The 144,179-nt window shown below is 35.0% G+C and overlaps 8 protein-coding genes and 1 pseudogene across 9 annotated transcripts; 4 read left to right on the top strand and 5 right to left on the bottom strand.

The window, feature by feature from the left end:
* Positions 1-5,676: 5,676 nt before the first annotated feature.
* Positions 5,677-12,145, bottom strand: LOC122318180 (cytochrome P450 714A1-like). Of its 2 annotated transcripts, XR_006244755.1 has the most exons (6): positions 11,745-12,145; positions 8,809-9,035; positions 8,119-8,369; positions 6,785-7,151; positions 6,588-6,687; positions 6,153-6,280 (listed from the first exon to the last, which is right to left on the bottom strand). XR_006244755.1 is itself a non-coding variant. In XM_043135367.1 (5 exons), exons 1-5 carry the CDS (start codon positions 12,046-12,048, stop codon positions 5,855-5,857), a joined length of 1,575 nt encoding a protein of 524 aa, XP_042991301.1. In that variant the 5' UTR covers positions 12,049-12,145; the 3' UTR covers positions 5,677-5,854. The 2 variants fall into 2 exon arrangements, 1 of the variants encoding a protein (XP_042991301.1); XM_043135367.1 differs by lacking the exon at positions 6,588-6,687 and having other exon boundaries at positions 5,677-6,280.
* Positions 12,146-38,810: 26,665 nt separating this feature from the next.
* On the top strand, positions 38,811-41,712 carry LOC122318161. Its single transcript, XM_043135344.1, has 7 exons — positions 38,811-39,055; positions 39,166-39,237; positions 39,679-39,746; positions 40,586-40,715; positions 41,050-41,130; positions 41,244-41,339; positions 41,475-41,712. Exons 1-7 carry the CDS (start codon positions 38,921-38,923, stop codon positions 41,544-41,546), a joined length of 654 nt encoding a protein of 217 aa, XP_042991278.1. The 5' UTR covers positions 38,811-38,920; the 3' UTR covers positions 41,547-41,712.
* A 12,865-nt stretch (positions 41,713-54,577) lies between these two features.
* LOC122319377 (pentatricopeptide repeat-containing protein At3g62470, mitochondrial-like) lies at positions 54,578-57,216 on the top strand. The gene has a single exon (XM_043137424.1). It carries the CDS (start codon positions 54,749-54,751, stop codon positions 56,843-56,845), a length of 2,097 nt encoding a protein of 698 aa, XP_042993358.1. The 5' UTR covers positions 54,578-54,748; the 3' UTR covers positions 56,846-57,216.
* Positions 57,217-85,158: 27,942 nt separating this feature from the next.
* Positions 85,159-90,518, top strand: LOC122274153 (histidine kinase CKI1-like). The gene is made up of 6 exons (XM_043083124.1): positions 85,159-85,401; positions 85,531-86,226; positions 86,966-87,341; positions 87,476-88,038; positions 88,367-89,677; positions 89,890-90,518. Exons 1-6 carry the CDS (start codon positions 85,177-85,179, stop codon positions 90,094-90,096), a joined length of 3,378 nt encoding a protein of 1,125 aa, XP_042939058.1. The 5' UTR covers positions 85,159-85,176; the 3' UTR covers positions 90,097-90,518.
* An 18,065-nt stretch (positions 90,519-108,583) lies between these two features.
* Positions 108,584-110,557, bottom strand: LOC122274209 (ribosomal RNA small subunit methyltransferase). The gene is made up of 2 exons (XM_043083216.1): positions 110,105-110,557; positions 108,584-109,520 (listed from the first exon to the last, which is right to left on the bottom strand). Exons 1-2 carry the CDS (start codon positions 110,417-110,419, stop codon positions 108,777-108,779), a joined length of 1,059 nt encoding a protein of 352 aa, XP_042939150.1. The 5' UTR covers positions 110,420-110,557; the 3' UTR covers positions 108,584-108,776.
* Positions 110,558-114,094: 3,537 nt separating this feature from the next.
* LOC122274406 (protein FAR1-RELATED SEQUENCE 5-like) lies at positions 114,095-115,287 on the bottom strand. The gene is made up of 2 exons (XM_043083446.1): positions 114,251-115,287; positions 114,095-114,155 (listed from the first exon to the last, which is right to left on the bottom strand). Exons 1-2 carry the CDS (start codon positions 115,285-115,287, stop codon positions 114,095-114,097), a joined length of 1,098 nt encoding a protein of 365 aa, XP_042939380.1.
* Positions 115,288-115,296: 9 nt separating this feature from the next.
* Positions 115,297-116,628, bottom strand: LOC122274405 (protein FAR1-RELATED SEQUENCE 5-like). The gene has a single exon (XM_043083445.1). The coding sequence runs from the start codon at positions 116,626-116,628 to the stop codon at positions 115,297-115,299; it is 1,332 nt and encodes a 443-aa protein (XP_042939379.1).
* Positions 116,629-120,897: 4,269 nt separating this feature from the next.
* On the bottom strand, positions 120,898-121,573 carry LOC122318014 (calvin cycle protein CP12-1, chloroplastic). Its single transcript, XM_043135132.1, has one exon. It carries the CDS (start codon positions 121,517-121,519, stop codon positions 121,127-121,129), a length of 393 nt encoding a protein of 130 aa, XP_042991066.1. The 5' UTR covers positions 121,520-121,573; the 3' UTR covers positions 120,898-121,126.
* An 18,160-nt stretch (positions 121,574-139,733) lies between these two features.
* Positions 139,734-143,385, top strand: LOC122274403 (annotated as a pseudogene).
* The last annotated feature ends 794 nt before the right edge of the window (positions 143,386-144,179 follow it).

The raw sequence follows: 144,179 nt of genomic DNA, 5'->3' as shown, positions 1-144,179 counted from the left end.
TCTCGGATAATTATAATCCTGCCTCTTTCCTTTTCCTTTGAGGAAAATAAGTCTTTTTTCTTCTTTGTTTTCTCTTTCTCTCTTTGAATTTTGGTGTCTTGCTATCATGTTTTGGAAACTAGAATAAGTAAGATTCAAGGGTTTCACTCATAAGTGGTTATCATTGTGTTGGTTGGGGTACAGATTGTTTGTCGAAATGTAGTGAATATCTTTAGTTTGGAAGGTAGTGAATGAAATATCATATTATTTGAAGTGATTCCAAATAGTGCTTCATAATGATTCCAATAGGTTTTAATTGTAATCTTAACTAGTCTTTCTGAAGTATTAGTACAAACTCGACTCAAGCCTTTATTGGATTGTTACCCTAGTGATTTGTCGATTCACAAGTATTTCATCTTCCACCCAAACGGTCCACATTCTCTGCGAAGTTGTCTTTTCTCGTACATGACACTATTTGTTAGCATATATTTACCTACCTTGATTATGCTAGTTGTTGTAATATTCTATAAATATTCTCGGTTAGAATATCTTGAATATTTAGGTGTTGATTGTATTTCCTTTATTTAAACGAGCTTCTTATACTATAAATAGGCCAACCATGTACATTGTCGATACACATTGAATTTTAAAGTTTTCTTACATGAGTTACATACAATATTATACACAGTATTAGAGCAGAGGTTTTGAATTTGAATCTTGACTCTACACTCCATCACATTTAATTAAATATTTTATGTGTTGGAGCTACTCATTGAGAGGGAGTCTAGTTCACTATTTCTTTCATCAGTTTAAGTTTTTGGGATCATTGGTGATTTCACATGGTATCAAAGATCAGGACACTATCCTATTGCCTCTAGTCGCAACCATCCGTGTCAAACATTTTTGTAGTTGCCATTGGTGTTCCTTTGTTGTTTTCTTGACAATCCACCAGGGTTGCTACATCGGTTCTATTCCACTTGACTGTTGTAGCTTCTTCACATTTCTTACTTCGTGTATGATTATTTTTTTGAAAACCTCAGGCCACCATATGACTCTTCAGGTTATGCCAATGACTTTGTGCAAAAATCGTACAATTACGGCTTGTAATGCTCCCACACGTGCCCCCTAGGTCTACAACACGTCTGCCCACATGCTACATGCTCTCCCACGTTCTAGTAGCTCCTTCGATGTGTATGTACACACTCGACAGTTGCCCCCTACTTCGATTGGTAAAATGCGGTCCATCTTTTAGCCCATTACAACCCATTTTCAGTCCAACTCATCTCAAGTAAGCTTTTATTTTTCTTTTCTTTATTCTATTATTAGCTCAATTTTAGCTTATGCCCGCACCACTCTTAGCCCAACTGAACCCATCCCATCCATCGCATCTCTTCAATCACCATCCAATCAGTCGCAACATGTTTACCATGTAACTATTGATTTGTGACTTGTTTATAACTTTGACCATTGACCACCAAAAAACAACAACTCTCAAAATGTCCTCCCCTTCCCACCTTGATAATATTGTCCATCCTATTGACAGTATTTTAGATGGATCCAATTATAATATGTGCGCTCAAAATATGTAAATGTTTATGTGTGGCCATAAATTGTGGCACTATGTTTTGAGAGATATGGTTGCTCCTAAGCAACAAGAGGGTGAAGGTATTAAAGTCTACATATGCCGTCTTAAAGATTGGCATAGTGTGTACAACAAGATCATTTCTTATTTTATCAACACTTATGTTCCTTCGACTCATAGTTTGCTCCCTAAACTCAGAAATGCTAAAGCTACATGGGATTTTCTTTCAAAACGATATAATTGTACTCATGATGCTCGTTCAAGTTCCAGCTTGAGACTAGGCTTTATTAGATGCAACAAGAATCAGGTTAGTATATTGCTAATTTCTATTCTCTAGTTAATAATTTGTTGGAACAACTATCTTCTGCAGATCCTCATTTGAAATATTCTGAAGATATTGAACTATTTGTGGCCTATCATGATTATCAAAAGTTTATGCACTTCATGATGGCCCTCCGTGAGGACTTTGAGTATACACGAGCCTCTCTCTTGCATTGCACACCACTTCCAACTCTTGAGACTGCTGTTGCCTAACTCATTTCTGAAGAAATCGACGATCTACAATGAGATTTTGTTGTAGCTGCTACCTCTTAAGTGTCTTCTAAGTCTTCCTTTGTTATTGCCTCTGGATCTTCCCCATCCCCATCATTAACCAAGACTCCTATCTCTAAATATTTAAAACTCTTAGACCATTCTGTTTTTGAATGTTGTAAACTATTATACAAGAATAAAACAAAGACCTTTGTCTTATAGGCTACCGCCATAGCTTCCATTGCTCATTCTGCACTAGATTCTTCTTCTCAGACCACTCCACTTATTGTAGCTGATATTGAGGCATTAATTCATCACATTTTATCTCAATCTTCTACTGCCTTGTCCGTCACTTCAAGTAAATATCCTTGCTTTATTAACTTTGTGTGTTGTAATCACATAATCTTTTACCCTACCTTATTTTTTCAAAAACCTGCACTCTCACCAGATAGTTCTCATTTGCCTGTTAGTAATATAGGATCCATTTCTTCCTCAACACTATCAATTGCAAACGCATACCTTGTCTCCAAGCTATCCTTAAATCCACTTTCTGTTGATCAACTTTGTGAGTTAGGTTTTACTCTAACCTTTTCAAATAATGGTGTTGATGTATAGAGCCTCAGACGAGCAAGCTCATTGGGACCGACCGTAATGTTGAATGTTTGTTTGAGCCCTCTTATTTGCAGATTCCCTCCTATGCATCTACACTTGTTGCTAGTCTCACCAATTCCTCTCATTTATGGTATTCTTGGGTTGGGTCACACCTCTAATTCTCGTGTTCAATTTTTCATTTTCTTCTGCACCTTTTGATTTGATTCATTTTGATATTTGGGGTCTCGCTCTCATTCCCATAGAGGGCAGATCTTGTTATTTTGTTATCTTTATTGATGATTATTCACACTTTATTTAGATATATCTCTTACAACATCGTTTTGAACTTGGATCACATTTATCAAAGCTTTCACAAAATAGTACAAACTTCAGTCTCTCATGCCATCAAAATTTTTCATTCAGACAATGCTATGGAATACAATGAAAAATCTTTTCTTGATTTCTTGAGTCAACAAGGAACAACCTCTCATCATTTTTGCCCATATACTTCTCAACAAAATGTCTAAGCAAAATGGAAACACTGTCACATTATAAACACTCTAAGAGTTCTCCTCATTTCTGCTTCTTTTTCTGAAAAGTTTTTGGGTGAGGTTGTTGTAATTGCTGCCTATACTATCAATCATGTTCCTTCTCTATCATTCATAATAAAACTCCTTTCGAGCTCCTCTATTGAAAGATCTTTGATCACTCATTAATTCAAGTATGTGGTTGTGTATGTTTTGTCACACTTCATCTACATAAGCGTACTAAACTTGAACCACACTCTCACTTGCATTGTTTTCTTGTTATGATATCAATCAAAAGGGATATTTTTGCTTTGACCCAATCACTAAATACCTTTGAGTTTCTCACCATGTGGAGTTTTGGTAACATAAAATGTTTATGAGTTTTTTTAGGTTTGTACCATCCTTCTCTACATATTCTCCTATATTCATTGATATCTCTATTGCATTACTTCATGACTCTTCTGTAGAGACATCGAGCTCCTCAGAAAATCCTCTCCCAGCTCCTCTCAATAGATCTAACATGAAAAATGGTCATCTTGCTACATCACATGCCCTAGACTCCTCTTGGGTATTTGAACCTTGTCGTTTTAATAGGGCTAGTGTACCTCATTCTCACCTTGAAGATTATCATCGTTTTTCTACTCTTACTATTCTTCACGAACCTCACACTCATCGTGAGGCTAGTGCTGTTTGGCAAAAAGTTATGTCAAATTAGTTGAATGCCCTTACCAAAGCTCATAGTTCAAACTTGGTGGAACTGCCTCGTGGGAAAACTGCATTTGGATGTAAGTGGATCTACAAAATTAAGACCCGAGCAAATAGATGTGGAAAGCTATAAGGCACGACTTGTGGTAAAAGGCTTTGCCCAAGAGTATACTAATTACGAAGGAATATTTGTTGCTGTTTCAAGGCTCACTTTGTTAGATCATTAATTGCAATAACAATAGCTCACAAATGGAAATTATTTTAGGTAGATGTTAAAAACGGATTTCTCGATTGTGATTTTGTAGAAGAAGTATATATGCACCCTTCAAGTAGCTATGAACATCCTCCATATAAAGTCTTTCATCTTCATCTTGCTCTCTATGGGGTCAAGCAAGCTCCCTATGCTTAGTTTGCCAAATTCAGTTCTGTGGGTTGCTAAGCAAGGATTTGTTCCCAGTTCATATGACTTTGTACTTTTTCTTCGTACTACTAATACTAGTAGTATCCTTGTCCTTCTCTATGTTGCTGATATAATTATTATTGGCAATGACATCACTACATTAGAGACCTTCAAGATTTCCTTGGTCAGAATTTTGAAATGAAAGATTTTGAGAACTTAAGCTTCCTTCTTGGACTTGAGGTCACATTGGTGCAAATGGTTATTATCTTTCCCAAGCCAAATATGCTTTTGATTTGCTCTCTAAAGCAAGGTTGGCTAATAATAAGATAGATACACTCATCAAGAATACCATGCTAAGCTTCTCACCACTGTTGGTGCCCCTCTTTCAAATCCCACTCTCTACAAATAGTTGGTTGGTAGTCTCATTTACCTCACAATTACACGACCATATATTTCTTATGTGATTCAACTAATTAGTCAATTTACGAGTGCGCCATGCTCTACTCTTTCTACTACATTTCTTTGTATTTTGCGCTATGCTAAGGGCATTTTATTATATGGACTTCACTTCTCCTCATACTCTTCTCATGAGTTTCAAGCTTACTCTGATATTGATTAAGCTAGTGATCCCATTGATTATCGCTCCACCACTAGCTAACGTTCTTTTCTTAGGACAATATCTATAATATCTTGGCGTAGCAAGAAGCAGTTAGTAGTATCTTGACCTAGTATTGAGGTTGAGTATTGCGCATTGGCTGACACCACTTCTGAACTATTGTGGCTTTGATAACTCTTAGCAAACATGGGCGTTTAACAAAAGACTAGTTCTTCCATTCAATGTGATAGCCACTGTGCCATATAGATTACCCATAACGATGTCTTTCATGAACTTACCAAACGTATCGAGATAGATTGTCATTTTGTTCATCATCACCTTCAGCAAGGTGCTTTGTATCTTCACTCTGTATCCTCTTAAGACAATCTTACTAATATTTTTACAAAATCTCACCCACTTGGTTAGCCAGGTATTCTTGTTTCCAAACTCCAGTTGGCTCCACTGCCTTAAGTTTGAGGGAGGATGTTAGCATATATTTACTTACCTTGATTATAGTAATTTTGGTAATATTCTATAAATATTCTAGGTCAGGATATTTTGTATTTAGGTATTGATTGTATTTTCTTTATTTACACAAGCCTTATTACACTATAAATAGGTCAACCATGTACATTGTCAATACACATTGAGTTTTAGAGTTTTCTCCATACAGTTTTCTACACTATCAATAGTAAAGAAAATTATTTCTTTAAACAATGAGTATATGAAACATTTCTGTTCTCCAAAAATTCTATTGCAACTTTGATTACTCTAAACATATTTCTATGGTAGCTTATTAATAGACAATACATGAAAATAGATATACAGTTGAAAATTCATTCTTCATTACAAGTAGTTGAAACTTTTCATGAACATTGCATCAGCTGGACGAGCCCTAAACATCCAAGTCATGTGTATGCATGGCTGCCACATCGATTGGCATTTCAAATCTTTTTAACAAGGATATGCACACCATGTTTAGGCTCTACAATCATTCTATAAGCAGGAGAATGCCTGTATTTGGGAGATAGGGAGAAAGCAAACTTGGAGATAATCAGACACAGAAGGATTTTTAGCTGAACCATTGCAAAGTTTTTGCCCAAGCATAGGCGAGGACCCAATCCAAATGGGATATAGGCTTGGGGAAATTTGCAAGCCTTGGAAATACCATTGTTGAATCTCTCAGGTTTAAACTCATCTGCATCTTTTCCCCAAATATTGCTGTCTCTATGCAGTGTTGGGATCAAAGTCCACAAGCATACTCCCTGGGGAATAGTAATATCTCCCACTTGGGTGTCTTCAAGAGCCTCTCTTGATACAAAGGCTGCTGGTGGATATAGACGCAAGACTTCTTGAATCACAGTAGTTACCTGGAATGATTAATTTAAAAAAAGAAAGGGTTTAATTGCAAAATCAGTACTTGAATTTTCACGTTCTTACAAATCGATGCCACAGTTTTTAACTTTCGCAATATTAGTACTTGTGAGTAAAAAAACTTGTAAATAAATATCTTTATTAATATTTTTAGAAACAAAAATTCTATTTGTAATCATTTTTGCATACTTTTATGTACACTATATTGATGTGATTGGCTACTTATTAAAAATAAATTCATGTAGACAATTATATCAGTGAAGTGTGCAAAGAATACTCAAAAGTGAATGTATGTAGCATTACTCTTTCTTTTAATTTTCAGATACTAATATTGCAAAAGCTGAAAATTGTAGCCTCGTTTTGTAATAACATGAAAATCCAAGTACTGATTTTGCAGTCAACCCTGAAAAAAAATAAAAAGAAAACGATGTTTAGATAACTTTAAATGAAGTACCTTATTTTCATGGCCACATGTACATATTATGATGATTGATCTATACCGTCTTCAACTGCAGGATTGAATTTATATCTGCTAAGCCGTTTGGGGACAGTTGAGCAACTTCTGTCCTGATACGAGCTTGCCATTCTGGATGTAAAGCAAGTAGCATCAAGCACCACGAGGCCGCAACGGCAGTGGATTCATGTCCTGCAAAATATATATTCTTGCAATTATCAACTATGAAGCGTTTGGATGAATCCTTGTCCATACTTTGATCATTCATGGCCCCCTCTAGTATTGATTGCATTAGGTCCTTCTCGCATGTTGTTGACGTCTCTAAGCATTTCTCTTCCCGTTCTTGCACTGCCTTCCAGATTAATGTCTCAATCTCTCTCTCCAAATTCCTAATCTCCTTTCGCTTCCTTGTTCTATGAAAACAACCCACTTCACTATTGTAAGTGTCACGTGGAAATATTGATTTGTTGCCATTTGTTAAAGAATAAATCTATTTGTAAGCCTGTTTATCGGCACACTTAAAAATATGTTGATGTGAAAGCCTATTATTACATCAACTTACCATAGAAAAAGTACAAGTACTTTGACTTTTTTAAAGCAAACATGTGTTATAATGAGTAATACTAACAAAAACTGTTATAGATATAAAGAGATTATATAAAATAAACTCATAAATTAATATGGTTTCATAAAATATATTAGATTTGTTTTGTAATAAAAGTAACTTTACAATATGACATACCATATCAAACCACATTAGTTTGTAGATTTATTTTTGTGTAATCTCTTTGTGACTAAAGTATTTTCTAATATTATATACCACGTACACCTACGTTCTACTTTCATCTCACTATGTAAGATGTAACACATTTATCACTGTTAGATGATAAAAAATTATCAAATAAAAGATCACCCAATAATAATAAATATGTCACATCTTACATAATGGAATGAAAGTGAGATGGAATGTGGTGTATATAATTTTCCATAACATAGTTCTCTCTAAAACTGAAAGGTGCAAGATATATGTTATATTCAATTTGAGGTGCATGACTAACAAGCCGAGACAACTATAGGAAAAGAGTGAACATTTTCTAAGGGGTTTCATAATGGTGAAAAGGTTTAAAAAGGTGAAAAATATCATTGATATTAGGATCTATTTGCATGTTAAAAATTTTACACATCTTCCTCACCCTATACACTATACATAATTGTTTTTTTTTTTTTTCTTACTAAATGTGTGCTGTACACGAGATGATAAATAGAAGAATTCAATTAGTTTAAAAAAATAAAATAAAAAATAAATAAATTTTAAAAAATAAAATAAATATAGCGTGTGAAGAGATCATGATGATATGTAAACTCTTTGGATTAACGTACCCGAAACTAGTGACTCCGAAAAGGAAGCCTTGCTTAGAAATAACCTTCTGAAGGCTTCGAAGCTTTAAAAAAATTTCTTTTCCTTTGAAATAAGAGCTCCCAAAACAAGCCCTTGAGATCACTTCTGCTGAGACACCCTTCAAATCCTCGTCCACCTGAATGTCTGCTGCCATACCACCTTGAGCTTCGATGCAGTCCTCCCATTTTCTCACCAATGTTTGTGTTGACTCGAGCATTAGCCCCATCATGCCCTACCATTTAGTATCCATGATCATCGTCATTTTCTATCGAGTAATCCTAGATTATATATATAGTTATAATTAGGTGGATAAGCCTCACGCAGTCTTTTTGAAAAAAATCAAATCTATCATTAAAAAAATAATTTTCTCATATAGATTTTAGATTTATTTACTTTTTTAAAAATGCAAGATTTACACAACTTAAGATTGCAAGTATCTTTTTTCTTTCTTATTTATTTTTTATATTATAAATGAAAACTCTATGGAAAAATAAGATTATATCATTTAGACAAGAATAATGCTACATACAGCCATGAAATATGGAAACGTTGTGCAGTCGTTTATAAAAAGAGGAAAATTCACTATTAAAAATATTAATTTTCTTTTCGTGTAACTTAATGTAATATAAGATATTGTAAAACCTAATAAAAGGATTTTATAGATTGAGTACCTTGACTTTGTCCATGAAGAACTCAGGAGCAACAATTTTCCTTTGCTGTGCCCAAATATGGCCGTTGGACCTCAATATACCATTGCCAAGCATGGGTGCAAGCCTCTTCGATACATAAGAAGGCTTTCCTAAGCCCAAAGTTATGCATTGGTTCATTTCCTTTACTAGCTCCGGCTGGTTCACGTACAAATGTTGCCTCATCCCCGTTGAATATGTGTATATTAGACCTGTACACGTATTTCAGAATATCAGATTTACAACTCCAATATAAGTTGATTTGACGTTAGGCATGCAATAGGTTGCAAGAGGATTACTTTTCAAAGATTTAAGCAATACTACATATATAAAACCACAACATTCAAATCGCGTTAAAAAGTACGACCTATTATAAAAAAAAAAAAAAAAAAAAAAGAGATTTTTTACAAATGATTTTCTCTTTTTTTTTTTAATTTTTTTTTGTCATACGATGGTTACATATTCTAAACTTACACAAATTATTTTTTATATTAAAAAATAATGATTTACAGCTTGATAGATTTAGCTAATCTCAAACTGTATTCGAATTTCTTGAGTTCAATCATCGATTTTCACATGGGTTATCGATTATATCATCTTTAGTCACGATCAATATTACGGTCTTTTCATAAACTATACATTATTAATGTCATTGTCACCTATCACCATCATTCACTTATAACTTACTAAATGAGAAATTAGGTGCAACTTGCCAAGTTTAGTATAGTTTTGAAACGTGGAGATGCATCCGATTGTTTGCATTTCAAAAGATGACCGTCCGTTTGCTCAAAACCAGGGCCTTGTCTGACGGAGCCATCTATTGTATAATTGAGTGAAACAATAGTACGTACACCCATGTTTCTAAAACTTGTCGCTTTTGTTTCATAATTAATTTTTTAAGATGTTTCAAATATAAGGATCTGATTAAATTTAAGAGAACATTAATATTTACAAGCTGATGTGAATGACACATTATCCCATTTACTTCAAGCATAACGTTAGTTAAACTTCTCTTATATGTCCTTTGTGACAAGTGACAACCTTGTCCTTAGTGACTTCGACGGACAATGTAAAGAGGGAGTTACTTGCAAAAGATTAATGATTCTTCAGTAGAGAATGTGTAAATATTATGTAATTATTTTAAAATAATAAATAAATAAATATGAGATTTATATAAAAAAAATTAATTTTTTAATAATAGACTTTATATTTTTTTTTAAATAACTATACAACGTTTACGTATTCAACTAATATATATAGTATTATTCATTACAAAAATTCATTAGCAAATTAAATATTTCTTGTCGAAACAAAAACAATAAAAAAAATTATAAATCAATTCACAAAATCATGTACCTTTCTATTCTTTTGAGTTTTTATCAATTCGCAAAATCCTTTAATCTTTTTAGTTTTTATTGGTTTTTTGTTAAGTTCCATTTTTAATATTAGTGACTTTTTTTTATAAATATTTATAGGATTTTGTTAGTTTTTTCTTAAATACTTTTTGTTTTTATAACATTTTTTTTATTTTTTCTTTTTAAATAGTTATTTTTTTATTGACACTAGGTCTCTGAGAACAGTGTCCCAACTAATTTCGTGAGTGAACAGGTTTTCATTGAGTTTTCTGCAAATGCACCTAGGATAATTCAAGAGAAAAATCTCTCAATCTGATAGCTTTTAAAAATTGTTTGCAGTTAAGGCAATATGAACCTCAGACCTAGGGAAGCATACCCCAAGCCTAATACTTTTACCACTTGAGCAAAACCTAATTGTTCTATTTTAAGTAGTTATATAAATATATAAATACTTTTTGTTGATTTAATAAATTGATTTAAATTTTTTCAGTTTAATAATATCAACATTTTTATCAAATATTTGTTAAACTTTTCTTAAAATTATATCATTTCCACAATAATTTTTAATTATATAATTTTTTTTTATTTTTAGTTTTTAATAAAGTGTCTTGTATGTGACATTTATATGTTAATCTTAAGATCCTCATTAGTCATGTGGCATATGTGGCATTAATGCGCCAACCTTTCCAAAAGAAATCTTTAAGTGTTTTTATACATCCAACGTATCATTAAAGTGGAATCCCACAAAATGATAAAAAAAATAAAAAATAAATAAAAAATTGTATTATAATTTCTTTTATAATTAAAATAAATTTCACAACAAAAATTTGGTAGAGAGAGAGTTAATTGTAAAAAAATTTATAAACTCGAACAATTAATTACTAAATGATTGAATATTGAAATAGTCACAGTGATACTTCCTAACTTTTTATTATGAAATTTTAGGTTGTGTTTGGAAACACAATTATTTATAGATATTTTTAGAGTATTTATAATTTCATATATTATTTATAAATAATTTATTATTATTTATTACTATTTACAAATAATCTAAGATATTTTTAATATGTACACAGAATCTTAAATCGCATTGACTATTTAATTCACTACTTAAAACATAGCATAAATTAGAGAGCTTTTGAAAAAGTCAAGAAAATCCATTAATTGCAATTAGCCATTCTCTTTTTCAATAACATCTATTTTCTCAAGGAACGAACATAATTCCAACCAAACACGACCCCCGTCTTTTTCCAATCATCTCAATTTCACACTGATATTGAGAAACGAAAAGCATGTGTTACTCATGCAGAGAGACAAAAGCCCTTCCTTTTTATCTTCATTTAAAACGAGAACACAAATTTTCAAACGAGCCGTGAGCCCTCCATATATACATACAATATATGTATGTATGTATGTATGCCCTAGGGATCTACACATGATGCTGCCATGGATATGAATTCAAAGTTACCAGACAGGGTACGAAAAGCAAAGAATATTCAAACGAGAACAGAAAAAAAAAAAGACAGAGTACAGGAGAAGAAACATGAAGAAGAAGAAGAAGAGTACCGTATTCTTTTCTCCACTGTTCAAAATATGGGAAGAGAGTGGAAGTGTAATCGTGGGCAACAATTTGATCAGCATGATTTGGGGCTTTCGTCGCCTGGGATTGAATCTTCTGCATCTCAGACAGATTCCCAGAAAAAAACGAAGGTGGAGGACCTTTGATTCCTTGTATCCGCAGCTGTTTTCTGATCCTTTTAGACTTTACCCAAACAGTGTTGTAAAGATGAAAGAATAAGGCAGCCACTCCTAAAACAGCTACCCAAAAAATCATTCTCAAAACAAGAGGAAGTTCCAACAACTTCATCATCTCGATCACACCCTTTCTTCTTCTTCTTCTTCTGCTTCTTCCTCTTCCCTTCTGGTTCGCTTCCTGTCTTTTGACTTACTATTTTGCTTTGAACGTCCAGCTCTTTAAAAAGGCAAGATTAATAATAAAAATTAAAAATTAAAAAATATACAATAAATTAAAATAAATAATAATAATAATAATAATAATAATAATAATAATAATAATAATAAGAGTTCTAGCTAGTGGAGTGGTCCTTAATAATAAATAATTGAAACATTAACAATGAATGTGGAGGTCATGCGATCCTCAAATCAGATTTCAAATCTCAAGCAGCCTATCTCCTATCTAGCTGTAATGAATCATGATCTTTAATTTTTAACTCAGGACCACCGGAGTTCAAGATCAGAAAATTAATAATGCATATAAAATTAATTATTTTATAATTTTTATGTAATTTTTTAATATCATGGTATTATTTTTTAGACTTGAACCCGTCAAAATCAATTCAAATTCAAAAAATAAAGATAAATGATTGCTACAGTCACTAATGCGGAAACGCTACATAATAATTTTAAAAAGTAAATAAATAAATATGGACTTATATGAAAAGAAATATTTTTTAATAGTAAATTTTACTATTTTTTAAAGCGACTACACAGTATTTACGTACTCTATGACTCTACGTAATATTACTAAAAAATAATTTATATTATTTCAAGAACTTTGTAAGCAAGCTAGTCTTGTCTATATACTTTTTTTAATGAAACTTCTTGTTACTAAATTGATGTTTGGATGAGAATGAAATTTCTTAGAAGTTTCTGTCGACCACTCAGAAAGAGATGGACATTATAAATATTTGTGGATTTTATTATTTTAAATGTTACGTGTTGATATATAGTATGGACCACAACATTAAATACAATAGAATGAAGATAATGCATTTATTTCTTAATTTAAAAAAATAATTGGATCTAAATATTGATACAAGAAGTATACATATATACCCTGCAATCCCAGCTGGTTCAAAGTCTCCTTCTATCTAAAAGAAGAACTAATGCTCCAAAGAAAGATCCAACGGGTTGGGGGCATCGCATTTTAGCAAAATTGAAAAGAAAAACTATCCACCAATATCATCTTTTTATTATTATGTTTTGAGGTGACATTAAATAATTAACTGATAAGTTAAAAACAACAAATAGTATTTTAATTGCTTTGATACTACTCAATAATATTTTTTTAAAATAAAAATAAAATTATTCTTGACACAAAAATATTTTATAAAATTAACATAAATTAATGTGATATATCATATATTATATATGTATTTTTATTATAAAACATATTTAATGTATGACGTGAAACCCACGTCAGTTTATATATTTATTTGTATAAAATCTCTTTTATGTCTCCGATGTTTGGCTAGGCTAATATTCCTACATATTTTTAATTATAGGTCGGTGAACTATCCTATTGAGTGCCATTTGATGCGTAAAAGGCTTTTAAAATCTGTACACATGCCAATGGGCATTAAAGAAACTAAAGAAGTGCTTTTGTAAAGAAAACAGTCTTTTACACAAAGTTTTGAATACTTAACCGTTTTGATTAGGCATTGAAATGAAATATTTCGATTCTAATATTATTTTAGTGTATCATTTTAGGATAAATTATATGTTATATATAAATATTTATATGTATATATAAACTAATAATTAATAAAATAAATACATATATATATATATGTAAGTATGTATCATATATATGTATATGTATATATATAGAAAAATTGAAAATTTATAAAATGAATATATGTTGAAAAAATCATGAGACACAAAAACAAAAAATAAAAATAAAAGAATAGATAAATTATTAAAAAAATAATATTTTAAAAAAATGAAGTGACATATTTAAAGTTATAAAAAAATTAAATTATATAACTACATTTTATATTTTATAATTAATTGAATCCAATTTGGATTTAAAATTTACAAAAATGTCATCTAAATACAAGAAAATTATAAAAATATCCTGAAATGGAATTGGTACCGAAACGTCCAATTCCGGCCGAAATGATTGGAAGTTGACCTAAATGGCCGAAACGAGACCAGAATGACCGAAATTTAAAACAAAACAAAACGTGGTAGTAGAGTGTACCAGACGCTACACCGGATTAGCAAATTAACTGGAACGGAATGAAAATCAAAATCTTGCTTTTACATGTTGCCTTTATATACAATTATAATTTTATAGAATAAGGGTAGGTTTGGAAGACACATCTCAATTCAAAATTTTCATCTCAATTCAAAATTCTTATTTTATCATTACAACTTTATCAAATTTTCACATAAAATATAATAAATAATTTAACTTTTTTAAATTTCAATACAATTTTTTCAAATTTCAAAATAATAATAATACTCAAAAATAATATTTTAAATTTTTATCTCAACTTAAAATTCTCAACTTATTTACTAAACTTGCTCCAAAAGAAAAGTAAGACTACGTAGAAAATACAGTAATGCAACGTTCATAAATCTTGTTTAGGAAATGAAAATTTTAATTACAAGTAATTTTACGCACTAATATTTATACTAATTCAATGTAATTAGTTAGAAAGTTAGATTTTAATAAAAATTATATCAATTTAAATTTTAAATAGAAAGGTAATAATATTCATATATAAATCGGTATGTAAATTTATTCGTAGGTATCAAAACTTAAAAAGGAAATATGAAGAGTTGTTTGGTGGGTGCTCTGCTTGTGTTGAAAAGTTGATAGCGTCTAGTGATGTGCTTGGTCTTGGTTTGGAAACATAGTGTCATCGGATCGGAGCGTTTTGGAAGATCAGATTTTATTTCAATAAATATTAAATCCAAAGGGATATCAGTCGTACTGTTTTGACCTGATCCGGCGCCGTCCCACTATGGGGTGGCTACAAATTCCTAAAGAATGAGCGGCTACCATGTATTTTATTTTTATTTTTAAAAAATTATAAATTTGTGTCTCTCTTTTCCTAGAAGGAAGGCGACATGGACAAGCGTATTACTTATTCTTAATGTAGTCATACGAGCCTTTTTCTCTTATGAAATATTCGGTTTGAGTTATAGCTAGTATTTTAAAAATGAGTCTATCATTATAACATCTTCAAAATATTTAACTGGTCTAAAACTTATCTTATGATTTAAAAGTTAGTGTTTATTACTATAAGTGATTTCAATTTATATCCGAATTCAAACTCTTAATTTTAAAGCCGTGAAATATCGATTCGTACCAACTGTTCTAACATTTTGATGGTTATAAATTTGTATTTTGATTGTGCATGAATAAGTATATTTTACTTACAATTAAAAAAAAAAAAAACTGATGTAGCAACTTTTAAGGTTTAAGATGTGATAAAAATTGAATAAAATATTATTTTTTTAATATTATTTTTTATTTTAAAATTTGAAAAAAAGAAATTATTTATTATATTTTATTTATAAATTTAAAAAAATTATAATAATTATATAAAATGAGATCTCATCTTAATAACCAAACCAGGCAAAAGGGCATAAAAATTTCTCATTTACGTGCATCACATCCCGATAAAATAAAAACCAAATGGTAAGCTAATGTCTTATTTATAAAAAATTTGTAGGTTGGTAACATAATTTAGATTGTTGAGTTCACATTAATACAACGAGAATAATGACCTGTTAGGAATTTAAATTTAATTGAAATCAATTCAGTTTAATCTAATTTTAAACTGATTCTAATATTCAAATAATCAATTTTCAATTTATCTCAATTCAAAATTTTTTTACAAGTGAGACCTATAATATTTTTCAACTCAACACATATTTATATGTGAGACCAACAATCTTTTTTAACTTCTCATAAATATATCTAAACTAATTTTAACATCCAAATATATCTTAAGTTAGCTTTATAAAACTTACTCTACTATCTTAACTCACTACTATTAAAAAAGAACTCAATTTAGCTCAATATCCAAACGGGATCTAATTTTTAGGTTTAAAGAAAATCATAAAAAATAAATTTATAAATGAAAATAATTTTATATACATTAAACTTACGTATAACTAAATATATTCAAAACTAAAATGGACAAATTAGCCTAATTAGGCCATAAAAACAGACACAGTCATGTTTCGGGGTTTTAAAAAACTTGGAAATAAATCTACTCATCAATAATCTTTCCTTATGTTTTCAGGTATCCTCAATGTTAATATATTTTTAAAGAATAATATTACTGATAATCTTAATTTTTATTATTTTATAATATAGTATTAAATAATTAGAAATTATTTATTATATTTTATTTATAAATTTATCATTTAATATATATGATGAGATGATGAAATAATAAAAAAAATATGATAAATATATTTTTCTATTTTAAAAAATAAAGGCCCATTCCAATTAGCCCCCTCGAGACTAGTTTTATTATTATTATTATTATTGTTATGTATAGGTCGGTGAATTATCTATTCATATGGCCTATGGGCGTCATCTGACAGACTGACACGTAGGATCAAGCTGTTCTGAAATTGTACGCATTCATTCATTCATATTCGGTAGGGGCTGTAAAACAAAGCTAATGGACAGACATAAAATCCAAAAGGAAACCAGTCAATGCTGTCGCCTGTTGGGGCCCGATTCGGCACCGCCTCGACATTCGGTGGCCGGAAAATCACTCATGATGAACATCTACAATCCTTTAAAAAAAAAAAAAATTACATAAAAGTTCTACATAACACACTTATATCTATGGAGAATCGCTATGTGTGGCTGCCGACAATTAAAAAAAACACTTCTATCTAATCTAATTAATATATAATTTATTATTTTTAATTTTTTATCTTAAAATTTAAATATGTGTGCATTTAAATAAAATAATAAAAATAAGAAATTTATGTTAATTAAATAGAAGTGTGTAGTGTAAGATTTATGTATAGATTTTTTTTTTTTTTAGAAAACAAATTTTAAGTTCATTAATATTAACAAATTATTTACTATTATTTATAAATTATTTCATTATTATTTATAAATGATATATTATTAATCAAAATGGAGTTTAAAACATATCAACTTTGATTTTTTTGTGACCTTTCATCTTCTCTTATCATTCTTGTAAAAGAGAGTAAAATGAGGTGATGAGAACTTAAATAAACATAAAAATATAGTAAAATTTTCCCCTTCAATATATGTAGACGCAAGCCTTAGTACTGAATTACATAAATTTCGGGTAAATCTCTTTACTTTTATTCACAATTCACGTCATAGATGAGCGCTCTAAGCACCATCTAGAGATTTACCCATTTATTGAGTTTATTTTGCTTCTCAGCTTATTTTCTATTAGAACAAAGGTGAAGTTGTGAAACAGTAAACGCTGCGTCGGGCTGGTCACTCAGAGCCAGAAAGAGTGAGAACGTGCAGGAGGCTGGGCTTTAAGCTTAGGCCTAGTTCAAATAGACTTGACCTTCAGCACAAGAATCACTGTACTGAATTTATTTTGCAGCATCCTTTTTCCCAGCTTCTTTTAACTTGAAGTGGGCAAGAACCCAAAAGGGCCACCATCACTTCAAAAGATTTCATACATCATACATGAACTTTGAAGCAAAACCTTCTCCGATGCCGACTATTCTGTCTCATGCGTTGCCATCAGGTTGTTCTGATTTGTACAATACTCCACTCTGCTTGCTTTCCACCTTTTAACTGATAGAAATATTTTAATTAGAAAATGATTACATAAAAGTAATTTTATAAATTGATATGATTTAATGTGATTGATTATATTGTAAATTTATTTTTATTATAAAATACATCTAACAAATCACATGAAACCATATTAATTTGTGGGATTATTTTTATGTAATTTTTTTGCAGTTGTCTCACTAACTAAAGGCCAGAGTTATTTTAACACTTTCAGCTTTCAAGATTCATATATTTGAACAGTGATTAAAGTCACTCTCATGCTTGTATAAATTAATCATGCGTATCCAAAATAATAATAATAATAATAATGTCAATGGTAAGAGCTTTTGGTTGGAAGGGATCCACCTTACCCCCACCACACAAGGGGCTTGTTGATAGGTGGCTTGATTCTTGTTAAAAAAGCGCATCCATAGATTGTTCACTCGAGCTATGTCTCTGCTGCTGGAGTGAAGCTTTAGACAATGAGTCCACTCATCAATTGTTCAATAGTTAGCTCGAGCTAGACACAACCCAAGAGTTTGCTTGACAATTAGTTCAAGTGGGATGCCAACTTGAGAGTTCGCTCAACACTCAGCTCGAGCTAACGTTAGCCCTAATGTTCGCTTGAGCCTCGCTCGGTACTCCACTTGAGCGCTCGAGTGAATGTTTGTATTCAAGGGCTCCATGCCGTTTCAATATAAATACGTATTGCTTTTACCATATTTCATACTTTTGGCACTTAAGAGTAGTTGAAAATTTATATAGAGAGAGAGGTCCTCTTGTGAGAATTCCTAAAGCCTATTGGGTGTATTGGGACTTTGGGATTGAGGATTTTATGATTGATCTCTTGTACTCCACCTTTGTTGATAGTGAATTTGTGATGACCCGCTTTTGAGTGTATTTTCACTGAAATAATTGTTTTTATTTTAATTAATATATCAGTTATTTATTTTAATTTATTTGCGTTTTAAAATTGATTTTTAATTTAATTTAATTTATTTGATGTTGTGTTTTATTTCTTTAAGTTGTTTTGTGGTTTTTAATCTTTTTGGCGGTTTAGTTTCGTTTCCCGGAATGAGGATTGGACCTCATTTCTTTTCACATCTTTTTCCTTTTTCTCTTTTTCCTTTTTTCTTTTTCCCTTCTTTTCTTTTTCCTTTCTTTTTCTTTTTTTCTTTTTTCTTTTCTCTCTTCTCTCTCCCCGCGTTCGGACCCCCCCCGAGCTCTCTCTCTCTCCTCCCTCTCCCTCACGCCGGCGTCCCCTTCTTCAGCTCAGACCGCCGCCGTCCGGCCACCGTTCGGCCTCCCACCGGTCTCATTCTCTTCCCCTCCCTCTGGTGCACCACCCCACCCAAGCTCACCCCCAACCGGCCGGCCATTTGGCCGGAAAAAGCCCAACAAAGCCGCACGGTTTTGGCTCCGATCCGCCGTCGTTGCTCCACCTACGGCCACCACTTCTTCACCACTTCATCACCGACTCCTTGCCGTCCTAACCCACCCATTTCCGGCCTCCAACGACCACCGGAACAGCTCGTACGAGCTAGCTTTCCGTTTTGGGTAATCCGGCCATTTTCCGGCGATTCCGCCGCCACCCACGGCCAACCACCACTTCCAATAGCTTCACAACCATCCCTAGACCATTCCCTATCAATCTCGTGTCCTAGTTTGTCCCCGTTCAAAAGTGGGTTTTTCAAACCCACGGCCACAGTGAATTTTCACTGTGACGTTGCTGTTTTTCCGCCGTTTGCAACGCCGCTTGTTTTCTAAAATTGCCATATAGCGCTGTAAGTATTTTCCAAACCCTATTTTTAGATTTTAATATATATTGCTCATTTAATTATTTATGTTGTTGGTTGTTGATTCCGGACTGAGTCCGAGGAGTTTCGGGGGTCGGATGGATGGAGGACGGAGTTGCCTGTTTATTTGATTTATGATTGTTGGATTATTTTATTATGCATTGTTATGGCATTACATGGTGCATGCACGTGTGTTTGTGGATTTATGTGAAAAGCCTGTGTATTGGCGTAAGTGTATTGCGGGTGCGTGTGTATTACGAGCCCAAGCCGGGATGGGTTATTATCTCGGTGGAGCTCCTCTGGTCACTCGGGAGCGGAATAAACTGAGTGATGTCCCCTGAGTTGTCGAGAGCGATGACGGGAGCGGGGCTAGGGGATGTTTGGCTACGAACGCGCCGGGCGCGGAACCGGGCATCGCCCTACTCACCGACTCCGTGGCCCTTCGCTGGCGAGGGCTAGAGGATGCTTGGCTACGCACGCGCGGGGCGCGGAACTGGGCATCGCTCGTTAGGTGTCACATGCGTGGTGGTACTCTACGGTGTGACACTGGAGCCAGGGTGTGCGGATGACCCCTAGGGGAGGTCATGGTGCATACGGTTAAAATTGGATAATGGTTTATGAGGCCAAATGAGATTTTTGGCGTGGGCCAGATGGACTTCTGGCGAGATATTGGGCCAAATGGACTTTTGGCGGCCAAATGTGACTTTTGGCGTGTTTTTCGGAAAGGATGTGTTTTTTGGCCAAATGGGTTTTTGGCGTGTGTGGAAAACTTGTGTTTTATGGGCTTTGTGCATTGGGCATGGTTTATGCATCTTGTTTGAGTTTTATGTGTTTTTATCTGGTAGTGTTTGGGTTTTACTTACCTGCGGTACCATTCGTGGTTCCGTAACTTTTGGTGCAGAGTTAGAGGACGAAGAGGAGGAGGCTGAGCCCGAGGATGCGGCTCCGCCGGGTTGCTGATGCTATCTTTTATATTTGTCAAAACTGTATTTGTGTTTTGTAATATTTTATCTATATACGTTTTAAACAGCTTGTATTACGTTAAGAAAAATTCTGGTACTTAGTTATGACTTTCGTTATCCGCTGCGTGTTTCTCTGTACACATCTGTTGCCTTGCACACACTCGGCACCCGTCGATGGGATGGTGACCCGGGTTGTCACCATCCGGACGTCTCAATTTCTCCGTGTTCGGGCGTGGGGATTTGGGGGCGTCACAGAATTAATTGAGATTGACCCCACTAGTGGACATAGGATCAAAATGAGCTAAACCACTTAAATCTTAGTGTTCTGTATGTGATTGTTGATTTTTCTTTTATTTGCTTTCACTATTTCACTTTAACTTAGCCTTTGATAACCTGTTAATCCCAACAAATCGTCGGGCTCTATGTGAGATCTTGAGGGATGGCTATGACAAAGTTTGAAGTTGAAAAATTCGACGGTCAAAACAGTTTCAATTTATGGAGCATCAAGATGAAGGCTTTACTATGACAACAAAGTTTGTCCAAAGTATTGGATGGGAAGGTATCTAATGAATCTCTTGCATCGTCAAGAGAAGAAGAAAAGAAGGCATACAATGCTATCCTATTGTCATTGGAGAGAGGTTGTTGATGTGACTGCTACTGGTCTTTGGACTAAACTTAAGAGACTGTATATGAAGAAATCTCTCACCAACTGTTTAATCTAAAGTAATGATTATACACACTCAAAATGAAGGAATGTACTTCTATCTCTAAACACTGAATTTAATAAGAATATTATGGATTTAGGGAATATTGACATTAAGTAGGGCTATATAGGAACCATCTGAACCGACCTACACCGACTTAGATTGGCCGTCGAAGTCAAGAACTGGCCAAAACTGGTGGAGAACCGGTCAAAGTATAGCAGAAAATAAAGAAAACCGATGTTGGCAAGTTCGGTTCAAGTTTGAACATGGTTCAAACGGTTGAACTGGCAAATTAAAGAAATATATATATTATATATTATGTATATATATATATATATATATTGTACCCAAAACGACGTTGTTCTACTCAAGTTTGGTCTTAAGTGGAACGACGTCATTTTATGCATGTCGTGTACAAAAAACAATTGAAATGACACCGTTTGGTCTTAATTGGAACAATCTTGTTTTATGCATAATGTATGGAAAAAAAAAATGTAAGTGGAACTAAGGGTGAGCACAGTCTAGTCCGGTTCGGTTTGGGTGATAGACTGAAATTTTCAATCCATCATTTCCCTAAACCGAATAGGTCCCTAAGACATCCCTAGGGACTGGTCCGGTTAGGTTGGTCCAACCTTTTTTTTAAAAATAGATTAATAAAAAAAATATTCAAAATACTAAATTAAAATTAAGTGACTTATTAAATGAGAATTATATAATAAATTGTACAATTATTATATATACTAGTACTATATATTATAGTTATATATTAAAAAATATAATAATATTTTGATCTAAATATATATAGTTATAGACTTAGTACCAATACTATAACTAATAACTATACTAGTAGTATTACTAATATACTATATGTTAGTGATAAATTGTTAATACTATATTAAATAATACTCTATGTAGTTATAGTCATTTAATACTAACATATTAAGTTAATTATACTAATACTTTTATAAATATATATTAAATTTATACATATACTATAATTTATACTATAACTCTTATAATATGTTAATATATTAATATACACCAGTACTATATATTATATTTATACATTAAAAAAGATAATACTTATGTAATATTGTGATATATATAATTAATTTATATAAATAATATATATAATTCTTTTTATTTTTCATTCAATTCAGTCTAGTCTAATTCAGGGTGAAAAACCCCTGGACCACGGACCGGACTGAATGAATTTGGTTTCTCAAAAGTGGACCAAACCGGATCGGACCAATTCGATCCAAAAATGACTAGTTTGATCGGTTTCTTTGGTCCGAACTAGCCAAATCTCAGCCGTAAGTGGAACGACACCATTTTATTTGAAACTAAAAGAAATCATTTTGAAATTAGATCACCTTGTTCCCTCCCTTCTCCTTCCCCGATTCACTCTCTCTCTCTCTCTCTCTCTCTCTCTCTCTCTCTCACATCTGCAATACTCTCTCTCTATGCTCTCAAATGACCATCGCATCTAGGGAATTGCGAATTACAAGAGTCAATACAGCCGGTGTTTCTCCTCCTTATTGACTAGTACGGTTGGTTGCTCCATGTCATTTTCTCTCATCGGTATGCGTCGATTTTGCCCAAAAATCACATCAAAGGGGTTGGTTTTCAAATTTTCACCCCTAACATTAAGCTTAGAGAAGAGGATCAAGCCTTAATTGTTTTGTGTTCGTTGCCTATATTGTCTGACAATTTTGTGAATTCAATGTTGTATGTTAGAGATACTCTTTACTTAACAGATGTAAAATTTGTTTTGAACTCTAAGGAATTGAGAACTAAATTGAATGTGAAGAGCATGGATAATCACTTATGGCTGTAAAATGAACAGGCTACTCAACAGGCAGTTCGGATTTGACTCGATTAAACTCGAAATCGACTTGAATTGTATATAAAATGGGCCATTTGTAAACACTAAACACAGAATTAGGCTTGATTATTAAACGATGCAAACTTATATAAAACTCAGACTGACTCCAATAATGTCCATGAACAAACTCATGTGAAGCTCGACTCGTATATATTTATACATATATAGTACAATATATATAATTTATAATATACATAATTATGTATATAGACTTATAGTCCACTACATATACTATATATAAATTTATAAATTATGATATTATATTCTAGTCTTATAGAACTATAAGTTATGATGAATACACGAGTCCAAATTCAAATAAATATATAACATTATATATTTACAAATTACACTATGTAGATGATATAGTCCATATTATTATATATATATATATATTCATATTGGTATGTGTATGTTAGAAAGATGGTATATTAATGTTGGTAATAGTATATGTATGTTAATATATTAGTGTTGTTAGAAAGATGGTGGTGTTAGAACTAATTTACATTCATAATTTCATATACTATTACTAATGTATGGTAGTGTATTAGAATAAAATATACTAATATTAATATGAAAATGGAGGGGTGAGGTCACCGGCCAGTGGGAAAGAGAATGGGAGGGGCATGGAGGCTACGGACAGTTCATGGCGGCGTGCTGGGTGGACGAAAATTTGAACAGAAATGAGAGACAGGGATGTGGAGGAGCAGAGGAAAAAGGAAGAAAAAGAAATAAGGAAAAAGAGAAAAAGAGAAAGAAAAAGAGGAGAAAAAAGAAAAAGGAAAAAAGAAAAAGGAATGGAAAGAAATAAGGTCCAGTCTTTTCAATCTAAGTTTCAAAACTGATCCAACTAAAATAATTTTAAAACAGTGAGTTAAATAAAATAATTTAAACACAATGACTAAATAAAAAAATAAAATAATATAATCCAACAAAAAAACAATTTAGAACAAAGAGTAATTTAAATAATAAACAATATTTAAAATAAGAAAACACTTTAAATTAAATTTCACAGTTAAAAGTCTTAAAATAACACTACGTAAATCATCTAAAATTTAAAATAAGAAAAATCATAATCTTAATTAATAAAATAATTTATTTAATTAAAATACATGTAAATACAAGGTATCACACTTCAGTTATTCAGAAGCAATCAAGAGTAAGGAATTTGCATAGTGGTGTGTAACAATGACTGAAGAAATTGAGTCTTTTTGCAAGAACCAAACTTGAGAATTGGTTAAGTTGCTGAAGAAAATGAAGATTTTTGGTTGCAAATGGGTTTTCAAGAGAAAAGAGGGAATCTAGGATGTTGAAGATGTAAGGTACAAAGCACACTTAGTTACAAAGGGCTATAGTCAGAGAGAAGGTGTGGATTTCAATGAAGTTTTCTCTCCAATTGTGAAATATAGCTCAATCCGCTTGTTGCTTGCCATGGTTGCTTTGTATGATCTAGAGCTACTCCAACTTGATGTTAAAACATCTTTTTATGCATAGTGAACTTGAGGAGACCATTTACATGCGACAATCAGAGGGTTTCATTGTTGAAGTTAAAGAAGATCATGTGTGCAGATTGAAGAAATTATTGTATAGTTTGAAGCATTCTTCGAGGAAATGGTATAAGTGTTTTGATTCTTTTATGATTGATCATGGTTATTTGAGGAGTAGATATGATAGTTGTGTTTAGCAGAGGCAGTTATTTGATGGGTCCTTCATTTATTTGTTACTTTATGTTGATGATATACTTATTGCTGCCAAAGGCATATCTAATGTTAGCTTGTTGAAAATCCAACTCAGTAATTAGCTTAAAATGAAAGATTTAAGTGTCGCAAAGATGATTTTTGGGATGGAGATCCACAGAAATAGGAAAGTTGGAAAGTTGTACTTGTCCTAGGGAAAGTACATTGAGAAAGTTCTTGAAAGATTTGGAATGTCCAATTCCAAACCAATAAGTACACCACTTGTTACACATTTTAAACTTTTAGTATCTTTATCTCCTCAGAGAGATGAGGAGATATGGTATATTATGTCCAATTTATGGCTAGTGTTCTATATTCTAGTGTAGTGGGAATTTTTATGCATGTAATGGTTTGTACTCATCCAGACATTTCATGAGCTGTGAGCATTGTTAGCAGGTACATGGCTTATTCAGATAAGGTTCATCGGCAAGTTGTAAAATGGATACTCAGGTATTTGAAAGGGACTTCGAATGTTAGCTTTGTCTCTGATAGAGAAACTAACTCCAATTCCAGGGCTGTTGGTTATATTGATTATGATTATGTTAGGGACTTAGACAAGAGAAGATCATTGATAAGGGATGTTTTTACTTTGTGTGGTTTTGCTATTAGTTGGAAAGTAATGCTACAATCCATTGTTGCTTTATCAATTACAGAAGCACAACATACGGTAACAATAGAGGTTATGAAGGAAGCCATTTGGTTGAAAGGTCTGATTAGTGATTTGGGATTACAACAAGATGAAATTTCAGTGTTTTGTGACATCCATAGTGCAATACATTTGACCAAAAATCAAATGTATCATAAGAGAACCAAATATATTGATGTCAGGTATCATTTTCTTTGGGATGTTGTTATAGAGAGTGTGATAGAAATTCAGAAGATTGCTACTATTGAGAATCTAGCATATATGATGACGAAGTCTGTTCCAATGTGTAAGTTTAACTCTATTTGGACTTGATTGGTGTTCGGGGTTTGTGATTCCCTTAGGGGATTTGGTGGATGTGGTCAGTGCTTTGTTTAATAGAATTTTTGTTTAGGCTTGACGGAATTCAAGCCATGGTGGAGATTTGTTGAGAGGTGGCTTGATTCCTATTGAAAAAATGCCTCCACATATTGTTCACTGGAGTGGTGTCTCTGCCGCTCGATTGAAATTTCAGAGAGTGAGTTCACTTATGAAATGCTTGACAGTCAGCTCAAGCTAGACATAATATGTGAGTTCGCTCGACACCCTTTCGATAGTCAACTTAAGCAGGATGCTAACTCGAGAGTTCGCTCGACACTCACTCAACAATTAGCTCGAGTGGGATGCCAACCTAAGAGTTCGCTCAACACTCAGATTAAGCAAGCACCAGCCCTAATGTTTGCTCAAGCTTTGCTAGATATTTCGCTCAAGCGAATGGTCCTATTCCAGGGCTCCTCGCCATTTTAGTATAAATACGTATTTTTTCCCCCCTATTTCATACTTTTGATATTTAGAGCAGCCAAAAATTTACAGAGAGAGAAAGTGGTACTCTTGTGAGAATTCCTAGAGCCTATTGGGTGTTTGTTATCGATCTCTTGTACTTCGTCTTTGTTGATAGTGAATTCATTGAGACCAACCCTGTCAAGACATGAGCTCATATTGAGCTGAACCACTTAAATCTTGGTGTTTTATATATGATTGTTGATTTTTCTTTTGTTTACTTTCGCTATTTCACTTTAACTTAGCCTTTGATAAATAGTTAATCCCAATAGTGCTTAATGCCTCCATTATGCTAAGGGAGGGATGATGCCAAAAGTAAAATATTAGATTTGAAATTTTTAAAAAATGAATAATGTTGTCTTTGACAATTGAAAAAGAAGAACCTTTTATTTGAATTTTTTGAAAAAGTGAATGATGTTGTCTTTGACATGTGAATCTTTTTAAATTTGAATATGAAGTCTCATATGCCTATAAATAGATTATTTGAGAGCTTCACATTTATAACACAAAGAGCATACAACATTCATTCAAAACTTTCATTCTCTCTTCTCTAAGCATTGAGCCTTAATCGTTGTTCATTTTGAGAAAGATATAGTTTATGCTATATTGTTCTTATTCCACTCATTGAGGAGTGTTTTCTGATAACCTACTCACTGTCAGCTCTTGTATCAGTAAAAGAGTGTGTATAACCCTTGTACGTGTAGAAAGTGTTCTACACAGAGAATAGTTGAATCACCTCGTGTAAGGTGATTGTAAGTGTAGAGGGTGTTCTATATGGATCCTTTGTAGTGGTGTTGTTCAAAGGTGTAATAGGTTTCTATCTCCATCTGAATGAGGTTGCATAGTGAATTTGGGAATCCTCAAGGGGTAGCTTGAGGCAAGGACGTATGCAGTGGGGCCGAACCTCGTTAACATACTGAGTTTGTTTCTCTCTTACCCTTACTCTTTATATTTATTGCTATTTCATATTTTGTTTATATTTTATATTGTATATTTGATTTATAATTATTATTTTTTTAATACAACTCAATTCACCCCCCTCTTGTGTTAGTCATCTGGGCAACAATTGGTATCAGAGCTAAGAGCACTGTTATAAGATTAACTATCTTTTGAGTTAAGATCTTATGGCTAATATTGCAGTTTCATTTGATGAAGGTCAATCTAGCAGCCGACCTCCACTCTTTTGTGGAGACAATTACTCATTCTGGAAAGTTAGAATGAGAATATTCCTTCAGGCTCAAGGTCGAAAAATCTGGAAATGTATTGTAAATGGACCTTATATTCCAACAAAATTGATTGATGGAGTAAAGATCAAAAAGGAAGAAGAAGAGTTTGATCGTGAAGACGATAGACTTTATACTTTGAATTTAACTGTTATAAATTTATTATTTAATACTCTCAATGGAAATGAGTTTAATAGAATAATGACTTGTGCTACGGCAAAAGAAATTTGGGATAACTTGGAAGTTACTTACGAAGGAACTTCGCAAGTTAATGAATCAAAATTTTATATTCTTACTCATGAATATGAAATGTTTAAGATAAATGATGATGAATCTATTTCTAGTATGCACACTCGTTTTACTAACATCATAAACAGCTTGACAGCTCTTGGCAAAATTTATTCTAAGGTGGAGATAGTAAGAAAAATTCTCAACTCTCTACCAAAACACTGGGAATAAAAAGTGACAGCGATTCTTGAAACTAGAGACCTCAAGAAGCTCGAAGTGAATGAACTCATCGGGCACTTATCACCCATGAGTACACATTGAAAAGAGGAGAATAAGAAGGAAAGCCAAAGAAGAGCTTGGCACTTAAAGCTGTTTCTCATGAAAGTGAAAGTGATGAATATGAGGAAAATGAAGACAAAGATGAAGAAGTTGCGATGATAACAAGAAGAATTCAGAGGTTCTTAAAGAAAAATAAAACTCCCCCAAGGAAATCTTTCAAAAAGTTTTCCAAAAAAGATTCAGGTAAAAATGACACTTTAATTTGTTATAAATGCAATAAGCCTGGTCATATCAAGGCAGATTGTCTTCTACTAAAAAAAGATCAAAACAAGGGCAAGAAAGCAATGAAAGCTACATGAGATGATGATTCAAGTAGCTCAGATAGTGAAGCAAGCAATGGAGAATCAGCAAATCTTTGTCTTATGGCTAAAAATGACATTGAGGTAACAAATCTTGATAATATTGAAGATCCTTCATATGAAGAATTGTAAAATATTTTAAAAGAGGTATATGAGGAATTTGAAAAATTGGGTATTAAGTATACTGCTTTGAAAAAGAAAAATTCTTTATTAACGAACGAAATTGATATTTTAAGAAAAGAAAGTATCATTTTGAAAGATGAAAATCTTGAGTTGAATAAGAAGAAAACTGATTTAGAAAATATTGTTGAAAACTTTACGAATGGAAAAAGAAATTTTGAAAAACTGCTTGGTAGTCAAAGATGTGTTTTTGACAAGGCAGGCTTGGGATATATGCCAAAACAAAAATACAAACCTTATAAAAATTTCTTTGATAATCATTCTATATCAAAGACCAATATTCAAAATTTTTTTTATAAAAATAATTTTGTCAAAAAGAGATATTATTATAATCATTCAAGTTTTTCATATATGTCACATGCTATTTGCAATTTCTGTAATAGAAATGGTCATAATTATCATGCTTGTCCTATTAGAAGAAATCATACAATGACTATTAGGGCCATATGAGTACCTAAAAATCTTGTTTCTTCTAATACTAATAAATAAAGGACCCAAAGATCTTGGGTACCAAGAAAAATCATTTTAATTGTTTTTATAGGTATGCATGAAGTCATCCACAAGCAAAAACAAATGGTTTATAGATAGTGGATGTTCAAGACACATGACGGGAGACAAGACTAAGTTCTTTGACCTTATATCTAAAGAAGAAGGACACGTGACATTTGGAGACAACTTGAAAGGGAAGATCGTGGGAATAGGTAAATTGGTAATGAATCTTCTCTCATAATTGAAGATGCTCTACTTGTTGAAGGTCTAAAATATAATCTTTTGACCATAAGTCAATTATGTGATAAAGGATTTATAGTTACTTTCAAAATGGATAAGTGCATTATTTTGAATGATCATGATTGTAATATTTGTTTTATTGCTTTTAGAAGTAACAATGTTTATACAATCGATTTTGAAGAAATTAGCTCACAAAATGCTATTTGCTTTTCAGTTCAAAATGAAACTAGTTGGTTATGGCATTGAAGATTAGGTCATGCCAACATGGAACTTATTTTTAAACTTTCAAAAAATGATCTTGTGAGAGGTTTACCAAAAACAAATTTTCTTAAAGACAAAATTTGTGATGCATGCTAATTTGGTAAACAAACAAAAACTTCTTTTAAAACCAAAAAATATATTTCCACTACTAGACCATTGCAACTGATACACATGAATTTTTTTGAACCAAATAGAGTTGCAAGTTTAGGAGGAAAATATTATGCTTTTGTTATTGTTGATGATTTCTCTAGATATACTTGGGTCATCTTTCTTGCTCATAAAGATGAGGCACATAATGCCTTTACCAAGTTATACAAGAGAATTCAAAATGAAAAGGACTATATTATTTCAAGTATCCGAAGTGATAGGGGAAAATAGTTTGTTAATAAAAATATTGAAACATTTTGTGATAAAAATGGTTTTGTGTATAATTTTTCTGCTCCTCGAATTCCTCAACAAAATGGGGGTAGTAGAGAGGAAAAATAGATCTATTCAAGAGATGGCAAGAACAATGCTCAATGAGAACAACTTGCCTAGTTATTTTTGGGCCGAAGCGGTAAGTACTGCATGTTATGTTATAAATAGAGTTATGCTAATGTCTAAGTTAGATAAAACCCCCTATGAGCTTTGGAATGAGAAAAAGCCCAACATTGGTTACTTTCATGTATTTAGATGTAAATGTTTTATTTTGAATGACAGGGATAATTTAGGTAAGTTTGATGCAAAATCTGACGAATGTATCTTTTTTGGGTATTCTACTAATAGTAAAGCTTATAGAGTATTCAATAAAAAGACTTTGACTGTACAAGAATCTATGCATGTAGTATTTGATGAATCTAATTCTCCACTCTCCAAGAAATCTATTGATGAAGAAACAGGAGATATAAATAACACAGAAAGTCTCAATATCAACAAAGAGAACACAATAGAGGAAGTTCAACATGGAGCCACCAGGAAAGATCATCAAAATTTAATACAAGATGCAACCAAATAGTGAAAATTTGTGAAAGATCATCCAGTGGAACAAATTTTGGGAGAACCTTCACGAGGTGTAAGTACTCGATCATCTCTAAGAAATATTTGCAATCATACTGCTTTTTTATCTCAGATTGAATCCAAAAATATTGATGAAGCACTTATTGATGAATCTTGGATTCTAGCTATGCAAGAAGAGTTGAATCAATTTGAAAGAAATGAAGTTTGGATACTTATTCCTAAATCCAAAAATCATACTATTATTGGAACAAAATGGATTTTTAGAAACAAGAAAGATGAGTCTGGAATCATTACTAGAAATAAGGCTCGACTTGTAGCCCAATGTTTTAATCAAGAAGAAGGAATCGATTATGATGAGACATATGCACCAGTCGCAAGATTAGAAACTATTCGAATGCTTCTTGCATATGCTTGTTATAAAAATTTCAAATTTTTTCAAATGGATGTTAAAAGTGCTTTCTTAAATGGTTTTATAAATGAAGAGGTATATGTTGAGCAACCTCCAGGTTTTGAAAATCATATTTCTCCAAATCATGTTTTCAAACTCACAAAAGCACTATATGGACTCAAACAAGCTCCTAGAGCTTGGTACGAGAGATCCAGTGGTTTCTTGATTGAAAAAGGTTTTTTAAGAGGAAAAATCGACACAACTCTTTTCATTAAATATGAAAATGATGATATTCTTTTGATTCAAATTTATGTTGATGATATAATATTCGGTGCTACTAATGAAAATATGTGTCAAGTTTTTGCTAAGACTATGCAGGAAGAATTTGAGATGAGTATGATGGGAGAACTTACATTCTTTCTCGGATTGCAAATTAAGCAAGCAAAGTGGGACATTCATCAATCAATCAAAATATATTAAGGAATTACTGAAGAAGTTTGGGATGGAAGGTGCTAAGGAAATTGGAACACCAATGAGTCCATCAACTAAACTTGATAAAGATGAATCCGGTAAGCCAGTTGACTCGAAGATATATCGAGGTATGATTGATAGCTTATTATATTTAACAGCTAGTATACCAGATATTATGTTTAGTGTGTGCTTATGTGCACGCTTTCAATCATCTCCAAAAGAATCACATTTAATTGCAGTTAAGCGCATTCTTAGATATCTTAGTGGTATAATTAACTTAGGGTTATGGTACTCTAAGCACACATCTTTCGATCTAATCAGCTACACATATGCAGATTATGCTGGCTGTAAAATAGATCGAAAAAGCACTAGTGGAGCATGTCATTTCTTAGGTCATGCACTAATTTCCTGATTTAGTAAAAAATAAAATTCTGTTGCACTATCTACTGCTGAGGCAGAATATGTTGATGCGGGTAGTTGTTGTGCTCAAGTTCTCTACATGAAGAAACAACTCAAAGATTTTAAACTCATGTATAATCACATTCCAATCAAATGTGATAATACAAGTGCTATAAATCTTTCAAAGAACCCAATACAATATTCTAGAACTAAGCATATATATTGAAATAAGATATCATTTTCTTCGAGATCATGTACAGAAAAGCGATATAATACTAGAGTTCACAAACACACACGATCAGTTAGCAGATATTTTCACAAAACCTTTACCAGAAGATAGATTATGTATGATCAGAAGAGAAATAGGTATGATGCATGCTATGAATATCTCTTAAAAGATAGACCAGAGTCAATAAAAATAGAGAGATTTTTTTTAAAAACTTTTACATAAACTTGAGATTCTTAGCCTCATGTTTGAGACGCTCATTCTCTTCATACAATATCATATCATTCTTATCCATGGGAACTGGCAAGCGGAATGAAGAATCTAATAAAGATTTTAACTGTTTATTATTCTTCCGAATGATTCCTTCCCTTATGTGAGATTCTTGAATAATTTGTTGAAGTACAACAATTTGTTCTTTAAGCTTTTCAACCTCATGATTTCTGACTTGTAGCTGCTGAGAAAAAGCACAAATAGAAGAAGAGTAGCGAGTCCTAAGACTCACCAAGTCGTAAATAACATCGAAATTTGACTTATTAGACAAATTATTATTTTCTTGCTGCAACATGGCACCAATGGCAGCTGCAGAAAGGACAGGAGGTTGAGGTGTAGAATGCCTCATCAATGGATCTAGAGAAGTGTTAGAAGAATGAGCCATTGAGAAAAGAATAGAAGGCTTAAAACGAGAATGTTGAAGGAATGCAGATGAGTTATAGAGATGAGAAGAAAACTTGATACGGATTGGATGAACTTTAAGACTGATTTTATAGAGATAGCATAAAGAACCAGACGAGCTATCATCCAAGTCAAAGAGCAATGTAATTTTTTTTTCCGATCGGTGAAAATGACAATTTTTAGAAACTCGGAGCCTTCAATCTTGTTTGTCAACAACATCAGGCGATTTTTTTAAATTTCCATTCACACTTGTTGGGTCACGGACGGATCCATTTTTTCAACTATCTACAGTTTTTGCACCGTTTTCTTTAGTCTATTTACTTGCTGCGGATCCTTTTTAATGATGTCAAAAGGGGGAAAAGTGTTAGATTAGAAGATTAACATTGTTTGAATTGCTAAACTTGTTATATATGCTTGGATTTATATTTATATTTTTGCTTGAAAAACTAACGCACATTCTCAGGGGGAGCTTAAGTATTGATACAGGTTTCAAGTTCTATCAAGTATTTGTCATCATCAAAAAGGGGGAGATTGTTGAACCCGAGGTTTCAAGTTTTGTGTAATTATATATCTACACATGGATTTTGATGATAACAAATGAATTTAAAGAATAAAGAAATCTCAAACTCAAGTTGTCTATACAATGGAGTCAAGCACATCAAGGAAACAAGCATGAGCAAGAAGGGAATAAGTTCACATTAAAGTTATAGAGTAATGTTGTAAATATCTTAAAAATTTGAAATTAGGATTAAGGCTCAAAATTAATATTTTATCATAAAGTATTAAAATACATTTTCCACATGTGCATGAATATTTTAAAAATTAAATTTGAAAAATTTTGAAAGATGATTGATTGTCATCTTTTACATGTGCATGCCTTGATTAAAGGGTTGAATTTTGAAAATATTAAAGATGACTGATTGTCATCTTTCACATGTGTATGTTTTATTTGAATATTTTTAAAAATGATTGATGTTTTTTTTGACTTATGCAAAAGGTAGATGATTTTGTTCGAAAATATTTGAAAAGTAAAGTGTGCTCCTTTTGTCATATGCAAAAAGTAAAAGACTAGGTTTGAATTTTTTGAAAAGTAAAGTGTGCTCCTTTTGTCATATGCCAAAAGTAAAATATTAGGTTTGAAATTTTTAAAAAATGAATAATGTTGTCTTTGACAATTGAAAAAGAAGAACCTTTTATTTGAATTTTTTGAAAAAGTGAATGATGTTGTTTTTGACATGTGAATCTTTTAAAATTTGAATATGAAGTCTCATATGCCTATAAATAGATTATTTGAGAGCTTCACATTTACAACACAAAGAGTATACAACATTCATTCAAAACTTTTATTCTCTTTTCTCTAAGCATTGAGCCTTAATCGTTGTTCATTTTGAGAGGTATAGTTTGTGCTATATTATTCTTATTCCACTCATTGAGGAGTGTTTTTTGATAACCTGCCCACTATAAGCTCTTATATCAGTAAAAGGGTGTGTATAAACCTTGTGCGTGTAGAAAGTATTCTACATAGAGAATAGTTGAATCATCTCGTGTAAAGTGATTGTAAGTGTAGAGGGTGTTCTACACGGATCCTTTGTAGCGGTGTTGTTCAAAGGTGTAATAGGTTTCTATCTCCACCTGAAGGAGGTTGCATAGTAAATTTGAAAATCCTCAAGGGGTAGCTTGAGGCGAGGACGTAGGCAGTGGGGCCAAACCTCGTTAACATACTGAGTTTGCTTCTCTCTTACCCTTACTCTTTATATTTATTGCTATTTCGTATTTTGTTTATATTTTATATTGTATATTTGATTTATAATTGTTATTTTTTTAATACAACTCAATTCACCCCCTCTTGTATCAGTCATCTGGGTAACAGAGTCGATGCCCTTTTTCAATGAGGCCAGTTAAAATTGAGTCTGAATAAGTCATGCTGATGATGCTAAAGCATATGTAGACTCAAGGGAAAGCCAGAGGTCACGTGTAGAAGCACATCCAACAGCTTGAGCAATAATTGACTCAGAAAGAGACGATATCAACGCAGACATAACCAACTGATCATGCTGGACCCAAACTTTATAGTCGGGATTTAAGGAGCCATCGGGGAGTTTTGCAGAAGGAAAGGGGTAGGTTCCAATTTATAAAGACGTTGCCCTCGTAAGTATGGAATGACCTGAACCTTCCATAGAAGGTAATTTTAAGGTATGAGTTGGATCAAAATGAGATGAGAGAAATTAGGTAAGGAAGAGGGGAGGGAGGACGAAGAAGAGGAGGATAAAGATGAAGACGAAGAAGAAAAAGAAGTCATGGTGGACAACGAGTCCTAGCTATTGCTATAGGTCTAATACCATGCTGAAATATTTACTTATTCATTTCATGTGTATTACAGTAAGGCAGTGTGCCTTTTTATGCAAAGTGTAGGAATGAATATTTTATGCTAACAGAATTGTACAGCAGGTGCTATGTGGAGAGGCATGCACGTTACATGAGGGACAACATTTACAGAGGATGATTTGTTGAGGAAACTTTGGCAGGTGATGGTAGCATTTTGGAATATTCGCTTGAGTGTAGTGTACATGGGAGGTTGTTGTGGCTCCTAATAGGGACGTTATATCAACTTGATCTTCATGGGTTGCATGGGCAGCATGCATAGCGTTAATAGTGAGGATTAGATTTAAGATTTTCCTCCCTCTTTTTATTACTACAAAGAAATAATGGATTCATGAAAATTAGAATCCACAACTCCATTTATCTGTTCATAGATAAAAGGTAGGATGTGCCAATTTATCAAACATCTCTTCCACTAAAACTCAATCTCAAAATTATAAACTTAAAATTGACTCTTTAAGTAATAAAGTAGAAAGCAAAATTAATTTTAAAAAAGAAAAGAAAAGAAAACCCTACCCTTTCTTTTTTGTTTTCTAAGCATACAATGGTCCACTCTATCACTATAAAAAGCAATGTCGTCCTTTTGATTTGGTTCCCTTTCAATAGCTAGCTTGGAAATATAGGCTTTGCTTAAGTTCAACTTGACAAGACTTTAACCAAATATATCAAATATTAATGTTCCTTAAATTCAATTAACCAAAAAAAAAAAAAAAAAAAAAAAAAGACAAGCTGTTGATATTTGCTATGTATCATCTCAAATTTAAATTTCTTCACAATTTTGTGTGAACAAAAATAAAAATTTTATATATAGTCACTTTTATATACTCTATTATACATTTCATTAATATGATTGGTTGTGTTAGTTTTTTTTAATATAAAATAATTATTATAGTCAATCACATCTATAAAATATGCAAGAAGTATGAAAAAGTAATTGTATGTAACAGAACTCGAACAAAAATATTGTATTCAAAACCTCCCCAAGATTGGGCTGCATGGAGTGTAATGTTGCCAAGAGGATTCCCATTTGCTTAGAAACCTTTAACTTTTGTTGTAAACTTTTATTATGTATCTCTGATCATCATGATTTATACCTCGCTTGTGTAATAAGGTATTCTCAGATATTTTTAAATGAATTCTTTCCAAACATTATCCAAACATAAAAGACTTTTTAATTTTAAATTTTCAACATTTTTATTTAATTATTACCTAATCATTATACAAATACAATATCTAGTACAACTTTCCCAAACTTCTAAACTAAATACAACACAAACAATATATATTTTTTAAATTTCAAAACAAAAATTATAATCAAACAATTTTTTAACTTTATAATATTTTTATTTAACTATCTCTCTCATTTTTCAAAATTCAACAAGTTTCCAAACGAATCCTTAACCTCTTTTTTCCATCTTTAGGGTCTATTTAGGAATACAACTATTATCAAATATTCTCAAACTACTTTACTACTATTCTCGTTACTATTTTGGAGATCATTTGAGATATTCTTAGTAGATCACAGTAGGCTTAATAATATAATTTCCTACATATTCTTTGATGGAATATTTTCTTTTCCTGATAATCTTGGTCAGTTAACAAGCATATATGGCTTGTTGTAAATGGCACATATTATAATTATTATTCACAAATTATTTTCTTACTATTAACAGAATTTTATACCTCAAATATCCAAACGGTCATTAATCTTAAACTTTGTTATCTTCAACCACACTTACTGATGTAACACACATTCAACAGTTTCATATATCTACCACTTAAATGAATAACGAATTAAACTGTATAATTTTACAACTCTATACTATAATATAACGATGACTATTTGGAGCAATTATATATAGGATAGAGACCTTCTCCGATTGACTAATAAAATATGCATTTAGAACCACAAACTCCAAATAGGAGGACTTGGGGGGCAGCACTAGCTAGGTTTTGAGTTAAACTTAGTGGACGGACGGCCAGGATCATCCTACTTGGTGTAAACATCAATGTCCCCACAGGCAGGCAACACCAACTTGCTCAAACGGTCAAAAAAAAGGTTCAAATTTCAATCACCTTTGGTGCCATTTTTATGAGCAATCCATAATGGTAGGATACCACAGAATAGAGTAGATACATCCAACCTTTAAGATGGATATATACGATCAGGACCAGACTCAGAAGGATAAGCACGAATGTCAGCAAGCTACTGCTAGCCCATATTCCCCCCCTCCTTAAAAATTAATAATTCTAAAAAAAATTAAATTTAAATTATACCCAAAAAAATATTAAAAAAACAACATCATCAACCGTCAAAAAATGGGCCCCATAAATTTCAAATTTTGGGGTTCAAATGATCAGCACCGTTGATGGGGAGATCCAAGGGTCCATATTCAAACCCTGGAAAGCAGAATTTTGAATTGGACACGTAGGGACAGGAAGGCTATATATATATAAAATCATTAAATAATGTGATTTTCTTTTCATTTCTTTCTTGAAATGTGATAATAGTCTCCCGTGTTAAAAGACAAAATTGTCCCTCTGTCCTCGAAATTTACACAAATAATTTATTAGGCATGGGCTTTTTAAATTATAAATTATCGTGATTAGTTATTTAAATATATTTGACTAATTAAAATACATTGAAAGTGATATGTTGTATATTAAGAATAGTGATTCGTTTTACCTTGTGCCATATTTTCTTGATAACTAAAACAAAAATAATCTTGTTTAAGGTCACTATCATGTGTGGAGATATATCTTTTGATTAAATATATATATATATATATATATTCAATAACGAGAAATATTATGTACAATTCTAAGTTGATAAGTCATGCGTTATCTGTTTGAAAAAAATGAAATTAATGAATATGAAATAGATTTTTTGGAGCCAATTAAGCGATCTTTAAGAATATACAAATCATTTATCTTAAATAATTTGTAAATATATTCTTAAATGAGAGAGAAATATGAGAGGATATTCATTAAAAGATAAATAATATATATAAATCTCAAATACATAAGCCGCATATAAACCCTTTATCAAAAAATATACTCCACCATAAAAACTCACTTTTTCACCTTGATCAAGAAGCAAAGACAACTATGAAATACCATACTATATATATGAATACAAGTTCACCTTAGGATAAAATATGATTAGGAATTGAAAAAATATAAATATATATATATATATATATATATATATATCAATGCACATATATAGCAATATGGTGTGTGATAACATTTTTTCAAGCAAAATACAACGAATTTTACAATCCATTAGTTATTTTTTAGAAAATATAATATTTGAATATAACTCACGAGTCTCAAGTAGAATAAATTTAGAAAAAAATGAGAATTTTTCTTAAAATAATGATAAATATTTATATGACAAAATTTATATTTTTAATTGAAATAAAAAAAATTTATATTTATAGGTGTAAGTTCCGTATACTTATTTTAAAAAATATGAATAAATTTGGACTAAAAAAATTATTTTTTAATAATTAAAATACACAATATTTACTATATTTATAATTATTTTGAAATTAATTATTACTACACGAGTCTAAAGTGAGTCAAGTCCATATTAATTAGTTGATGGCCCAGTTTTCTTCGGAGCGTGTCTTTTCCCGACACGTCCACGCCGGTCCAAATAAAAACCCAAGTGAATATCCACATCCATTTGAAAATTTGGAAGGGCAATTTCGTAACTCCAGGTTCCCTTTCTTTTATTTAAAGTGCAGACTCGAGAGAGAGAGGGAGACATGAAGAGAGAAACAGAGAAACGGAGACACGGAGAAATAAAGATTTTTTGAAATAAGAGAGAGAAAGAAAGAAGGCTGTGAAAACAGAAAAATGGGAGAAGTTGTGTTATTTGTGGATGATCTGAAATCAAAGTATGCAATTTCATATTGTAGAATTTGCCATGAAGAAGAAGTAGAGAGCTTTAAGAGCTTGGAAGCTCCATGTTCTTGTTCAGGAACTGTTAAGGTAAAGAAAGAGAGCTTGTTTTGTTGATGTGGGTGTGCTCTGTTTATGCTTTTTAATCTTTTTTTCCACTAAAAATATATATATATATATTTTTTTGTTTTTATTTTTAGTTTGCACACAGAGATTGCATACAGAGGTGGTGCAACGAGAAGGGGAACACAACCTGTGAAATATGTCTCCAGGTTTGAATTTCTCTTAGTCAGATGATTTGCTTTTTGGTTTCTTTTCTGGAGTTTGCTGTGAGGGGGTTTTCTGATTTTTTTTTTTTTTTTAATTTCCTTTGTTATGGATTTTTATTTGGGTGGGAAATAAAACCATTCGGCTGTGTTTTTGTATTTTGTTCTTGTGATTGAATTCAGGAATAAGTCTTTCTTGAGTTTCAGATGCTAAAACTTGTTTGCATCTTCCTTGTGTTTTGTTTTAGATTCTGGGTGTCTGTCTCAAATTTGTTCTTTCGCCATTTCCCACATTTTTAAAGTCTCTCTCTTTTTCTCTCCCCTTTACGATATATGATTGGAATTTGGAATGTTATATTGGTTTTAACGTCGATATGCACGGGTTTATTTGATCAAGAGAAAAATACTTCGATGTCATTAATGAGAATGAAGTTTGAATTTCTGCAGGAATATAAACCAGGATACACTGCACCTTCAAAGAAGTCTCAGTTGATTGATGCAGCAGTCACCATTAGGTACTTTTTCCAACTTATTGGTATTAATTATCAAGCAATCAGGAATAAGTCCTTCTACTTGCTAGATTTTCACTCACTTAAATACATGCAATTCTCAGCGCCCATTTACCTTTATTAATGTAGTTTGTTCTTGAAGTAACCCCTAAAACCTTTTCAAGAAAAAAAAAAAAACCCTAAAACATGCTATAAAAAGAAAAAAAAAATGGTTTTTTGTATTAAATTTGATCATTGATATGGTACATTTAAAGTGATTTACACTTGATGTGGTAAGTTTTATATGATTGTTAAGTGGTTGATATATGTATTCACTTGAAAAGAAATGATATGGACATAACTATTACTGATTTTTTACCCAATTCTCTATTAAAATATGATTATTTTTTAAATTGAAATCCACCAAAGTAAAAAATTCATTTTTTTTTTTTAAATTAGTACTATATTAGATAGTTGTAAAAAAAGTTGCATAATAGTTGTATTTATATTATTTTTTCAAACTAAAAGAGAAAATAAATAAATAATGAGAGCTAAGATTAGGCCCCGTTTGGTTACCAAACCCTCCTCAACTCACTTCATCTCATCATTACATCTTTTTCAAATCTCCATACACTTTTTCAAATTTCTATAAAAAATATAATAAAAATTCAATTTTTTCAAATCCCAACACACTCATAATATTTAAAACTAATATTCTAACAATATTTTATTCAACTCAACCTAACATCCATACCCAACGTAATACTTATTACTATGCTTCAAGTGGCATGGAGATGGCTATACGAAGTTTGCAGGCTGTATATGCTTGTGTTTACTGAGACCAATTGAAATTATTCTGTTAACAGAGATAGCCTACAAATTCCAAGAAGAGAGCAAGAGGTGACGAATCCAAGATTGGTGACCGCAAGGGAGTACTCGCAGTGCACTTCTGCTGCAGATAGGAGCGCATCTTGCTGTCGATCATTGGCCCTGACTGTAAGTTAATTTGGTTTTCAAGGCTTTTATGAAAAATATTTTTATAAAGTTTTCAAGAAAATATTTTAAAGATGGGTTTTTATGGTATTAAAAAATTTTGGGATCTTTATCCACAAACACATGAAGAATTGAGCTTGGGAAAATGCATAGATTTTCCCTTTTTTCCCCATTGTTTATGTGAGTATTCAACCTGTTCAAGAATAAATTAATGTTAAGACGGTTGGCAGCCTACTTTGGGACAAGCCCACCAGTGGGTTATAAACTACATTTGTAGTTAGCACTCATGAAGTTAATTACAGTGTTAAGTATGATTTTTTGTTCATTGGATTCGCAGTTTACAGTAATCCTGCTTGTGAGACATTTGTTTGCTGTGCTTAGTGGTGGAGCAGAAGATTACCCCTTCACACTTCTTACTGTAAGTAGCTCATTATGTCTTTGTAGCTGCTTTGGCCCCTGAAACATAGGCAGGACCATCTGGAGTCCTTACTTCTGAATCATTTGATTAGGTTTTATTATTGTAATTTCCAGGTACTCATTTTAAGGGCTAGTGGAATTATCCTTCCTATGTTGATATTGATGAGAACAATTACAGTAATTCAAAATAGCATCCGGAAACAATATGAGGTTAGTTCCCAAGAAAAGTAAACAAGAAAATTTTATCAACAACAATAGGCATAGCCCAAAGTTTTTATTTCCAAAAATTAATTGAATTCACAAAGAATATGATCTGAATTTTGTGTAAAACTTGAATATATGCAGGATTCTGATGATGACAACTCAAATCTGGATGGAGACATTGAAGTAGATGAACAGCAGCAGCATGCAGTCTAAGGCTACTCCTAATGTATATATATAATCTACTTCAGTTGAATTTGCATCTGAGCATTATATCAGTGCTCATTTTGTCATAACTCCCCTGTTTTTTGGGGTACAGAAAAAATGGAAAAAAGAAAGAAAGATTATTTCTTGAAAAAATAATTCAATCCTTCTTTTGCAATATCAAGTTTGGTATAATATTACAGATTTTATTCACCCCCACCCATTCACCAACCCACCTACCCAAAGACTAAAGTAAAAGCCCTAAAAAGATTGAAATATTGCAAGAGCCAGATAGGTCAGTCGGATCAACAACCTGATTTTTTTTTTCCCTTTCTATATCATGGATTCACTTCAAAATCAAGTCAGTGGGATCAATGGGTAAGGCCAGCAACCTTTTGGTTTGTTTATTGGTTCAACTGTATTTTACAGTAGGAACATCACGCTCCTTGCAATTCAGGCATAAACAAATAAACTGGTAGGTTCTTTCTCACATGTAATATCTATAGAATAAGGTTGGTGACTCCCAGCTTTCTGGTGAGATTCTGAGATCATTTAGGTCAGACTCAACATGTCCTAGTCTATACCTTATGAAAGCACATCCTTAAATTTAATTTACTTCATCCGGTGGTTTTGGAAAAATATGAAATCACTGGTTGGCCAACAAGATGGGCAGTGACTTGGCAGTAGGAATCATCATTGCCCAAGATAAAAAGATTTTAAATGCGCATCATCATTTACTACTGGAGGGGTATCAAAGTTACGATTTTATTTTTGGATATATAAGTCGTTTAAAAAAGGCGAAACGCTTCCCACCAGTCGGGCTGAGAATCTCACAAAAGCAGCCCTCCATTTAGCTAACTCCACGTAAGAAAATACACTGTTAAAAAAATGGACTCCACCACAGAGAATCACGATCGTATATAGCCCAGCCCTTCCACCCCTCTTTCCTCACTGCATCCCTTGGCACGGCCTTAGTTCGACGCCGACGCGAGTAGTCTTCCCACCCGAACTCCGGTTCGCCACTGTCAAGCTCTTCAACTGGATTTTCCGCTGGTTCTCATGGCGTCCTTTACCATAAGCTTGACCCAGTGAAAAAGTTGACTTAATATCTCTGGAAATGGATTAAACAGATTCTATCAACTTTAATTCGAGTTTTTTTTTTTCAATGCAAAGTTGAGGTTCTGGGTTTGAGTTTGAATCAATCTTGAGAACCCTACAATTACTTCATCAGTTTTTGTAGCCGAAAAGTTTTCTTTTTCTTTGTTCATCAATGGTTTGCTTGTTCTATTTTTAACAATATCGTTTTGAAACACCGCCGCCCTGCAAACCGGCCCTCCTGCCATCTTTCACACCGAAGAAGAGGCGCAGAAGCTATTGTCGCCCATGTTGCTGCTTCCTCTGCACTTTGTTCTCGTCCTCCTAACCGGTCCTAAGGAATTCTCAAACAAGAAAGAAAAAGTGGCCAAACCATATAGTCAGTTATGTTATAACTTACACCGAGAAAGATGAGGGAAAATCAATCGAGAAAGTCGGTTTTGCGCCAGATAGCATTTCTAACCTGGCGCAGATCCCTTCCCTTGAGAGTCCTACCAACATCTTCCGGAACCGAAAACGTCGTCTTAGGCGACACCCCGGAGCCCCTGGCAACGATCTGGTGAGGTGGTAACATATCGGCTTCTTCTCCGTCATCTTCGTCCACGTCGAGAAGTAGTACGTTACTCCTCTTCGCCATGGCATTCGAAAGCACCGGCACCTTCATCGGCGCAGACTGATGGTGGTGCAAGTTCCTGCCCTGCAACGACTGCGAGTACTCCCTCTCTGGCGGTCTCGGGATCGATGGAATCGCTTTCGTTGACGACGAAGACGTGGATGATGTTAAAGGCTTGCGGCACAGGACTGGTCCCTCACGGAGGGTCTGGTAGCGCAATCGATCAGCTTGGGGCAGCACGGAGAGGATTTCGGATTCCATCGATTGCCCGAAATTCAAGCGGCGATGGTGATCATGGTGGGTATCAGAGTGGTTAGGTTCGGTAAAATCAGCGGTCCAAAAGACTTCTGCTTCGTTGAGCTCGTGTTCTCCGGGAGATTCAGTGGATGATGGTGCCGGAAGGGAGAAAACGCCGAGGAAGTGGTCGGAGGAGGGTGAACGGCAGTGACAGTGCCCGGGCCCGGTGAACTCCATTTTGATTGGGTCTGACAGAGTCCCCAAGTAATAGAAAGAGAGTGCAAAAAAGAGAAGTAACAAAAAGATTGGGTGAATCGCGGTTTAGACATAAAAAACATGAGACGCGTACGTGGCGGCCAATTACTGGAGGGCTGTTATTTGAGGGTTAACAGCCCAACCGGTCCCCAGGTATTCTCTTAAAAAAAAGTGGAGTTTATTATTAAAAAATTATTTTTTTATAAATTTTATATTTTTTTTATACGTTCACGATTATAATTATTATTTAAAAAAAATCCTTCCAAAATCGTACAAAAACTCATTTAAAAATAAAAAAAAACCCTCCCAAAATCGTACAAGACAAAATTTTGGATAAGTTCAGCTGATAGCTCTTTGTTGAAGTACAGTCAGATTCTTGTATCAATGTTCTGGAAAACTCTGGACCAAATTTGCAAGACATCAACATTTTCTTTTGTTAAGGTATAAGCCATTTGTTTTGACTCATCCTTTAGCACGTGCAGTTCTTCTGTCCTGCACGTGTAACATTTGTCTGGCAATTCAAACCCATGAGATTATGATGAGATTTTTGTTCAAGGGATATTTGGAACTCATTTTAATCTGAATTTAACATTCGCCTAATTATGAAATCATTAAATTCATCTCGATTTAAAATTTTTTTATACGTAAGACTTATAATTTGTTTTCAACTTAACACCTATTTATATGCAGGATTCATAATATTTTTTAACTTTCTATAAATAAATTTAAATTCATATTAACATTCAAACATTTCTAAATTCATTTTAAGTGAATTTTACAAAACTCATTCCATCATCTTTAACTCACTATTATTTATAAAGAATTCAATTAAATCAATTCAACTCAATATCTGAATAGGACTTAACTCTTTACCCAATGGAAAGTACAAAAATGGGAAGTGCTGGAATAAAATAATAGCAATTGAACTTTTACTTAAAAAGAAGTAATATTTACTTGCTCGTTATGTACCCAACAATCCAAGAGAACTGTTGAATTTATAAAAAGATTTTATAAAAATAAAGTTTACAAATTGTTGTAGTTAGATGTAATGTGTTGTATTTATTTTATAATAAAAAATGTTTTACCATCCAACGGTCTGCGATCAAATTAATTGTCTCAGTTCTTTTAACTCTGGTTTGGATTTTTCTTAAATTCTTTTTATTTTTAAGATTTAAATGTCACCAAAGAGATTTATGTAAATAGCAAGAAATATTGTTGTTAAGAATGTGTTTTGCATAATAGGAATCGTGTCTGCATGGTTTTGGATGATCTTGCTTGTACAAGAAATCAGATTGAAAGATGGGCTCGACCTGCCTAGCCAGTATTGTTTACGATGCCTAAGTCAGTTGTCACAAAAGATATTTTTCTTGATCATTCAATGGAAAAAGTATGAGCGTACCTTTAGATCAATGGAAAAAGTATGAGCGTACCTTTAGATCTTCATTGATTTATGTTGTATCTCGCTTTCTATGGGAGTCTTACTTACTACTTTAAGTAGTTTGGTAGTTGTAATTTTTCAAGGGAGCATGTCGTCTCATTTAATGCGATAAACCCTTTAGGCCTCAAGACCACTCTTGCCTATCTTGGACTTGCCTTTTTGAGTGGGCGCATCGGTGCATTTAATGTGGCATGCCCTTTGAGGTTCTCGGCAAGCTGCTTCTTGACACATGCGAGATCTTAATTATGTTCCCACTTCAGGCGAGATTGAGCATAACAGTGATGGTGGACTCGCGGTCCTGACAAGCATGGCCTCTTTGTCTCGCCCTCCAGCAGCTCCTCCACCTCATTGTTCTGGACAGGCAGATGAACCTGCATCCTTCTTTATTAGCAATGAATTTTTGTTTTGTGGGGCGAAGTTGCCAACCTTCATCAAGACTTGAGGATATCCCAAGAGGAAGTGATGTGATCTTACTTTGAGGCAAATGTTTTGGAAGAGGAACAGGACACGACGCATGATTGGTGCAGTCAACTGGGGAAAAAATTGGAGGAGGCATAGAAGCATTGTAGTGAATATGCCAGCCTAGTAGTTAGAGCAGATGAGTCTTGCTGGAAACTTCAATTAGATTTCGAGAGTGCTTGTGGCGAGATGGCCTAGGGGCAAGCCCAATATGAGAAGATTAGGAAGGAGCAAAAGTGGGAAGATAGGCGGTTCCTCTGACTCAATGCGGTCGCTGAGTTGGCGAAGAGGAAGCTCACTTTATCTGAAAAGACTGGTTGGCGAGCTAGATGCTTAGCTAGGATCCTCTACGGAGGAGGTCATATGCCTCTCTCCACAGCTTGCAGTGGCTACAAAAGTCCATGATAGGGTTTGGGGAGTCGAGTTCAAACTTGGTCAAAAAAATTTGAAGGACTTCTTGCTAGCCCACCATAAAACCAATTTATGGTCCTTGAACTTGAAGACCATTCCTCCCTGTGACATTGCCGTCCAATTTGTAAATACCTTAGGCCATGTCATCAGGAGGTGCTTTTGATTGCATCGGCAAGGACCAATGCCATTGTGTAAGTCGTGTTGAAATGGTGTTTTGCCAAGTGTGAGTGTAGCAACCAATCACCTTAGGCTTCGCTCGGGGAGGTGCTTGACCGTGTTGGTGAAGACTTAACACCCTTGTGTAAATGGTGTTGTCCTTTGTATCATCGCGAGCTAGTGTAGCGACCACTCAACTTTGGTTTGGTGGGAGAGTTGATTGATCGCGCTGGTGAGGACTAATACCCTTGTATAAGTGGTGTTATCCTTTGTGTCACCAAGTGCTAGTGTAGCAACCACTCGACTTTGATTCAGCAAGGCAGTTGCTCGACCATGCTAGCAAGGACTAACACCCTTGGGTAAGTGGTGTTGCCTTATGTGTTGCCAACTACGAGTGTAGCGACCACTTAGCTTTTGTTCGGTGCAAGAGTTGTTCAACCGTGCTGGCAAGGACAAGTGTAATGGTCATATGGTTCATTGGATCGTTGGGCAAGAGACAATATCTTAAAGAAAGTCAATTTCATTTCATTTTCGAGTTACATGAGATGGATTACACAAAATATTTCCTAAGATGCTCGGCATTCCATGGGCGAGGCAAATCCTTTCCTTCCTCGTCCTTGAGGCAATACGAGATCTAGGTTTGTGACTAGCCGTAACCATATATGGCCCCTCCCACCAAGGGCTGAGCTTCCCTTATTGCGGCATCGATGCTCTTGTTTCCTTTAGTACTAGGTTTCCTACCTTGGATGTTCTAGGCTTGACCATCTTTCTAAAGTAGTGCTCTGTCTTTCTTTTGTGGGTGGTTGCCCTAATTCCTCCCTTATTTCCTCTAGCAAATCAAGTTTCTTTTCCAACCCCATGTTATTTGACTCTTCGTCATAGTGCTGGAGTTTATAGCTTGGTATCCTGATCTTGAAGGGTATTTCCACTTCGCTTCTATAGGACATGGCGAACAGGGTATTCCTTGTTGGGGTCTTGTCGATCATCTTATATGCCTACAAGTTTGCTAGGAGTTTCTTAGCTCATGCTTCTCTCTTACTCTCCAATATTTCCTTCAAAATACTAAGCATAGTTTTGTTAGTAGCCTAAACTTGTCCGTTAGCTTGGGAGTGGAGAGGAGTACCTGACCTTGATTCTGAGTTCCAAGCACCATTGATGATAATGGTCAAAATTGAACTACCACCATTGTCTGAGTTTATGTTCCAAGTTATCCCAAATCGGCAAATGATGGCTTTATAGAGGAATTTAGTGATGTTGCTTGCTATAATTGTCAATAAAGCTTTCGCCTCCACTCACTTTGTGAAATAGCCCACAACAATAAGAGCAAACTTTACTCCTCCTTTGCCCGGGGGCATGGGTCCCATGATGTCGACCCCCACACTTCACGAAAGGCTAGGGTGTGGTGATCAACGTTTGCTTTTCCGACGAGTAATGGAATACAAGTGCTTAGGGCTGTAAAACGGTCGGTCCGAACCGGAAAAACCGACCGGACCGATCAATTTGGTCCGGTCTGGACTAGACCGAAAAATATAGGGTTAGGGTTCGGTCCATGATTCCTTGGACCGAACTAGTTCAGTCCGGTCCACGGTCCATGATTCCACGGACCGAAGTGGACCGACCGACCGAATTAAAAATATATATTTTTATTTTATATATATATTATTTTATATAATTAATTATGTAATTTTCATCTAACCTATTCCCATTTATAATATAAAATTTTAAATATGTAATTACAAAATAATATTCTATTAATTAAGTAGTGTATATTATCAATTAATTATAACCAATTCACCATTAACTAATTACTAACATCTACATTTATATCTAATTAAAGTTATTAGATAAATGTTTTGTAAAATACCTAAATTGTAAGTAAATATAAAACAATTGGTAAATTATAAATTAACTAACCTAATACGAATTTCCCGTTATGTATATATGTATATAGTATATATATATATATTATGATTTATATATAAATATAATTTATAATTTAGAATATGTATTATGTATGTATATATAATTTATAATATGTATTATTGACCATATAAAAGTTCTTTTTAATGAGTTAGTTGCATAATCTACATTAATAATTTACTTAATTTTAATTTAGTAATTTAAATAAAATGTTTAATTGATTTATTTAGAAAAAAAGAATAAAAAGGAATAATTGGATCGGACCGAATGGACCGACCGAATGGGACCGGACCGACTAGATGTTTGGTCCGGTCCGGTCCGGAAAAATGATAGACCGAAAAAATGATGGACCGAATCAGACCGGACCGAACCCGACCGGACCGGACCGTTTTCACCCCTACAAGTGCCTGCGATTGGCATTTTGCGCACTAATTAATTAATCCTTCTACATCTCTAAGGGTGAGTGGCCAATAGTAGCTAGCCCTCAAGACCTCTCCAACCAGAGCCTTTTTGCTAGTGTGGCTTTTGAATACCCCTTCATCTATCTCTGTCATCACGTATTGTACTTCTACTAACGAAATGAATCTTAAAAAAAGGATATAGAAACCTCGCCTGTATAATATCTCGTCCACTAGAGTGAATCAAGTTGCCATGTTCCTTACTTTCTCGCTTCCAACTTCTTGTTAGGGACTTTGCTGTTAGTAAGATATTTCATAACATCGAGCTCCCATTCGGGGGTTCTTGAACTTATCTCTAACACCTAGCGTCCAACTGAGGGGCTTTCCAACATCTCAGTCATCACTTTCCACAGTGGAATTGGCTCATCCAGGCTTGAGGCAACTCGTGCTAATTTGTCTGCTTTCCAGTTATGTTCCTGTGATATCTACTTGATGTTGAAATACTGGAAGTAGTTGTGCTTTCTTATACTCATTGCAAGTACGCTTTCAATTTTTCTCCTTTGGCAAGGTATTCTCTCGTTACTTGGTTGACTACAGGTTGAGAATTTGCCTTTGCCCCTAAATTACTTCTACCATGGTGAGTCTTGTTAGCAACACCTCGTAATCTGCCTTATTATTGGTAACCAAGAATGCGAGCTTTGTCACATAATAGACTTCCTTACCAACTTTGGTTATGATATGTACACCTATCCACCACCAAAGCGACAGGAGGAGCCATTGACGGACATTTGCCAAGGCATACCTATAGGTAGCGTTTATATTTTCTCAATGAAGTTAGGGGGAGCATCCCCCACCAAAAAAAAAAAAAAAAAAAAAACCTTTTTACAAAACCAGAATATTTTGTGTGTTATTTGCCTTACGTGGACCCACCTGAAATCGTTTGTTATGGGTATCGGTATAGCCAAAATTTACAAAATCTTAACAATAAAAAAGTTGTAACCATTATGATTGTGGGCCTCAACTCTTAACATGGAGTGTTTAAAAATAAAACGGGGGGTCCAACTTTTACATACAACAAATGCCAGTGCTACATTGAGAATTGCTGAACCCTTTAGGTTTATTTTTTCTTGCACCATTATTAGTTCCTCTATATATATATTTTTTCTGCCGCACTCTTCTCTACTTGGTGCAACTCACTAGTATTTTATTCTTGCGACGATGGATTAATCAGAAACAAAATAAGCAAGAGTATAACGATCTCTATTGATTAAGAGTGCAAGTTCCTAAACTCAAAGGTTAAAATAAGCAAGAGTATATTTTAGTTGATATTTCTATTCTACTTTTATTGATGAATGGTTGTATAATTTCATTTTAAATTTGTTCATGTCTTTATCTTGTTCAGTTATTCTTGGTACTCTTTTAATTAATTCATGCCAAATAGAACATCTAAAACATCTATTTCTTTTTTAATTATGATTGGTATTTCATTATTTTTTGTAATTGAGCATATTATGCTCAATTAGCCTAACATGTTATATTATATTTTTGTATGTATTAAAATTTGTACTTAGGAAACATGTATTTTTTTATTTTATATATATACGGAGTTATCTCTTACTTTTTATAAAATTTTTACATGTAACTTGGCACTCCTAAATCAGATTTCTAGCTTCATCCAAGTTGGGGAAGTTAGTAAATCCCACCACAAAAGCTGCCAATACTTGTCCTTTCATAACGTTTCGAGGAAGATACTCGATATTGAGTTCGCTTAGCTAGATCGATAAGATCATGAGGCTTTCGGACGTATCAGGCCTTCGTAATGCCTTCCTTGTGGGGGCTTCTGTTAATACTTTGTTTGGGTGGGCCCGCAAGTAAGGTCTTAAATGCCAACATATCCATGTGCAGGTATGGGTCTTAGATCCCCTCAAGGCTCGACTTACGTAGCACACCAGTTTTTGGACTTCAAATCCCCTTAAAGATGCATCACTTTTGGTGGATTTTCTTGGCCTTTGGGTCCACACAAAGGCGGTGTTCGATGATCTTGGTTTCAATGCCGGGCATATCCTCATGGTTCCAGGCGAACAAGTCCTTATGCTCGATTAATAGTTGTTTTAGCTATCACTTGACTTCGAGCCCCATTCTAGTCCCAATCCTTGCAGTTGTTTCTGGGTAGTCTTGATTCAAAGTTATGATCTCTAAAGGGCGTTGACTTCACCTTGCTTCAATTTTTGCTCGTCCAGTGTCTCGACCCCATGCTCGATGAACTGGGGGTACAGTAATAGTGATGCTTCTCTAGCATTCATCCTCACTGTCACTTTTGTTACGTGCAAGTCCCTTCCTCCATTTCTAAGTTCTTGTACATAACATTTGCAAGCCAGTACTTGTTCGCCATGGACCTTGTCAAGACTCCTCTCTGTTGGAAACGTCATCTTTAAATGGTAGGTGTAGGTGACTACTTTCAAGCTATTTAGACTTGGATGCCCAATGATTGCTTTGTTGGAGGAATGAGTCTTTAACTACTAAGAAGTTCATCATGGTAGTGATTGTACACGGTCCTGTTCCCATAGAGATTTGTAGTGCGATGGTGCCCACAGGCTGAACTGCATCTCCCGATAAGCCCTTTAATGGTCAGAGATAGGCATAGACGATCAGGATCGATTCCAATTTTTGTTAAAAAGTCCCAGAAGAGGATGTCAGCTGAACTCCCATTGTCAATCAAGATTCTCTAGTTGGTGTATGTGGTGACTAACATCGTCACTACCACAACATTGTCGTGTGGTTATTGTATCCCCTTAGAGTCTTTGTCATCAAATTAGATGTTGATGGGTTTTGGGGCCTTCATCTACTTTGATGGTCTTTCCACGACAAAAATTTCTCTGTATCTCGCCTTTTTGAGCATACGCCATTCTACTAAAAGAGGTTGAACTCCCTTGATAAATCCTCCCACTATTGTTCAGATCTTGGTGTGTGGCACTTAGTTTAGGACAAGGCTTTGGTGAGGAATGCCATTCCCTTGCATCATCTTTCATTGCTTTGGGCTCTTACTTCTTCGGGATCCCTAGGTTTGTTTATGCCACTTAGCCACTGGCTGTCTTGGGGGCTAGGTGTGCTAGGCAACCAATCGTTCTAATTCCCTATTTTCTTGCATCGCCTCTATCCTCCATTTAAGGTTGGGGCTATCACCTCTATCCTCCATTTAAGGTTGGGGCTATCTTATGTCCTGTGCCCTTTAGTGTTATGGTAGGTGCATAAGTGGCTAATTCTTCTACTGTGCTCGTCTCGTATGCCATCCATTCATGCGTGTTCCTTACTCCCCACTTGTATGTTCAGGTTTACATGTGTTGTCATAGAGCTCCAACCTCTAGAGGGTTCTTCGCCATCTCTTCTCTTTTTGTATGGATGTTTTCTTGCCTTTTATTCCTTCTCACGACGGGTCGCTTCTGGTTTCTTTTCTTCTTGCTCTAGCTTGGATTCTCTTGGGGCAATTAGGGCTCTCAGGGTATCTTTTGTGTTGACAAAGTCATTCACTATGTCCATGAATTCTTACAAAGTCATAGAAGTTCTTCTTGCCAATTCTGCCATGAATGGGCTCCTGGGCCAAATGTCTCCTAACTGCGAGTATAATCTTCTCATTCTGATAATCTATTATCATGCATTTCTTATTAAATCTTGTAAGTTATGCCTTCAGGCTTACATCTTCTTGTTGCTTCACTTTAAGGAGGTACAAGGTTGGTAGGGGTGTAATCAATCTAGTTCAGTCTAGGAGGGATCATAGATTGAAAATTTCGATCCATCATTTTTGTTAGACCAGACCATTAGCCATCGGTCCATGAACATTTTTTTTTCTCTTTTTTCTTTTTTAATAGAAAAATTAATACAAAAATTAATTAAATTCGTAAAGTTAAAATTAAGTGATCTATTTAATATTTCATTGTGTACATGGTCAATAGTGATCATTTGGATGAAAATTACATAATTAACTCATTACAATAAATTAGTCACAAAAGCCTATTTTTCTTATAGTGAAATATATATATATATATATATATATATACATTTGGTCAGTTTCGATTGGGTCCGGTCTAAAAAAACCACACTCTGAGATCGACCAATAAGACTATTAGTCCGGTCTGGTCCAAACTGAACCATTTGGTTTGGTTGATTTTTCTGGTCCAGATCGATAGTCTTACAACCCTAACGGCCGGTCATCTCCTACGTCTGGTTGCCATGAACTTGATTAAGAACTGCTTGCCGAGCTCCTCAAAGCTATCGATGGAACTTGGTTGTAAAGCTCCAAACCACACATTTGCCACCCGTTTGAGTGTTAAGAGGAAAACTCGACATGTGACGTTTCTTGCGAAACCATGGAGTGTCATGTGAGCCTTAAATGTCTCCAGTTGTTCAACGAGGTCTCTAGATCCAGACTTTTTGGATTCGTCATATGGCTCGATCTGGGGAACTTTGAACTTAGATGGAAGCAATACCACCACGATCTCTATGTTGTAGGGTACATCTATAGTACTGAGTAAGTGGTCAACAGATAAGGATGAGTCTATCCTACTGGCTATTTCCTCGAATTTGTCGATAAGTTTACATAGGTTGTCATGCATCCTAATCTTTTCATCTTCATCAAAAGTTGGCTTGCCTCCATTTTGGGACTCCACTTCATTATGCTTGTTGTGGCTTGGCGCAACGTTTTTTTTGGACCCCCTCATCTCTTCGTTTCAAAGCTTGGTTCTCCCTTTGGAGGTTCTCAATTTCAAAGGTCATCTTTCTTAGCCTCTCCTCCATTTCCACAAATCTTGTACCCCATATTGTCATTTGTTCGCTCGTCTATAGAGGTAGCTTCGTGATCAAGCGTTGCTTGGGAGTGCATTGTTGTAGCATACAAAAGACACGTTGATCCCATAGATAACGTCAACTATTAAAGATGTGTTTCACATACACGACAGAAATCGCATCTACATGGTTTTGGATGATCCCACTTGTACTTGAAAGAAAGATGGGCTCGGCCTACTTGGCCGGGGGTTATCTCCACTTCCTAAGCTAGTTGCCACCAAAGATATTTTTCTTGATCTTTCAAAGGAGAGAGTATGAGTGTTTCTTTAGATATTCCTCAGTTCCTTATTTGTATCTCGCTTTTGGTGGGCATCTCACCTAGTGCTTATAACAGTTTGGCAGTTGTACTTCTATGAGGGAGTATGACCTCTCATTTAATGTGGTAACCTTCTGGGCATCAAGGCCACTCTCATCTGTCTCGGACTTACTCTCTCGAGTGGGCACATCAGTGCATTTAATGCGGCTTGCCCTATGAGGTTCTATGTAGGCCTCTTCTTAATGCGAACATGTTCACTCCACAGGCCATTTGGTGAGCTCTTCGCGATAGGCTTCTTTTGAGGAGGTGGGCTATCGCTTACCCCCGGTGGCTTTACCCTTGTCTCTAAGTGACGAACTTTTAGACTTTGCCCGATGTTTTCCGTTTTGTACATACGGTCCAGTTCAGAGTGCTCGTTTAATTCGTCTAATTAGATTTTTGTTTTGGATTGTGATTTGGGCCCAACAATTGTTATATTCATTTTATCAACTAGACTTTACCATCTAAATCCTAAAATTTTGATCAAATGGTCGGTAAACAAATATGACCAGTTTCCTCTTATTATTATTTTTTTATTGTCTTTTCTCCTAATTTTTTTTTTAACTTTAAATTATATGGAGATTTTGTGGTTCTGCAAAATACCATTAATTTTAGCTGGCTGCTATTCTAAGTTTTGAGCAATTATCATCACAGTCACTATATGTATTATCCTAAGACTTATATTTTAGATTTATTTTCAATCGTATCATTTTTTTGAGCTTATAGCTTATGGAGAAATATATGATTTTGAAATTAAAATTGAAAATATTATACTTATGATTGATGGTATCACAAGAAAGATCAATGAGAAAAAACATTATTAATTAAAACTAATATATTAACAAAACTTGAATATGAAAATTTGATCCATAATTTAAATATAAAACTTGTACTGTATTTAATGGTCAAAAGTTTATAACCGGAATTCATTGAAGTTGGATACAAATATACAATTTCATAACCTGTGTCCTCTCTTCGCTGGGAAACCTCCCGGAGGTCGACTACCACCGAAGCAGTCAGTTTCTTCGTTCGTCTTTCATTTCCTTGATTTTCCATCCAGTTTTGGGTACGCAACAGCACTCCCTTTGTCACACTTCCATGGTTACATGTGGCTACCCAATGGCTCTCTCTCTAAGGAAACCCTCCAAAGCTTCGACCTTGATCGGTCACTGCCGATACTCTCTATCCCATTCAACCGTTATACCCAATTTCAATGGCCACTTCACCACCACCCAGCTACTCGTTCATGATCAGGGACAGGGACAAGGACAAGAACTGCGTCGAAGAAAGCAAGTCCGATTTCCTTGCGGTAGCTCTATGCCCCTGTCTCGTATGCTTCATTCTTCTCCTCATTGTAGTCTCTATCATTCTCCTTGTCAAGTTCCACTTATTTTTCCACACCCTAATTCACTCTCTGATCTACAAGAAAAATTGCTAATTCGCAGCTGTAGAATTTCCAATCTTGGAAATGAATGGCCCGTTATTCATACTCGAGGAAAAGTGCTAGATTTGAACCATATGGGATTTCGTATTTTTACAAGAGAAAATTTTCTTATTACAAATTCTAGGGTCATCAATGGGAGACTCCACGATTTTCAGATTGTTAATTTACCAGGAAAGTTGTTAGATTGTAGTTTTAGGGGGTTTACTAGTGTGACAGGCAGTGGGGCAGATTCCGATGCTGAAAATGAGAGTGGGGAAGATGATAGTGCTGATGATGACTGTACCAGAGGCGATGGGGTTAAGTCAGGTGCGGACCCGAATGAGGTCGATAGAGTATGCAAGGTGATCGATGAATTGTTTGCATTGGACAGGAATATGGAGGCCGTTCTAGATGAATGTGGGATTGATTTGTCGCAAGATTTGGTTGTGGATGTGTTGGGACGGTTCAAACATGCTCGAAAACCAGCCCTAAGGTTTTTCAGTTGGGTGGGGCAGAAGCCAGGTTTTGCCCATGATTCAAGGACTTATAATGCGATGATGAATGTATTAGGTAAGACGAGGCAGTTTGAGACCATGGTGTCAATGATTGAAGAAATGGGTGAGAAAGGGCTATTGACAATGGAAACTTTTATGATTGCAATTAAAGCTTTTGCTGCTCAAAAGGAAAGGAAGAAAGCTGTTGGACTTTTTGAGCTAATGAAGAAGTATAAATTTAAGCTGGGTGTTGATACAATTAATTGCTTGCTTGATACTCTTGGGAGGGAAAAGCTTGGTAAAGAAGCGCTGGCACTTTTTGAGAAGTTAAAAGATAGGTTTACGCATAATTTGCAAACTTATACGGTCTTGCTTTATGGTTGCTGTAGGCTGAAGAATTTAATGGAAGCAGGGAGAGTGTGGAACGAGATGGTTGAAAAAGGATTTAAACCTGATATAGTTGCGCATAATATCATGCTTGAAGGGTTGTTGAAGTGTAAGAAGAGGTCTGATGCCATCAGGTTGTTTGAAGTCATGAAGGCCAAGGGTCCATCACCCAACATTAGGAGCTATACAATTTTTATTCGGGATTTGTGCAAGCAAAAAAGGATGAAAGAAGCAGTTGAATGTTTTGATGAAATGACTGAATCTGGATTGCAGCCAGATGCTGCTGTTTACAAGTGTTTGATCACAGGTTTTGGGAACCGGCAGAATATGGACACGGTATTTGGATTGCTGAAGGAGATGAAAGAAAAGAGTTTACTTCCTGATGGGCGCACCTACAATGCCTTGATTAAATTGATGACTAGTAGACGAATGCCAGATGATGCGGTGAGGATATTTAAGAAGATGATTGAGGATGGCATTGAACCATCAATCCCCACTTATAACATGATAATGAAATCCTACTTTCAAACAAGAAACTATGAAATGGGTTGTGCAGTTTGGGATGAGATGATCCAGAAGGGTTGTTGCCCCGACTATAATTCCTATACAGTTTTCATTGGAGGCCTCATAAGTCAGGGAAGATCGGGGGAGGCTTGCAAATACTTGGTGGAAATGATAGAGAAGGGAATGAAAGTACCTCAGCTTGATTACAACAAGTTTGCAGCTGATTTCTCTAGAGCTGGGAAACCGAACATACTGGAGGAGTTGGCTCGGAAGATGAAGTTTTCTGGTAAGTTTGAAGTCTCCAATGTTTTTGCGAGGTTGGCTGAGATGATGAAGAAAAGGATCAAGTTAAGAGACCCTATTAAAACTACTGAGCAGTATACCTGAGTTACCTGCTGAGGGCAAACTCTATTGTTATAATCTCCGGCCAAGTTCCCCACTTGAGTGCTTATTTTTGCTATGATTTTACTTTTTAGCCAGAAAAATTATATTCTTACGCTCGTGTGTGGAGCACACTTAGTAAAGTGCTTACATGTCATAATTTGATTTTGAAAGATAAATTTTAAAATTTGAATCTTATAAATCAAATTTTATCATTTAAGTGACGTGGATGGTGTACTCTACACATCGGTTTGAGACTAGAATAACCCTTTTAACAATTGGGACTGAGCTTGCTGGTGCTGTGTTGTATATTTTTTTTAGTTACTACATTTTGTAATTTTTAAGTGTTCTTATATACCTGGTGCAATTTTTTATGACATCCTCTTTGTCTGGATCTCGTATTTTATCAACCTTCAAACCATATTCTTTCATTTTTTTTTTTTTTCTGTTGTCTGACCATTTGCTTATATTTAGAGACTTACGCATTGTAAATTTGTAAGGAATAAAATAGAGATACATTGTAAGGAATAAGCTAGGGATATCTTCTCCATTAATTAGTTTCTCGGATATCTTTAGCGTTTTAAGGAGCATATAAGACCTTTGGGGGTTCAATGTCATTGGAGGATTCAAAGACCCACTACAAGGCTGAAAACCTCTTCTAAGAGGGTGCCTATTATCCATCCATGGAGAAGAAGATCTGTGTTGTCAATGGAGGAAAGTTTGACTGAGGTCTGTTTTCGTAGTAGAGGTAGCACCATTGAGTTGTGATTCAGATTGCGGTGGTGGTGCCGTGTCTCTATAGAGATGGTCCACAAGGTCTTAGCTTTGAGGCCATGGCCTAGATTCGTTCTCCACTACAGTAAATCTCCTTGACTGAAGCGAAGAGTGATTGGAGGAACACTACTAGACTTCTTCTGACAATCAAAGTCGCCAAAAAAGTATTAAAAATCGGCTTAAAAATAATTTCCGTCCATTTTTAATCGCCAGAGTGGTTGCAAATGTCTCGTGTTAAATGTTACTTTGCAGTGAACATATAAAAAGGTCGCAAATATGACTTTTTTTGGGCGATTTTGATCTCCGCAAATAATGTATTTATATTAGATAAAAGTCACCGCCGCAAATAGTTTTGTACAGTAAAGCAAGACAAAAATCACTAAAAATTATCATCTATAGTTCAACAAAAGTAGGCAAAATACATACAAATTGACTATGAAGCACTAATTAATGATAGATTTACTCGGTCTCCTAACTTTCACTAATAAGGATTTTTGCTCTGGGCAAGATAGGTCTCCCAGCTTTACTTAGGAGGGAGTACGTTTTAAAAGTACCTTTTGTGAAAGGTGGTGGAGGTGAGGACGTCGGAGGAAATCATCGAGAAGTGGGGCAACCTAAAACTGACAGAGGCAGAACAAATTGAGGTGAATGTGAATTGTTCAGAAGTAGATGTGATCCAGAGACATGGAAAATTTTTTCCTTGTAGTATCAGACAAAACAATAAACAGAAAAGCCTTAAAAAACACAATGCTGAGCATCTGGAGGTCTCAAGGGTGAGTGTAGTTTCGAGAGGTTGGTGACAATTTTTCTCATTGAATTTCAGAAGGAACAAAATTTATAAAAAGTTAAAAATCGTAGGCAATGACTGTTTGATCATAACCTCCTTTGCCTTAATACATTTGATGGATTCTCTTCTCCCAATGACATTATTTTCAGTAAGGAATACATGTGGATTTAATTACACAATATTCCTTTTGGAGGGATGAAATGGTTACGGGCCTTACCTCTGAGTCAAAGTTGGTATTGATATTACTAAACCGGCCATTAATGCGAGGAGTCCTTCTCAACTTTCAAGGTAACAAAGTTTGGATATCGTTCAAGTATGAAAGACTTCAAAACTACTGCTTTCGATGTGGCTTAATCAAACATGGTGTTAATGGTTGTCTCAAGTAACCCATTTCAAGATCAATTCATTTTAGGGACAATACTTAATATGGTGTATGGCACCATGCACCAAGTTCAAAACAAGTAATGTTTGCTAATCAGAAAGGAAAATGAGGGAAGATGTGCCTTGGATCAAAATTCACAGATCAATAGGTAGGAGATGATGACAAGGAAGGAAATCAATTCCCTTTTGGTAATAAATCGAATTTTATGGAAGAGGAGGGAGTATGTTTTGGAAATTCCCATAAGAGGAGCAGACTACCAATAAGGATTCCATATAGAGAAAAGGGAGCAACCCAAGGGTCAACAACATACTATGGTTATTGATCATTATATCGAGGCACTACTTCAAGAGGTAGCAGATCTGTATTTGAATAAGGATATTTCTCTCAACGATACTGATGCAAGATGATCTAGGCACAGTGATGAGAATTCTTAAGATTTGGGCGATGAATGACTTATTCCTTGGTTGGGCAGGGAGACTTATCCCTTGGTTAGGCAAGGAGATTTATTCTTCGATTGAGCAAGGAGAAGTGGCAACATTAATATTTTAAATATAATTTTGGCTATAGGTATCAAAATCACGCATATAACCCAATCCAAAAAGTTCTCTTTGGCGCGCATATCGCGTTCATTATGGTTTTCCTGGTGGGGCCCTTGTCGACTCCAAAATTAGCCATTTTTCCTTCCAAATTGTTATTTTTAGTTAGAGAAGTGCTGCGGAACGTTCGGGCTATTATAGATAGAAAAGCAGCCCACCATTGAGACAGTGACACATAAGGAAAAATAAAATAGATTAGTTAGACTTTACCGCACAAGATCACCATTTTGTCTTCGTCTCCTACCTCTCGTCTGAGTCTCTTTACTTGGTTTCCAAATCTTCCACACAATTGAGCCCCCCATCCCATCACTTGCCACAAGTTTTAAATCCCTCCAATCTTATTAATTTTCTATTCCTCATTCAATTAATTTCTCTTATTTTACTTGACGTTCATGTTCCAAATCCAAACACCAACACCCACCCATCGTTCAAAAGTCAGAAACCCACATCTGCATACAGAAAACCACCATAAACAGAGAGAGAGAGAGAGAGAGAGAGAGAGAGAGAGAGAGAGAGAGAGAGAGAGAGAGAGAGAGAGAGAGAGAGAGAGAGAGAGAGAGAGAGAGAGAGAGAGAGAGAGCTTAATTACCTCATAACAAAACCACCTACATACATCATATGACCCCATTTTATACCAAAGACAAAACACACATCATCACCGACAACATCGGCATTATCATCGAATTATTTTCACGTTTTGGAGTTGTTTAGCAATGCTGCAATTATTCTTCATGGTGGCCTTCTCAACAGTGCCTTTGACTGTACGTGCCGTCAATCCGAAGCCTAAATCTGTTCGTGGAGATCGTTGAGGACCTTCTCTACTAGAAGACCGTCCTCACCCTCAGAGCCCACATCTGTATGCCATCACCGTCTGGGTCGAGCTTCGTCCTTGCCACTGTCTGGGTCGAGTGCCGTCGGGGATGAGTGTGGGATGGGATTTGGTTTGGGTTGGGATGAAATGGAAGGCGACGGAGTGAGGGTGGGGCTATATGGGTCTCTGATCAGGTGTATGCAAGTGCAGGCTAAACATTATGAACTACTTACGTGGTACACAATCATTGAAAGGCTACTTAACGAAGGAAAATAGCCCGGCCGCTCCCCAGGATTTCTCTTTTAGTTAACTCTTTCATTCTTAGTTAATTTTCTTTTATGGTAATGTTTATTTTTAGTAACGATTTTATTCTGGATTCTTAGACTACATTTTAGTTATAGTTATCTTATTCCTTATTCTATTGTTTGGCCTTAATTACAACTTTGCCATTATTCATTATCTATTTAAGCCAAGCTTGTGGGCTTCAGAAGATGATTAATTTTTTTTAATAGTAAAATCTTAATCTCAAAGTTTCTCTCTATTTGTGTTTTTTTTTCCCCTCAATTTCTAGCTTTTGTTTTTTAACTAGCCGTAAGAATAATCTCCTATTCTGATCTAGCATCAGATACTAATATGATCAAAGATTTCAATAACTTCAATGATGTGATTTTAAATGATTCAAACCATACTGTAGTGGATCTTTATCTAACAAGCATTTCAAAGGGAAATACCATCAAGTCACTTGATTCAAAGTTTACTTAGGTGATACTACCACAGTACAAAGTGATCCTATTAATAATCAGCGAGAGCATGGTAGAGATGTCAATTTATCAAACTAGATCACTAAGTGGAAGAGAAGAGCCAATAATAAAAGGATATTGAGATTTCTAGTTGTACAAGTACCATCAAGACTAGAAAAAGAATATTGTCATCCCCTCTTGATTCAAACCTTGATGTATTTAAATGCACATCTATTGAGGGTCCTACTACAAAGAGAGGAAGGAACTTTAGCTATTTTGGAGAGGTACATGAAAGTTTAATGGCAGAGGTTAATCACCAGCTTTGCCAGTACCAATGAATCTCCTTAGTTGGAACTGTTGAGAGCTTGAGAACCTTTGGACAGTTAGAATCTTGAGTCTGCTAACAAAAGAAAAGTCTCCCAATTTGATTTTCCTCATAGAAACCAAATTCAGTAAGACAAGAATTGAGGATGTGAAGTTTAAGTTGAAGTTTGACAACTATTTTGTAGTAGATAGTTGGGGAAGCAATAGTGGGTTTGGCCTTTTGTAGAATAATAAGATTAATGTTCAGCTAATAAATTACACCAGCTGGCACATTAGTGCACTGGTAACAAAGAAATACATGGGGATCTCTTGGATGTTCACAGGATTCTATGGCTAGCTAGAAACTTTTAAGAGGGATAGTAATTGAAACCTTCTGAAGGATTTGAGTTTGAAAATACCCATGGTTCTGTGTAGGGGACTTTAATGAGATAGCCTGCCAAATCGAGAAAGTTGGAGCAGTCTCAAGACCTTACAAAATAGATGGAAGTTTTTAGAGAAGCTCTCGAGTTCTGCTCCCTTATTGAGATTTATACCAAGGGCCTAAAGTTCACTTAGGCAAACCATAGAAGAGGCATGCGTTTCACTAAGGAAAGACATGATAGAGCTGTAGCCAACCTAGAATGGCATTAACTCCAATTGCTTAGTTTTACCTACTCTTAAATCTAATCACTATTCCCCTTGTGGTAATGCTTGATAGGAAAAATAGCAGTAGGAAAAGAAAGAGCTATGTTTTCATTTATGAGTTGCTTAGGCCTTGAAGGAGGCATGTTTGTACATCATTAAGGAAGCCTAGAGTAAAGTACAAAGACGGAGATGGGGGAAACTTTGGAATCAGAGGAAAACTCTAAAACTTCAAAGAGGCCCTAAAGATGTGGAACCACTCAAACCTCAAGAAGGAACCAAGCGAAATAAGAGAAAGAATTGAGAGATTATCTGTCTTGCAATCTGTAGGTGAAGGAGATCACATCTGCACAATAAAAAATTTGCAAAAGTGGACTTCATCTTAGAAAAAGAGGAGATCAAATGGAAGTATTGAGCAAAGCAGCATCGGTTGGCACATGAGGATAGAAACACAAAATTCTATCACAAGTATGCAACTAGAGAAGGCAAGCCAACTATATCCACTAGATCATGGAACAACAAGGAGGTTTAACCTCTTATCAAACCAAGATAGGTGATATATTTAATGGTTTTTTATCTTTCCAATTCTTCTAATATGGAGAGTTGTGTCTCTTATATGGAGGCTAGAGTCACAAATGATATGAATTCTCAACTTCCTTTTGATTTTATTGAGTTAGAAGTAAAAGAATCTATCTTTCAAATGCCTTCTCTAAGCTCTCCAGTACATTATGGTTTTCTTGCGCACTTTTATCAAACTAATTGGGCATCTATTGGAGAGAATGTGTGTAAATTTGGGTTGAAGTTTCTTAAGCAGGGAGGTTCTCCCAAAAGTGTCGATGAAATTTCCATAACTCTTATCCGAAAGATAAAGGAGCCAAAGAAAGTCTCAGAATCCAGACCAATCAGCTTGTGCAATGTTATCTATAAGATTATGGCTAAAGTTTTTGCAAATCGATTAAAAAGGGTGTTACCAGTACCTATATCCCATAATCAGAGTACACTTGTTCCTAGAAGATTAATCACTAATGATGTTCTTGTTGCCTATGAAACTCTCCACAATTTGAACACTAAAACAAAAGGTCAGTTGGGCTATATGGCTCTTGAACTTGATATGAGAAAAGCATGTGATTGAGTGGAGTGAGAATTTTTTCAGGCAGTCATGAGTATAATAGAATTTGAATATAAGTTTATAGCTCTTATTATGGAATGTATCTCTTCCGTGTATTATTCAATTATGATAAATGGAGAACCACATACACCTTTTTGCCCCTCCAAAGGGTCTATGATAGGGAGATCCTCTCTCACCATATCTCTTTATCATGTGTGTTGAAGCTTTAACTTCCCTACTGAATTAAGCAGAGATAAATAGCAATATTTCAGGAGTACCTATTGGGAAGGATCCGATAAGCATCAATCACCTCTTCTTTGCTGATGACAACCTCATGTTTTGTAAAGTTAGCTCACTAGAGTGGAGTAGAGTGTTCCATATTTTGAATATATGTGAAAGAGCTTTGGCATTACTCAAAAATCCATTGGATTAAGTGGGATCAGATGGGACTTTCAAAGGAGATGGGAGGTTTGGGGTTTAGAGATTTTGAAAGCTTCAATTTTGCTATGTTGGCCAAGCAAAGTTGGAGAATGGTATAATACCCTGAATCCTTTCCTGCTAGAATCTTCAAGTAGAAATACTTCGTACAGGGTGATATTTTAAGGCAAACTTGGGATATAGGCCTTTTTTGTTTGGAGGAGTATCCGAACTAGGAAAAAATTATTAAGGGAAGGTCTGATTTGGAAGATTGGCGATGGAAGGAAAGTTAGAACTTTGAAGGACAGATGGATCCCAAGACCTCACTCCCATATGATTCAGTCCCCTATTTTTAGTCTTGAGGATGATGCAAAGTTCGTTTCCCTAATAGATTTTGATCTGAAGGGTTGGAAGGTTGATAATTCACAATATATTATCCTCCCAAGATGCTGACCTGATCAAGAGCAATCCAATAAGTATCGGAGGAAGAGAGGACAAGTTGGTGTGGCAATACATAAAGAATGGGATGTTTTCAGTTAGGAGTGCCTATCATCATCATAGTAAGATTGTCAATAGGAACAACGAGGGCACCTATACTGAAAGAAGAAATGATGGAGCTTGGAGATTAATTTGTCAACTAGATGTTCCTAATGCAATGAAAATGTTTCTTTGGAGAGCATAATGTGGTTTGAATATAAGTGTATAGATTTTGTTTTGGAATGCATCTCCTCAGTGTATTGTTCAATTCTAATCAATAGAAAACCACATACACCTTTTTAACCCTCCAGGGGTGTAAAACAAGGAGATCCTCTCTCACTATATCTCTTTATCATGTGTGCTGAAACCTTAACTTCCATACTGAATCAAGTAGAGACAGATAGTAGTATTTTAGGAGTACTTATTGGGAAGGATCCGATAAGCATCAATCACATTTTCTTTGCTAATGATAACATCCTATTTTGTAAAGCCAACTCACTAGAGGGGAGTAGAATGATCCGTATTTTTAATATATATGAAAGAGCTTCAGGTGAAATTCTAAACAAAGAGAAGACCTCAATCTTTTTCAACCGAAACACTCCTCTAGAGATAAGAATACAATAGTGGAGATAGCAGGGGTGAGATCAACTGGTTCTTATGAAAAGTACTTGGGGCTACTAGCAATAGTTGGAAGATCAAAATGTGCTGCATTCCACTCGATTCTTGATAAGACATGGGCTTGAATATCCAACTAAAAACCCAAGTTTCTCTCAGTTGTAGGCAACGAGATTCTATTGAAATTTTTCCTCCAAGCCATTCTCACCTACACCATGGGCATCTTTTTTGCTTCCTTACTCAATCACTCAGAAACTGAACATGATGCTAAAACATTTATAGTGGGGTTACAATGATGAACACTCAAAACCCCATTGGATTAAATGAGATCATATGGGGCTTTTAAAGGAGATGGAGGTTTGGGGTTTAGAAATTTTAGAAGCTTCAATTTTGCTATGTTGGCCAAGCAAAGCTGGAGAATGGTACAATACCCTAAATTCTTTCATGCTAGAATCTTCAAGCAGAAATACTTCTTACATGGTGATATTTTGGAGGCAACTTTGGGATATAGGCCTTCTTTTGTTTAGAGGAGTATCCTAGTTGGGAAACAATTATTAAGGGAAGGTCTGATTTGGAAGATTGGCAATGGAAGGAAAGTTAAAACTTGGAAGGATAGATGGATCCCAAGACCTCACTCCCATATGATTAAGTCCTCTATTTCTAGTCTTGAGGATGATGCAAAGTTGGTTGCCCTAATAGATTCTGAACTAAAGGGTTGGAAGGTAGATATTATTCACAATATATTCTCTTCCCAAGATGCTGACCTGATCAAGAGCAATCCAATAAGTATTGGAGGAAGAGAGGACAAGTTAGAGTGGCATTACACAAAAAATGGGATCTTCTCAGTTAAGAGTGCCTATCATCTTCATAGTAAGATTGTCAATATGTGAGAAATCTTCTAAAACAATGGGGCATGTCTTATGGAGCTGTGCTGCCTGAAGAGTTGATTGGAGCCAATGTTTTAGGAAAATTCAGAATAAGTCTATCCATAGTAACTCTCTTTCATGGATATTTGGAGCACACTCTACCAAACTTTGAAGCAAGTTGAACTTGAGAAATCAGAAATAATAGTAAGACTAGTTTGGACTAGGAGAAATGAAGTCACACATGGTAAAGGTTTTAGCCATCCCAACTTCATTGTTAATAAAGCTATAGAAGAATTGCAAGCTTTTAAGAATATCCCAAAGAACTACAAAGATCAATATGGCACTTCTAGATAGCTTCTTAGTAAGTGGAAAAAAGCTCATGATCACTTTTCTAAGGCTATGCTGCAATTAACATGACAAAGGGAAGAATTGGTATTGAAGTGATCATAAGGGATGTGGAAGACCAAGTGATTGGTCACTTTGAGCACATAAAATTATGTTTGGTAATGCTCAGCTAGAAGAATCCTTTGTACTAATGGTTGCAGCAAAATCTTTTTAAGAGATGAGTATAAGATCATTCATTCTTAAGGGTAATGCTCAAGTGGTGAACAACCTATCCTAGGAGATCTCATACTGGAGCTAGGAAGGAATGCTAATTGAGGACACAAAAACTCTACTTAATTCCTTTGCTAGTTGGTCGGTTAACCATAGAAAGAGAGAAGCAAACAAGTCTGCCCATAATTTAGCTCGTGACGCCTTATCTCTCTAGGAAGATATATTAGAAATGGAAGATATTTCCCTGTGTATTCAATTTATTGTCTTTTTTTAGATGTTGTAAGTTTATCAAAGCAATAAAACTTCCTTTTATCAAAAAAGAAAAATTAATGATTTTTGTTATCAATTTGTACAAGACTAAAGCACTAAAAATAGCAAGGAAAAGATTAATTTGTATCACATTCACTAGGAAAGATTGATGCTTAAAACTAAAGATCAATAATATATACTGATGGTAAAGTGTGGTATTAATGGAATGAACAAACTCTAGTAATCGATTTATAGAACCATACATTGGTGTAGCCATGAACAATATTTAGGATACCATTAGGCAAACTATACCTCATTAGCTAATATATGTCTCATTGTCCCCTCGCTTAAACAACTTAAACACAATTTTAGGAACCATGAAAGCAGCATATAAGATACTAAAGCTGAAAATACAAAAAACATCACTAAGAGTTGGACACTACTAGATGTTATTTTACTTTTATCACCTATCATACCATAACAAATAACATTGATCTATCAAAACAACCACAAATAAGAAACCAAGACAAAACATTTACATAGATTGAAGACTATGATACGAGAATGATATTCTAAAAAGTTTGAAACTACCTATAATCTAGTGCTATTTCCCTCAATTACTTGTCCGTCAGCCTGTGGGTATCACTGTTTTCGGCATCTTCTCAACACAAACATGAACTCACTTTGAATAACAAAATAGGACCTCCACAAATTTAGCAAATAAAGAGATGCAATTATCAAATTAAGACATACTATGTTGCATGGATTCAAAGAAAAAGAAGCATAAAAGTAAAGATAGAGATGCAATAGACATACTTTACTGTTATTAACTTATCAGCATGTCCATCTTGGGCAAACATACAACTGCACTGCTAGCACTTGGAAGTATACAATAATAACTGAAAATCTCAAGTAAGAGCTATAAAGAAGCATCCCTCCTGTACACTAGAACAATATCTTTTACTCAATGACATCCAAATAAGAGAATCATTAGAACAAAAATTTTTGTTTAAAAACATATATTTAACCATCTTGCACTCAAAGCCACTAAGAGAGTCATACCAAGAAAAATGTTTAGAAAAGCACATTAATGATTACTAAAGGTGAAATTTCCTCTCAATCCATACAGTAGCTAATCTTCACATATAGAAAATATAAATAATGAACATATTGAAGATGTATTTTGTACGCCTAAGGGCCGGGTTCTCAACGATTTGGGCCTTTGGTCTTGTATACCTACAATCACACACACACACACACACACACACACACACACACACACACACAGATGGCAAAGGGCGGGCTCTAGGGTTACCCGTTTTGATACCTAAGTCAGTGATAATCCTTCAGTGATATGAGAAAGCAGGAAATTAACAAGTAAACTCTTCATTGAGAATTTGATCCCTTTACCTGATGGCTAGGGGTCCTTTTATACCTAGTCCCCAAGGTCAGATGACCATACCCTATGGCTTGGGTGGAGGTATGTCCTCTCGAAGTCCCCTCCACCATGCTTCCTTTAATGCGGCACGACCCTTTGGATAAAGTAATTAATGAGGCATGATTTCCAGGTGAGTTCATTTAATGCGGCGTGATCTCTTGGTATTGTTTTGCGGTCTAGTTACCTCCCTCTGGCATGCTTCCTTCCCTTTTCGCTGGTTTGGCCTTTCAAGCTCCCCACATAATAATGTCTCATCCTGACTCAGATCCGTATGCCCATCTTATGTGGGCCGCAGGTCCTGGTTGGGTCACTGAGGGAATTTATGGGCCTAGGCCTGGCTTTTTGGGGCCCTCTGGGCGTGGGAGATCCTTCTGATGCCTGATATGGGCTGGTCTTCGTGGGCCTACGGCCTTGGAAAAAAATGCCCCCAATAGATCCAATACTTTAAGTCGGTTTAGAAATCTAGTGCTATTGTATCACAGACTCAATGCAGGCTACCTTACAGTCCTCCACCTCATTTATTCTCTTTGAAAAAAAGAACTATAGGTACTCATAGATGCAAAATACTTCTTGTGCCTCAATTACAGTAATAACTTTTTAACAACCTAGACGACAAACACCAAAAATTAAAAATGACACGTTAAGGGGTTTTTATCAAAACAAATATCTATACCGTAAGCATCAATTTTAGCCAATTAAACTATAACACTTACATGTGCATTTAGAAGAAATATATCTATGTCTTCTGCTTTCCTTTCCTACAACCAATTAAGAACGCACTAAAATAAATCTACAACAGTCAACACTTAAGACTATTACTTTAATGAAATTATTTTATTTTAAAGAAAACAAATTCAATAGAAACATATGGAGACCAAGTGTCAAAATTAATTGATATAAATTACCACATGTGAAAAGTAGAGCAAATGTATCATAGAAAGTTATAAATCCCTAGATCATATAAAAAATTTGTAAACAACAAGAGATAAAAAAACATTTGGAAAAATGAAAAAATTAAAAGACTTATACAAACCTAAAAGAATGGTAGGCAACCATGATAGAGGAAGGGAAGAAGAACCTTTAAGAGTGGGTAAACCTTCCGTTGAGATCAGCTTGGGTTCAGCCTACATGGGGCTCCCCTTCCATTGCGATCAGCTTGGGTTTAGCCTACATGGGGCTCCCCATCCATGGATGACCACGACTTCGCTCCAAGGAGAAAGAAATGAAAGTTGAGTTCAAGAGGTGTAATAACTTGATCCAATATTATTAGAGATTGAATATATAAAATTTTATTTGACCTAAATTAGGTTTAATGAGCCATTTTGGATAAGCCCATGAACTACTAATTTATTAAGGTTCGCTAGAAAATTTTAATTAGGCTCATGGGCCAAAAAGTTTATTTGAAGGCCACATAAAGTTTAGTGGATGATTTTGGTTGATCTTGATAGGCTAAAATTTTTGGGAAGCCTAATTAATATTTATTGGGTAATCTTGGAAAGGCCACTGGCCCATAAATTATTATTATAGTGCATTAATAGTTTATATTAGGCCCAATAATTAGATTTTAAGCCCATTTAATATTAATGGGCCAAATGAAACCAAACCTATGAGAACCAAGACCTGGTTTGTCTATAAACACCAAGCCAGGCACATCTTCATGTTCAAGCTAGGGTTCATGGATACAGCATGTGTGTATATATATATATATATATATATATTCTTTTTTATGAAACATATATACATGCTTGAATAATGCTATTTGGTCATCTAAAACTAAAACTTAGATAGCCTCTTTATGTGCCATCATCGTGTGATGCCACATGGTTAATTAAAAAAATAAAACATAAAAAATAGAAAAGACGTAGAGAAAATCTAGAGTTTTAGTCTTTCTCTTTTTGAATCTTTTGAGGACCTTTTGGTTTGAATATTTTTTAATGTTTTTTAATAAACCAAGTGCCATATCATGAGGGCTATAGATGGCCTAGTTCCATTACTCTATACTTATTTTAGCACCAGTATATATATACATATGTGTATACAAATATATATATATATATATATATATATATATATATATATATATATAAATTAAACACATTTATGCCCAGTTCAACCACTCATGCACGTAGAGAATTCTAGTTGCTAATAGAGTTTCGTTGACCCAATTTCTACCAAGCCTCAAGTTGCTACCATCTTCTCCAATCCACCAGCACCCTCACGGGCTTCCCTCAACATCCTATCTGTAACATCAGGCCCAGGAGGAGAAGCAACTCGCCAAAACAGTGCTGTTTTGAGGTCAAAACCCTCTTCAGTTTTTACCTCTTCTTTCTCCCCCTATCCTTGACAGTTTCCAACTCATCCCTATTTTCTCTTGTGCAGTTTTCTCCAAATATCCCGGCCCTTTGATTTTTCAAAGAAGTTCCACCCTTGTAGCTCTCTTTCTCCCTGTTATGCATTGTTGTCACCATTGTCAACGCCATCGCGGTTGCTCTTCACAGAGGTAAGCTTCTGTATGCCTCAATTCCTCTCTCTCTCTCTCTCTCTCTCTCTCTCAATGGGTCTTGATTTGGTAACTTCCTTGATTGTCACAGTAGAAAGCACAGTTGTAGTATACTGTTGCACACAACCACAACGATAACTCCATCTCCGTCACACACTTTGTTCCTTCTCTATCTCTTTCTGCTTCACAAATTCTCAGTCACAAATTCACTCATCGCAAAGCACTTCCCTTCCCGCGGTGCATCGTCACTGTCCAACACCAATTTTGGTTGCCTTGTCGTGTTGATCAGCAACTGCTTGAACCTCCACCTAAATTTTTTTTCCTCTATCCAACAGTTGCTCTCTCTCTCTCTCTCTCTCTCTCTCTCTCTCTCTCTCTCTCTCTCTCTTGTGGTGTGTGTGTGTCTGTATTTTCCCCTATCCCAAGATCTAATTCTTTCTTGATGTACACAAAACAATTCATGGATTTTCCTTGCCAACGCTGTCGTTCTTGTCCGACACCAGTGAGTCTCTTTGATTTATGTTTTGGCTTCTCAGTTCCTTGGTTAGTGTTGTCACTCATTTGTTCTCACACTCTCAAAAGATCCCATATTTATCTGCTATGTTAGTGCTGCCATCGTGATCAGTGGAAGCAGTGGTAGTGCATAGCCTCTGTTCAAAGTGCCACCAAGATAATGCCGTTGTTTGATCTTAGCTCCATTTCCATGTAAGACCTCATTGGGCAAACTCAATTTTTGAAGTCATTGTGTTGGTTCAATGGGTAGTAGTTACATCTCTGGATAGTGTTTCTTTACCCTCGAATTCCACAGGCCACCACACGAGAGTAGGTATGAAACCTAGATTATTAGGCCCATTTTGTATTGTTACATGTGTGATGCGGATGATTGGTTGTTGTTGGATTGTTTTTATGAATTATGTTTGAATAGTTGAACTTGAAGGTTGCGTGAATTGTTGGGGAGTAGGAGGGGATTAATGCAAATTGTGGTAGTTTGGGTTGCATATGAATTGTGTATCATGTAGGGAGTCACTATTGTAGTGTTGTGAGCTGTGTATGATTACTTGATATGTTAACTCGAGATATGTTTGTTGCTTGACATGCCGGGAGTCACTGGTTGTGGTTGTGTGGGTCGAGTTGTGTGGTTGTTTGGGTTGATGTATGGCTATCTGGGGTTGATGTGTGACTATTTCAGTTGACGGGTATGCTTGTTTAGGCTGTTATGCGTGGCTATTTAGACTAGTATGTGTGGCTATTTGGATTGTTTTATTTACTAGAAAACATGATTGGTTTTGCTTGACAAGTGTGTGATGAATTAATTATAACTGTTGGGAGTAAAATGGTTGTGTTGGATGTGGTTCTATGACTATTTAGGGGTTGACTTGTTGTTGTTGGACATGGAGGTGCAAATGTAAATAGGTCATTGGTTGGGAAAAGTGAGGGTTAAGTGTTTTTGAACATGTAGTTAGTTTGGTTGACATGCGTTTTGTAACTGGTGAAGTAAATCCAAGGCGAATGGGCTAAATTGTTGTTTATTGTTTATTGGATATTGTATTATATAATTAAGAACTAGGGTATTATTATGGAATTGTAAATACTGAAATTGTCATTTGATTTATGGATTTTCGTTAGTAAAGTTAGACTTATGCTTGTTTGGCACTAGTTTGTAGAGTTAGTTTTGGTGTTTGTTTACTTATTGAATATTTTCTCATTTAAGTGGTGAGACTATTAGAAGTTGGACTCAAGACTTGGGCTTATTTGAAAAAAGTTTCCATCTCAAAATTCTCATCTTATCTTCTTTCCAAATATCATTCAAATACATATACTTTTAAACTAATCATTATATTTTTTTTTTCAAACTAATCATTACTATATTTCCAAACGTTTAAAAAATAAAAATAAAAAATAATTCAAAATTTTCAAATTCTCAAACAAAAATAATATTAAAAAACTATATTATAATAATATTTTAACTTTATAATATTTTTTATTCAATTTTTTTTCTCTTTTACCAAAATTTCATATAATATTAACTCAAATTATCTCACTACTATTCACAAATTATCTTACTACTATTTATAAAATTCTTATTTCATCTCACTTCCCAAATTTTTCCTTAGATAATACGCTGCAAGAGTTAGGTAAGCAGTGTTTCTATGCTAGACTTTACCAAACCTTGACTGAGGTTGAATTTGTAAAAACTTGCATATGGTATGGAACATTGGAAAATAACCTTGATCATCTTTTTCTACATTTTGTGTTATTTGAACATGTACTGAAATACTTTTTTCATGATCAAAGTTCTAAATTTCGTACTGTACTAACTGGTATTTGTCGTATTGGAATAGTGACTGATACAGAAAATGTATATGTTTTGTATCGGGTCAAATACTGGCCGTACCGGTACGTTTTGGTTAATACCGGCTGATTTTTAGTGTATTGGCCAAAATTAGTGAATTTTTGTAATTAATGTAAAAATTTTGAATTTTTCATAATTTTCACTCTAATTCTCATATCTGAAGACTATTTTTTTAATTTTTTTTTAATTCCCTTTTCTCAAGGACTAAAAATAAATCCCTACTACCCTTTTCGTAATAAAGATAAGTGATTATTTTTTTAAATAGTTAGATTAAGAATTTAGAAGTATTATTGAGTTTTATAAATATGTGTTTTAACTTTTTAAGGCTTGCATTGATATTGTTTTCAAATTTAATTTATATATATATATATAATTAATTTATTATATATAGACTATCCCGGAACGTATTAAAATATTTTGTTCTAATACCTTAATCAAAACAGCCACCAAAATAGTGTTCAAAACTTTGATCATGATTGGTGGGGATATGAGCATCTTGATATTTTGTTTGTAACTATATTAAAAGAGCAAAATTGAAATTTAAAATTTTTTAAACAACTATGTGATCTGTATCTGCTCAAACATTGTTTATAAATTGTGCAAACATTGTTTATAAAATGTTGCATTTGAAAACTCTGGCATAACTCTCTATCTTTGCTTCCGTCCTTAACTTACCACAGGTGTAAAATTGTGACCTCTGTTATAATGTAGGTACGTACCAACATTTCTGTTTTTGGTGCACCCATTTTGGAAACAAAGTGTTTTCTATGTGGTCTATCCTATGTACACAATCTGGGCTCCAGGAATAATAAGGGAAAGATTCATATTCTATTTTTATTCAATTGGCCGTCAGAGTTTGCACAATTCTACCATGAGGGTTAAACATGGAATACGTTCTGTTATGATGTTGTTTAGTTATGTTTGTGCTAAATGATTTTATATGTTTTAGTGTTGTAAATAAAATTTTCATGAAGTTCACTTAGATAATTTGATAATTAGTTTTGTTTTGTATTCTATACTGGCTTATATTTACATACTAGTATATGTTCATTATTTACTGAGTTGTTGATAAATCACCCAATCACCCTCAATATTTTCAGATGATTTTGAGGATTCAGCGGAGGATCAAGAATAGGAACCATGGGCAAGACTGATTCAGGATAGTGGATTTAAGTACCTAAGGGTACTATGATTATTCGAGGATTATTTTCAGTAGATTGGATCTTTTTTTTATGTTAATTTGGTTTATTGGAATGTTGATAATTTATTAAGACTTGTAGAATTCTTGATTAATTATGTTGATATCCTTATAGAGGAACATATATATTTACTGTGAACAAATGAGTTTATGTTTCTAGCGCCTTTGGATTATACATTATATTGAACTGTTGGAAGATATAATGTAAGCTAACTCTTCGAGCCTTTGAGTATAGGCCATTATAGTTGGTATATTATTAATCAATTATGTTGAGATTCTTATAGAGGATCATTTATATAGTGGGAAAAAAATGAATTTTATGTTTATAAAGCCTTCAGAATATATATTATATTGAATTGTTGGGAGATGATTTTAGATAATGAGAGCATTACACTATCACACAGACCAGCAGCCTCCAAGGCCCCATGTCGTAGCACTGTGAGACTGAGCAAGCCCTTAACGTTTAAACCCCAAACCATATGCAGCCAACCACCATCCCTAGTACCACCCTACTGGTCAGTAACCACCACACTCAACCTCACGGAAGTCCCCTATTTTCCCTAAACAAAAAGTGCATAGTGATACAGCCTAGCCCATCCTGCATTCGTACTGCCCATAAAGCACCCTGCTTAGCCTTTGGATGTCGTCCTTGAATCCATCCAACCACGATGAGCCTCACCTCGTACCACCAAGTCGACATAAACCACTAGCCAAACTGCCAAGTCACTGCACCGAAAAGTCCTCATGCATGATATGTAGTTTGGCAAGGAGGCTATGAAGCCCAAAGCACTATTTGACCACCATTGTACGTTGGAGGCAACCCAGTTTTACCTCAATAGATAGCACCTTAAGTCACCAACATACTCTCACTCTTCATAATCTTTCCCTTTCAGTAATTCTATCTCTCTCTCTCTAGCTAGTGCCTAGCTTGCCCACTTTTGAGCCACCGAGAACCACAATCACGCCCCCTCCCCACCTTTAGTCACACAAGTTCATTCATTAAGCCCTTGAGTTAGAGGCTATTGTGTTATGGACTATGCAATTTTGAATGGGTCATGGGCTTGGACCTATGTTTTATGGGTTTAATAGGAAATATCAATTTAAGAGAGTTCAGGTCTATGAAAGGTCAAACCATTTTTAGGGTAATTGAGTAAAGTCGAATATTAGAGTTGGACACATGACCACTAGATTTATGGTTTTAAAGTCAGTATTATGGAGTTAATGTCCACATTACTTATAAAAAAAATAATATTATGGAGTTAATGTGATTTTAGTATTTCTAGGATTTTAGGCTTTAGGAAAACATAGATTATTTTAGTATTTCAAGTTTAATTACAAAGTATGCGATTAATTATAAATTGAAATAAGTTATGTGCTTATTTTATAGATAATCATTTTTGTCCTAGAAATATTGGATTCACACTACGAGGTAAGTAGCATGATCATACCCTTTCATGTATATATAGAAAACGACATGTCTTTCGTAAAAGTATTTTCTAATTCATATACGCCCTCTAATGGAAGCCTTTTCTACATACCCAATTCATGAAGGAAATGATTATCAACTGCCATGATAGATTTACCAATGCCATAATTTTATACATAAATTTCATGTTTGTTGCATGACACATGCATCAAGATATTTATGAAAAAAAATCATGATATTATGTGATGAGTTATGATACAAGATATTTATGAAAAACCATGATTTTATGTGAAGAGTTATGCATTAAAATAATTATGAAAAGACATCATTTTATATGAAGATCTATGTATCAGAATATTTATGAAAGATCATGATCATTTTATGTGATGAAACATGTATCATGACTTTTTATGCAAGGTTACGATTTTATTTAAAATCTATGATATGATATGGCACGATTTCATTTGAAATCTATGACTATGATATGATAAGACAAGAAAGTATGCATGCATGATTATAATGAAATATGACTTTTAAGATATGTAACGGTCTATATTATGATATGAAGACAATATCATATGTTTAAGGGCATATTGCACAGTCAGGATTTTTACGCTAATAGTGCACCCAATATGTCTTCCTTATGTATGGATTCCATAACCCGCGACCATAGATGAAATCAATATCTATTAAGATTCACTAACCCTAATTCATGGGAGTCAATAGTAGGTACCAACATATGACAAGTGAAAGACAAATTAAGGCATTCATGCACAAATTATGTTCATGCTCATGTTAATTATGTATGTAACTATGAGTATGCATGCATATTTTCCAAGAACCCTTAGGTTTATATTATGTTTACTATATTGTGTGTTGTTTAGTGAATATTAAACTCATTTTTGTATTTTATATGTTTTGATGATCATTGTGAAGATGAAGCTGTGATATGGGACTTGGCTCTGGGAGACGAGTCAAAGGCCTAGAAAATTTATGATAGGATCAATTTTATAATTTTCAGTTGAATAAGTTATTTTGTTAAGCATAGGAGACTTGATTGATTTTAATAAGTACTTCCACAGATTCTCTTTTAGATTTTATTTATTTTTAATAAAGAATGGTTTTGTTTATATATGGAATATTTTGTATCTGGTAGCGTTTCGTTAAGAAGAAAAATTTTAAACTCAAAGTTAGTAATACACTGTTTCCCTAGATTTTCTCTTAATCCTAGGGGAGTGGGGTGTTAAAACAAATCTCCCTGGGTTATCCACCTTCATTTGAAAGTGGCTTCGTCTTGATTCAAAAGCTTGAATGCAAGATCTGAGCTTAGATGGGTCTATTGCTACAAAATCACAAGAGATTTTGGGAATTTAGAAAAAGGGTTTCGAGGGAGTGAGGGATTTGTGTATCTCAAATGAAGGGTAAAATGTGATTGAAGTAATACTAGTTTAGTAGGATACTTTCGCAAGATTTCATGGCTAAAGTTTTAAATGTTCATATCTCAATGAGATTGAAAATGGAGAGTGAGAGAAACAGACATAGAGAGAAGCAAAGAACTTACTAAAATAGAGACCGAGTGGAGGAGGTGGTGCACTACCATGGGCTATTGTGGTGCCAAAACAAGGTAGCCTAATCACGAAGAGGGAGAGAGAGGGGCTGGGTGATAGTTATATATATATATATATATATATATAGAGAGAGAGAGAGAGAGAGAGAGAGAGAGAGAGAGAGAGAGAGAGAAATAGACGGAGAAAGGGAAAGAGAGACAGAGGATAGAGAGAGTCACTGGCTAGGCGACAGTGCTGCAGCAAGTAGATGGTGCGAGGAGGGGCGACACAAATTTCACAAAGAAAAAAGAGAGTATCGGGGTAGTTGGGGAAAAGTATGGAATGGGAGAATGAGTTAGTGTATTTCCATCAATATGGGCTAGAAATTAATTTTAATAGAGATCAACATGTCACCATAAAAGAAAGGAAAAATGTGATCTTAGTCTATTTTATAGCGATATTATTTGGGAACACAAATTTTTATAGCGATATTATTTGGGAACACAAATTTTTTCCACAAAAGTTTTATGTGTGGCAACTTTCTTACTCTCTAGAACTGAAACATGTAAAGAGTAACTCAATGTTTTTTGCGTCCAAACCTTAGAGCCCATTTGGATCTGAAGAGTATGTCTGAAGATTTGTGAATAGTAGTGAGTTAAGAGTTTTTAGTGTGTTTTGTATAAGAGTGAGGGTGTCTCATTGAGATGTGTTTGGATGTATAAAATATGTTAAGATAGTTTTAACTTTTTATAAGAATTTGAAAAAAATAGTGAGCCTTATCAATGATTGGTTTGTTTTTATAATAATTGAATAATTATTTTCTTTATATGTTTTGTTAATAAAACAAAATTATTGATTGAAAGTTCTGCCAAGGCAAGTTAATTTCTCACGGTTTTTGTCCCCAAATCTATTTAATTCAGATTTTTCCAAAATTAACATTTATTAATAGGGATTTTATATTCCATATATATTTACTAACCGAAATATAAAGTACTATCATAGGGAAGAATATAAATACAAATGATAATTAGCAGTGTGACGGAAAATTGAGAGAGAAGGTGGGGTTCGGGCAAAGGAGAGGGAGAGAGAGAGAGAAAGAGGGTGGGGTGTGGAATGAAAGAGCGTTTCTCTCCTTCTATCAGGAGCTAGCGAAGTGTTGTTTCATTGAACATTGATGAAACAACTAGTGTGTTTGGTTTGTGAGTAACTTCATTCGTATGAATATATTTGAGATAATCTCAGATATGCTGGGCATCCAAATGGAGCCTTGTCACTGCAAAATGTTTTGGCCGCAAAACCTAGATTGGGTAATTCGAAGAGTCTCTTTACTCAATATTGCTTTGGCTCTAGTCCTATAACAACACTACAAACTTAGTTTGTGGAAATGCCTCGCTCAGCGTGAGAGCTTCTCGAGACCCTTTTGGTATGTATCGCGAAGACTTTGACATTTCCATATGTGTTTGGTTTGTGAGTAACTTCATCCGTATGAATATATTTGAGATAATCTCATATATGATGGGCATCCAAACGGAGCCTTAGTCATTGCAAAATGTTTTGGCCGCAAAACCTAGATTAAGTAATTCAACGAGTCTCTTTAATCAATCTAGCTTTGGCTTTGGTCCTATAAAGACACTTCAAACTTAGTTTGTGGAAATGCCTCGCTCATCGTGAGTGCATCTTGAGACCCTTTTGCTTACAAGAAAATTGTTCAATTGTGTCCAATTATTTCCTACAAAAATGACTAATTTTTGTCAAAATGAATTTGTTTTGGTCGCAAATAATCATTAGTGTCACATCTAATCGATCATAAATGATCATTTTTCTTGTAGTGGATCGGTATGTATTGCAAAGACTTTGACATTTTCATACAGCACTATAAACTAAGTGTTTGTGGAAATGCCAAGTTCACTGAGAGCTTTTTGAGACCCTTTTGGTATGTATAGCAAGCACTTTGATTTTTAGCGTCTCATCTTTTCTACTAGAGAATCAAAACTCTATTATTGAAATGGTTTGTGAGCAGAGATGCTCGCATGAGTGCCCCTTTTCCAAATGGTATTATAATTCCTATTTCTATAATTCGTTCATTCCCTTTTTTGGTCTATCTACATTCTAAAAAATTCATATGCTCCATGAATGAAGCAAATTAGAGCGGAGTTTTGGTCAGGGCAAGCCGCCCTCTTCTATTAAATGACATAACTGGCATGCAGAAGCTCATCTGAAACTATATCATGATCTAGAATTGTATGGTAATTATTTCTCAAAGGGACTGACTGTACCCATGACTTCTATACCGTATGCTGTGCAGCTATCGTTGTTGATGATCAAGGTTAAAGCCAGCTTATAGAAAGTGGCCGCGTGATATGTTTTTATGTGTACAATGAGAATTAGCTCCACAACACCCACGATTTCCAATATTGAATCATCGGCATATCGAGCATAACATACATGCACAATTCTTATTAAGTAATTGGTTCTAAAAGGGCTAGCTAGCTAGCTAGCTTTTGTGCCAGACGTTCTCTTATTCATGATGATCAAGTACAAATTATTAGTAACCATTGTAATATTACAAGATGTACGTTCATATTAGAGTTCATAATTTAGTCATTAGATTTTACTGGATTTCTTGCCTTTTTTAGCTTCTATAAGTTTGTAAATGCATTAATTAATTGCCAGATGAGCCTCAAGACTAGTGTATTACTTTAGGCAATGATTTGGATACAATTAATACGTACGGTATCTTTCTGGATTACAAGCCTTGAATGCTACACTATCTAGCAACCTGGCTACCTACCGTTTAAAAAAAAAAAAAAACATTCTATTACTTGAAAAAATTATCCCAAATATATGTATTAAAAAGGTGCAAAACGAGAAAAGAAAAAACTATTGGATGGTTACCTTGTATAAACTGTTAACGTAACTCCTATTCATGACACTAGTTTACCACTTGACAGCCAGAATTCTAAACCTGTGTTCTCAGAAAGAAAACCATTCTCCCCACTTCAAGCAGGTTTTCTGGTTTATAAGTCCAATACCACACGTAATTAAGGAGTAAAAATACCAGAGTAGGCTGTAAATATACTTTATCTACACGTTGCGCAATAACAATAAGCTAGACTTGCTATACCAGATAAGTGCAATGTTAATGCTAAATGCTCTCATAAAGAGAATAAATTCCAGAAGAGGACTTCAGTTCTTCTCACTTGGGAAACTGCAGTTGGAGATTCTCTTAGAAACCATAAAAACTCTCAACCAAAATCTGTTCATTTAGACAAAGTTACATAGGAAGACATATTTTCGAGCTTCTACTCCATCACCCTTTTCCGCCATAGCACTCTTGCAGGTCCTCTCTCTATCTTACTCTCTGTGTGTGCGCTTTATTTCTCTTGGTTTTTTGGTGGGTAAAAGTACTCATCTCAAGAGTACTCAAATATTGTAGACTCACCCCCCACACGCACTGTCTGGATCTCTCTTGCTAGATCCATGAAATATGAGAAAAGATATCCATGGATAAATCATTTCTCACACCACAAATTCTTTTCAAAACAATGCTTGCGAAAAGAGTCATCTAGAAGTATATCTTAATGTGATTTATCACTTGCTTGGTTTATAGAATTTTACCGGTAATTTCACACGATCTTTTTCAATGCAAGTTTGTTTTATTTCTTATTCTCGTTGTCGGAGAGGGATATATAAATGCATTGATCTATCATGCATCTTCATTTTTCATTAATTATGAAAATCTTAAGCAAGCACGAGGAAAAGAATCAAAAGAAGGACGAGCATGCAACGAGATAATTGATCAACAAGATCATATATACAGGTCTGATTTTTAACCCCTCTCACACAAATGAATCGTCGAGGATCAGGTTCAACAAAGATATGATATAATTCATTTTGTTTGTTTGTTTGTTTGTTTCTTCTGTAGGATCATTAACTTTTGATCATCAATAATAAGGATCATAGCTACAAAAATTTGTTAATCCCTACCGATTATAATTGTGAGGGATATCTTTTCAAGAAAGAAATTGAACAAAATAAATTTGAATTTGTTGCTTTTTCATGCATGTCGTTTTTATCGGGCAAAAGCCCGCGTAATACTATATTAAAACACCACTTGTACGTACCTCTCACTTTTTACGAGAGGCGCGCATGCACATGCATGATTGGAGATTCACTCTAGGCCTTGTTTGGATACAGAAACGGTTTTAAAATATTCTTATATCATATCATTATTAAAAAAATTTTAAATTTCTTTATAAAATATACTAAACAATTCAACTTTTTTAAATCTTAAAATAATAATAATATTAAAAAATAATATTCTAATAATATTTTATTTAGTTTTCATCTAAAACCATTTCATCTCATATCACTATCCAAACTATCCCTAAAGCTAGGAAAACAATAACTTGGATGTAAAGGGTTTCAATGTATCTCTCTCTTGGTAAAAGTAATAACCATGAGTCCTTGATTAATAATACAGTGGTTTGAGTGGGCAGAGGCAACCTTAATTGTGGCATAAATAGAAAGTATATATTCATAAGTTGTAGCCTATATAAATATTTAAGGTATGCATTCCAAAACAATAATGCATAATGGTCTCAGTAAGTAAGTTTAGTAATTCCTATCTTTTCTTAACTTTAAATTCATGTAGTGATCATTATCTTAAAAAAATAAAAAATTAAACATCCAATTTATTGAGTTGATGACGCTTATAAATTTAATTGGAGCAAAATTGAACACAAAGATATGAGACACTAAACATGAATCATCCTTTTCTGGATAATTAGTACACATGAATCATCATTAATTAATCCTTGCATGTTAATATTATCAGTTTATGGGAAACTCTTGTGTCACAACTTATTATATGGTTATAAATAAAAAATAAAATAAAATAAAGTTCATGATGCAAATAGCTAGAGTTGCCCTAAAAGCCTCTTATAATCAATTAATTCATGTTATGGCAACACATGCATTAAGAATTCTACATAAAATTGAGAAAATAAAATAGAAAAATCCTCACACAATCAGTTTCAATGAATTTTATGCTAGGGTCATGTAGATGATCATGTGTTACATATATATCATGTGTTTGTCCGCCCACACACACACACATGTTTATACATATTTATGATCTACATATGCATGTATAAATTCATACATGTGTTAATTTGTACATACATACATACATACATATATATTAGAAATCTAGAGACATTACAAGAAAAATAGTATTTTGCGACCAATTTATAGCAACGAAAAGATTATTAGCAACCAAAATTAGTTGTTAATAGTCTTTTCATTACTATAAATTGATCGTAAAAGGTCATTTTTCTTGTAGTGAGATATATAGATCATGACTCGTGAAGGATTAATATTATTATTTTTATTATTATTGATTATTATTATTATTATTATTATTATTCTAGCAAATTAATGCTAACTATTTATAATTAATATATATACTCTCGAGTCTCAGCTTTTTAATGCATAGATAGTTAAATTTGCTAACTTATATTGTTAATTAATTAAGTGAGAAAATTATAAATAAATAAATGTAGGCTTGAGACTAATTAACCAGGGATCGAAGTCCTAATTAATTTATTTTCTTGACCAACGTCAAACCCTTTAGAATACATTAATTAATGTAGAGAATTGAGTCTTCCAATAGTAGGTGCTTTCACTAGAGGGAAAAGTAAAATACCATATTTACATTATATATAATAGAATCTCTACGGCATATAATCCGATGGCTCAGACAAGCTTTTGGGTCAATTAGCTAGGATTTCAGTTCCCCAAAAGGAAAACGGTAGCAGCATCCAGCAAGCTTACAAATTAAAAGATTGTTAAAGATTTTATTGATGACTCAAGATTCTTCATATTTAAGTCATTGCCACGAGAAAGAGATATCGTCCTCGTACGGTATATATGCATGCCTCTGAAGAATTAATAGAGGTTATTTAGCATAGAATTCTCTTTGTTTGTTTGTTTTTTTTTTTTCTTTTTTTCTTTTTTTCCATGCATATATGGCTTGGACATGGAAACCAGAAAACACTGAAGGTGCGCATGCTAATGTCGATCTGTTAGAGACAGATCATGCGAAGACAGAGAGATTTTCTCCCTGATGATCATGTTTTCTCTTACTCTTCTATGGCCTCGTACGTGTTATTGCAGGTCCTATATAATCTCTCTCTCTCTCTCTCTCTCTCTCTCTCTCTCTCTCTCTCTCTCTCTCTCTCTCTCTCTCTCTCTCTCTCTCTCTCTCAGTTTTTCTTTTCTTCTTATTATTGATCAAAACGCAAGGTTAAGGTTTTCTGAGTTTCTCTTGCATGCTGCATCCATCGTTTAGTATATAGGAAACTAGATGTATATATATAGGTATGTATGTATATATGCATAAGATTGTTGAAAATTGGGATGGGCAAATAAACTTATCGAGTCTTATATATAATATACAATTTCTTTATCTTACAGCCTCTAAAATGGCTATCGAAATTTGCAGTATACTTTCTTGGGCATGCTACTTGAAGAAGAGATGATCCTACGTAGTAGTACTGGACTTAGAATTAGCCACATTAACAAAATTAATTAAGGAGTGGTTGCACTGAATTTTATCGCTTGAGTTGGATGAATTGTTGTTGCTGAAAGTACTCCCATTAATCATTGTTAGAAAGTAAAAACTATTGGCCGGTGTGCTCATGAAATCCTATATATTGTTGGAAATAAAAAAATAAAAATAAAAAATAAAAAAAAAAGAAAAAAAAAAAAGAAAAAAGAAAAGGGCTATTCTGTCCATCCCTAGATTTTTTTCCTAGTAAGTCAATTCTTCTATTAACTTATATATTCGGCAATTGCATATATCTCTTGTAACTATCTTAAACTGAATCTTCTCATATATATGTGTCATGTGTGTGTATCTACAACGAAGACAGAAATCTCGCGAGAGATCAGTGTGGCGTGAAAACTCTGATACGTACTTAGGTTAAACTTCGGATAGAATAAACTTAGAATGCATGAAATAGAGTGTCTAAGAAGATTTTAACGTACCTCGTTTCCTAGAGTATAATTTATAGCGGTGCCTTGACATTGGTCAAGGGCGTTGTCACGACAAATTTATGCTTTTATATGCTACATTAAATGCTTATTTAACGATTTCGCCCTCTAATTGGGACCTTGGGACATTTGGCACTGAATGTTGATCTCATCTTATCATTAAATACGAATGTCTCATGTCTCTTATTATTTAAATGCCCTGTCTTCTTATTTAAATACCAACACTAGATGTGGATACTGAAAGTATATCAGATATTATCAAAATGCTTCACTATTATTTATTATTTTATTATTATTTATTATTTATTATTATTTTATTATTTTTTTTTATTACTTTTTCATTACTATTCACAACACTTTTTACTATCTAGTAACCATAAATGTACTTTCCACTAGCAACAACATAAATGTACTTCTTATTATCTTCTGATTCCAAGTCTCGAGGGATGGTGTCCCCTATTTCCCATCATCAATTCCGTTTAGCGAGGCGACATGTTAGTCTTGTCATCTTGCCCCTATATAAGTGGTGTGATAGTCGGCAGCACAAGGATTAATTATTAAAGGTTCTTGCAGCGGTGTAATATCGCCGCAAGATACCCTTTTATTGTCGGGACACAGGTTTTCCAGCGCCTTCCTAATCGTTGCAAATTAGATGCCAACACTGGTTGGACCTGCACGAAATCACATGATAGAGTCAATTAGAGCTAGTTATATCTACACAAAATCAATATAGAGCTAAATTACTTTTGTATGCATATATAGTACTGATCATAATATTTCTCATGCATTGATGCTTTTTTTAATGCAGATTAATCAAAACTTGAAGATCTCCAATATATAACCATGAGGTCATTCAAAGCATTGACAGGGTTACGATCAGTGTGTTTTTTCTTTCTCCCGGTAATTCTTTAATATCCATACATATATACTAGAAAGATTTTATTTATATTTTTTTAATTATTTATTATCATTACATGATGTGACATCAAATGATTAACAAACAAATAAAATATAACTAATAAATTTTTAATCATTAATACCACATCATGAAATGGTAATTAAAAAAAAAAAAAAGGTAGTATTGCTCTTTTTAATAATCGTATTATGATCATTTGCTGCAAATTACAATGAGAAAAGATTATATACATATATATATATATATAGATATTCTTATTCGGTTTCATAAATTGATCAATTGTTGGTAAAACTTAAAATTAAGGTTAAAAGATCATATGAATAAAACTTCTCTCTCTCTCTCTCTCTCTCTCTCTCTCTCTCTCTCTCTCTCTCTCTCTCTCTCTCTCTCTCTCTCTCTCTCTCTCTCTCTCTCTCTCTCTCATTTTTATAAATAATTTTCTTCCTTCGATCTCAGTACAACTTGATGGGTAAAAAAACAGTACGTTATGAAATTAATCATGCTATTGTAGTAGTCACTACTGATCACTTTAATTGGTACGACTGATCTCAATGCAGGCATTTGCAGTGCTACTACTTCCCATGGTTTTGACCCCATGTTGGCATGCTTTGGTCAATCGTATTGAGCGCCAAGTGAAGAACAACTTGAGCTCACAGGCCGAGTTCCCTTCTTCCGTGTTGCAATCTGAATTTGCGAACAAAGCAGAGTTTTTACGTCCGTTGAATTCATCTGCAACGAACTTAGCAAGATTTCTGGGTTCTTCCGTCGGTGAAGCTGCACTTTCATTCTCTGAGATTGAGACTAGGGTTTGTATCTATATTTGCTGATCCTCTCATATATCTGAAGATTCTGATTTAATTATAGGATTAGCCATGCATGGAAACAAACAGCTAATAAGGATTTCTTTCTGATTTTTTTTTAATTTAATTTTCCAGATGGCTCCTGTGCTGTTTCAAGCATTCTCTACAATTCCATATTTATCTCAAATCTCTTATATTGGATCGGACGGTTTATTTTTCTCATACTACACCGACGGCAGTCAAACTCTTTCCATGTACTCCAACTCCTCCTCATTTCTGCTTGATTCAAGTACTGCTCCAAACGTTGGAAATAACTACGTTTGGTACGTGCAATCTGTGAACAATGAGACAGGAAAGTTACATGGAGAAGCCATTGAAGTCCCTCCCTTGAACATGAAAAGCAAAAGCTGGTTTCAAGAAGCCTTGAATAGTACTCGTGGATATGCCTCGTTGGAAACTGGATTGAACAGTGCCCAAGTTCCTGTGTTCCTTAACTCAGCCAGAATCAATGGAGGATCAGTTCTCTCGCTAGGGTTTCCGGTAAAAGCATTGACTTCCATTTTCACTGATATAGATCTTCGAGGCGGGAGATTGGATATTTTGGCTATCCAAGATGGGAAAGTGCTGTTCCAAGGGATCCCAAACAGTCATCTGGTCCTTTCCGGTAACGTGGTTTCATTCCAATTGATGAAACCAAATGGGGATCGAATGGGCATTGGGAACATTTCCTGCAACGTAAAAGATGGCACGCCAAGAGCTTCTACTTTGAATATTCAGGAAACTGAATACACTTTTTATTGTTTGCCTCTTGATATAGTGGGAGTGCAATCGGTATGTTTTAATTCTTTGCACCTCCTTTTCATCTACATGATTCAAATAATTTTTCCATGAGAAGATCGAACATTTGTTTTTGCTGGAATGCTTGGTGTTGATTTCCTGATCATCGCTGTCAATGAGTTATTTGATGATCAAGGACCTCACATCTGCGGATCCAATTACTCTCTTTCTTTCTCTCTTTCATTATTGTATTCTTTCTTAATTAGCAGGTCAATATATATTAATCCATCTTTTTCCCCTTTTCTTTGGCTGATCACGAGAAAATTGAGATAAGATTTCCGAGAGTTTGGGCTTAGAGTGAAAGAGAAATACATACATGAAAGGATTTTTAATATTTATTTAGCATTTAATGTTATTCGACAAATTTATAAAGTCAAAGATAAAGTCTATCGAATCGGTCTCATGTTTCTATATTTTTCATTAGTATAAGAACTCCAAAAGAATCCTAATCCAAAAAAACATTTATATATACATATATATTTTAGGCAAGATTGTATTTATATTTAAGTAGGGTTCCTAATTAATTATTAAATGCTCGTTATCATTATTATATATCGATATATGGTCAATTTATAGATTCTTTTTTTGGGTGTAAAGGCATGGATATTACTCCCAAATAGCTTAATGTTTCTAGTTAGGAAACAGTCTATATATGTACCATCCGTACATTGATTACTTGGGTTAATAAACAATTAATCACATATTCATAACTTACAATTGTATACCTTTTCAGGTCTCAGTGTTGGCTTCCCCCCAAAATGGATTAGTCAGGCTTGTCCACAAGAGCAGGAAAGTGGCGATGTTGCTCCTTATAGTTCTGATCGTTACATTGGTTATTTTCCTCTTAAGTTTTGTGTTTACAATCGTTAGAGCTGCCAAACGAGAGATGCATTTGTGTGCTAACCTCATAAAACAGATGGAAGCAACTCAAAAAGCAGAGAGGAAAAGTATGAATAAGATCCTTGCCTTTGCTAGTGCCAGCCATGATGTTCGTGCTGCACTAGCAGGCATTACTGGTTTGATAGAGATGTGCTATGATGATGTCGCCCCTGGTTCTGAATTGGATACAAATTTAAGACAAATGGATACTTGTGCAAATGACCTTCTAGGTAGGTAACTTTGATGGCTAGTTATATTTCTCTTTTCATATCTGATCACTAGGTAATGATCATATTGTTCTTATTTCATATATATATTCTCTTTAATGATTTGTATATTTGCATGTATTTCTATACCTGTTTAGGTATTTTGAATTCTATTCTCGACACAAGCAAAATTGAAGCAGGCAAGATGCCGCTTGACGAAGAGGAATTTGACTTGGAAAAACTTCTTGAGGATGTAGCTGATTTATATCATCCAGTCGGTATCAGAAAAGGAGTAGATGTGGTATTGGATCCTTGTGATGGTTCCACCAAAAGATTTTCCCAAGTGAAAGGTGACAGGGGAAAACTCAAACAGATACTGTGTAATTTACTAAGCAATGCAGTTAAATTTACTTCTGAGGGGCATGTAACCATTCGAGCTTGGGTTAGGAAACCCAGTTTGCAGAATTCAACCAATGCTTCTAAACGGAACTGCTTGCCTTGCTTTTTTTACAAGAACAGTCAGGGATATAATGACCTTGAAGCCGTGAATACAGCGGAATACGATCCAAATACCATGGAATTTGTATTTGAGGTAGATGACACAGGCAAAGGAATTCCCAAAGAAAAGCAGCATTCAGTATTCGAAAATTACGTTCAGGTCAAAGAAACGGCTCTTGGAGAAGAAGGCACTGGCTTAGGACTCGGCATTGTTCAGTCTCTGGTAAGGCTTTGTTACAATGTCAAATTCTTCTGTTCTTGCTTTTAATCCCCTGGGTTATGGAATACAACTTTCCTTTTGATAATTTATGGATTAATCACTGATTTCAGATGGAAAAATCTTGTATCAAATTCTTTTTTCTTGTAATTATTCTACTGTATTTGGATGCATGGTGCAGTTAAGAAGAGTATAACCTGGTTAGATTCATATAATTCCGAAATTTACCTGAACTGCTTGATTATCTATCTTATTTTGCTAGTGAGTTAGTGATCTGTATACATGACTAATATCCCTTAAATGATTCATTATGGTTTTAAATTTTATGATTTAGGTACGTCTGATGCATGGAGATATTGGAATTGTGGACAAGAATGTTGGGGAGAAGGGAACTTGCTTTAGATTCAATGTTTTGCTCACTATAAGTGAAACAGCCTCTTCTGATAATGCACAAGCAGAAGACCTTGAAATGGGAGGCGTCACATATCTATCAGGTTCAATCAGTCCAGCCCCAAGTCCTCGGATGACTCCTAGGATGACTCTCAGAACTCCAAGTCCAAAATCGACAGTTCTCACCTCTAGCCCCAATATGAAGGCATCTAATGTTGTTCTCTTGATTCAAAGTAAGGGGCGTCGGAGGATGTTGCGAAGATTCATGTCGAACTTAGGCATGAAAGTATCAGTTGTCAAGCAATGGGATCATCTTTCTTCTAGTCTCGAGAAGATAAAAAACAGGCAAAGCCCTTCACATCACTACGCGATAAAATCAGATTTGAGTTCTCCAAGTGACAACTTAAGCAGGTCTGCTTCTAATGACTCCATTGCTGCAGAAAAGGATGTGCCTTGGAGCACAACGGGTGGGTCAGACTATATACCATCAATCTTCAAAAGGACTAATCTTAGTTTAGCATCAAACTTCATTCTAACTGTGATTGATGCCAGTGCTGGACCACTGCCAGAAATATGTAGGATTGTGGCCGAGTTCAGGAGAGGTCTTCACAATACTTGTTGCAAGGTTGTCTGGTTGGACAAACCAATGATGCGTAGCTTCAATTTAAAAAGAAATGATGAGGACATTATGATCGATCCAAATGATATTATAATATCTAAACCATTTCATGGTTCCCGTTTGTATGAAGTGGTAGGACTTCTTCCTGAGTTTGGCGGTAAAATGTCACAAGCTGGAAAATTGCCTGGAGAGCCCAGTTCATCAAGGACTCAGTTTTATTCAGAGAATTCTCCGTCTCCCAGAGACTTGTCTCGACGAGTAGAGTTACAAGACCATCATAGCAGCAGTGAGATTCAAGGGATAGCAGTCTTGTCACAGACGGAAAATAGATTCAATGTTTGGCCCAAGTCAAGACGTCATCGGAGTCATGGAAATCCACCAAGAGAGCAAGAAATACAAGAATGCGGTGACCCAAGTAATGAGTTGTTATTGAGTGGAAAGAAAATCTTGGTTGTAGAGGACAGTGCACTGATACGCAGGTTGACTGTCTCCCAACTTGTAAAGCTCGGTGCAACTGTTGAAGTCTGTGAAAATGGGCAAGAAGCCTTAGAGCTGGTTTCCAAATGTTTAAACGATCAAAGGAAAGCTGGAGCTTCTGTGACTCTTCCATATGATTACATATTAATGGACTGTGAGGTAACAGCTTATCAATTTTGGTTCCCTTAACACTTCTAAAATCCCACTGCCTTTCTTAGTTACACTGCTCTTCTTGTTGTATTTGAAGATTATTGAACTCATCCAAATCATCATATCTTTGTTTTAGCATTGAATATTGGTTTGTTTGTTGTATTCAATCTGTTTATCTTCTCTTTCCAGCTAAATCATATATGATTTTTTGTATTTGACAGATGCCTATCCTGAATGGGTATAAAGCAACTGAGGAAATAAGGAAAATGGAGAAGCATTTCGGTGTCCATACTCCAATCATTGCATTAACTGCTCATACTGATGAGGAAGCAAGAAAGACAATTGAGGCTGGAATGGATGTTTATATAGGCAAACCGCTGAAAAGGGAACATCTCTTGGAAGCCATTAGATACCTAGAAAATAAATGAAGTAGTAGTACTGTATCAGGATTTCTTACCATTTTTTAGTCTAATACTTTCTACAATTCGGAGAGATATAGATATAGTTTGTGGATCCTATTGTGTATTAAAACTGCACGGTGCATAGGTCCACATCCTATGTTTATCTCTCTCTGAATTGCTGAAAATATTTGGATAAGAAAATTATAGAAATCTTGACCGGTTTGTTAATATGCTATAATGGCAACTCTTCATAAACATACATGGCCCCCGGAAATTTAAGGGAATGGCCCTTACAATAAAATGCATGAATAATAAGACCTGTCTTTTTATGTTGACCTTCATTTCATCACATCAAGTTAAAAAGCATCAAAGTTGAAATCTTGATATCATAGAAATAACTTGTGTTAGATGCAGAAGTACTTCATCAATTTGCCAAGGATCTCAACCAGGTTCCCCAGAAAACACACAACCACCACTAAAACTTCTATTATTAATGCTGCTTAACTAGCCAATACAATGAACTGATCCGATATCAATAAACAAAAAGATCCAAAGCATGAAATGGTAGACAGCAAGATGCATGCAATATACTGCTTGCCAACATATTCCAGATTACAGCAAGTCAACAAAATATGTGAACAGAAACTGGTAAATGGTTGTATCTTTGCTTAGGTTGGGAAAAATTTGTGTGATGGAAGAAATATTATAACCAAAGTTCAGCTTAGAAGTGCATGGAATTGCTTTTCTTTTAAGGCAATATGTAGAATTCATGAGGTTTCTAGCAGATTATTTCCAGGATATAAGATATATAACAAAAAGCCCATGAATTCTACAAATATATAACAAATTTTCAGAATTTCAAAGAATTTTACTTTAGAACCTGGACATTGAGAATAATTTTACTAGAAACACTATGATTTAGTTGTACATAAGTTTACAATTTCCTACATGCTTTTCAATTAGTATCTGGATCAACCCATCACACATATAAGTTTAGCCAAATGCCAGTGCATCCTCAAAATTTGAAAGAATATAGATAAAATGAGCTACATTAAAATAGTCAAAAAGTGAGAATTTCAAATATGAGCTACACTATTTCTAAAGATTTCTTCATATTTGAAGAATCACTGTTCATATTCAAAATTAATATTTTATTCTAAAATATCATACCCAACTACTCCATAATATTTCCCACGTTTTTCATATTCAAAAGTGATATTTAAAAGTGATATTTATTTCAAAATATTAGACCCACGTTTCCCACAATAATTTAAGTAAAAATTAAATAATTAATTAACATATCGTTAGTATAGTTGCAAAATATGAAAAAAAAAATTAAAAATCTTATTATTAAAAAAATAATATTATATTATTATTTTGACTAATCCAATGTGAGGTTATGACTTAAATGGTTTTGGATTTATGAAAAATATATAATTTTAGCTAAATTTTATAGATGATTTTAATGAAACTAATGCCAATGCTCTAAGTAATTATAAGTTTTTCAATCATATCAACAGAGAGTATTCTCATTCACTAGTGATATTTTAGATTAATGATTGAATAAAAATAGCATGTCATATCTATTTAGATTAATGATAAACCCTGATTTGGGATATCGTCATGGTCCGCAATCAAGCATAGAAGCACTCATTTTCTTCGAAATTGCACAACCATCAAAATTTGCAACTCAAATTATTTAGAAATTTAATGTCAATTAATGCAAAATAATGTGGACTCTAGACTTCGTTTAGGCAAAGTTTGGGTTATATCCCACTTTTTGGCTTTTGACTAATCGCTCAAAACTTAAACTCTATATTGGGTTAGCCATCTCGCTCTCTATAATAATAAATTTTTTTTTAAAATTTTTTTACCTACATTTTTCATGCATTCTTTATTTATTTTTGAAATAATTTTTATTTTCATTTTCATAATTTCCAACAATCTATGTATCGAAATACATAAAATCCATCTATGAACCTAAATTAACTTCATTTTCAAACACAAAAAATTAAAATATATACAAAATCAACTTTATTTTTTGGTTTTTTTTTCCTTATCAAAAAAATAAAAAAAAAAAAAGGAAAAAACAACCAAAAAATCAAAATATCTAAAAACTAAAAAAATCAAAATATCTAAAAACTATGTCAAATTGAAATACCTATTTGATATACAAGAAAAATGAGATATATCTTTGGCTGTTTTCAATTGTGTGATGTAGGACTGCAAAGCCTTGAAAGGAAAACAACAGAAGAAGAGAAGAAGCTGCGGAGATTGGAGAAGAGAGGAGTAGAAGAAGCATTAAAAGCACAGGAGAGTGAGAAGAAAAGAAAATCACTTTCTCATAATCCTATTCCACCATAATATGTAAATTGCCTCTAAGGGAGGTATACACTTAAAAAGAAATTAAGGCTCACTCTAAACTCCAAAAGAGTACTTTGATCAGGCCAATACATAAACTTAGTAAAAGATATTAAGTTCTGATCTGAGTAGGCTTATAATAGGGAATACTCTAACCATAGGAATCGAGGCCTAGCCATCCTTCCTTTGCAGTTGACGTTTCAGCAATCAATTAAAACCAAACTCCCATACCATGCCCCATAGCATACTTCAATATATGATAGGGATAGTAACTAAGATCCAAAGAAAAGTGTAGAGAAAGGAGTCCATTTAACCATCAAGAAATAACCACACATCAAACTATTCCAAAAATGTACTATACTTTTATGCAATTACATTGTAAAACAGGGCAAGGTCAAAGCAGCAGAAATCTTGAATTTACTGAAAGTCAAAGCCGAATTACAAAAAACCAGCTTATGGTTGAAATTTCAAAGTTCCATTGGCAGGAGTCCATATGGCATGGAAAGTTTAGAGTAGTAGAACCAAAAAAATCAAATAAATAATTGGTGAAAACAGGTTCGAGCAAACTAGGAAGTAGGAAGAGCCAATATTGACAAGATAAAATACCACATTTCAGAAGAGAAAATCTAAATTGGAAGCATAGCTATAGACATAATAACAATAAAGTCAGGAATCTAACCCAACTGAAAGCTTATCATCAAATATTACAGTCTCAACACCAAGGGCATGAATTGCACTCTTAATCCCAGCCTATGAATTGGCCCATATAAGTTCTTGGGTTTGGGGAAGCTAGTCTGCAGCATGTAGTAGATTAATTAATTGAAGCAAGGATGCCAACAGGTCAACACTTCCTTAAAAAGAATAACATACCATGTACATAGGTTGTCGATGCTTCATGCTTTCAAAAGCATACAAGATTTACAAAAACAATCAAACTACATGCGACCTCAAGTGTGATATATATGTTGAGGCTAGAGCAATCATGATCTGTGTTTTTATAAACGCACAAATGACACCATAGTGAGTCACTAGCGTTGGAGAAATAGATATGATGTTGTCTAGAGCCTAGAAGTTGCATTCTAGGTGAGAAGAACCAAAAAAATCTTGTATAAATTACAAGTTAATAGCCTTAAGACCAGTGAAACCCACGTCAAGCAAACATACAGCATCTTCCATAACACCAACTGAAATTCCATGAAATCATGATAACAAATTTACACGCAGAGGAACAAAACAAGGAACAACCGACTCAATGCATGTAGTTCCAAATCAACTCCTGGTCATCCAATTTGTAAACCCCTAAAATCAATGTAAAAACCAAATCCTATTGAAGTCAATTTAACATTTTAGTCCAATCTATTCAGATATAGTCCCAAATCAACCCCTAAAGCAGAGGAACAACTGATTCAACCCTTAAAATCAACCAGGCAAAAAAACAAAACCTCAAATCGGATTGAACTCAACCAATTCGTAAATCCTAAATTTTGTAAAACCAAACCAAGAACACATATGCTATAACAGACGCTAGATAACCCCAGTAGACCTCAAAAAGTTCTTCACGAATGGTAAGCCCCAAAATCCTCGTCCCCTAACTTCTCTCTATATCACGAATGATAAACTAATCACCAAAAAGAGGTAGGGTTAGAACACACAAATTCAAGAGAGAGAGAGAGAGAGAGAGAGAGAGAGAGGATGTGCGAGAGAAATACTTATCTGTGAGGAAAAAGAAATATCATGACCCATTTTTAAACATCGCATTCTTGTTCGAACTGGGAGAGAAAGAGACAATGTGGGATCAGAGAGAGAGGGTGGTGCGGTGGCATCAAAAGGACCAGATGAAACCATTGTGGGTGGTGCAGTGGTGGTGTTCAATCAGACCCGTTGCTTGATGTTATGGACTTAACAGTATAAAGATAGTACATGTACTGGCAATTCGAGGAGCCAAAAATCCATCCAACACATTTCAAATTTCTGGACAAAATGTTGTAATTTTATTACATGCATCAGTATATTAAATTGTGACAGAAAATAACTTCTAAGCTAAACAAGCATGAACTAAATGGGCTAACAACTGCCCCTTAACTAACCCACGTGCCTTAGTGGCAAGACCCGTTCAACTGATAACTATAGTCTAAAATGATCACAACTAAGACCTCGTTTTTTTTTAGATATGAAATAAGATAAAATAAAATCTTTTAAAATGAGATGAGATGAGATAAGATAAGATTAGATAAAATATGTATTTGTTTTCAGAAATTAGATGAAATTAGTTTGAATAGAGGATAGTTATAATATGATAAAACCTACAAGTACTTGCAGTACTTTTTATAATATTTTATTTGTTTATTTACTTACCAATGGTGCATCCTATTTTTTTGCCGGTTCATTTTTTTTTTAACCATTTGGTCAAAAAAAAAAATTGCTATTTCCTTTGTTTATTTATTTACCAATGGTGATCTTTTTCTTTTGCTACTTCCCTTTTTTTTATAAAAAAAAAAAAAAAAAAAAAAAAAAAAAGACCCCATTTGGTCAATTTTTTTTTTTTTTTTTGCTGCTTCATTTTTTTATTTACTTACCAATGGTGCAAGTTTTTTTTTGTTTTAAAACCATTTGACCATTTTTTTTTTATGCTTCTTTTGTTTATTTATTTACCAATAGTATAAATTTTTTTTTCCCATTGCTTCAACTTTTATATTTTTTTAAATTGAGAAAAACCATTTGGTTAATTTTTTTTGTTTATTTTTTTGCTACTTCCTTTGTTTATTTATTTACCAATGGTGCAATTTTTTTTTTTTTTGCTGCTTCCTTTATTTATTTACCTTATGTGTAAAAAAAATTCTTTTAATCAAATATTTTGGTAGCCATTATTAATATTTGTTAAAAAAACACAACCTCATTTATGTTATATATATTCCTTAAATATAAAGTAAACATAAACAAATAAATTTCCAATTGAATCCAAAAGTTCAGCTCATCTATCATTTCTCGTTAAATAAGTAATCAAATAGTTTCATAATGAAATATTGAGCAATCCACAGAGCATTCATAATGTTGGTATCGGGGTTAGCATAAAATACATCAAATGTCCAAAATAACAAAGTACACAAACCTGGTGAAAAATACATATATTAATACACCATCCCAATTGAAATAACAATATCAATTTCCATCCCTAACTTCCCACATAGAAATGGCAATCTCATCTCTAATTGTCGCCATAGCGTGGCTTGCTTCAATCGTCGTGTCTATATTACGAGATGAGGATGCCCCGTCACCATCCTCAAGCTCAATAGTTGGTAGCTCAAACCTACTAGATTTTTCAAATATCCAGTCATCGAGGGTCACCATTCTAATAAAGTTGTGCAGTGCATAACAAGCTGTAATAATTAGTCCCTGCCGCCCAACAGAATATCCAGGCATTACCTCAAAAATTTTGAAATGTTATTTTATGACACTAAAAGTTCGTTCTATAATATTACGAATCATTGAACAACAGTAATTGAAATAATCTTTATACTCTTGAAATTCCCTTTAGTTGTGCCGATTACTCATATGATATCGTTCTCTTGGATAAGGGGGCAGCAATCCCGTAATGCATGGATAAGCTGAATCCACAAGATAATACTGACCCAATATTTTCATTTAAATTCAAAGTACATAGTTTAATTAATATAAGTGAAAATCAATTCAGGTAGAACTTTATAATATTTAAAAAAGTTAAAAAAAAAATGTTTACCCTCAGGTGGACATGGAAAACGGTCTTGTGAATCACTTGCTGCATGGTATAAGACACGGGCGTTATGGGCTGAGCCCTCCCATCCATTGTATATAAATATAAACTTCATATCGAAATCAATTATGGCCAACACATTCTGGAGACTTGCCATAATCTATTGCGATATGCCTCATGCAACTCAGCTGGGACAACAGCCTTTATCATCATACCATCCATCGCACCAATGCAACCCTATCAAGTAAGAAATAAATCTGTTAATAATAAACTACCTCTTAGATGACTGACACAAACATATTCTATGCTAATATGAAGTTTGAACACTATTCCTTACCTTAAACCACGGATAATTGCGACAGTTGGTTGAAATATAAGGGTGCACGCTGTCCCTATGTGTAAGCACAATTAAGTGTCTCCCAACTTCACATAATGCTTTGATCACTCGCCTAACGTATTTATTAATTGTTTGTGTGGAATGTTGAAATCTATCCCCAACAACTCGATGGACATTTTCGTGGCCCACAAGTAGGCAAAACATACCCACAACTTCCTCCACCATCACTTCTCTTCTAGAATCACGTAACAAGTTATGGTTACGTAACGCTTTGCATGAGGTACAGAATGTGCGCACCTTCAACCGAAACATATCCTTGCATTTTTCTGGATGTCCATTTAAGATTCCTATAATATATTCATGCTCGCGGAAGCATGTATTATGTTGTGGCATTGGGTGATTCCTTCTTCATCGACTTCTCAGTATCCTAATTACATTTAGGATATCTCTTACCTCCAAGGGATTATCACTATTATCACTATCACTCCCTTCAGTCCGCCCATTGTTATCATCCATTCTCTACTTCTAGACAATGAACTGTACTAATAAATTAAGAATACCAAACACAAGAAGAGTGGCTAATGATCACTTCTCATGAAAGAAAATAGAGAGTTGTTAATCTTGAATAGCTTGGTATCATTTAGACATTCCATTTCAACCACAATATTATGCTCTGCATCTCAACCCAAAGAAAATTTTAAATATTCATCTAGCATGATAAATAAAACAATTTTTGTTGTTAAATACCATATAAATGCAGAAAATTCACACGGCAGTATAAAAAATACTGAAGGTAAGATTCTTACCTTATTTGTTGATGAACTACCTTTGATAGAACTTCACAGGAATTAATGCCCTTTGGATCACGTTCAATATCTACAACTACTTGTAGGCAAATAATTAGAAAAGTCAGACTACAATTTTGTAATACAAGGCACAAGAAAAGTAGTAACTTGGTATTAATTTCCCAATTTTGGCAAGATACATGTAATTGTTAATCTCTAACATTAACAATTACATGTAAAAAAGAAAGTTTAGGTAAGTCCACAATCTATATTAAAACAACAAAACCTAATACCAAAAGGCCCCATAAGTAATCAAACCAACATACCAAACAACATCACATAAGTGCATCAGGTCCAAATAGGTTCAGTAACAACATAATCTAATAAGCTGTCTCTCAATACATAACAACATAAATGAAAATGCATAAGGTCACAATGACTAATTCTATGATCTATCTATAGCCTAATGCACAACCAACACAAGATCAACATTGCATAGCCCGCGCTCGCCGATGGACATCATCCATGTCCAGAAATCCTTCTTGAATCATGGGATTCAATAACTTATCGAACACACGGTAGAAAACATCGTCCGGTAATGGGGGCTCAATTGCCTGTAAAATGGCAATGCATTGATGAAAAGGGCTCCAACCTGAATCACTATTCAACCCACTTTCATCCCCTCTTCTTTGCTTTTCCCCTGATGCTTCCCCTCTGCCCTCATAAGACTTTCGGCGTGCATCATAGGAACGCGTTATCGTTGCACACATTTTTGATTTTTCCTCATCAGTTTTGTCAATTGGCCTTTCCTTCTAACGCTATCGGGAGGAGCAACTCGATGGCTGCCCCATGTTTATGGAAAACTGCGTCAAGTCATCATGAACAAAATCCCCACCGGATTGGGTGCCAAGTGACGGGCCCCGACGCCGCATCTCTGCATCAAGACGCGCCTCATCCTCCGAATTTGGTGGTAGTTCGATGGACGCATGGTGGAATATGCTCATGGCAACGCTAGCACAAAAAATTGTACACAGCTCTGCATATCGTGGGTAGCCAGAGGTACGAAACTTCTTCATTTTTGGGTTGGCCTAGTCAAAAGGTCAATATTTATATATTAGAGAGTTGTTAAGGCGACAATAATTATCTAACTCTATAACATTGTTAATGGGATTATTGACAAATATTGTAAAACCCATGGTTAGAGCTTCCTTACCCTAATGGCATTTGCCCAATGTTGGTCACTCCCTAAAACCGTTTTGGTATCGAGGTCTCATCCCATACCAATTTGGTGCATCAGGTCGGTGAAAAGACACTGCATCATCTTCAGCCTATTTATTTTTTTCTTAACTTGGGTCACATCATACGTCTTGAAGCCCAGAGATGTAAGGCGTGCATCATAGTTTGCGTGGCCCCTAGCTGTGATCTTTCCAGCCCTTAGTGAACCGCTAAGGGCGTCAGCGTACATCATGTTAATGAACTTGTCCTCCATGTCGTCCCCCCATATTTCACAATCAATGTGTGAAAATTCTGAATCGGGGTCCATGAAAAAATGCTAATAATATGACATTAGATAGGGTTTGGAAATGACGTAAGAAAACATACGTTGAAAATTTTGAAATAGAAAATTAAATAAAAACTACTTTTTAGAGATGTGGGCCATACCTGGCGAGGGTGAGATAGTCGAGACGAGCGTAGGTAGTAACGCTAACAAATAAATAAGGTTGTTAAAAATTATTAGACAAATTATTAATAATAGACGGCTTGGAAGTTTGAGACAGTGAGTGGCTAGGTAAAAAACGATTGGAAGTATGAGACAAACATAGAAATAAAATTATACTAACAATTATTTGCATCTAAACGTCATGTGAAAATTTAAGAATGTGGTTCATTAATTTTACAGCATGATGATAATGTTTTGCTATCTATCTATATATTGGGACATCCATTTGGCTATTGTATGCACAAAGGCCACCTATGAGCTATAGCAGTCGAAGTGGACATGGGTTAAGAATTAAGCAGCATCATATGGGAATCTCAATCCTATATGCATCAAGATGTTGCCATGTAAAACATCCCAAATAAGATTTGCTGGATTCCCAAAATTGATTGATGTTACTTATGGAAGAGGTGGAACGGTAATTAATGATTTGGTTTGGGTCTATGAATTCATACTTCGAGTACATACCATAAGCCTCTAACTAGCTAGGTGAGATGAGACTTCTCCCAAAAATAAAGAAATTATATTTCTAAGGATGAATTGTATGTTTCGTGTTTATTCCACCCAATTAATGGAGCAGATAACTAAGCATATGTATTGGGGTTAGTTGGACATAAGAAAAATAGATGCCTAGAGAAGAACAATAAAAACCTCTTAAAATAAATATATAAAAGAAGTGGGGCATGTATAAGAACACCAATGGTCTCATCAATTGTTTCTAATTGACATTTACATACAAAAATATATATAAATGAATCTTATTGAATGTGTTAACAAACTAAAAAACTGTAACATGCATGACACTTGTTACTGTCAATCCCTTTTCCCTCTCTTTATGCAAAAAATAAAAATAAAAAATTCTTCATCGCCCAAAGTAGCTGTATTGACCACATTTAAAAGGGTGTTTATATTGGCAAGTTGCCTATTCCTATTCTTCTTGGCACTTGTACAATGCCAACCAAATCAACTTGCTATCTTGTTCAATCATTATAACTAAACACATTTAACCAATTTTAACTTAAAAAGAATTCAACAAATTCATTTAACCAATTATCAAGACCAAATAGCTTTTATGAATAAAACAATGGGTATAAAATATCAAATTATCAACAAATCTTGCATCCAAAAGTTACATAGATTACATAAATACATGCATAAATTGAGTTCATAAACTGAAAAATTAAAAAAGGGAGCAAACCAAAATTACCTGGTATGAGCATGTCTTAGGGCCCTTTGTGCTCGGCTTATGAAGGGTTCGGCCTCTAATGACAGATTTGGAACAACACAAGCGAGGCTTGCAGATCTTCATAGGGGTGGCTGCTTTCGAGTTATGAATAGAAATTTTATAGACCATTTTCATCTATAAGAGACAACAAGGCTCAACACATAAGACTGCTTCTCCACTATTACAACGACAGGCTCTTATTAATTATGTTTCCAACACCGGTCACTTCTTTCAGTCTTTCAGCTGCACAACATAGCCTTTGCACACGCTGTCAAGATTTGGCACACGATTTGGTCACAATATAGGATGAATATTCTAAACAACCATGTAGAGATTTGCAGGGCAATGTGCAGCAGAGTAGGAAAATCAATCGGCTTCAAGAACAGTGGCTTCCAATGGACATACCCAAGCAAACGAAGAACCACCATGGGGGGCTGGCTAAGATTCACATGGGTTTGGAGGGTTCAATGTGATTCAGTTATATACAGTATTGGGGGTTTTTGGGTTTCTTTGGGGATGGCAGTAGATCAAGAATGGAGAAGGAATACAAAGTGTGGGGTGGTAACTCGCTTGCCTTAAGTCCTTGCCATCCCTCGAATCCGTGCTTCAATGGAGGAAAACAATCTAAGGTAAGCTTCGTTGTTGTGGTGTATGGCCACTGTAATCAATTGAGAAAGAGGAAATTGCTTTTAACCATTCGATATACTTCTACTTTTTTTCTGCAGTGTGATTTCATGTCATTATACAGTAATTTAAAATATATTATTAGAGGGAATAGTATTGAGATAAAGTGAGATTTGGAGAGATGAAAACTTGAAATATAAATTGAGTGTTTGTTTTTAGAGATCATCTTATCGTACGAAAACTTTGAAAAGTTTTTAAAGTTTTGTGTTTTATCCCCAGAAACAAACGAGGCCTAAATTGGAAAATATCACCCTAAACAAACTAATAGGGATGTAAAAAACAAAACTAAATACTGGTTGAACCCACAAAATCGGACTAAACCAGTGGGTTTGTATGAGTGCAACATTTTTTTTTCTTATTGTTCGAAGAGGATTGTGAGTAAGAAAGATTTCATATTGAATTATTCACAAAGTTTTCTTTTTTTTATCATTAACCAATGATGAAGAAGCTAGAGAAGCTTGCTTCATTTTTTACGACTATGCAGACATTAGGAAGTATTAAGTACAAATTAGCATGTAATTTTTTTTTCCAAAAAGGTTATATTTTTGTCACATTCATTTGAACCTCATTTGAGAAATATAAATCTCAATTGTGAGGTTCAAATGAAAGTTTGTTGGTTTTTCATGACTAGAAGCACCTTTCTATATGTATATTGCGGAGAAGTAATGTGACAAGTGTCATTGTTGTAATTGTTGACTATCAATTGTAATGTTTAGTATCATTACAAGAACCAACTCTAAAGCTTCAACTTATCTAATGCCACACATGTAAATGATAAACTAGAAAAATTGAAAGTTTCGATTTCGGCAATAAATCAGTCTATATCTATTCTTAAATTTCCAAGAATGGTGTATCGGTTCGGTTCTAAGATTTATCTAAAACCGAACCAAACCGGACCCATTACACCCCAATAAATCCTAACAAATACGTAGCCCTGATAAATAACTCTCAAGATCATGGCCTATGCTCATAGCACAGGCCTTCTCTTTAGAAGACCTTGCCCTCAAAGTCTGGAAACTTCCATTGTAGCTCCTCCAGATCCACCCCCGTTGAGTCATCGACGGTAAATCCCTTCCATTGAATTAGTAGCTCAGCTCTTGCTTGGTTTCCCTTTTTCTTCATTTGACGAGCTAGCACGTACTCCAGTTCGAGAGAGAGTCACATCCTCCATGACAGACGAAAGGGTTGTAATTGATTCCATTTGTGCTTCGAGGTTCTTCTCGAGGCAGAAGACAGGCAATACTGAGTAACTCTTGGAACTTTCGGATAAATCTAATTTAAATGCAACCTTATCAATACATTGTATCACCTTGAAGGACTCGTAGTACTTTGGTAATAGTTTCAAGTTCCGCTAGAGTGCCACAATCGTCTGTCGAACTCATAGTGGCCCTCATGCGTAAAAAAGGTAGTTATGGGTACACTTCAGGCTTCATCCTGATTTGATGGTAACTCAAACTTAGGTTGGGTTTAAAGAAAATTTTAGCATCATGTAATTCATCTAAAAACTCATCTACGTTAGGAATGTAGTACTTATCTTTAATGGTATCCATGTTGAGAGCCCGGTAGTTCACACACATGTGCCAACTTTCCTTAGCCATCCTCACCAATAGGGTAGGTGAGGAATAAGGGCTTTTGACCGTACTGGATGATTCTTGCTTGCAACATCTCTCAAATCAGCTTCTCAATCTCCTCTTTCTAGTAGTAAGGGTACTAGTAAGTTCTCACACAAGTGGGTTTGGCTCCCTCTTGAAACTTGATCTTGTGATCATGGCTCCTTCGTGGCAGTAGCCTCGTGGGTTTAGCAAACACTGCCTAGAAGTTAGCTAGGATTGATTGTATGGCTAAATGCACAGAAACTTGCATCTTGGGACTGCTTGCATCCATGAGTTAGAGCCAAACTCCTTTTCCTCGCACTATGATTGCCTTATTGATTTTCTAGTCCTCCTGAAGGTTGCTCTTGAGTGGCTTTAATCCTTGCAACAGTAATATTTGTCCAGTAAGAGAGAACTTCATTCTGAGATCTTTAAAATTCAACTAAATGGCACCCAATAGAGAAATGGACTTCATACAGTTATGAGAACAATTGTCTACAACTTTGCAAAAGGAGGAGGTGGAAGGTATTACTATCACAGGAGAATATAGTTGAGGAGGAATAATTATATTTTCAAAGGCTAGTTTTCAAGCCCAAGTGTAAGGACTCAAACGGCAAAGGTAGAACTACAAGAATACCAACAAGCTATTCATTTTCAACAGCAAGATACAAGGGTAAAAGCTAGAAGTTTCACCTGTTGGAGAAAACCTTATGAAAGTACTGTTAGGCTAATTGGGATGCAACTATAGATTCCAAAAATGAGAAGATGGAAATTGGGACCGTAATTAGAGATTGTGATGGTAATATACTAGTAACTTCATGTATCTCAAAAAGGTTTAGTTCTCAACCTGTTCTAACAGAGCATTTAACTCTATGAAGAAATCTAGAATTGTGTGCAGAGCTAGGCTTTCAGGTTGTTCAACTTGAAGGGGAATGCACAAACTATTACATGTGCCATCATCAAAGTAGATGAAAGTTGGTACTAATAAGGGCAAGTCATTGATGATGTCAAACAAGTTCTACAAGGTAAATCCTAGTGGAAATTATCATTTATCTATAGAAAAGGCAATCAGGTGGCTCACCAGCTTGCCAAGCTTGGACTACAACATGAATAGGAACAAATCTGGATAGAAAAAGCTCCTACTACTGTTATGGAATTTGTAATGAAAGACAATGCTTATATTTCCTCTTTTTTTTTAAGTAAAAATATTATATATATTCATAACAATAGGAGTAATAAAGTATACTGGACGTATACAAGAAAATACCTAGCCCATATTAGAGAGCCTCTAATGGCCAATAAGTTCGTAAAAATTAGAAATCTATAGAAACTACACCAAGCCCAAATGGGAATAAAACACAGTTCCCCAACCCCAACCCCAACCCCAACCCCTTGTTCTTGTAACACCAATACTCTACCCAAAACTCCCTCTACGAGGATGGCTTCATAATGCCCACCCTTTAGTCTTCCCTCGACTTGAACTACTTCCCTTAGCGTAGTAGTTGATTGCCCAAGAAAGACGTTTTAATTCCCTGCTTTTCTTAAATCTTGATTTGGTTTCAAGCGAATGACTTACCTCAATCGCAATGAGTAGTGCTTTAAATTGGTCTTCACATCCTTCATATGAAATCCCAACACAATGCTGAATCTCTTTAACCTTATGCAGAACCCAATCTGATGGTGAACCCACTATATTCTTTATCAAAGGAAGAGAAATCAATAGAACAACATTATCCATATACACAATTCCCAAGTACACTCCCGACCCTAAGCATTCCTTCTCATAAGGCAACAACAACAAACCCATAATTTCCTCCCCACCATATATTGCATTCAAATCTCGAACCTTCTCAATAGCTATATTGTTGTTGTCTATTGTTGCAGTCACCATTAAAGGTTCTTTCACCTCCGACATAGGTGTTGTCGTTCCATTAACAAGAACATTGCTTGTAGATGCTCCACCCCCCGACAACCCTTTTTATGCCACTTTTTCAAACCCTATTTCTCTTTTAGGAGGCATATAACAGGTAGGGGAAGCACTACATTTTGTTACCCCATTTTCATCTTCTGAAAGAGGCTCATTTGCTTCTTCTAAGGTATTTAAAACCTTGAAAGGACCCCCATCTTCAACTGAAAGTGAACTCTAGAAAAAGATACCAACCTCATTTGCAACTGATGACTAAGTGCAGTCAAACGGCAAGTTGCTGATGTCCTGAGTGACACTGGCATGAACAGTGATGCTACAGTTCGACAACCCTATATATGACAAAGTCAAAATGCCCTTTGCCTGCGAACTTAAGGCCTTCAAACCCGTAGGATCTACCACCCGCCCCCCCCCCCCCCCCCCCCCCCACCCCTCCCTGGTCCGTTTCAACCCACCACTCAAACCCATGACCAAGTCCAGTTACTTATCCACTTTAATCCTAAGATCTCTCACATATTCCATAACTCCTGTCAATTGAGCTCTGATAACTCACAAGACCCCTTCCACTTCTCCCACCCTCAAACACCCGACATAGGCACCCATTCAACCATGCAACATATGAGAAGCGTGCTTACCCTCCACTTCTCCTAGTGTCACCTGTCAGCTTTTGTCTCTCACAAGTGCCTTACCCTTTCCTTCAGCCAAGGAGCTATTCTTGGCCATAATACATGCCAGTGACCTCAACACCAAGGCTTACGAGGCACATTTGATTGAGTAAAGCCTTCTCACTATCTTTCCGTAAACAAACTTCCTTTTGTTTGCATGCTTCAGAATAGAGTTTTTGGACCTAGTGACGCTTCAAATGAAATGCAGAAAACCTTTCCATCTGATGCCATTTGTGCATTCAAGGATCACCAACAAACATTTCCTCCTTCCATTCCAGAATTCTGAGAGTTGCAGAAAATTGCCCCTTGAGTTAATATGATGTTGAATGCTGAGATTTTCATTGCCCATCCTTAGCTCCTTGAAAAATCCATCATGACAGAGTTGTTCTAAACAATCATCTATTCCCTTAACAACCCATGAAGACGACGTCCCACATAAACACATGAACTTAGTCATCTTTTTATTATGTTCAGAGATGCGAAAGCTATTTCCTCCCACTTTCATAAAAATGAAAGTTTTTTATTCTACCTTCAACTACCTCTCACCTTCCATCTGAGACGATTCCACATCGCATGTCCTCATCTTCTTATCCCAAATCACAGGATCATCTCCCAGGATCTTCTTGCTTCGTCATCTCAATGAAAAAAAAAATGTTATACGAGAATAAAATGTAGATCCTGAGAAATCCCAATTGTCGGAGGGGAACCAATGCTGGAATGCCCTCAACAGGGTCTCCAGAGCCCATCAGTCTAGTATGTGGTGGTGGCGGCGGCAGTGGCGAGGTGTCTAACCTGAGTGTCATATGTCGGTCAGTGCCTTAGGTTTTTTCTACATACTTGTATTTCCTAATTATCAACAAAACAAGTCTATTTCATTCAAAAGAACATATATTACCTCATGATTAGCAATTTGTTTTCGGGATAAAGATCTATTTAGATGCAATCGCAACATCACATTTATTTAATTAAATTCTTAACACATGTAAAGCATATACAATTTAGGAGTGGCAAATTGTGTTAACGGGTCGTGTTCGTGTCATGTCAGAACATATATAGATCAATTTGAACACGACCCGTTAAACTTATCGAGTCAAAATTTCAAACTCTAACACGACACATTAACATAACGGATTGATACGACACGACCCGTTAGTGAATAGTACAAAATAGATTAACACGACAAGACACGACCCGTTTCAACCTGTTTATGTTTACACGACGTGACAAGACCCATTTGGACACGAACACAATTTGTTAACCGTTTTGACCCATTATTAATTAAAATTACAATATGACTAAAAATTTTAAAACTAATAATACAAATTAAAATCTAAACAATAAAAATACAAAACCAAATTAAAATCCAAAATTACAATCCACAAAGTAGAAAAACACAAAATCAAAATCTCAACAATACCAAATCTTGGCATAAGTCAAAATTACAATTCAAAAAATAAAAAAATAAACACATTGATGTTTTCAAGATCTGGATCTCTCTCAGCACAACCAGATCTGTGGTGCCCAAGATGTTTTCAATTTACTAGATCTCTCTTGGCACTCTATATCTACTAGATCTGATGCTGGAAACCCAAAGAGAAAATTCGATTATTCTTCTTCTAGTAGAAACCATTTCCAAAAAGAAACTTTTGTTGACAAACCTGCAACAATTGAAGAGGCTAGTCGTGCGAACTGAAAATGAGCGACTGGCATCGAGATCTGTTACAGAAGGCTGAGTAGTTAGCTCAAGTTAGCTATATCGAGAAACCCCTTTCAGCAATGACCATATTATAATATCAACTATCTAGAGCTCCACTGTCTAGTTAATGATCATATTATAATATCAACTATCTTCTCAAGAAAGTCATATTGACCCAAAACACCACCATAACTTGCAAGAAAGTGAGAGATTGCTTGACTCCCTTAGACGTGCGATGCAAGGTTCAGTCTTTCAAACTTAAGAGTTAAGACCGAGGGGGAGAGATGACCTAAGACACCAATGATTGAGGCTGAGCAGCGATGCTGGACATGCAAAGGAAGGAAGGGGCCAGCGTGAGACTCTGGACTTTAGAGTGAAGACTGAAGTCTATGAAGATGAGAGACTGAGAGTGTGTATGGATGGCAACAAAGGTGTGGGTTAGCAAATTATGGATTTTTTTAAGTTTTTATTTATACCTAGGTATAAAGATAAATATGTAAATTTAAATTTCTTAACGGGTTGATCTATTAAGCATTTATATCTTAACAGGTCAATCCGTTTTGATCCGAACCCCTTAAGGTTAATCCCTAACCCACTTTTATCGTGTCGTAATAGATCGTGTCACATATTACCAAATCTAATATACATCACATGAATAAATAAAAAATCGACTTTTCCTAACAATTGTTTGCACGGTGTAAATCTTAGACCTGGAGAGAAAATACTCCATAACCAAAGCCCTTACTGCTCAAGTTGGGACTTGTGCATTCAAAATTAGGCCTGTGCAGAAAAATGCATGGCCCGATTCGTCCAAAATAACTGACTTGGGCCTACCCGAACAAAGTCAAGTTCAATGGGTTAAGCCCAATAACGGATTTAAACACCCTGTTATCGGTTGAAATCGATTACCGAAAACTTGCTACTGCCTCTCATCTCCTTCTCCTCAAACCCTAGTACGTCAGCGTCGTTCTTCATCGTCATTCTTCATCACCGTTCGCCTTCACATCATCCCCTTTGTTGCTTCTCCACGAGGTCCAAATCTGTACACTCAAGTCTCACGTTTCTCCTCTATTCCTTGTGGGTTTACTTCTGCTGGGATTGGAATTCTTACCGACACAGGAGTCCAACTGCAAATACCCATCCAACCAAATCCAATTCCACCTCGTCTGCAAGCCCTATAAAATCAAAAAGCATCCTTTGCATCCCCAGGATCAGAGGCAAATACCCATTTGTGGGTGATGCATGGAGATTAAGGATTTTGTTTGGGAAAGGAGAAACTGGAGATCGAATAAAACTAGCATAACCCCTCTCTATCTCAACTCAAGACTCGGTCCACCCCAACTCAAAACCTTCAAATCCATCGTAGGAAAAAAAAAAGTTGACATCTCATACAGTAGAATGAACTCTAAAACTCACCAGCTACTCCGATTGCTACCACTTAAAACTGTGGTCAGATCAATGGGAAAAATGCTTATTTGTCCTGCTTGCCCAACCCTCCTCTAAAGCAAACTCTATTTATCATTGTGTAGAGGTATCCGTGAAGCAAATGCAAAATAAGGAATGCCCTTTTTTTTCTTTTTTTCTTTTTTCGGGTAAAGGTCAAGTCATACAGTTCAATCCGATTTCATTTTATACGGGTCTAATTGGGTCGGTTTGGCGCCTTAAATGGGGTTGCACAAGTTGGGTCGGGTGCAAACCCAGTTCTTTTTTATTCGGGTTGTAGGCCTATTCAAAATATTGATATTATTGGCACGAGATAATTAAACTACAGCAGAGCGAATATTAAATGGGTCAAATATGATCAGAACAATCCAAGTTCATCTAAAAAAAGTTAAATCTTATCATTCTCTAACCAACCAAAACCTAAAATGCATGAAAGCCAAAAAAGAATTATTGAGCAGACCATAAATAGGGCAATCAAAATTGGGCATATGTATATATATAGGTGGGGCACAGAAATAACGACTTAGACAAACATGACACTCCTAGAACTAAGAAAAATGTATCCCAGCCTTGTTGAACAAAGAGAGCAGGTACAAGAACTCCTGTAGTGTGAGCTTGGATGACCTCTTATCTTCAAAATCTCCCTCCTTCAACACACCCAAAATCTTATCTTTAAATTCAGATGCCTCCCCTTCTGCATCACCACCTTCCACATCCAATTCTTCATCCATTTCATCATCATCAATCTCCATGGCTTCGTTCTCATTAGAATCCCCTAGCCTCGAGAAATCCATGTCAGGATCCTTATTCTCCACCAAACCTTGTGAAAGTTGTAGCGCCTGCAAGGTTTTGTAGTTCTTCTCCAGCAAAGAGAGGACAGTCTTCTGCCTAAAAATTGAACCAAGGGTTTTGTTCTTCCTGTTAAAACAAATTCGCAGAAATCCATCCCACTCCTTTTGCTTCACCTCAATGCGTGGTTTTCTAGGCTCGATTCTAACTACAGAGGAATCAACCTTAGGAGGAGGCCGAAAATTGTTTTTTCCGACTTTGAGGAGGTGGAAGATCCGAGCCAGGAGCTGGGTATTCACAGTAAGACGACAGTAGAGTTTGTCACCAGGCTGAGCTACCAGTCTCATAGCAAATTCCCGCTGAAACATTATAATCGCACATCTGAAAGCCGGCTGGTGACTCAATAACTTGAACGTCAGAGGAGAGGAGATCTGATAAGGTATGTTCGCCACGCAGATATCAAAATAGGGAAGTTCAGTCTTGAGAACATCTCCTTGTATAACCTGTCAACAACAAGCTGTCTCCAGTTAACTTGAATTCATGGTACCAACAATTTGAATCACAGTGTGATAACATAGTATGTGAAAAGGGTGCCTATATGATGAACATCACGTACAATACGATAACGCTATTTTGCTTCATGCCAAGTAAACAAAGTAGTTATGCAAACCTGACCGAGCCAAAAATACATGTACCTGGACTAGACTTGGTTCACAAAAATAGAAATTTCTCACTTTCTTAATTGTTTTTTCTATTATTTTACTCCAGTTTCTCAGCGACCAAACCTGACAAACGTCCATAGGAGAAAAACCAGTTCAAAGAACAGGGTTTTTACTGCCAAAAAATAAAAAATGGAACTTTATTTACAGGAAATCTGAAAAAAAAAATCTAATTCGAACTAGCCGAATGAAGAACCCTGAAGAATCGAATGAATCCAAACCCCATAGCATGATGATAATGATATTTCTCCCCGATCATTCCATTCCTATACTATCATATACAATTGACTGAGAAGAAGTTATTGGCTTTCTTTGCATATTTTTTTTCTTCTGTTTGAAACCAAATAGAAATCAATGCAATAAAATACCTTGAGGCGATTGGATAAAGGGGTGCCCTGAAAGCGACGCTGCAACTCGAGAACCATGCGAGGGTCGACTTCAACGGCAATAACCATCTTCCCGGCCTCGAGAAGCTTTTTGGTCAGGTTACCGGTACCGGGACCAATCTCAAGGATGACATCGGTGCTCTTGATCCCTGCTTTTTGGACTATGGTGTCCACCAGCAAAGGGTTCTTCAGGATGTGCTGCCCTTTCGACTTGTGGAACGATATTCCTCCCTGGTACGGCGCGTGAGCTCCCTTGCCCGACTTTGATTTCTCCTTCTTTATCTTTCCACCGGCCATGATGCTCCTGTTCTTCTCGAGCTCCCTGTAAGTATAGGGTGTGTGTAGCAGAGAGAGAGAGAGAGACAGAGAGAGAGAAGAACGGCGCTTGGAATTAGGGTTTTAGGTAGTGGAGTTTTGGGGCCTTCAAACTGATTGATAATAAGTATTTTCTTATTTATACTATTCGGATTAATTAGATAAAATTAAGAGCACTGCTACACAGCAGCTCCACACCTAATACACCAGTGTAAAATAAAAAAGGGTAAAATAATAAATTTACATTTTTTAATAGTGTGAAAAAGTGTGATGCTGCTGTATATATTTTCTGTAAAATTAATTCACATATTTTATGGCAGTCTCCAGGCTCTTGTCAGTATTTAAATGAAGGGTGACTCTACTCTCTATTGGAGTTCCTGCTGAAACCCTATATTTATTTTTATTTATATATATATATATATTTAAATATTTTTTAAAAAATTATAATATTATATAATATATTTTCTTAATTATTAAATAAAAAAATACAAAAATAAAATCTCAGCAGGAGGACTAACATTTTTCTTAATAGTCTTGTTGGGTACAGTCGTCGCTGTGCAAATGTGATGTAATCAGCGGGATGTGACACAATTTAATGAAAAAAAAAATCAAAAGGTAACAGGAACATGGCACAATTTAATGAAAAAAATAAAAGAAATAAAAAAATCTAAGTCACAAATTCTTTTTCAGAAAGAACTTGGTGGGTTTTGGCGTTTCGCCATTCCAGACTTCCAGTAATCAAGTTTTAAGGCATTCATGGAAACAAAAGTAAGAAAAGCACCTAATAGCACTAGAAAGGCCAAGAGAGAGCTTGGTGAGTTTTGCCATTTCAGTAATCAAGCCTCAAGGCATCCATGGAAACGAAAGTAAGAAAAACACTCTTAAGAACATCAGAAAGACCAGAAGAGAACTTGGTGGGTTTCGCCGTAATGGTATTTCTTAAGAGTATTGGAACTGTCCAATAAATATGGTTCCAGTAATGGCGAAACCCACTAGGAAAAGGGGTAGTTCCGATTTCATTCTCTCTTAACATTTTCTCAACACACCTTCTGTGTTTTCATATTTCATTGTGATTATTATCATCTGTTTATATTTCTCGCTAGCTAGATTACAAGCCAACCAAACTGTGACTCTTACAAGGAAGGAATTTAACAACTTCACCATAGAACGAGGAAAGGGGGAGTGGTTGTAGTTTCGTGGGTTTGTGGAGGAGAAAATCTTCCCACTGGATACTCTGTTTATTTGAGATCAACGGAAACCAATCATATAATGACACGTATGGAATACACCACCAAATAAACAAACCGCATCGCACTGCATCACTCTCGGTCTGTCTCTTACACATCACGAGATCTCTGTGTCTCTCTGCTTCCCCTCTCTCCCTCTATTGAGAACCTAACCGGCGAAGAGAAATCTCCATGCAAAAACCCATAAAGCCAAACTCAGAAAGAGGAACATCCTTCTTCAAACCAATTGAGAGGCCAACCCAGAAATCACTTCATCCTGCTTTGAACCCCGAAAGCCGAACCCACGTCGTCCTGCTTCGAACCCAGAAAGCCGACCCACTTCATCCCGCTTTGAACCCAGAAAGCCGAACCCACTTCATCCCTGCTTCGAACCCAGAAAGCCAAACCCACTTCATCCCTACTTTGAACCATCTTCAACGTGTCGAACCCATCAAGCTTCGAACCCAGAAAACGCGTCGAACCAATCGAACCCAGAAACCCATCAAGCTTTGAACCCAGAAAATGCGTCAAACCAATCGAACCTAGAAACCCATCAAACTTCAAACCTAGAAAACGTGTCGAACCAGTCAAACCAATAGAACCCAGAAACCCATCAAGCTTCGAACCCAAAAAACACCCCTGTTTCGAACCCATTTTTCCGAGCCGATTCATATGCCCCTCCCCCGTAAACCCAACCGAAACCTATAAAAACCCTAACCCTCCATCATTTTACAGAACAACAAGGAAATAGAAAAAAAAAAAAAAAATTCGCTACCTTACAGAATGAAGGTAAAGGTTCTCTTTAGAAGCAAGTTTGAGTCATTATTTCCCGATTTTATATTTCTTAATTATTTAGTACCCGAATTAATTAGTACCTTCATTATTTCTGTTTGGCATTATTTAGTACCTGAATTGGTTTTGTTGTTCTGTAAATTTCAATGCCTGATGGTTTGTTCTGTAAATTTCAATGCCTGATAGTTACATATTTAGCTCGAAACTGGTTTTTATTGAAGAGTTATGCTCCTAGAGTTATCGTGCATATACTTGTTTGTTCTGTAAACTGGTTTGTTGTTTGGAATATGTTTGTAAATGCATGTTTTAACATTTTTATACTTATAATGGATTTAATGATAAGATTAAATCTATTGCTCATTTAAACAATCCATTGCTCAACATGGATTGATGCCTTTAAATTTTAGATACTAGATAAATTATTGGCTATTACACGGCATTGATATGCATGCTTATGTTTTGGATTGTCTAATACTAATCGACATCACAAATGCAGTACACTGATGATGACAGTGGTGCAGAACCACTTTGCCATTGTGGGATTCCAGCAAAGCTAAGAATTTCTACCAAAGATACTAGTTTTGGCAAATGGTTATTAAATTGTCCAAACTATAAGATGAAGAGACAATACTCATTTTTTCAATGGATTGATTTTGAACAAGAACTAAACCATTGTTGCAAAATGACATTGGAATTAGCTCAAAGAAGGAATGACAGGATCAGCCAAGAACGTGTAATGGCTGAGAAAGTAAAATTTAAAACTATGGAAAAGAAGTACAAGGGAACATTATTCTTGTTATGGTTATGTGTCATTTTGCTTTGTGTTGTAATTATTTTTTATTTAAATGATAATCATGTATGTCAGTTCCAATGCTAATATCATATGGTTAGTAGGATTTGTATGTGTTTGGGACCAACAATATAAATGTAACTGCCCATTTTGGTAATAGATGAAATGCTGTCATTTGTGAAGTAAATTTAATGGTTTTAAATTTTTTGCTTTTAAATACCAACAATATGAATGTAGTGCTCTTAATTTAACTTTACGTATGAGACTCTGAATGCATGGGCCACTACGGTTTGCAGTACACTATAAAATCTGGATATGGGATTAAACTTTGTGAAGTAAATTTTCTGGTAATAAATTTTTTGCTTTTAAATACCAACAATATAAAATTTCTGAATGCATGCATGCATGCATGTACATGGGCCACTACGGTTTTGCATTACACTACAAGCATCTGGATATAGGATTAAACACACAAAAGTAAATTTTTTGGTTATGGTAACACGTGAATACATGAATCTGAACATAGTGAACACATGAGCAGTCTGAATAAATAGGGGCACACATGTATAACGCCCAACAGTCTGAATAACCAGCAAAATTATGCCCAACAGTCTGAATAAAATGCAAAGACATGCCCAATAGTCTAAATAAAATGCAAAGACGCTACAACACAAATCTTCCACTTCAGCGTGGTATTCCACTTCAACACAAAATCGCCCAACAGTTAGCTACTCTGCAAAAAAGCAAGCACAAGATGGGTAAAAAAAATTAGCTACAAACTTTAAAAAAAAATAAGGGTAAAAATAAAATTAAAAAACCAGTTGCAAATAAAATAAACACTAACCTCATCTAATTTTGTTCTTCAATATCAAGCCGTTGTGATATGTTGTCATTTATATTTCCAATACCCCTACATAAAAATAGAATAAGACAATAAAAGTATCAGAAATTAAGTTAAGTTATTATATTATAAAACCACAAAAAAATTTTATATAAGTACTATACCCGAACAATGGGCAGTTGTTCTTCGTATGACCCTCAATTTTGCAAATGCTATAATGCCTTTTCTTCACTGATTGAGTTTCTTTCGGATTCTTTGCTCTCAAGGATTTCGGTCTTCCTTTCGTTGGCACGTGTTGAGGATTTTGTATGGTTTGTGATACATTTGATATTACTTGTGATCTTAATATAGGGGAATCATTATGTGACATGTCCCCGACTTCGAAATTTTTTTCTCCAATATTTTCCATTAAAAGCAACTCCCTGTGGACCTTCTCCAAGGCAAGAGAAAGATGGTTCATTTTAAAACTTGATTGTGAGCCAAGGTCTGCAATATCGTAAAACTGCATCATCAACTTGTTTTTTCGCATTATCGGATCTTCTTGTGTCACTACATACCCCTCAAAAACTGGTATTTCAAGAATAACTCGACTCTTAGCATTGATTGTCCATCGCTCAACCACATAGTGATATGGTAACACATCTAATTTTGATTTCTTTGTTAGGACACATAGGATATGCCTACAAACAATACCCAAAAACTCAAACATATGACATGTACATATTGCCTTCGCTTCTCCACTCTCCAAAGTCACATAATAAATGGGTTTCTCTTTGCCATTAGGTGCCACCGCATATATCTTACTTTCACCTTCTTTCTGAACTTTGGACGCTTTGTATTGTTGGCTATTAAATAGCTCATCTTGAAAGATTTTGAATGACTTCCTTGGATATATTGACGCTGCCTCTTCCTCAATTGACCAATATGTTTTCAAAACCGCCTTAGTTGATTTCGTTCTCACATCCTTCTCTTTTTTCTTAAAATAGCGTGCATCTAAGGTTTTCTCGTACTGATGAACAAAATCACTCACCATCATGCTCGAACAAACATAATCCTTGAAAAATTTATTCATGCTCTCACTCCTTTGTGTGGTTGACATACCAGCACAAAACGTGGTTCGTAAGTAAGCCGGAACCCACTTATGTCGTCGGTTATAAAGATTTTCCAGCCAATAATTACCAACCAAACCATATTTTGTCATTATTGAACTTCATTCCTCCTCAAATTCATCACATGTTATTGTCTCATGAATACAATGATAGAACTCTTTCGAAAATTCCAGAAACTTGTTGTAAACATGTGCCAAATGTTCTGAAAATTTTTGCAAAATATGCCACAAGCACAACCGGTGAATAGTATTTGGAAGTACCTCTGCAATTGCCTTCTCCATGGCTTTGTCATCATCAGTAATAATAGTTAAAGGGGCACGCCCCAGCATTGCTTCCTGCCATGTCCTCAATAACCATATATAGGATTCAGTTGTTTCATTGACTAACAATGCACAACCAAACATTATGGTTTGGTGATGGTGATTTACTCTTGAAAACGGCACAAATGGCATCTTATGAATGTTTGTGAGGTATGTCGTATCAAACGTGACAACATCTCCAAAATATTGATATGTAGACCTTGATCTTGCATCTGCCCAAAAACAGCTTCTCATACACTCATTCTCATCAATCTGCATGGAATATACAAACTCAGGTTCTTTACACTGTCGATCAACAAAGTATGCATACAATCTTTGTACATTTCCCTCTTCAAACAATTTTCTTCTTTTATTTCCCAAATAATTTTCAACGTCTTTACCAATACAACCTATGTTAAAATCACCACGTGATTCTTTGCTCAAGACCGACATTATCTTCCTTGTCGGTATGCCGGACTCATTCAAAGTGAGAATGAATTTCTTTTGCACACGCGTTACCCCTCTATGTCCACGGAGCAAGCTCGTACTTCTTGGTGTCAGTAGCACATGGTTGTGTTCAGGCACAAACTTGCAAACTATCCACCTTTCATCATCATTTTTTATACACATGGTAACTTTACAACCAATCTTTGTTTCAGCAAGTTCGGGATTTTTTCTTTCTTTTTGTTTGAGACTTTCACGCCTAAATCCTTCCCTTGTACAAACATAGTGTACTGCAACTAATTTTCTGTCCTCTCTGGATAATTGCGTATGATTGGTTCTCATTATAAAATCTTTTCGTCTTGCATACGCCTTGTAAAATGTTTGGGCATCCTCAACCTCATCAAATTCCTTCCCAACGAACGGTTCAAGATTTTCACTACTGGAAGTGGAAATCGAAATGATTCCATCTCCATCACCAACTCCCAAATTAACGTCATCTCCCACATCCAATCCATCTCTCATGCTCACATCATATTGCTCTTCCATGGTTTCATCCTCAATAGTTTCATTTACAAAGTCTTGTGAACAGTTTCTACTAATCACTATCTCAATGTCATCACTATCCGAACTCCACCCAAAATCCTTCGTCCCAACATAAAACAATGTAATCAATAAAATATCAATTAACATATCCAATAAAATGCTTTTTAATTAGACAAATGAATAATATCTCAACCAATAAAATGCTTTTTAACATATCCAATAAAATGCTTTTTAACATATCCATTATGAAAAAAACCAACTGCAAAGGCTTACGGATTAGATTAATATCTCAACCACCATATGATGAATGTACAGAGTACCACATCATTTAATCAAATGTAGTCGGTCCATCATGAATTCATTTTTATAAATATATAATATTAGGACTCGATCTTTACCTGATTGTTATTTAAATCTACTGAGGTTATATATCTCCTATACTGATGATCATACATTTTTTGTAATTATTTCACCACATGAGAATCCAATTATTTCAAATTATTTTAATGCACAAATTTCATTCTAGATTATGGAAATCATATTCCTTCAAAAGAAAACTGTAGCATAGCAAACAATAGAAAACCAAGCAAATTTAATACCATCGTGTTGACTGTGCCTAATGTGCGAACAATGGTAAATTGAAGCCAAGCCAAAACCCTACAAAAAAAAAAGACAAAGATCATTACAAATAGAGAAAATCTTCCCACCGAAAATTAGGAAAATAATATAAAAAATATAAAACTCTAATCTTCAAGAAAATAATAGAGAAAAATCAAATCGGAAGCTCAAAAAATCTGAATAGAAATTTCATGGGCTCAACAAATCCGAATAGGAATTTCAAAAAAAAAAAATGGAAGCTTGTTAGTAGGAATTTCATAGGCTAAGAAAATCCTAATTCAGAAACTCAAAAAATCTAAATAGACATAGTTAAATAAATAATGAAGAAAAAATGATGAGAAAATAATACTCACCAGTGAAAAATAATACAAAAATACGGCTTGAAAAAAATCTTGATGCGTGATGCTTGCTTCCAGTAAGAGAGAGAGTGTGTTCTTCGGTCACCAACTGAGAGGGATTTGCGGGGGGGAGAGAGAGAGAGAGAGAGAGAGAGAGAGAGAGAGAGAAAAGAGGGGGGGTGCGCTGGACATAAATGAGGAAGTGTTCCTCTACTTTAAACGGAGTATCCAGTGGGAATCGTTTCTCTTCGTAGAGAAGATGAAAAGTTATAAGGAAGGCTGAGAAGGACGAAAGGAGATGAAATCACAAATCTGAAACACAAAGGAGAATACGAAGTGGAAAACCAGAGCTTGCTCACATGGTAGAAGAAGACGAAGGACTCTATTTTGGAAGGAGGCTACAAAGGGCTTCGTATTATTCTGTGGGAAGACAAAGGGAGGAAAGGCAACATTGGGAGGGAGGATCACTTCATATTACTCTATCGTTTTGATGCATTATGGAAATGTAGCGTTTCCATTTTTCCATGCTGGCAACCCTGACTCCTTAGCGTTTATGTTAGGCGCTTGTATTTAGCATTTTTCTTTTCTTAAATAAATATAGCATTCTCTCATACTTTTTTATTATTGTTTTTTTTTAAATTTTATTATTGTTGATAAATAGTATTCTCTCATATTTTTAACTATATAATATTTAAAAAAAAAACTATATAATATGAAGGTTGATAAACTTACAAAATTTAAACATATGATATATTCCAATTCATAGAATCTAAAATACTAGAAAATTAATAAAAAGATATTCATATAAGTTAGATTTGTTTATTTAAGGAAATTGAGATTTTTATTCAAACCAATCTATAGCATATATAATTTTCCAAGCAAGAATTTACTCTTATTGTGGCATGTCATTATAAAAATTGTCTTCTTCTCATTTTTTTAATTAGTTTTTAATAGTCTAATAGATATAATATTACAAAGTCCAAATGCTTTTTTGGTGTTTTTGGAAATAAAAACTTCTAAAAGAGCTCTTGCATTTTAAACTCCATTTAAAAATATTATAAACAAGTAATGCACGAGTTTGGCAGTGGGAATGAGGTCCTTGGGTCAAATCCCGCAATGGGAAGCGCTCAAAATTATTAGTTACTCATTGGCTCATTGACCATTGATGTCCTCGTGGAGCTGAGGTTAGGCTATAATGGCTAGATTTGCAACCATGGCTTCTCCAAATGTAGGATTGATAGATTTGATTTTTTGAGTTGTTGAAAAGATAATTTCTCCTTTATTTGACCTGCATATAGCTGCTGCAATAGCAAATTTGTTCCTGACAGCCCCATCATAAGATAGAGAAACAAAACTTTATGGAGGGGGAGTCCACTCTAGGGTTATGGATAGTGAATTGTTTTTGGTTGTCCACAACAATTGGTGTTCTTTGAAGATTTTTGTCACAGAGTTTAAGAACATTATAGGAGTTTGACTTGAGTGTTTGTAAATAATTTGGTATCGAAAGAACCAGAGAGCGTCCATTGCTATTATCGCAATGAGTCGGAAGTTATGAGTCTCATCTTTTTTGAGGTTTAGAAGTTTGGGGTTCAGTATTATTCTAGTCCACTCAGTGCTAGTTACCAAAGAGAGATATGTTTAGAGGCCAGGGTGAGAGTCTCCATAAGATTTTTGAGTGGGCACACTTGAGGAATAGATGTTCAATTGTTTCCTCTTCAGTTTCACAAAGGGGGCACAGGGAATCATTATATGACAGGGTTATTGGAAGTTTTAGTCTGGATCTCGTTGGAAGAATATTCGAGACTACTTTCCAAAGAAAAAGTTTTAGTATATTCTGGATTTTGATTTTCCAAATGTGATTCCAGTCAGATTTTGTAAGGTGAGTGTTTTGGAAAATTTGAATGTTGTTTTGAGATCTGATGAATTCATAGGCATATTTGATTTTGAATTTTTTAGATTGATTGTTGGTCCAAATGGGGTGGTCAGGCATCATTGGAGGGCTTGCTTGAAGTAGGTGAATTTTTTGGATTACTCTAACACTATCAGCATGAAATACAATAGTCAAGAGAATATCATTCCATCTTCTTGGTTGTTCTAGTATAGAGCAAAAATTGTCAGATCCAAATTGATTTCAATGGAGGAATCTTTGAGGGTGGGTTTAAAAGTGTTAAGACTTGGAATCCAGGAATCTTGGCACACTTTTGTTGTGGTTCCATTTACAATCTGTTTGCAAAAGTTGGCTTGCAGGATGGGTATGGTCTTTGGAACACTTTTCCAAAATCAAGAATCTTGAGTTTTTGGGGTGATTTCAAAAAATGATGATGAGTGTAAATATCTTGTTGAGAGTAATTGTTGATAGAGACTTGGTTTTTGTGTTATGAGGTTCCAAGCAATTTGTGTTCTAAAAGTTTTGTTGAAATATGAAGTTATTTGAATTCCTAGTCCACCTTTGTGTTTTAGTTGGCATATGGATTGCCAACTCTTTGGGGGTAAAGTGAGACTTTTTGCTTGGGAGGAAACCCCACCAAAAGTTCTTGATATGCGAGTCAATTTTTTTGTTGACAGTTTTTGAGAGGGTGAGAGAGGACATGATGTAAGATGGAATGGACCTAACCATAGCCTTGATTAAAGTTGTTCAACCAGCTCGAGAGAAGACTTTAGACAACTTCCATCCACTTAATTTGTTTTGAATTTTTTCAATGATTTTTTAGAATATTTCTTTCTTTGATCTACCTATGTTGAGATGGAGTCATAGGTGTCTGATGTAAGAGTTGGTTTTTTTGAAAGGGGGAATGGAAGTTATGGATGAGTAGAGGTTTACAAAGCTTTGTAGCATATTCGTACGTAAGTAATTCTTGTCGCAGTGTGGAGATTTTTTTAATCAATCGAACTTACTTGCACGGATCAGTCGTTAAGCGGTCATGAAATTTGGTTTCGGGATGCATGTATTTTGGAGTACTTGAAAATATATATGGATTGAAGTTCACGTCCCGATCGAGCTTCATCGTATCAACTCTTTGTGCGGTTACCCGATCAATCAACCATAGAAAAACCAATTGCCTACGCAACTTCGACCCCCTTTTAGATTTGCGAGATCGATGTATCCGGTCAACCAAAGCAAGAAAAAATAGAATATTTAAAAAAAAAAATATTATAGCCACGCATTCATTACAAAATATATTCATAAATTTATTCAATTTTATGTGAGATGTTAATATATATTTTATAAATAATATAATTTTATAATTAATATACCACAATAAATTACTTTAATTTATAAATTTATTTTTATAAAATTTACTATCTTCTAACCATATCTTCTTCTTGTTTTCCTCAATAATTGTGTAATTATTGACCACTCTCTCAGCCTCAAAATAAATTTCAATAAATAGAAAAAAAAAATTGAAAAAAAATATTTCAAATATATTGAAAAAATGATTGGGGACAATATACCAAAAACTTAAGGAATTAATTACCACTTGATTCATATTGTGTTTTGAGATAAAATGGTATAAAATATTAGTATAATTACATGCATGATACGGCAAAGAAAAGCAACAGATGATAAGATTCATGATCATAAATATTCCACATGTCTAGCTAATTCCATCCAACAATATATAGAATCCAAACATCCAATAAAAATCATCGATCTTTACTAGCTATATTTATAACCAGTTGATCAGTACTCAGTCTTCATAGGTGCGGCACTCGTCGGTCTCCGGGTTGTCCTTACAGTAGGCCTCCAGGGGGTCTGACTCTTTCTTCTTGTCCCGTGCATGGCTAGCCGCCGCACTCAGCTCCTCAACCTCGTCCCATGCCGCAACGCACTCCCCGCTTGCTGGGTCACCCGCGCACGCCTCCTCTGCACCCTTGATGCTGTCCGCTACCTTTTCCGATATCTTATCTGGGGCTGCAGCCACAGGTCGGACGTGCATGCGACCAGCTCCGAACTGGGTCGACCTCTTCCAAGGGTGGCCGAGCCAGGGGAGCTTGATGCTCTGGGCGCTCTTTGGTGTGTCTGCTGCCTTGGCTGGGACCCTAGGGCTGGACAGGTTTAGAACGGCCATGGCTGCTGCCATTGTTGTTGTTTCGAGTTTTCTTGGGTGAAATGGGTGTTATGTAGGGGGGATATTAGACTGCGAAGCTGTTTTATTGGAATCCGCAATGTTTTACGAGCGCACAATTCCTATCAAGTGAGAGCCAACCATGAGCTTCCACGTCAGGCCAATCTTGAGATATTTTAGGATAAAAAATCAGTCATTATTGCAATCAAAATATTTTCTACAGATGCGTTAAATATTGTACATAAATAATACGAAGTTCAATATCGATTACAATTATAATATAATCTCTCATCAATAGTTGACATATTAATACATACACACATATATATATAATAATATATGTATACAGTTTCAAAAAAAAATTATATATGTATAGATTGTTAAATATTTTAACATGAACATTAATAAACGGATCTTCGATTTCATATGATCCACAATAATAAACAGTAATAAATGCGTACCTTTCTCCATCAGTTTGATGAAGAATTAAATCTGAATATGAGAGAAGGATCACCCTAACAACTTCGCCTCACAAGTGTCTCACGATGGCAAAAAGGCACTCTTATGTTGTAGGTGAGAACCCTTTAATCCCTCAGTGCTATTTATAGATTTCTGACCATCAAGAAATCTAAGAGTTTGTATCTGACTATAACTAGAGATAGAGTTTTAATCTTATCTCTTAGGATTTCTCTTATCCCGTTATCACTCATCTTGAATCTGATAGACTTGAGCTATTTCAAATTCTATTAAGATGGGTGTGTGGGACATAGAGTTTAAATAAAACTCTTACATTCTCCCACTTGGCCCATACGCCCATAAAATAATATTTTCCGTTCATGGGTTTATTACAGGAATTAACCATACTGCGCAAATTCATTTCCTGAAACTTTCATAGCTCAAAGTACATTACATGAGTTCTGTAATATCAATGTTAAATCAACTACTGATGCGAGTCATGGCGGTCCTTTGTTATATAATCAACAAATTCCCTTCCATGTACCACAACACCAGCAACCAATTTTACATGATCTTTAATTGGGATAATTAAGGCTAATACCGTAATGCCTTGGGTTCCAATTCATGTCTGTTGCAGACATTATCTTGTCATCATTCTTCCAAGCTATTCAATGTACAAAGAAATGGAAAGACAAGAAAACAGAAACAAAACAACCATAATAGATATCATTAAGTGTCCAGAATAAAATAGAACATCTATGAGCTTAACAACATGTTTACATCATAAGACCCATTCTGTCAACATGCTCTTTAAACTGCTTCGCTACTAGACCCTTTGTTAATGGGTCTGCTATCATAAGCGTAGTACTAATATGTTCTATGGACACTGTCTGTTTCTGTACTTCCTCCTTGACACTTAGGTATTTGAGCTCCATGTGTTTAGCACCTTTAGAATACCTATCATTTTTGGAGAAGAAAACTGCAGAGGAATTATCACAATAAATTCTCAGCGGCCTTTCTATAGAGTCAACAACTCCAAGCCCTGAGATAAAGTTCCTCAGCCATAAACCATGCACTGTGGCCTCAAAGCATGCCACAAACTCAGCCTCCATTGTTGATGAAGCAGTGATAGTTTGCTTCATACTTTTCCATGAGATCGCTCCACCGGCTAGTAGGAAAACATATCCAGAAGTAGATTTCCTACTATCAGAACAACCGGCAAAATCAGAGTCTGAGTATCCAGTTACCTCTAAGTTATCAGTTCTCCTAAAGGTAAACTGGTAATCCTTAGTTCCTTGCAGATATCGTAATACCCTCTTTGCTGCTTTCCAATGAGACATCCCTGGGTTACTCTGGTAACGCCCAAGCATGCCAACTGCAAAACTAATGTCTGGCCTCATGCAAATCTGTGCATATATCAAGCTCCCCACAACTGAAGCATAGGGGATTTTTGCCATCTCTTTACGCTCCCACTCAGTTTTAGGACATTGTGATAGGCTAAACTTATCACCTTTTGATATCGGAGTATCAAGTGATGAGCAACTTTTCATGCCAAATCTCTCAAGAACTCTTTCTATGTAATTTTTCTGAGACAAACCCAATAGTCCTTGTTTTCGATCCCGGAGGATTTCAATTCCGATCACAAAGGATGCCTCACCCATATCTTTCATTTCAAAGTTCTTGGATAGAAAACCCTTGGTTTCATAAAGTAAGCCAAGATCACTACTAGCTAACAAGATATCATCAACATACAGGATCAAAAATATAAACTTGCTCCCACTGACCTTTAGGTATATACATCGATCAACAATGTTTTCTTTAAATCCAAAGGCAGTAATGGTATCATTGAACTTTAAGTACCACTGTCGGGAAGTTTGTTTAAGCCCGTATATTGATTTCTTAAGCTTACATACTAGGTCATCTTTGCCCTTTTCTGAGTAGCCCTCTGGCTGCTCCATGTAGACCACTTCATCCAAACTTCCATTTAGAAAAGCTGTTTTCACATCCATTTGGTGTAACTCTAAATCAAAATGAGCCACCAATGCCATAATGATTCTGAATGAGTCCTTTTTAGATACTGGAGAAAAGGTCTCTTTGTAATCAATGCCTTCTTTCTGGGTGAAACCCTTAGCAACAAGTCTGGCCTTATGTCGTTCGACGTTGCCTTTAGAGTCGCGTTTGGTCTTAAAGACCCATTTACACCCGACTTTTTTACATCCTTTAGGCAACTCAACGAGATCCCAAACTTAATTTTGATCCATGGATTTCAACTCTTCTTTCATGGCATCGATCCATTTACTAGAATCACATCTCTCTATAGCTTGTGAAAACGTTAGTGGATCTTCACTTGTCCCAATGTCAAATTCAGATTCTTGGAGATATACCACATAGTCTGCTGAAATAGCAGGTCTCCGATCTCTCTAAGATCTGCGTAAGACTATCTGTTCTGGTAACTCCGAACTTGGTTCATCAGTGATATTATCATTCTGAGATGGGTGATCATTTTCTTGTTCCAATGTATCATTGTGGTGATCAATTAGAGGAACCATTATCTTTTCTGAGGATGTAGGTATGGGGACATCTACTCGTACTTCCTCAATGATCACATCTCTAGGTTCTATTTTCCCACTGATTTCGTCAAGTTCAATGAATTTGGCATTCCCTGTTTCCACTATTCTCGGACTGTGATTAGGACAGTAAAACCTATACCCTTTGGATCTCTCTGGGTAGCCAATAAAGTACCCACTTACTGTTCTGGGATCCAATTTCTTTTCATGTGGGTTGTAAAGTCTCGCTTCTGCTGGGCAACCCCAAACGTGCATGTGTCTTAAACTTGGTGTTCTACCAGTCCATAGCTCGAAAGGAGTTTTTGGAACTGACTTACTAGGAACCCGGTTTAAGATATAAGTTGCCGTCTTAATGGCTTCACCCCACAATGATTTGGGTAAGGTAGAATTGCTTACCATACTTCTGACCATATCCAATAAAGTCCGATTACGCCTTTCAGCAACACCGTTCTGCTGTGGCGTTCCTGGCATCGTGTACTGTGCAACAATGCCATGTTGTTCTAGAAGTTTGGCGAATGGGTCAGGGTTACGACCCGATTCGTCATACTTTCCATAGTATTCTCCACCTCGATCCGACCTGATGATTTTCACCTTTCTATCTAACTGTCTTTCCACCTCCATGAGAAATACCTCAAGTACTGAAACAGCTTGAGATTTCTCATGTAGCAGATAGATATATCCAAACCGTGAAAAATCATCTATAAAGGTGATAAAATACTTTTCTCCACCAAAACATTCAGTGGAGAATGGTCCACATATATCTGTGTGAATTATTTCAAGAAGCTCTTTACTTCTTGTGGCACCTTTCTTAGTATGTTTGGTTTGCTTTCCTTTAATGCAATCCACACATACTTCAAGATTAGTAAAATCTAAATGCGGAAGTATCCCTTCTTTTACTAATCTCTCTAACCTTTCTTTGGAGATGTGCCCCAATCTCTTATGCCACAAGTCATAAGAATGTTCATTCATCATGTTTCTTTTAGTTCCAATACACATTTCATGGTTATGGGTATAGGTATTATGAATAAATGTATTATCGAGACAAAGTCGATAAAGACCATCAGAAAGAAACCCAGAACCAATAGATAAAGAGTCTCTGAACAAATTGAAACTACCGTTGTGAAATGAAAAGGAATAACCATCAGAGTCCAGTCTAGAAAGGGAAATTAAATTACGCCTCACAGAAGGCACAAAAACTGTGTTATGAAGGTCTAAACAATGACCAGTACTCAACACTAAACGAAAAGTCCCTATGGCCAAAACTTCAGCCTTATTCTCATTTCCCATAAAAATGAATCGCTCACTGGGGCTTGGTGTTTGGCTTGTAAGGTATCCCTGCATGGTTATAGTAACATGAACATTAACACCTGAATCTAGCCACCAAGAATTAGTAGGAACATTTACAAGGTTTGATTCAAAACATACAAGGGCAAGAGGCTTACCCTTCTTTTCAAACCAAGCCTTACGTTTCTGACACTCAGATTTCATGTGTCCATTTTTCCCACACCAGTAGCATTTGGTACTACGATGTTGAACCTGATTAACATTTCCAAGCTCCTTTCCTCTTGGTGGTCCAATTCGTTTCTTTTTACTATAATGGTGCTTTTTCTTTCCAGCTTCTTTGGTCACAAAATTAGCAGAGTAATGCCCTTGCTGTTTCAGTCTTACTTCCTCCTGAACTACCATACTTGCCAGCTCATTCACATTCCATTTATCCTTAATAGAATTATAATGCATCTGGAATGGACCATACTGAGGTGGCAATGAGTTCAGAATAAACTGAACAATAAAGGACTCCTCTACCTTCATTCCCAGGGTTTGTAATCTAGCAGCAAGATTTGTCATTTCAAGGATATGCTCTTGCATTCCTTTGGCTCCATCATATTTCATGGTGGTAAGTCTAGCCATCAGTGTTCCTGCTAAAGACTTATCTGCAGACTTAAATCTCTCCTCAGTATTTTTCAAAAAACTTTGGGCATCCTCAACACTAGGGAGTGAATTTTTAATATTTTCAGATATGGTCATTTTCATGAACATTAGACTCAGCCTGTTTGATCTCTCCCACTGTTTAAATGACTCTTTCTCATCCTTGTTACTCTCTTCAGTGATGGGTGGTGGTTTTGGACTTGTAAGGGATGAGTCCAGGTCAAGGACCCCTAAGGTGAATCTGACTCGCTCAACCCACTCAGAAAAATTAGAGCCATTCAAAACAGGAACTGATGAAGTTTGTGAATGTAATGAAGTCGGTACATTTACTGCAAGAAAATATTCGTCACATAATGCTTTGAGTTAGACACTTATAAACAATAATCAGAATTTAAATAATTATGGATGAACTAGTAGTGTCATTAAAACCCTCCTTTGGGAGTAGATCTTAATACACAAAGTGTTCTCACCAATATTAAATTCTGTGGATGAACTAAGCGTATCATCAGAATTTTCTTTTGGGAGTAAACTCTGACATACAATTGTTCCCTCCAACCTTTCTTTTGATGGATGAACTAGTAGTGTCATCAAAACCCTCCTTTGGGAATAGATCTTGACACACAAAATTGTTCACTCTATCATATCCACCTTACTATGGAATTTAATGATTGTGCACCAAAATTGAAGAAAATCTTGTACCTTTGGGCAACCAAGTTTTTCTTTAATTTTAATGAAAATCATTTGTCCATATTGGATAAATAATTAAATATATAACATGATAATGAGAGTCAATTCATACATGTATTTTATGTATGTAATAATAACATGCACATGACATTTAATAAAATTTAATACATGTATTTAACAATAATATCATGCATATAACATTTAATAAAATTTAATACATGTATTTAACAATAACAACATGCATACAAATTTATCAATAATAAAATTTTCATACATGTAAATAACATTAATAACATGTATATAAAAAAAAAAAAAAAATCGTATTTTTTTTTTTTTATTATTATTAATAATCTGACCGGTCCGGTCCGGTCCGGGTCTGAACCGGACCGGTTCAGCAATCCGGTCCGAGACCAAGTCAATTGGATATGTTGACTTGGGCCGGAGGTACTGTACAGGCCCGGTTGCTCTCCATTTTTGTTTTTTTTTTTTTTGTTCCTTTCTTGGGCTGGGCCACATCAGTGGCCCGTTACTATGCTATCGGGCTGGACCAAAATTCCAGCTCAAGCACTTTACCCTTCTGGATTCATAACAGATTAAAACAATTGGACCGGGCCAAGGCCCACGGACTACAGCCCAAACCCGTTTACACACTAAATGAAAACCTAAGTAATAAAACTATTCTTCTTCCTCAGGAAAGAACCAGCGCCGCACCATCTCAGCACAGCTCAGATGCGGTGCAATTTCCTCAACAAGCATGCAGCTCATCAGGGATCACTGCATATCACGGTGGTCCTCACCGGCGAGGAGGAGAACGGCAAGGTATCCCCGGCCTCCACCCCCGCCGAGGTCCACCCCTCCTCTCCATTTTTTTTTTTTTTTTAATAGAGATCTGTGGCCAGTGGGTTTGAAATCCCACTTCCACCTTTATAGACGCCGGCGAGGAGGATAACAGCCTCCTCACGCCGCCGGCCTCTCCTTCAAATTTTTTTTTTTTTTTAATAGAGAACTGTGGCCAGTGGGTTTGAAATCCCACTGCCACCTTTATAGACGCCGGCGAGGAGGATAACAGCCTCCTCACGCCGCCGGCCTCTCCTTCACACCGTTGACTGTAGAACCACCGGCCACCATACACGGTGCTCTGCCTCACACCCAGCAGCTGCCCCTACAGCTCACTGTTACAAGGCTCTTTTCTCCAACACAGAACCTTAAACTTTCATATAACGCAGCCTTGGCGACTCATGGTTTCTCAATTCACAATATTGTTAAACAATACACAGGAAAGTAAAATAAAACCCAATCAAGGAGTTGGAATTGTGAACAACTATGAGAGTTTTTCTCTTTCTCAGCACAGGCACAACACGGCAAAAGCAGAAATAAGAACACCGAAATGCATAAAAAAAACTCTCAGATCGTAAAACCAAAAGTTTTTAGTCTTTCGTAACACAGTAAAAACACAGTATACGAAAGCATATATTTACTGCATATTTTATTGAGATCATAAAATATCTACAACCTAAAGCTCTGATACCACATGTTAAATATTTTAACATGAACATTAATAAACGGATCTTCGATTTCATATGATCCACAATAATAAACAGTAATAAATGCGTACCTTTCTCCATCAGTTTGATGAAGAATTAAATCTGAATATGAGAGAAGGATCACCCTAGCAACTTCGCCTCACAAGTGTCTCACGATGGCAAAAAGGCACTCTTATGTTGTAGGTGAGAACCCTTTAATCCCTCAGTGCTATTTATAGATTTCTGACCATCAAGAAATCTAAGAGTTTGTATCTGACTATAACTAGAGATAGAGTTTTAATCTTATCTCTTAGGATTTCTCTTATCCCGTTATCACTCATCTTGAATCTGATAGACTTGAGCTATTTCAAATTCTATTAAGATGGGTGTGTGGGACATAGAGTTTAAATAAAACTCTTACATAGATTTTCTAAACTAAACGGAGAGTTATAAGGATGACAATATATGAGAATTCAACGGAAACACGAAGAGATTTGGATTAAGACAAGTTAACTCAATAAGATAAAATTAATAAATAGGTTAATTGTGGATTAACCTGCAGAACTTACAATCAACTGTTATTATGTGAATAAATTTTATTTGCAAATTTTATAAATGTCTAGTCTCGTATTTCTTTTTTTGTTATTTGGAATATGTAATATTAATATTAATATTTGACTACTTAATATTTCAAACTATTACTTTTCTTTTGCTAATAGGTGATTTAATTTTATAAAAATATTAATTTTCTAATATATTATTGGTTTGGGTATTGATAATAATAAAATATCTTATCACAAATCAAGTTGTAATTATGAACAATTTATATAATTATCTTTGTATTATATATGAAATTATATTAATTAAATTAAAAAATAAATATAAGAGTTAACTCAACTCATTTATGTGAAGCAAATTAAACGGGTTGAAACAAGTTAAGCAGGTTGAAAGACGTTAAATGACAATGTGTCTAGGTTAATCCAATATAAGTTAATTATTAAATGAGTTAAGCACGTCTTGTTGTGTTAATCATTATTTACATGGGTTGTATTAGGCTTTTAGGTTTGACCCTTTTAATTAAAATGATCATGTTTGGATTGACTCATATAATATAATACTCATGACTTGACACAACGTGAACATGATTTGCAAAGATGAATTGTCACTCTTAACTAAGAGATCGATCTACTCACGCACCTGATTATGATTGAGGTTATTTACAAACTAGATTAAAAGTCATTGACATAATATCTTTACCAATTGTGACGCCTCCAACTCCTGCTTAGGATTTGGTAGTGATTAAAGCGTTAGAATATACATTACTAGGTTACATTGACTCACTCAAAAATGAGTAATACAAAAGCTATTCTAAATGCAAGAGGATATCGTGTAATAATTAGGAATAAAATTCCTAAATCGTCTCCTCAGGAAAAGTTGCTTAAATCCAAACTCATATGAAATTGTGAAATTTTTCACAAACAAAAGTGGTGGTATGTACAATAAATGAAAGAGTGCAATTGAAATAAAAAAGGCATTAGTCATAGACTATATTCACACTTTTAGATTTTTTTTTAGTGTCAAAATGGAACATAAAAGACTAACAAATTAAAATTAACAATTAAAAATTCAATTACGCTAAATAATTTTAATTAATCTAAAAATTAAATAATAAACTGAAATTAATCTAAAATGTAATTGTAATGCATATTTAATAAAAGCTTAAAAAAAATAACTAACATAAAATAAAATAAGCAGCAAATAAAATATCCAAACTTTTAATCCAAAAATATCAAGAATACACCATAAATTTCAAATTAAAATTAAATAAAAAGTAGAGAATAAAAAGATTAAGTCAAATAAACGGAGATGGAGATTGAAAGCAGTGGAGGAGGCTAGACTATAGCAACAATTGGACCCCTCAATAAACTCTTTAACGGCACTGCAGTATAGATCCAAAATACATAAAAGAATGAATAAATTCCCAGCTAGCATATGGCATCTTCAATTCTAGAGAAAAAATATATGCGGCGCTAAAAAATGCTCTCAAGAGAAAGAAACTTCATTCGGCACTGGGTGAATAAAATGATATATATGTTGCCGTCCCTCCTAAAATGTGTTGCGGCGCGAGTTGAATTGATTTGCTGAAAAGAAGCCGTGCCGCTTTAAAATGCCCAAAGAGAATTATAAGTACTTGGCCTAGGTCAAAGTCCCATATGCATGTAGGTTTTTCATCCCAAGTCGTGTCATCAAAGTCCCATAGAAAAAGTTGTCATCAAAGTGCTATAGAAAAAGTAGGATCAATTCATTAATACCAAAAGTGCATTCCTTTTTATAAATGAAAAGCTCTCTATTTCTTAACCTATATAAAAATAAATAAAAATAAAAATTAGAAATAAAGTAAAATAAAATAAAATAAAAATAAAGAATAGAATATTAAAAATATATTATGCATGTAAAGGAACATTGTCCAATTAAATCACAAGTTATAATATTAAGTAAAAACCATGTTATTTATCAATTTAAATCACAAATCAAATTTATGCATCTTAATTATTTTTCCATATAAAACCAAACATAATATAATGAAAGAATTAAAATATATTGATTCTAAATGTAAAAATATGTAATATTTCATCTCAATCATACATATTCCTCGTTCATGACAGTTAACATGCAATGGATCTAACATATTACTAGCAATATGAATAGATCGTTGCAGGAAAATAACAAGGGCTTGAGCAATACATCATGGTACCAAAACATAATCTTTTAATCTTAAATATATTATATATCATAGTTTAAGTATCCTTACAAAAGTAGGGTTTCAAAACATTGACCCTTTAAAACCATCAAAATATAGTCTTGTGTTACATAATTAAAAACATTATCCTTCTTTGCCTAAAATCTCATAGATCTTAGTTATTAGCTTCATAATGGTCTCTATAAATTCATCAATTGCCTCAAGGTGATTTTTTAATGTACAACTTTCTTCAAATCCTGGTGGCCAACAGGGTTTAAGTTTTCTCATCTTGTTCGTAGTCTTGTATACCTGTCACAACTTCTACCATTCCGGAGAGACTAGTAGTGGAAACTATCATCGTGAAATTTCCAGCAAGTTATCCCGAAAACGTTTACAAAGATAACATAAACATGCTGACCGGTGCTAAACTACAAGTGCATAGTATCGTAGTTTTATAATAAAGTGATAAGAAGAGTATCGTCCTCAGGGATTGGTACCTTACTTTTGCCAAATATCAAAATTATACTAATCTTAATTTTATCTAGAGGAATCACAAAGATTTTTGTAGTTGCAAATTAAACTAAGATCAACTCAAAGAGAAATACGTAAAGGAAATAAAACTGACGTTCGAAGATCAAATTAATGGGAAAGAAAATTTCTAGGAAATCGATTTCACCTAATTCTTCACTATGCTTTACTCATCCAACTAATTTAATTTAATTCTTTTTGTCTATTAGTAAATCTCTAATTCATCCAAAAGCCTCTTTCGATAGTCAATTGGAAATTATTCTTGTTTATCAATTCGCACAAGAATATGCAAATTAAATAATCAAGAAAATAATAAGACCAATGATTTAATTACTACATAGGTTCATACAAGTCTTTCGATCTCTATACTTACTTATGCTGAAATATTCAAGATCTACCCTATAATTCCCTCTTTCGATAGCAAATTACAAAATTAAATATTATCTAATCAATGGCCAGTTAATTAGAAGCAATAAACTCAGAATAAATCAGATAAACAAAGAGAGAATTGCCTTAAATTAGCATAGACAATCAAGTATAGTTCAGAACTAGGTTACATCGTTTTCCTAGAATAAATAAAATTTAGCTCATGCTAGAAAATGAATTCAACATAAACGAATTCACCATAATTGTTCTGAGAATATTAGAAGAAAATAAATGCTAAAAAATACTCCTCGCAACCGCAACTCGTCTTCAAAAACTCAAGGAAATGTTTCAATGCTTTTCTCCCGTCTGCGCTCGTGCATGATTCCAACATACGTGCAATATATGGAATTGTCTCTCCAAAACAGATTATTTGAATCACTCTAGCTGTGTTTTTCTGTCCCCAAAAGTATTCTCAAGTCAAAAAGGTACGACCATAGAGTGAAAAATCACTTTTATATCGTGTGACGGCGGAAAACTCCAGATCTGTCAAAATGCGATGTTCGCTCGAGCGGGGTGTCGAGCGCACATCGAGCGCTTGACTCTGCCTGATTTCGCTCGAGCGTCCAATGTCTCTGCTCGAGCGATATTCGTTTTCTCGCAACCCGCTCGAGCTCACTGTCGAGCGGCAGTCGAGCGTTTGAATCTGCCTGAATTCGCTCGAGCAGCCAAAAGCCTCCGCTCGAATGATCTTGTAAAATCTGCAATACGAAATTTTGCAAGTCATCACATGCATAAGGTAAACATGAACATGGTTGCAGGAGTATGAATGTGCAATTTAAAAAACTGTATTCTTCACACATTCAAACTTCTTTTTCGAAAAGTATTTGAACTTGTAACAATGTAACCTTTTGCACGAACTTTCCATTTCTCATTCAATTACATACATTTTTATTCAATATAAACAATTAAGGATACCTCTGGTTACCCTTACGAATTGTGTGCACCTGTTAGTTACTGTACCACATCACATACCTTTCGATCAATTATGAATACGTTATAGGAGAGATACTCAAGCAAATTGACACATCTTCACCGAAAGCCCTTACTCAATACAATAATTCATAATGCCTTCACCATACTTACCACATTTTGCACCCATTAGCGTTAGGAGTTATGACTTGCTCTGGAAAACCTTGTGGTATCATTTGAAGCTCGTTGACTATACTTCATCAATATAGGAGTTACCACTCCATTTTTAGTTACTCTAAAGTATACAGGAGAGTTACATAAGATATTTCTCCATCTCAATATTGGGGTCGTATCAAAACTTATTATAATGCACAACCTAATAAACTTGCATGGCATGAGATAATATAATAACATGCAATCATATCATGGCATGTGAAATGAATGTAGCATGGCAAGATAACGATGAGAACATACCACGTGATTATTGCCTTTACATTGAGACATACTATATAGGCACAACTTATGACGATACAATATATTGCTTAAGCATGATTTGCAACAATCAAAACATGTCACACGAGCAAGATTCCAAGTATTCACAAGATTTGGACATAGTATGACAAACCAAGCACACACATGATTCAATCATGGTAAAAACTGAACATATGATACATCGTAACAAGAATTCAAATGTTTATAGATAAATACAAATAGTATGAAAATATGAGTACGTTATCCAAGAGTAAGTTAAAGGCTAACTTATAAACTTTCGATTTAATAACAATGCTGACGAACAATCAAGCTGAAAAATATATGTTCTAAATTGTTAAGGACGTGTTTCACACCAACAACCACACGGATGACCTACAACAAATAAAAGGACGACACTAGTTGACCTGGGGACACTCTAATGCCAAAGTCAGAAATATAATATGAGAGTAAATGTATGTAAGTAAATGTATGTAAGAGATCAAGTAAATCAAGTTAGTCTTTGTTACCTCCCAGAAGCTATTTATAGAAGCATCAAAAGAAAAGATAACCATCTTCCATGTGTATATCTCCAACGGTTTTCTTTAGTAGTTGGTGATCTCTTCCTTATATAGTGGCGGTGTTATCTAGTTAATGCCCTGCACCTGGGCCGCCATAGGCAATTGAGCTTACGAGTATGATAGATTTATAGACATATTGGGCCCATAGAAAAGATCCCTTCCATAAACTTTAGAATTTGATTAAAAAACAAATCCTTACACTATCATACTAACTTGTTTACTTAGTGGATCTAGAAATCCATTTTCTAAAAGCTCCTAAATCCACTCAGCCGTGGTGGCCATTAAACCCTTCCGACTTCAACATTTAATCATAAAGTTGGCTTATTAGTACACATATAGAGGCAAGAATCCTAGTGAGGCCGAATGACAATAGGTTTGTTACAAAAACTTATCTACAAAGACAAGAACCCTAATGGAGCAAAATGGCAATAGGTTTGTCAAATTCTTCATCTAAATCATTCCTTGAAATTCATTAAAACAAGAGATTAACACAAGGAACTGAATTAAACAGATTTGCATGTCCTAACCACGACCTCATAAGACAAGTGTCTTCTTTCATCATCTTTCTCGACTTCACAACAAACAACTCAACTTAGTTGGAACTCTCTTTAATCCTCATTTGAAAACATTGGATCAAAATATTCACACCCACATGAAAATGGAAAAGAACATCAAATAACTAAAGTTTCCTTACCAAGCTATAATCCTTCACGATGTTTGATTTATAAACTCCAAACCTTCAAACAAATTGGGCATGAATGGTGATTGTGTTGAAGAAAGAAGCAACTAGGGTTACCTTAGAGTTGGGTGTGAGAAGGGGGAGGAGAAAGTTTCTCCTCAAATGTACTGTTTAGTTTATTTAAAATTAAAAAGTAATTTAATATGTAATACCAAACAGCCTAGCCTTTTCATTAAAAGACTTTTAAGACTATGTAAGCATTTTTTAAGACTATTAACACAACCAGTAAGTTCTAAGAGTCAGCTAAACCTCAATGCATGTTTGCCATGTGTCTCACCCCCCTTCCCTTCTCATTGTTTGAAATTTTCACAAAACCTAAAGGACACCACCAAATAAGGGCTACCAAGTGTCATTTCCCTCTCCCTCATTATTTCCTTCTATTGGAACTCAAAGCACTCAAAGTGGCAAAATCTGGCCAAAACCGAGCTCCACTCTTCCCTTGTCCTCACGATTGCTATCTTGGAATCCTAAGAGACATATTGTATGGAGCCAAGCGGCATGGCCGAACTCTCTTCTCTCTCTCTCTCTCTCTCTCTCTCTCTCATGATTACTTATCTTGGAATCCTAAAGATTCTCTACATGCATGAATGGCAAGTGGCATTGCTAAGATCTTCCTCTCTCTTCCTCATGATTACTTCTCTTGAAATCTTAAGAATTTCTTACACATATGAATGCCAAGTGATAGTCTTCTCTCTCTCTCTCTCTCTCTCTCTCTCTCTCTCCACGCTTCCTCATTATTGCTTGTCATCCTTGCAAGTCAATAAAGATGCCACAGATTCCCTTAGCTAAAAGATGATTCCCTATTATGAAACCCAAAACTGAAAACCATACAGCCCTAAATAGATTAGGCGATCACTTACTCTAAGTTTTGATGAACACACCCTAAAAATAAATAAATAAATAAATTCATTACCAAGAGTTCAAGGCCCTAATTTAGAAAAATCACTCTCTTTGACCAAAATTAAGAAATACTAATGGATTGAACTAAAGATTTTTCTTTAAATCTGAGTGGTTTGACAAGTGCGTTCTAAGTTTCCATGGGCCTAAAGTCCACTAATTCTATATTTACTTAAGCCCAAAATTGACATACACGACTTCAAAACCCTAAATTTTTGCTCGGGGAATCATACCACCACAATGCAATGAAATGGTTGGAATTGTTGTAGTGAATAAAATGGTTAAAGTAAAATCAGGCCTTGGTAGCCTTGGTTCTCATGCATTTGTAAAGGAAATTACATGTATAGAAGACAATCATAACAAATGATATTGTAAATTGTCGTAACTTAATATAATATGTTATATTTGTTTTATAATTTAACATATCACTTCATGTCATATCAATTTGTAATATAGTATTTTGTGATTTTCTTAATGAACCCCATATTTCTCTTTAAAAAAAAAAGAAAAGAAAAAAGGAACTTTTAATTTGCAGTGGTACTTAAATTTGAAACTTTTTGCGATCAAGTCCTCTCATCCAACTCTCATTATGTTCTCTAACAATGCAAAAGTTAGAGCTAACTTTAATGCTATGGTTGATAGTAAGGTAAAAAATATAGGATTATTATAAGAAATGCAAATGGAGATATTTTGGGATCATGCCCAAGTAATTATTAAAGCTACAACCGATTATGATGAAATCTGTACTGACTATAATGTATTGATTGAAGATACAATAAGGATGCTGGGTGAAAGACAAGGCTAAAAGCTCTAATTCACATACAGAGAATTAAATTCTATAGCTTATAACCTTGCTAAGTCAGCTAAAAATATGGTAAAAGAAAGAATTTGGATTGAAGATAAGTACAAACGTAAACATAATTTTAAAATTCAAAGGACGATGAGAAAACTGTTGTTTTAATTTTAAATTTAATATATTTTAATTTACTGTTTATTTAAGTGACAGATATATAAAAATAATTTAAAATATGTCAAATCAATAAAATTGACTATATTCGCATAATTTTGGATGAAAAATAATAGAGACTGGTAGATTATTATGATCAAGCAAAAGCAGCCTAGCAAGCCGAATGGACGGCACAACAGCCTTCGCTTTGAATTTGAGGATCTTGTTATTTTATATGTTTTTTTTAACATATATTTTTTTAATATTTGTAAATATTTTTAATAAAAAATCAGAATTCAAAACATCATTAAAAAATATTTTTTTATTACTAAGTAAAAATAAAAATAAAAAATCCCAGCAGGTGCCCCCCACAAATAGAATAGCATTTTCCTTATTACGAATGATCCATTTCTCAAAAGACGGTGCTACAGCACGTCGGTGGCTTCCAATTAGGCAAAAACAATTTTTTTTTTAGTTTTTTTTTAAATTATTTTTTAATACTTTTAAACATTTTAAAAAAATATAAAAAAATTATAATAATATTAAAAAAAATTCTTAATCATTAAAAAAAATTAAAAAAAAATAAAATAGGACCAACGGTGGCCCCTAGTAGTGGCCTTATCATTTTCCTTTCTCAAATCAGAATATAGAGTATATATTTTATATTATTTAAATAGTAAAAATTGATTTACAAAATTTAAATTTTATTTTATTTTTGAAATTAAATTATGTTATAGAATTACTTTACTAAATGTGTTATATATATATGGATTTATAAATATAATAATTAAATCGTGAGATGTATTTATTGAGTTTTTATTTGATGGAGTCAGCAACCTTGCTTTTTCAATGAAGCTCTTTATATATATATATATATATATTTCTTTTTTTTTTCCTAACAAGAAAATTTCATTAAAATAAAAGATGATATAAGTTAGAAAAGATAGAGTTCTCCAAACACAACACCTCAAAACAATAACCACAATTCAAACGAGGTGGTGTAAGCGGAATTATTATAATTGAAAGTTTTGAGGTATTTGTTGGTAAGCTCCTTAATCTCTTTTACAATATCACCGATTAGAAAAAATAATAACTCAAATAGATTGTCATCAGAATGACAGATATACAGTAACGAAATAGCCAACCCGCACCTCTTAAGTGGGGCGTGAGGACCATGCGCTAATGGAAAGGAGGTGGGGTCATACTGATCTGAAGGATCGAAAGCTAAGGAGTCTGCTGGTATGGTGCGTGTAGCCGGCAGAGCTGTGGAAGTGCCTGTGCCGCGCGTGAGGGTCACGCACCTATATTTTGGGCGTGGTTTCGTGTTGTTCCAATAGATCGGTAGGAGGGAAACATCGTGATGGGACACGTGTCGACTGTTTATGTTTGGAGAGCTATAGATCTAGAAAAATTTGAATCGATAGAAAAATACTACTATATAAATATATTTACATATAAATAGTAGAAATGAAATAGAAAATGAAAGCAAGATGTAGAGAAAATAAGACTCACACCTTTCTCTACAAGAAAATTGAACAGAAGGATTAGTTTTTCCCAGAGAGAAGCTCTCTTTCTAACAGACTGAAGGAGGTAAGCACGCTTAATGATGCTCTTTATATGACTGAACCGAAAGGGATTAAAAAAGGGCAGCCTTACTCGCTTTTGGTCGTGTTTGTTTTGGACATGCACATCTCAATAGGATTTGCTTTTTAGCTAGTTTTGGATAGGATTTAAGATATGTTTAAATGGTGAGATGAGAATTTTTTATTTTAAATAAAAGTTAAAAGTAAAATAAAATATTATTTTTTATATTATTATTATTTTAAAATTTAAAAAAATTAAATTATTTATTATATTTTATATAAAAATTTTAAAAAATTATAATAATAAGATAACATAAGATATAAATCCTATCAAACCTACCGTAAGAGTTCCAATATTTTTTATTCCAAAAACTATCTACACCCCATCTAAAGAAAGAAGTGTTCAACCAACTGCACAGCTCTACCGCGGAGGAAAAGAAAAAGAAAAATTAGTTTTTGATGCAAAACCAGTCATTGATTTTTTCTTATTTTCAAAAATTTTCTAGAGTTTTAATTTACTTTTATTATAAATATAATTTATTATTTTCTAACATTGCCTATTGATAAACTAATAAAAATTAATGAGTTAAAAAATCCAATAAAAGAATATAATTAAAAAAATAATATTCTTTTACAACTAATAATATATATATATATATAAATAATAGAAAATACCAAAAAAAGAGAAGAAATTAGAAGCATAAATTTTTGAAAATTAACGTGGTTTGATGTGACATATCATATTATAAAATTACTTTTATTATAAAGTAGATTCAATGAAATTTATGAATTTACATCAATTTATAAATTTATTTTATATAATCTCTTTGTATCTATAACAATTCTATTTGAGAGTTATTTTATTTTAAATATAAATTTTTTAATAAAATAAGAGAACTGCTACAGACACAAAGAGATTATACAAAAATAAATTCCTAAACTGACATGACTTTACGTAATATGTTAGATCTATTATCTAATAAAAGTAATTTTACAATTTGACGTATTTCATCAAATCATGTTAATTTGTGAATTTATTTTTATATAATATCTTTGTGATTAAATTATTTCTCATAAATTAAGGAGCATCACATTGTCACATTGTGAGTGGTAGAAATTTGGAGCACAGGAGCATTACCCATAAAAATTAGATAAAATAAATTTACTTATTTATAATTTTGAAAATTCAAATAAATAAACTGCACAGCCGAGCTCTTAATTACAAAAATACTGCACAAAGTCTACCATCACAGCCTCTATACTCTGCTTGCTCCCTTGTTTCCCCCGCTTGATCTCCTCTCAATAACCTTTCCTTTCTCTTCCTCGCTCCTCCCGTAATCTTCATACTTCCTTCCTTAGGATACGCCGTCAAGACCGCCTCCGCTATGACCACCTCTAGATTCAGCAATCTCGTCTCCGGCAATGCGGCATTGGTGGTCGACGAAGAAAATGGTGCTGTCTCGTCTCCTCCTCCTCCTTCTACTAGTACTACTAGTCCCACTGATAATGAATGTAACTTGAAATAAATATTTTAAGAAATGGGCTTTGTTGGATTGATTCCGCCTTAAATTGTTTCAGGAAGCAGGGGAATTGTTTCTAGAATGCTGACCACTAGTTTGATCTTTTACAGAAGCTGATTTTTGGGCAAACCTCTAATCTTTTCATTTTTTTCCTGATCTTTTTATCTTGAGTTTAATGATCCAATTTGGACTTCACTCTTGCTCTTATAAGTCAACTTGCATTTCTGCATTCTTGAGGTAGTCTTGTTATGCATTCGTTTCTTTAAATTTGAAGCTAATTATGTATACTACTGCAATGGAGTCTGAATGTTTGTACTTGTATTGAATTTGAAATTTTATGATCTTTGCATGGAGTGCGATGAGTTCCTACTGTTTTTACCATGAGTGTATGTAACGTGGGTGACGCATACTTTGGATTCACATCATGCACAGACGATTTGGTGCTGGGAGTTGGATATAGTCTTCCTCTGTCGGAGATTAAAGATATTTTGGATCGTCCTCCAATTCCTGCATGGGCATTCTCACCGCATAAGAATAAGATACTGTTACTTAAGCGGAGAGTTTTGCCTCCATTGGCAGAACTAGCAAGACCAGAAGAAAAGTTTGCCGGTATTCGTGTCGATGGAAAATCTAATACTAGGAGTCGCCTGTCATCATACACAGGCATTAACATTCATCATTTATTGCCAGATGGAACACTCGTGCCGGAGAAAGAGGTACGAGGCTACTCGGGTGGTGCTAAGATCAATTTCGTTACGTGGCCCCCAGATGGTCGGCATATTCAATGTTCAAGTTGATGAGGAAGAAAACAGTAGCGGTAAGCTTAGGGTATAGGTTGCTGATGCGGAGACAGGGAATGCTAGACCTTTTTTCAGTCGCCTGATGTCTATCTAAATGCAGTTTTCGAAAATATTTATGTTTGGATTAACAATTCTACACTCTTAGTTTCCACCATCCCTTTACCTCGAGGAGGCCCGCCAAGTAAACCTCTCCTTCCCACTGGCCCAAAGATACTGTCCAATGAACAAAAAAGCATTATTCAAGTTAAAACCATCCAGGATTTGCTAAAAGTTGAACATGAAGAAAATCTGTTCGACTACTACGCAACTTGTATTGGCTTCTTTAGGTGGGACTGTGAAGGAGATCGGCCCACCAGCTGTGTATACATCAATGGCACCCTCCCCAGATGGGAAGTACCTTTTGATTAGTTCAATGCACAGACCATACTCTTTCATTGTACCTTGTGGAAGATTTCCTGAGAAGGTTGATTTGTGGACAACTGATGGGGAGTTTGTTAGGGAACTCTGTGATTTGCCCGTTGCTGAGAATATTCCTATTACATCCAATAGTGTGTGGAAAGGGATGCGCTCTATCAGTTGGAGAGCAGATAAGCCTTCAACACTCTACTGGTACATATCCAAGACTCTATTCACGTGTGTCCATGAAAGAAAATAGATGCAATATTTTGTGTCCCGACTCTATTAGGAAAATAGGTGTAGTAATCAACTACAGCCATTGATTGGTGAGTTTGACAAGATAAATGTACTTTCAAAATCTCATTCTTCTTTTAATTTTCCTGCCTTTAACACAACAGTCTTGTATTTTAAAAGCTTTTTTTTTCTTAGTTCCTTTTCAAGTGACTATTGAGTAAATGTTCTGAGCCAGCTAATAATGGTCTGAACCAATGTTGTCATTCCTCTACACTTTGTTTCAATGGTTCGCTTTTTTTCTTTTTATTTTGAACTTTTACATGTACAACTCTGGAGAAGAATATAGAACCCTCTCCATTTTACTTGAAATGAATAGTATCCAATTTGTTCAAACATTCAATTACTTGTTTCATAGACGACAATTTTGAAATGCTTGGTTAACTCTAACTGTTGACTTTTATAGGGTAGAGACACAAGATGGAGGCGATGTGAAAGTGGAAGTTTGGCCACGTGATATACTTTATAAACAGCCTGCTAAGCCACTAGAAGGTGAACAGTCAGCGATTTTACACCAACTTGATCTCCGTTATGGGTATGAGTATGATCTTTATATAAAGGAGATTGGTCTTTCTCTGCATCTAAACCTGAAGTCATGTTAATAACATTAACTGACCTTCCTTTTCTTTGTATGGCAATGAGGTTTTCCCATGAACTTTATTTTAGAAGACTTGCCAAACTCAAGAAGGTACTAGTAGGTTTAATACAAGCGAGAGCAGGATTATGTTCCTCCTTTATTGGACTCAACAATGACATGTTTATATATGTATTTGCATGTGTTTGATAATCATGCTTTAAACTATTGAACAGAAAAGTTTGATAAACATGCTTTTGGTGCTTATCTTATTTCAACTTCCTTATCGTATTGGAAACAATATTGCATAATGGTTTTAGTACATAAGTATATAATTGGTACGATGAATAGGTACTTGTTATCCCTCGATTTTCGAAGCTTATAATATTCACCAAATCCAATGTATGATCAGATGTCAGGGAAGGGTGTAGACACAAAATATGCAAACCTACCTGAACGTTTAACTTAATCTTGTTTTGATGTGTGACCTTTTCTATCACCGCAGAGGTATTTCATGGTGTGATGATTCGCTGGCTCGAGTTTATGAATCTTGGTACAGGACACGGCAAACAAGAACCTAGGTGATTTCTCTTGGATCCATAGATGCTAGTCCACACATTCTGTTTGATAGGTCATCAGAAGATGTGTACTCGGATCCTGGCTCTCCAATGCTGTGGACAACTACTTTTAGAACAATTGCAAAATTAAGGAAAATGTCGAAAGCACTTATATTTTACTGAATGAAGTGGTGCTACACCCAAAGGGAACATTCCATTCCTCGACTTATTTGAAATGCAAGTGTTTTAATATCAGTTCTTTCTGGGGGGTTTCTTCCTGAATGTTGAATTCTACCTTGGGGTTCTATTCCAAATACTCACAAAAATACAGACAGCAAAGAAAGAATATGGCAGAGCGACAAAGAGAAATATTACGAGACCGTCATTGCTTTAATGTCATGTAAAAAAGTAGGGGATCTGTGACTTGATCAGTTGAAAATACTAAGTTCCAAAGAGTCAAAAACTAAGAACACCCAGTACCACATCCTAAGCTGGCCACACAAGCAATCATGTCAAATGACGAATTTCCTGATCCTTACCCACAGTTGGCATCATTGCATAAAGAGATGATCAGGTACCAAAGAAAGGATGGAGTTCAACTGACTGCAACATTATATCTGCCACCAGGCTATGTTTCATCAAAAGAAGGTCCTCTTCCATGTCTGGTTTGGGCTTTCCCTGAAAAATTTAAAAGAAAAGATGCTGCTGGACAAGTTCGTGGTTCTCCTAATGAATTTGCTGCCATAGCTCCTACATCACTGTGTTGAGGAATGTGGAGTCTGGTCCACACCGCTCGAGCGGAGGCATTGGCCGCTCGAGCGAAGTCAGGCAGAGTCGAACGCTCGATGTTGGCTCGACAGTGAGCTCGAGCAGGAGGAGTTCGCTCGAGCGGAGGCATTGGCCGCTCGAGCGAAATCAGGCAGAGTCGAACGCTCGACGTCAGCTCGACAGTGGGCTCGAGCGGGATGCGGAAGGGAAGTTCGCTCGACGCGCGCTCGACACGCCGCTCGAGCGAACATACGATTTAGGGATTCCGCCGTTTGAACTATAAATCTGATTTTTGCCTCTTAAGTCTGTAACAGAGCAGCTACGAAAACACTGTGGATGAACAGTGTTGTGACCCATCTTGTAGTGTGATTCCTCAATAATAAAAATCCTCTGCAGCTCCCGTGGACGTAGGCAATTTGCCGAACCACGTACATCTTGTGTCGTGTGTGATTGCGTGTGTGATCGTTTTCTCATTCGGTGTTATTTTTTCAATTCATTGTCATCGTTTTTCACAACAATTGGTATCAGAGCCAAGGTTCGGGTCTGAGGAGAAACGATGGCTGGAGATGAATTGAAGGTATCGGGGATCGAGAAGTTTGATGGCACGGATTTTGGATACTGGAGGATGCAGATAGAGGACTACCTCTATGGGAAGAAACTCCATCTTCCACTATTGGGGCAGCAACCGGAAAAGATGGATGATGCTAGTTGGAATCTGTTGGATCGACAGGTTCTGGGGGTTATTCGATTGACCCTGTCGAGATCCGTTGCACACAACGTCATCAAGGAGAAG

The sequence above is a fragment of the Carya illinoinensis genome, chromosome 8 (genome assembly GCF_018687715.1).
Source record: "Carya illinoinensis cultivar Pawnee chromosome 8, C.illinoinensisPawnee_v1, whole genome shotgun sequence".
Taxonomy (NCBI): domain Eukaryota; kingdom Viridiplantae; phylum Streptophyta; class Magnoliopsida; order Fagales; family Juglandaceae; genus Carya; species Carya illinoinensis.
Note: the sequence above shows the minus strand (reverse complement) of the source record. Positions and strands in the feature narration are given on the sequence as shown.

Coding starts and splice junctions, on each gene's coding strand:
- LOC122318180 (XM_043135367.1), bottom strand. CDS start 12,048: ATGATGAAGTTGTTGGAACTTCCTCTTGTTTTGAGAATGATTTTTTGG. Junction 9,036..11,744: donor ACAGTGGAGAAAAGAATACG/GTACTCTTCTTC, acceptor ATACGTGTACAG/GTCTAATATACACATATTCA. Junction 8,370..8,808: donor TCTTCATGGACAAAGTCAAG/GTACTCAATCTA, acceptor ACTAAATGGTAG/GGCATGATGGGGCTAATGCT.
- LOC122318161 (XM_043135344.1), top strand. CDS start 38,921: ATGGGAGAAGTTGTGTTATTTGTGGATGATCTGAAATCAAAGTATGCA. Junction 39,056..39,165: donor CTTGTTCAGGAACTGTTAAG/GTAAAGAAAGAG, acceptor TTTTATTTTTAG/TTTGCACACAGAGATTGCAT. Junction 39,238..39,678: donor CCTGTGAAATATGTCTCCAG/GTTTGAATTTCT, acceptor GAATTTCTGCAG/GAATATAAACCAGGATACAC.
- LOC122319377 (XM_043137424.1), top strand. CDS start 54,749: ATGGTTACATGTGGCTACCCAATGGCTCTCTCTCTAAGGAAACCCTCC.
- LOC122274153 (XM_043083124.1), top strand. CDS start 85,177: ATGGTTTTGACCCCATGTTGGCATGCTTTGGTCAATCGTATTGAGCGC. Junction 88,039..88,366: donor TCGGCATTGTTCAGTCTCTG/GTAAGGCTTTGT, acceptor TTTATGATTTAG/GTACGTCTGATGCATGGAGA. Junction 89,678..89,889: donor ACATATTAATGGACTGTGAG/GTAACAGCTTAT, acceptor TGTATTTGACAG/ATGCCTATCCTGAATGGGTA.
- LOC122274209 (XM_043083216.1), bottom strand. CDS start 110,419: ATGGCCGGTGGAAAGATAAAGAAGGAGAAATCAAAGTCGGGCAAGGGA. Junction 109,521..110,104: donor CTTTATCCAATCGCCTCAAG/GTATTTTATTGC, acceptor TGTTGTTGACAG/GTTATACAAGGAGATGTTCT.
- LOC122274406 (XM_043083446.1), bottom strand. CDS start 115,287: ATGACAAAATATGGTTTGGTTGGTAATTATTGGCTGGAAAATCTTTAT. Junction 114,156..114,250: donor AACAACTGCCCATTGTTCGG/GTATAGTACTTA, acceptor ATTTTTATGTAG/GGGTATTGGAAATATAAATG.
- LOC122274405 (XM_043083445.1), bottom strand. CDS start 116,628: ATGTTAATTGATATTTTATTGATTACATTGTTTTATGTTGGGACGAAG.
- LOC122318014 (XM_043135132.1), bottom strand. CDS start 121,519: ATGGCAGCAGCCATGGCCGTTCTAAACCTGTCCAGCCCTAGGGTCCCA.